At 43.5% G+C, this 144,179-nt stretch overlaps 1 protein-coding gene across 1 annotated transcript; it reads right to left on the bottom strand.

Annotated features, from left to right (window-relative positions):
• Window positions 1–43,368: 43,368 nt before the first annotated feature.
• On the bottom strand, window positions 43,369–113,337 carry CLVS2 (clavesin 2). Its single transcript, XM_056856688.1, has 5 exons — window positions 112,905–113,337; window positions 104,869–105,043; window positions 50,175–50,285; window positions 47,191–47,411; window positions 43,369–44,061 (listed from the first exon to the last, which is right to left on the bottom strand). Exons 1-5 carry the CDS (start codon window positions 113,291–113,293, stop codon window positions 43,974–43,976), a joined length of 984 nt encoding a protein of 327 aa, XP_056712666.1. The 5' UTR covers window positions 113,294–113,337; the 3' UTR covers window positions 43,369–43,973.
• Between the last annotated feature and the right edge of the window lie 30,842 nt (window positions 113,338–144,179).

Raw genomic sequence — 144,179 nt, 5'->3', positions numbered from 1 at the left:
ATGTGATCTAATGTTCATATATTTCATATACATTCGAGGGTTTTTTACTCTTTCATTAATAGTATTGAAGCATTAACAATAAAAAGGAATTCTAACACAATTCAAAGTTGTGTCATTGCTTGAAGTTGCTGGTTAAGTAAGATAACGTATTTTTTAGTGAAATACAAGATCTAGAAACATAGCCACTTATCACAGCAATTGATCTGCTTCAAGAATTTCATTCAGCATAATCTTCATAATTCAACACTGTTCCTCTTGCCCTACAGCAGAGTATTCATGTTTTGACACTCTGTTCTTTCCTTAAAATGTGTGACCAGCCTGCAGCACTGAGAGACTGCACAAAATCATTTGATTGCTAAAGATCAGTGAAAGTTAGCAAATGTCTCATTGTAGTTACAGATACAACTCCTCAGGGTAGGTTAACTTGGGGATGTATTTCCACGTTCAAATCAGCCAACCTAAAGAGATCTCAGAGTACATATTTCATGACAGCTTTTTTGCTTTTCCAAATTAGATTTGTTTTTAAAAGAGACACCTGTATTTTTCTTCTGTATGTCCCTCTTAAAAGGTTCAGCAAAAAATGCTGGGGATGTACTTGCACATATGTAACCCAGCACAATCCTAATTACACAAATCCCTATTGGAGGATAAGAACATAGGAAAGGCCCTGCTGGATCGGACCAAGGCCCATCAAGTCCAGCAGTCTGTTCACACAGTGGCCAACCAGGTGCCCCCAGGAAGCCACAAACAAGACTACTGCAGCAGCACCATCCTGCCTGTCTTCCACCGCTCCCAAAATAATAGGTATGCTCCTCTGATACTAGAGAGAATAGGTATGCAGCATGACCAGTATCCATTCTATCTAACAGCCATGAATACCCCTCTCCTCCATGAATATGTCCACTCCCCTCTTAAAGCCCTCCAAGCTGGCAGCCATCACCACATCCTGGGGCAGGGAGTTCCACAATTGAACTATGCGTTGTGTGAAAAAATACTTTTTTTATCTGTTTTGAATCTCTCACCCTCCAGCTTTAGCAGATGACCCCGTGTTCTAGTATTATGGGAGAGGGAGAAAAACTTCTCTCTGTCCACTCTCTCCAAACCATGCATAATTTTATAGACCTCTATCATGTCTCCCCTTACCCTGCTTCTTTCCAAGCTAAACAGCCCTAAGCATCCTTACCGCTCCCCATAGGCCAATTGAGCTAGTCCCCTAATCATTTTGGTTGCTCTTTTCTACACCTTCTCAAGCTCTGTAATATCCTTTTTTAGGTGTGGTGACCAGATTTGTTTTCCCCTTTAAACTTGGGTTTAAAGGTTTGCAGAAAAATCTGAAATCACAAAAACACATAGGGCGTGTAAGTTCCCCCCTAAATAAATCAGCATTGTCTGCGCACTCACAGACCAATGCACTTACCTGTAAAGCTGCTGGTTGCTGCTGTGGGGAGCCTTTCCGGGCCCAGCAGTGGTATTGAATGCAGGAAAGGCTCTGGGCCTGGATGCTGTGGAGATTAGGGTTGCCAACCTCCAGGCACTAGCTGGAGATCTCCTGCTATTACAACTGATCTCTAGCCGATAGAGATCAGTTCACCTGGAGAAAATGGCCACTTTGGCAATTGGACTCTATGGCATTGAAGTTCCTCCCCTCCCTATACCCTGTCCTCCTCAGGCTCCGCCCCAAAAATTCCCAGTATTTCCCAACCTGGAGCTGGCAACCCTCGTGGAGATGGATGCCAAGAGCTGCTCCAGGCCTGGCTGTGGTGGACGCCAGAAGCTGCTCTGGGCCCAACCACAGTGGTGGAGGACATTGGGAAAGGCTCCAGGCCTGGCCACTGTGTTGGAGGATGCTCCAGGCAGCTGCCACTGCCGGGCTCCAAGTTGGGTGGTGGGTAGGGTTGCCAACCTCTGGGTATTAGCTGGAGATCTCCTGCTATTAAAAGTGATCCCCAACCGATAGAGATCAGTTCACCTGGAGAAAATGTCTGCTTTGGCAATTGGACTCTATGGCATTGAAGCCAAACCAGGCTCGGCAATGGGGGAGGGGGAGTTGGGATTCCCCCAGCGCATCTCACGGGCCTCCAGTTGTTTAATCTAATTTCAAACTTTGTACACTGCTCGGTTTTCACAAAACAGATGTGGTGGTAAACCTGGACTGAGTAGGGCTGGAGGTGGACAAAGAATCATGAAATTTTGTCTGCTGTTGCCAAACATGTACTTTTTAATTTTAAAAAGAAATCCCACATATTTTGGGGTATTCCATGAAATGGGGCACATCATTTACATTTTCAGTTAGGCTCACACACAGAGGTGACCAAGTATATGCACAGACAGCTATAATGTTCAAAAGTAATATACAGGGGGGAAAGCCAATGTATTCTTCATGTTAAGGAAAATAACTCAAAAGAAATCTATCTGGAATGGAGAAGGGAACATGAAAAAGCAGAGCTGCCTGAAGGAAAGAGCAGAAGTAGACATCCATTAAAAATTGAATTAACCTCTATTCAGCCTTTTTAGCTGACTGCAATTTACTTTGATAGCTTGCTGTTTGTTTTCTTCCAGGTTTGCACACAATATTCCAAGCAGCTGTAAGAGCAGTGGAAATATGCACTGGTAAAAGTTCCCCTGACTGAGAAAGATAGTAAAGGAAATTAAAATATGACCTCCAGTAGCAATCCAGAGAGTGCTACTCAAGCATTCCATATTGAGCTTCTTCTCATTATTTAGTAATTATCTGCATAGTATTTTGGCTTATCAAGCTATTCCACCTTCCTCCAAAGTTCTCAGGACAGTATAGAGAGGGCACCCTGCCCTGTTTTATCCTCACAACAGGCCTGTGATGTAGGTTAGGCTACGAGACCGTTTGGCCTAAACTCACCCAGCAAGCTTTATGATGGTGGTGCGGTGGGGCTGGAACACAAGTCTGTCTGACCACCTAGTTCGTATACCATAGTAGCTTTGCTTTGAATTCATTGCATCACTCACACTTCCGTGGTCAATCTTGTGTGTGTGCTTGTTTTCCAAATGAAGAATTAATACCCTTATGACTTGACTAAAGTCAAATCGTGAGTTCCTTAGCTAAAGATTAGTTACAATTTCTATTATTGTTATTGCTAACAACCTTATTACTGTGGACTATGCTAGGCAGGCAGAGTACACAAACTGGCGTAGATCAAAAAGACCATTGTGGGTGGGGGGGAGATGGACCTCTTACGTTCACGTTGGGCTTAACTCACACATTCAGCTATACACACGCTGAACATGAGAGAATTACTCAATGCATATGTAAAGAAAAATCAAGTGTACACTATACTGTACACAGATTGTACATGCATTTACGGTAAATTGTAAATAGGGCTAGAGAAATGCATTATCCAACAGACACATGTTATTTATATGCAAGGTAATATTTTCTGGCTCAGCTGTCCTGTTAACGTGAGAGACCAATGGTGTTCTATTATTCTAAGCATAAAATGGAGACATTTCTTACACCTAGTGACCTCTCTTTAAAGCTGCTGTCCAAGAGCCAGCCAGTTTTATCTTCACTTGGGTTCTAAGTTGTTTACCTAGGCCACACATTAGATAAAATTCTAACAGCGTAGTGTATATTTTTATTTATTATTCAACTTGTATCCCACTTAGGGCTGTTGAATTTTTTGGGGGGTAAAATTCGGATTTGGCAAAATCCAGCCCGTTTTTATTCGAGAAATGCTGAAGTCCGAGCTCCCCCGATTCGGATCCGTGGAATTCGGCACTAAGTTCGGAGTTCGGAAAAAGATTTGGCCGTTAAAAGCCATTAAAAACACATTCGCGCCATTCTGCGGCTCCAGGGGCATATGTTTGGAGGTAGAAGTCCCAAACTTTCAGTGTAGCTTGAGGGGACCCTTCTTCCAAGAACCCCCAAGTTTTGTGAATATTGGGTCAGGGCCCCCCAGGTTATGGGGCCCGGAAGGGGTCCCCCAATCTGCCCATTGGAATAAAGCCATTAAAAACACATTTGTGGCTTTCCACGGCTCCGGGGGGGGGGCATTTTTGGAGGTAGAGGTCCCAAAATTTCAGTGTAGCTAGGCTAGGGGCAAAAAAAGGGAAAAACACCAAGGAGGAGGCGCGGCCTGGGTGCCGAGCGGAGAGAGACTCGCTAGCCGCCGCATAGACTCAACTTTAAACTTTAAAACTTTAAAAGCAGTACACACACTCCCACAGAGGTGAGCAGTCACACAGCCCTCGGCAGAACGGGCGAAAGCCTCTTTTGGCTTCCACCCCCCCACACACAGAAACTGCCCCCCAGGGGAAATTCGGCTGTTTTTCGGTTCGGAACGAACCGAATCGACAGCCCTAATCCTCATATCAGAAGCCCCGAGGGAGAGGAGAGGGAGGCCAGTAACGCTGACAACCCGTGGTTGCCCTCAATTGTAGGCCTGGTGGAAAAGCTCTGTTTTACAGGCCCTGCAGAATTTCTGAAGGTCCCATAGGGCCCTGATGTTACTTGGAAGAACATTCCATCACGTTGGGGCCAGGGCCTTGTTGGTTGTTGCCCTATTGTTGCTGGTTGCGAAGGGGCCCCCATAACAGTTCAAGCTTCAGGGCCCCAAAAATGTATATCCACCACTGCAAGAGAGGGAGGCCCAAAGTCACTCAGTGAGCTTCATAGTGAAGTAGGGAGTTGAACCCAGGCTTCCAACACTCTACTACACAATATTACCTCTCCAACAGTGCCATCCTAAGCACAATTACACCCTTCTAAGTCCATTGAAGCAAATGGACTTAGAAAAGTCTAACTCTCCTAAAATTGCAGAATAAATGACTTAAAATAAGATAAACTGTGCAATTTTTATTCTCAGTTTCCGGTTATAGTTCTTTCCTTAATTTCTCATAATTGCCATGACTATGCAAAGTGTGTCAGGATCCAACTCCCTGGGGTGCAGACTGGGGCTGCAGCACCCTCCAGTGTCCTTTGTGGATAGGTCTTTGAGTGCCTCAGTAGTTGGAAAGGAGGGGGGATTAAATCTCACTTGAAGTCCTCTCTCTCCTGCATGGCTTCTCTTCCACAACCACAGGAGAGGAGTCTAGCATGTTCTCCCCACCTCCCACCTGGCCCGCATGTGAAAGGGACAGCTGGGGGCGGGTTGGCCCTGGGATCTCTCAGTGGCCCAAAGAAGTGGCTAGGACCTTCTGGGGAGTCCAACACAGGCCAGATTGGTTCTTCTGAATCCACACAGTCCTCTTGGCCCTTCTGTTCTTCCTGTGCCTCAAGAAGCCATTTGCCTGTCCAGTGAAGTCCCCAGGGGGTCAGGGAAACAGCCTTCTGTGTTTTCAGATGGGCCAGCAGGAGCAGCTCATTAGAGGCACCATGTCCCTTCATTGGCTGAATGCTGGCCATGGCTGGCTCTAAGGCTGCGCTGCTGTGCCTCTGTCATCACTGGTCACCCTGTCCTTTCCCCACCCATCTCAGTGAGGGATCAAGCTCTTGAGGTGTTGCTGCCATCAGAGGGGGTCGTGTGGGCTGGCAAATGTTTCCCTGAGGAGCCGGTAAATGTAGGCATGGGGAAGGGGGGGACTCAACCTGGTGAGGCCTGACCCCCAGACCATGTGGTTTGAGGTTCTGTGTGACACGAACAATCTTGTCTTCAGTAATAAAGCCAAGCTGCTGTCTTAAATCTTCTATCCTTTGGTTAAGCACCTTGCTTTCCATTACCTGTGCATACCTGTCGGGGTACAAGGCCCTGACTGCACCATTTTCCCCTTGGAGTAAAGCTGACTACGTAGAAGACGTAGAATATTTCTATGTCAATGTGAGTCCTCTCTGTGTTTCCCCCCTTCCCCTGATCTTCATCCTATCTCCCAGTGTCTGGTTGAGCAGACAGCTACAATTAATATTCTGAATTTATTTAGTTGTAATTAGGAAGTTGTATATTTGATGGACACATCCCAGACAGTGCTGGTGTTATGGCTGATTGAAGCTTTGGCTTTCTGCCCCTGAAATCATGCAGCTTCCTTTTCTGAAGGTCACCAGAAAAAATGTGAGCAGAATCAAAGCCCCTTAAGGAGATCTGTGTTATTTTCTGATGTGCAGCAAAACCAAAATAGCTTCAGCTGCACACAAAGCATCTCATCATAATGGACGGATCCAGGAACAAAAATAGAGAGCTGAGCTGTACTTTATTTTTTATTTTTTTAAAATAAAGCCATGGTATGACAGTGGGTAGATTCCTACTTCAGTAGAGCGTGTGTACATTGATCTCTATTTTTCTTTATACAGTTGTATTTGAAATTGCCTTTATCGTGGGATGAAATGGGCTAGTTCAAAGTGCTTTTGTGATTGCTACTCTGTGAAGAAATCTGCCTGCCAATCAAGCCAATGTTTTGAGCTCTGTTGATAGTGGATTCAATCCACCCCCCACCCCCCACCCCCCACCCCAACTTCCCTTCCCCAAACATATAATAATGTCAGAGCTAAAGGTACTGATTCTTTCTTTGTTGGAGGCATAAAAATAGACTCTCCTCCATTCTGCAACGGTGGGGTTTTTTATTTTAAAAGTTATAATCTGCTTTTTAGTGAAATGAAAAACAATCCAACAGAGAAAAATAGACCATAATAATATAACAATATAATCACAATGGGAAAACTTAGCAGAAGAAATAGAAGAGCCCTACAAATGGCTATACCTGTTAAATTAGTGTCCCTTTCCAGTGAGGAACAAGGTTGTTCAAACCAGCCCAACCAGCATGGTGTAGTGGTAAGAACATCAGACAAGGATCTGGAAGACTCAGGTTTGAGTCTTGGAAGGTCATTGGGTGTCCTTGGTCCAGTCACATTCTCTCAGCAACTTCACCAAGGGATGGAGACTTGAGGAAAAGGGCAGAGGAGAGACTGCGTGCTAGGTAGGCTACGATGAGGTAAAACAGGATAGCTGGGAAGGAACACTGAGAGTCAGAATAGGTCAAGGGAGCTGTCAATATTAGCAGCTGACTGAAAAGATGGGCCTGAAGAAATAATAGGTGATGGAGAGAATTGTAGAACTGAGAGGCCAAAAATGAAAGTAGGACTGTAAGGGAATGGGAAACAACTTATCTCTTTAGCCTCTCTAATTCAAACTGATGCTGTGCCCATCAGTAATCAGTGGGAATGGCTTGTTTCCTCCATGCCAGCTCAAATGCAGGGGGCAAAACAGAAATGGCAGCACATTCAGGTCTGTAGGCAAGAGCACTGAACTCTTGCTACATTCATGGGCTTCGTGCCACAATGCAGTCTGGCTTCCCTGAGGCGTGGCAAAATAGATCAGCAAGGACTAATTATCTAAATGACCCTCACTGAGTCCAGAGTCTTGGCAGAGGGCATGCATTTCAAGCAGAGGGTTGGGTTGTGTGTGCGGGAGAAGTCTTCATGAGAGACACTGAAGAATTTTTGCCTTTTCCTCCTGCGCATGGTTTGGTTCTGTGAAGCCATTTGCTCTGCTAGGGCAGTTCTCTCCCTTTGTCGAATAACGCGCCCTGGACTGTTTGTAACAGTTGGGCCAACTGTTAGAGCACAAGTGGAGAAAAGACCCCAGGCTTGCAGAAAAATCTGAAATATACATACAGAAGCAGATATATATAGAGAGAGCTATAGATCAGAAAGATATATATAAATAGGGATTTTAAAACCTTAAATAGTAGAAGCACCTGTAGCTTTAAGAAATTAATGCCCTCAGTGCCTGTTGCTAGGCAACCAAAACAGCATTGCCAGTGGGTCAGGAGAATGAAATGCCCCCTGAAAGCCCAATATTTCCATTTAGTGCACCCGATAAAATAATTCAATCAGTTAGGTTTATGAGTTCTGTTAACCAAGACAACCAAAGAGAATTAAAAACAAAAAATATAAAATGCTGCAATAGTCATATCCTTATTTGAGTAACATAAATTAAAAACCACATACACTATCTTAATCTTGTCTACATACAATAAGCCAGTACAGTAGCAGCACCAATTTTACATTCATTGCTTTTACTGGAACACAGCAAAGTTAAAATTGAAGCAATTTTTAAAATCAGGTCCTCTATATAGTGCTTCCATTTGAGATATTATTTTAGCAAGTGCAATAACACAAAGAGAAGATTGTTCTCCAGAGTAATAGAATTGTCTGTGCTTCTGGGACATCACAATTGCTAAGAAAATTCAAGATGAGAAAGGTGATACACACAGCTGCTATGGGATGAATGATAAATAATATTACATTTTTTCTCCATGAAAAACATTTTAATGGGCCCAGTTCAGTCAAAGACTAGGTTACTTTTAGGCCCCATGGATTTCAGTGGTGGGTGTTTAACTCCCTTTTACTGTAACCAGTTGTGTAACTTTGTCTGAATTTAGTCCAATATCACACACACACATCCCGGAAATATTCAGAAACAATGGTTTTATTTATATCCCCCCCAAAAGGAGATTTTCAGGAGATACTAAGAAATAATGGTGAATTTGTCTGTATCTCACTTTTCTCTTGTAGGACTGAAAGCTGCTTGCATCAAGTGAAAAACAAACACAGTCTCAAATCACCAGTAAAAAGAAGCCCACCTCAGCATAGGTGCAGCCACTGAACTTGCCCAAGCAAGTTCTCACTGTACTGAATGGAAGAGCTACTAATAATCCCTAGTCTGATGGCTGGAGCTGCTGTGCAGGCACATACAGGTGGAGGCGATCCTGCAGATTTGAGGGTCACAGGCTGTGAAATGCTTTAAATATTAAAACCAGCATCTTGAACCTAACATGGAAGCAAGTTGAAAGGCAATGTAATGATCTGAAACTTGAGGTGATATGCTCAGGATGCTTAACCCCTATCGACACTTTAGCTGCCATGTTCTGTGCCAGCTGTAGCTTCCCCATTGTCTTCAAGGACAGTGTGGCTAGGCCAGTTGAGTCTCAAAAGAGGACAATTATCTGTGACCTATGAAACTGAAAAAAGGCACTTTTGCCATCTGGTTTGCCTGCTTTTATAGCAGAAGAGCTAACAGAACTCCCAAGCTCTTAACTGAATTTATCAACGAAAAAGTCACACCATAGGTGTGGATAGCTTGGCTCTCTCCAGAATCTCTCATGGTTGCGTTTACAAGTACCTGTGACATCATCATGCCAGATGCAGCATTGGTACATCATCACTAAGATCACATCTGTTGGCATACCAATCGGTTTAGACAGCAGTAAGTGTAAGGAAGAAGAAGAATTATGCTGACAGATAGCAGCCACCCAGGGGGAAGAAAGGACACTGGACAATTTTGGGGGTAAAAAAATGTGAACGCATTTGCCACACATTTCAAATAGACATATACAGGAGGCACAGAACCATGTTTGTGAAAACAAACACAGTTTAAGGATAATGTCACACAGTTGCTTGTGGATAATATTATACCTGTGTGGTATCAAAATGTAGATACTAAAATGGTGTAAAATTTAATGTCAGAACAAGACCGCAAAGATCCAGATTCAAATCATTACTAAGCCATGAAGGTCACTTGGGCCAATCACAATCCCTTTCACCTAACATACCTCATGGAATGAGGATAAAATGGAGGAATGGAAAACCATGGTACCCTGAGCTCCTTGACAGAAGCATTTCTGAGCAAGTTCCTTGATCAAGCAATATGCCTAAGGATACCAGGCTGGTGAAAAGCAGGCCCTGTGAGGTGGCTTAATTGGGTGCTTCCATTTATAGTGCCTTTGAAAAATCATGTGGCCTTTTGCTCACAATTGTCAACGGACCAGAAATTCTTCCATTGTGACACCATTACATTGTTAAAGATATAATGTGTCAGATTTTGTCTTTGTCAGCAGCAGCTTTGTGAAAGCAAAGCCATTGTTATCATTTAATTGCCTTCATCCAGGGTAGATATATTCTCAAAGAACTGGGGTTCTAGTTGCTACAGAGAAATTTAGTCAAAAGTAGCATTTGCTCATGAGATACAAATTGTTATACTTCCTTGTAGCAATTAATGCTTCAGTCATTAAGACAGAAGAATTTGGTATTTTGAGAATTATACTCCTGTAAGTGTATTTGCTGCTAAAATGTATTTTTCCATAGAGATCTGGAAACCATTTCTCATATCACTGAATGTTTTTGTATATTTCCTGAAAGCAAGGCACTGAAACCAGGGAACTCACATTTTGCAGAGTCTCTGTGTTACATAACGGGTTGCCAATCTCCCGGACTGGTCATGGCAACCCCAGCAGATACATGCACACTCTGTTCCAGCTGCGTGCCGAGCCCCAAACTCAATGGGAACGGCTCCTGCGCCAGCAAGTGAAACTGACAAGGAAGAGCCACGGGCGGAGAAGCGTCTCGGAGAGAACCAGAGGGAATCCATTTTCCTGTGTGCCCCATTCCAAGCAGAAGCCATCTCGCAGAGAGCTGCCAAGCACGTAGTCCTCGCCAACACCTCCCCCTCTCCAGTCTCATCAGCATGATTGATAGGCCATCGGAAGACATCGAGATACCAACGATGAGTCATTCCCTCGCCTATGCAAAGTGACGCGCCCCGGACACAGCTATGGGTGCCTTTGTGTAAGATCATTAATTCAATCTGCAAGTGACTCCCGGACCTCCCAGAATTGCACAAGTCAATGGAATTAGAATAGTTTGTACAATTGCCCTCTTGCCTCACCCCGGCAGCCGACCATTAGGGCCTTTGTCACCTTTTGTTTTACATGGGAACCATGAGAGGGTAATCCAGTTACCCCACCCCCGAGAAGGGTATATCGGGGTCCCCACTATCCATACGTTACCTTAGGTCTTTCCTTGGCATACTTGCCATCACTCTGTGGTTTGGGTTTTGTGCAGCCTGACTACGCTCCCCTCCTGCCTCGCTGGTCGAGTCTCCGGGAACCCCTCTTCCTCACCCCTCTTTCCCAGTATTCTAGCCTACAGAACTCAGGACAACTCCGCTACAGGACAGGTGCAGTATTACCCATCATCTTGGGCCTGCCATATTGGCAATTGTCTCTCTACTACTCTGATTCCTAGACTGTATGTTGGTGTGTGTGTGATATTTGAGTGCTTGTGCACACATTTTTAATAACAAGTAAACCATTGAAACAAGTAAACCATTGAATCATCGTTTGGACTCCCATAGACACAGGTTTAGATCCTGCGGGTTATGCCCAGTGCTGGTTATTGATTTGCTAATTTCCCCATAAATATCCATAACCGAGCAATTTGGCTAACATCTGTGCTGGGGTTGCCAACCTCCAGGTACTAGCTGGAGATCTCCTGCTATTAAGCCGATAGAGATCAGTACACTTGGAGAAAATGGCCACTTTGGCAATTGGACTCTATGGCATTGAAGTCCCTCCCCTCCCCAAACCCTGCCCTCCTCAGGCTCCACCCCAAAAACCTCCCACCAGTGGCGAAGAGGGACCTGGCAACCCTACTCTGTGCAGTGCTGCCCAAAGCCATCATGAGTCCCCAGAAAAAGATTCTCGCTGGGTCCTCTTCACACCTCCCAGATTTAATCCAACCATCACATGAGTGGAACTCCTATTACTTGACCTGTGCTGTGTACCCACAGGGTTTTCAGGGTCTTTGGAATTTTGCCTTTTTAGCACCCCCCAGTAGACCTGCCTATATGAATGGATTAGAATATTAGACCTTAGTTAAAAACAAATCCGATAATTTTCTACAGTGAAGCTTCCCTGAGTCTATGCTTCTTGGCCAATATCTTCTTGAAATCTTTGCACACAGTTCACTGGCACAGTGAAGACTTCTTTCTTCCCTCCCTGCCTGTAGCTAGCCCTTGGCCTCATGGGTGTTTTTGTAAATGATGCACTAGTCATTACTTTCACCAGGAGGCCTATGGAAGCCTTCCATTCACTCACCTGTCTCTCTGCTCCCCAGGAGAGGAATCTCTAGAGCATGAATGGCATGCAGGCAAGGACCCTGGGAAGGAAAGGGATAGATGGGAGCATAGAGGGAACTCACATACAGGCTTCCTCTTGAAAGCAATGTGCAGTATACTGTAGTGATATGTACCAAGAGGGAAGGGGGGGAAATGGAGTGTATCATCTTAAAGTTTATTTCAGTGGCTTAGAAGGGTGGAAATCTGTTTTGGATCATATTGTAAACTAAACCTTAGTTCTTTCATATACATGCTGCTTCATCCATAGGAAGATGTGTGGTGCCCTTTCTTTTCCTGCTGTTTTCTCTTCCTTTTTTGTCTTGCTCACTTATTTCTTTTAGGTGGAACCAAAATTTCTTCTGCCATTCATTTTTGAGGGTTTTCCCCCTTTGAATGCAACATACTCTGGAACTCTGGACCATCTGACATTCATGCTTGCTCTAATCTCCGCTCTCTTTTTACCAGAAGCTTCAAGCCTTATTTGTTCATTCCTGTCTTTCCTGCTTAAGTATCTCCTGATTTTGTACAAAAAAATTAACATTGGTTCTTTTTATACCCTTACAATCATTCCCCAATTCCTGCCTCCTTCCTTTTTCTAGTTTAAATTTGTCTACTATATTGTGATGTGAAAGCAGAACCACTCTCGTCATTAAGACTACCTATTATTATAATAGGACAAAGATAGGACATTTTGGAGGACTTTCATTCATAGGGTCGCCATGAGTCGGAAACGACTTGACGGCACTTAACAGACACACACACACATTATTATAATGCATGTCTTGTAAAAAGCCTGGGGACAGTTAAAGGGGAAGGGTCAGAAGTTAGAAGCAGGGTCAACATTACACCAGAGGTCAGGAGTCTGAGTGAGCAGATCAAATTGCAAGGGCTGGAGGTGAGAAACATAATCCAAGGTCGGTAAGGCCAATCACAGAAGCTCAGGCCTTAGAGGGGGAAGCTGCAGTCAGCCTGGGACAGGTCTTCCCTTCTTGACCATTGTCCAGACTAGGGTTGCCAGGTCCCTCTTCGCCATTGGTGGGAGGTTTGGGGGGCAAAGCCTGAAGAGGGTGGGGTTTGGGGAGGAGAGGGACTTCAATGCCATAGAGTCCAATTGCCCTTCCGCGGATCTCGCCCAGCAAGCTCGACCATTGCTCACTAACTATCATGAACTGAAGTTGTTGCTACAGCAAGCGGCTGAGCCGCTGGTGGTGGCCGCCACGGCGGCCCAGGCAGCCAAGGTGCAGGCGGCACAAGCTCTTGCCACCCAGCAACAGGCAACCGCCCAGCAACTATTGGCAGAAATGGCTGCGGCCCAGGCACGGCCCTCCCTAGAACGGGCGGCAGCAGCGGCCGGATGGTGCCCGAAGGGCAGTGGGGGTGTGGGCTGGCCCTCTCTTCCATCGTTCCCCTCATCCTCTCCGGACATCTATCCGTTACGGAGCGAAGCCCGCAGATGACGGCTTGCCGGAGCAACCTCTCATTGCACCTTTGCGCCCGACGTATGGAACTACATGGAGGAGGGCGATTCGGATGAAGGAGACTCAGACGAATGGAATACTAACCTTGGCGTTAGCCACCCCCAACGTATGGGGGGGCGAAGAGGAAATACAGGCGTTGAAGTACCAGAACCAAGAACTGTTGGAGCGGATGGCCCTGTTGCAAGACCAAATGGACATTCTGGTGCAGGAGTATGAACGTTTGCACCAGACCCAAACTGTAACCACGCCGACCCCAGGACTACCTCAACCGGCAGCGCCTCCTGGAGGGGGGCCGGCTCAACCGGCTGCACCGCTCCAACCAGCCGCCCCAATTCAGCCGGCGGTCCCTCTCCAGCCGGCGGCACCGTTTCAGCCGGCTGCCCCAATCCAGCCGGTGGCCCCAATCCCGCCAGTGGCACCTGCAGTGCCATGGCAGCAGCCCCGTCTGCGAGTGACTTTTGACTGGTCTGCGGAAGCGCTACCTTGCTTCCTGCATCAAGTGCTAGTTACCATTGAGACTAAGGAATGAGGGAACAAGGGCACACTTTCCCTACGGAAGACAGTCGGGTGAGATTTTTCTCGTCTCTATTGACAGGGAGGGCCGCTGAGTGGATGATTTTACAATTCGATACCAGGGCCCAACCCGTTCGCTCCTTCAATGAGTTCATGCGAGCATTAAGAAGACGTTTTGATTGGAAAATTACGATAACTTTTGTAATATTTTGTTTTATTTACAACTATGTATGCAGAACTTGTTAAAAATAGACGTGACTAATTCAGGAAGCTGCAGGTGCTCTGAATCTGCACCAGGTCTTCAGGTAGCCACTCTCAGGCCTTCAAGGCTGGCTCTCAGTTTCAGGTCACTCCAGCTGGGAAGTCTATTTCTTTTTCAGGGTCCAGATATAAACCTCAAAAATCGCTCCAACCTATTCATCTTCCCTTTTACTCTCAGTGGAGGATTTTCTTTTTCCCAAAGGCAGGGGATTCCAAGCCCTGGTCATTATGGAATACAAGGATTATTTTGTTAATTCTCTAACCTCCACTCCCATTGTAGCCAAAAGTGTAGAAGCCATGCAAACTAATCAAGACAATCAAAGATCATAATTATCAGGGTTTTTTTTTTACTCTACATTTCCTCCTGTATGTATTTCATTCTTTTTCTTCCTTATTCTCATCCTTACTATATCAAGCAAACTGGACATTAAGAGGTTGGCCTTTATCAGTTTTATAAACCCTATTCCACAGTAATCTGAACAATATATTAGGTTTGTACTATAAATATAATATACACTGTGTCAGCCCATGGATTTTATGATTGCCTTTCACCTTATTCATGAGATATATATAATTTACTGTGCACACACATTGTCACAGATGCCTGCAAAGCATGATATCTTACTTTAGGTAGAGTTCCATTTAATTCACAGAGGGTTCAGTTTTTCGAGTTATTTGCAACGAGATCTTTGCAAATACTTAATTCATGTGCAAAGAGGCATTACATCAATCAGCCACTTGAATGCAATCAACCTCCAGAAGGAGAATGGCTCACAGAGGATCACAGCCATTCCCGTCCTCCCAGTCAGGGTTAATGAAGAAGCACATACCGAGCCAAAATCAACGGAGACAGAGTTGTATTGGTCAAGCATGCCTGGTCCACCTGTTCTTCCAAGAAAAGGCAGTGAATTTCAGAGATGTTTTGCCTCCAAACTTGGCATTATATAACATCAAGACTGAAGAGGAAGGTATTGTTGAAAATGTCATCATATACATCCTTCTAGGTGGGACAGATGCTGGATAAATGGTGAGCATCACTGAGTCCTCCCATTCATTCCACAGCACCTATACTGCCATACCTCCCACTGCCCAAAGACTGCAGACTGACACATAGTTGGAACTAGGCACAAAACCCATGCAAGTGCTCCAGACATCTCACAACTTATTTTATATATTCCTGATGGCAGCAAAAAAGTTCATCTTGCTCCTGGAGTCTGTACAACATTCCTTGCCTAGGTTAACAAACATACGGTTTCCTGTTATGGCTTGTTCTGATGTTATATGTTGATGACATGGTTATACTCATTCAAAATATTTGAAGTTATTTAACACTGATGGCTACCTGCATGGCCTGCATTATTAGTGCCTGGAAGCAGAGGCAGACTGGGCTGCTCCACCTTTCCCTGCTTTCCCACCCACACTCCTTTTATCAGACCTCCATCTTCAATTATATTTATTATTTGTTTTCTTTATATATTCCACCGTTCTCCCCAGTAGGAAACCAAACCAACTCATATAATTTCCTTTCAACCATTCTATTCTCACAACAACCCTGTGAGGAAGGTTAGGCTAACAGTGTGTGACTGGCTCAAGGTCACCCAGTGAACTTCCATGGTAGAGTTGGGTTTCAAACCCAGGTCTTCCAGATTCTAATCTGAAACTCTAACCACTACACCATACTGGTTTTCATTTGGTGGTGAATAGTAACAAGCAACTGGACCATGCAAAATGTGGAATAGCAAGATGCCCAGTGGTTGCTGCCAGGCTTGGCTCTGATGAATCCTCTCTCAAAGGTCAAAACAGCCCTGGAAAGGGCCCTATCCATCCATTTTACTGACAGAAATCAAGGCTGCAAGGCTGCCAATACTGTGTAGTTACCTAGCAACAGCCACTGAGTGTATTCATTTCTTAAAGGGACAGGGACAGGTCTAGGCAGGGACAGGTCTAGGTCTACCACTTCAAGCCACAGTCCTGGCAACAGATAGGCAGTGTGGTCTGTTGAAGAATAAGTAGTCCAAAGCATAGTCCAAGGTCAGGCCAAATGTTCCCACTCACAACAGACATAACAGTCAGTAGCAAATTCAATAAGCAGAATCCAGGTCCAATTCAAGGTCATTCAACCCCAGAAATGGTGATGGTTGTTTTTTTGTTTGTTTTTTAGATTTCATAATTTTCAGATTTGGCCCCATTGAGATTAGATATATTATTATATCTAATATTATATTATCTTCTTGAAACAAAGTTAGTAAAATGTGGGCTGGACACTGCTACTGTTAGGTGAATTGGTAATTGGTTGACCAACCGAACCCAAAGGGGGCTCATTAACGGCATAACTTCATCCTGGAGACGAGTGGCCAGTGGGGTGCCACAGGGGTCTGTCCGGGGACCAGTACTATTTCATATTTTTATAAATGACTTGGATGATGGAATAGAGGACATGATAATCAAATTTGCAGATGACACCAAGTTGTGAGGGGTAGTTAATACTCCAGAGGACAGGGTCAGAGTTCAGAATGACCTTGATAGACTGGAGAGCTGGGCCATAAGCAATAAAATGGATTTCAATAGGGAGAAGTGTAAGGTACTTCACCTAGGCAGAAACAACATAAGGCACAGGTACAGGATGGGAGATAGTTGGCTTGACAACAGTACATGTGAAAGAGATCTGGGAGTCCTGTGTGTGTGTGTAAAGTGCCGTCAAGTTGCAGCCGACTTATGGCGACCCCTTTGGGGGTTTTCATGGCAAGAGTCTAACAGAGGTGGCCAGTGCCTTCCTCTGCACAGCAACCCTGGTGTTCCTTGGTGGTCTCCCATCCAAATACTAACCAGGGCTGACCCTGCTTAGCTTCTGAGATCTGATGAGATCAGGCTAGCCTGGGCCAGCCAGGTCAGGGTCCTGGGAGTCTTAGTGGACTACAAACTGAATATGAGTCAATAGTGTGATATGGCGGCTAAGAAGGCCAATGCAATTCTGGGCTGCATCAACAGGAGTATTGTCTAGATCAAGGGAAATAATAGTACCTGTCAGGAGTCATGCTTATTTCTATTTAAGTGTATCTATTGGTGTATCTATTGTTTTTGCTGTTCTAATGTATCTAATGGTTTTGCTTTTCAGGTGAAGGGTTTGAACTGAGGTGTTCAAGCTGTCAGTAGTCCTGCTGTCCAGGCAGGCTCTTGACGTGAGCTAGGCCCATTTCTGTTCATGAGTTCTCCTTTGGTTTTGTTTCTCTGAACAGTCCAAGCTGCCCCCGCTCCGTTCCTCCCTCCCTGCTCTGACCTTGAGTCTCTAGCAGGCAACTTCAGTATTATGGCCTGCTCACTCCCTGCTTCCTGCCAGGCACCGTTATCTCTTAATTCCCAGGCCGCTTGGTTTTGCACCTGGGATGACTCTGTGCTTAAAGTTATGCTTTGTAATTTAGTTTGTCATTAGCAGCTTTGAAACGGTGGATTGCTCATGTTGTACCTGCGGCTCCTGAATAAATGTTTACCTGCTTTAGACCTGCCTGTCTGAGCGAGTGACTTTTTGGGATTGCCGAGGTTGGCTGAACCTCACAGAACCTCACAGTACCACTGTATTCTGCATTGGACAGACCTCACTTGGAATACTGTGTCCAGTTTTGGGGTCCACAATTTAAGAAGGATGTTGACAAGTTGGAGCGTGTCCAGAGGAGAGTGACCAGAATGGTCAAAGGTCTGGAATCTATGCCCTATGAGGAGAGACGTAAGGAGCTGGGTTTGTTTAGTCTGGAGAAGAGAAGGTTAAGGGGTGACATGATAGCCACGTTTAAATATTTGAAGGGATGCTATGTTAATGAGGGAACTAGCTTGTTCTCTGTTGCTTCAGAGACTAGGACACGGTGTAATGGATTTAAACTAAGAGAAAAAAGATTCCACCTAAACATTAGGAAGAACTTTCTAACGGTGAGGGTGGTTCGACGGTGGAATGTGCTGCCTCGGGGGGGGGGGTCCCCATCTTTGGAGGTCTTTAAGCAGAGGTTGGATGGCCATCTGTCGGGAGTGCTTTGATTGTGGGATCCTGCATGGCAGGGGGTTGGACTGGATGGCCCTTGTGGTCTCTTCCAACCTTGTGTGATTTTTTGATTTTGTGATTATTATTTAAAATATTTGTCTTTCACCTTTTTGGTATCCCCTCCCATAGTACTGATACAATTAAAGTTGAATTTCAGATAATGCTTCAGTCAGTGAAGATTAATATGAAGTGTTGAGCAATGAGAAAAGAACCAGGAGGGAACAGTGGCTAAATTATAACCTACAGAAGTAGGCTAAATTATAACCTATAACTGGATCAGACCACTGTTGTGTCTAGTTCAGCAGCCTGTTTCACAAGAGACCAACCAGTTGACCTGGAGATCAAACAGGGCATACAAGCCAAGTCCCTCCCCTGTTGCTGCCTCTCAGCACTTTTATTCAGAGGTTTGTAAGTAGTAGCTGTAGGAACTGGGGATCCCACTTTGCGCTTGTGTTTGCACATATAAGAGTGCTAACTTTGCTCTCCTCAGGATTCAGTGTTTCAGGATTTGCCTTTCCTCTGCTACCAGTGATGGCTGCAGACACCCACCTAACATCTACAGCTGATCATAACCCCTTCTAACTGCATGGCATAACAAGCTGTTTTCAAATAATCTTTCTTAATAATACTTACAATAAATATAATCTTTCTAATGAATAATCTTTCCTAACAATACTTACAGATCGGTCACATGAGACAATGGCTGAAAGTAGCAGCAAGGAACCATCTGATCTATATTATTTTAATCTGGAAAATATGGTGATACATTGAATTGACAGTGCATTTCCCCCTGCATCTATGTTTCTCCTTCTTATTTGCATGTTGGCAAATCCAGTGGGTGCAAGGTAGTAACTAAGGTTGACTTTGTAAAAGTATCCTTTTTGTTTGGTTCTGTCTGTTCTAGCTAGCCAGGGACCACCTCGATTGCATGGTTTATCTCCCCGGCACTACTTTACCTCCGTTCATGGAGGGGCATCTTAAGAACGTGTCTGCCGGTTGTGGAAGATCAAGGCTGAGCTTCTGTTTCCCACTCCTGTTTCAGGTATTAAAGCCTTGGTATGGCCAGAGGCCTGAGCTGAAGGGCTCTTAGCCCTTAATAACTCACAGCCTGTAGTCTTGAGTGAGAGTCCAGCTGGATCCCTGACTAGCCCAGGAATTGTACTGCATTTTCTTGTTGCTGCTGCTCATTTCCCCACTGAAGAGAAAAACTGGACATAAATAGAAAAATAAACAATGCCAACATTTTTAACTGATTTTTAACTCTGTTACGCTCAGCAGTTATGGCGGTCCCAAGCCTTAAAAAAAATACAATCCCTACTTGTCCCCAAGTATTTCCATTAACAGTCTTCTTTAAACACCATCTTTTAAACAAGGAATCAAATTTGATTTCTCTGAAATTGCACTGTTGTGGTGGTCAGCGCACCTGCTCTAAGTAACCTCTTTTCTGGCCAAAAAAATCCCCAAACCCTAGGACCTCTGTGAGTCCTGTGACTCCTTGGGAAATAAAATTTAATAATACACTTGTTTCAGCTAATGAAGGTTGGATTGTACAAAGACCAAGGTAATCTTTGAGGTAATCCGTATTGCTTTGAAACCTGTTTTCCTTGTGTTATTTAGAGGCTGTAATTCCCTGAAGATACAGCTTCTGACAGCCATTCCAAATCCTTCAGCACCTGGGGAGTCAAATTACAATAAATCTCATAAAAATCTCAGCTCTGAAATTGAATGGAATAATGGTATTTAGAAAATGTGATTTAGATGTCTGGCTAGATCTTCCAGGACTTTCTAATAGCCTCCCACAAGTCTGCAGAACTTTGCTTGCTTGCTGTTCTTTTGCATAATGTAGCAATTAACGTGGCACTGTGCTAAAAGTTATTTCTGGACTATTAATATTTATGAGGTTGTCAAGGGTATTTCCTTTGAGTTTAGAGACACCTGTTGTAGCTGAGCAATTGCAAGACCTATGATGCCATCGAATACCTAGGATGCGTAGGCTTTGGCTAACTTAACATCAACGTATATGTTTCCAAACATGAATTACTCCTATAGAACCCTGTTCACATTTGAGCCTGCCCAGCAGTTAAGATTAGATTTAGATCCTCAGCTACATTTGCTTCACTTTCAGAATGGGAAGGTGGTGACCAATGGCAGGACTTTCTTTGTGGTGGTGCCCTGGAATGCCTTCCCCACAATAGTTTGCCTTAGGCTAGCCCATTAACTTAAGATGCCGTACATCCACATGCTTTTACACACACAAATGCAGCCCACATCCCTTTCAATCCCAAAACATTATCAGCATTTTCAGAAAAAGACATTGTTTTTTTTTATATAAATTTTATTGGGTTTTATGATAGAAATTTTCCATTGCATTAAACAACATCTATAAAAATATCGAATTTCAATTCTAACCTAAAGTTGTTATAATTCCATATCATATAATAAAAAAGAGAAAAGAAAAAAGAAAAAAAAGAAATGGAAAATTTTTTGACTTCCCCATCACCTCTATCTGCCTCTTAATAAAAAGTTCATCCCGTCATAGGTAATCTAATCTTGATAAAATATCAATACCATATATAAAAAACCATAATCTGTTAGTAAATATAATTATGCTTATTCAATATAAAAAAAAATCAAAAATAATCCTCTGGATCAGATTAGAAAATATTCTTCCATTCTTCCCAATTTTAACTCATATTCACAATAATGCATCCACGCCCCCCATTCCCCCAAAAACCGAACGTCATTTTCTTCATTTAGAATAGCTGTGAGTTTTGCCATTTCTGCCACTTCAAACATTTTAACAATCCAGTCTTTTTTCTCGGGAGTTTCTAGCCCTTTCCATTTCGCTGCATAAAGCAGTCTCGCAGCTGTTGTGGCATAAATCAAAAAGGTTCTTTGTGTTGCTAAGTCGTCTGGAATCATACTCAATAACATCATTTCTGGTGTTTTGGGTATATTCTTTTGTAGTATTAATCTCAATTCATTATAGATCATGTCCCAGAAGTCTTTGGCTTTGTCACAGGTCCACCACATGTGATAAAAGGAACCAATTTCTTTGTTACATTTCCAACAAGTAGGGGACATCGTTTTATAAATCTTTGCAATTTTCTTGGGTGTTAGATACCATCTATACATCATTTTATAGATGTTTTCTCGCACTGACTGTGCTTTTATTCCTTTTAAATCTTTAGACCATAATCTTTCCCATTTATTTAAAACAATATCATGTCCCACATTTTGAGCCCAATCGATCATAGTTGGTTTAATCGTGTCCTGCTCACAGTATATTGTTTAAAGGAGATTATACATTTTAGAAATCAGCTTTGTATTATTGTCTAGTAGAATCCTTTGAAAAGGAGATTTTTCTTTAGAGAAACCTTTTTTTACATCTTGTACAAAAACTGATTTGATTTGGTAATATTGAAGCCATTGTAAATCATCCTTAAGAAGTTGAAAGTCTTTTAGTGAGCATTTCTTTCCTTCCCAATTAATTAGATCTTGATAAGTAATAAATTTGTCTGGTCTAAGTGGGCGCAAAGTTAGCATTTCTTGGGGCGATATCCACATCGGTGTTTCTGGTTCCAAAATGTGTTTATATCTCATCCAGATACGAAGTAGAGAGGACCTGATTATATGATTACGGAATGTTGCTTGTAATTTAATTTTATCATACCACAAATAACCATGCCATCCACTTAAGTTATTATAACCTTCCAAGTCTAACAAACGTACATTTGACAAATTCATCCAGTCTTTTAGCCATACTAAAGCTACCGCTTCAGCATAGAGTTGAAAATTAGGCAGTGCTAAACCTCCTCTAGTTTTTACATCCACCAAGTATTTATAAGCAGTCCTTGGTTTTTTTCCTTGCCAGATGAAGTTTGAAATGTCTTTCCTCCAAGTTTCAAAATATTTTGTTTGTGATATTATTGGTAAATTTTGGAATAAGAAGAGCATCCTCTGTAAGACATTCATTTGGATCGTTGAGATACGTCCCATTAATGACAATTTTTTGTTTGACCATATAATCATATCAGTTTTAATCTTACCCCATAACTTGAGGTAATTGTTGGTTAACAGATCTTTATTCTTTGCAGTGATCCAAATTCCCAGGTATTTAACTTTGTTAGCTTTCTCCCAGCCAGTATATGATATAAATTCCTGTTGTTGTATTTCCGATAAATTTTTAAATATTATCTTTGTTTTTTCTTGATTCACTTTAAAGCCTGATACTTTTCCAAAATCATCCAAAGTCTCCTGAAGTATATTCATTGACTGTGTTGGGTTTTCCAAAATTAGCAGTAGGTCATCCGCGAATGCTCTCAACTTAAATTCATGTTTTTTAATTCTTAGCCCGCGGATGTCCTCCATACTTCTTAGTTTCACACATAGCGGTTCCAACACCAACAAAAATAAAAGTGGAGACAAGGGACATCCCTGTCTAGTCCCTTTCGTGATTTGGCAGTTATCTGACATTGATTCATTAACCAAAATTTTAGCTTGTTGGGAGGTATAAATAGCCGATATACCTTTCTGAAAACGATCTCCAAAATTCAATTTATCCAAAATCCGTTTCAAGAAGTTCCAAGAGACCATATCAAAGGCTTTTTCTGCATCCAAAAATACAAAAGCCGCAGTTTGTTGAATATTATGGTCATAATATTCCAGTGAATCTAGTAAAATTCTTACATTGTCTTTTATTTGCCTTCCTGGTATAAAACCTGCTTGGTCCTCATGTATAAGATCCTTAATAAATTGCTTTATCCTACATGCCAAAACCGAAGCAAAAATTTTGTAATCCACATTTAAGAGCGATATAGGTCTGTAATTAGATGTTTTTTCTGGATCTCTTCCTTCTTTGGGTATCAGTGATATAAATGCGTGTGACCAAGTCTCCGGGGATGTTCCCTCGTCCAAAATTGCATTGTAAAGTGAACCAAAAAATCCAACTAAATTGTCACTAAATGTTCTATAAAATAGTGCAGTAATTCCATCTGGTCCAGGTGTTTTATCCGTTTTTTGTCTCAGTATTGCTTCTTGTATTTCTTCCCTTGTTACTGGAGCTTCAATACATTCTCTCTGGGTCATTGACAAAGCTTTCATCTGTATTGAGTTTAGAAATTTATCTATTTTCTGTTTTGGAGTATTTTCTTTCTGATATAACTTAGAGTAAAATGAAACAAATTCTTTCTGAATTTCTGAAGTTGAATAAACTGGTCCTTTAGCAGTTTGGATTTTTGTTATAATCTTCTTTTGAAATGAGTCCTTCAGTTGTGTTGCTAAAAATTTTCCTGGTTTATTTGCATATTCAAAATACTTTTGTTTAGCAAGTTTCAGATTTTTATTCATTTCCTCCATTATTACCAAATTTAATTGGTGTTTAGATGCAGAAATCTGTATTTGAATTTCTCTTCTCTCCTCTTCCTGTGTTACCATTACCAATTTCTGCTCCAAATTTTGTAAATTCCAAAGTATGTTGTTTGTAAATTGCAATTGAGTCTTCTTCCAGGCCGAGTGTTTCTGTATCATAAAACCTCTCAGAACAGCTTTGAATGCGTCCCAAACTGTATTTAAAGAAGTTTCCCCATTAAGGTTAATTTCAAAAAAGTCTTTCATTAAAACCTGTAATTCCTTTTGTATCTTGTTGTCTTTTAAAAGTTTATCGTTCATTCTCCATCTAAATGCTTGTTTATTGTTCCAATCAAAGGTAACAGGATTGTGATCAGAAAAAGTTCTAGGTAAAATATGAATTTTACGTAGTTGCGTGAAAATTGATTTACTGGCCCATATCATATCGATTCTGGAGTGTGAATCATGTCTTGCTGAATAAAAGGTGTATTCTTTAGCTGTTGTATTCATTGTTCTCCAAATGTCTTGTAATTCTAATTCTGAAGCCATGGCAAAGAAAGTTTTAGGCAAGCATCCATCATTGATATCTTTTGCTTTTGATTTTTTGTCCAGAGATGGGAGAATAATTCCATTGAAGTCGCCCATCAATAAAATTTGGTCTTTTGCGTACTGGGCTATCAGATCATGTAATTTTTCATAGAAGGATTTTTTCCCTTCATTGGGTGCATAGATTCCAACCACTATTGTCCTTTGTCCCAATATTTTAGTTCTGATAATTACAATTCTTCCTTCATTGTCTTTATATACTAGTTCTGGACAGAGACTGGGGTGGGCATAGATTACCACTCCCTTTGTTTTAGTTTTAGCAGAAGCAATAAATGCTTGTCCAAGCACCTGTTTCTCCAAGTATTTTTTATGCTTTGAAGCTATATGGGTTTCTTGTAGGCAAATTAGGGAGTATTTATATTTCTGTAGATATTTGAAGATTCTGGCCCTTTTAGTTTTCTCATTCAGTCCATTTACATTCCAAGAAATTGCTTTTGCCATAATGTAGTGTTTTTTAGCAAAATAAAAAGTCTATAGTTTGGTACCACCTTCTGCACCCTGTACCTCTTCTTCTTCCTCTTCTTCTTCCTCCTTCTCTCCAGGTAATTCTTTAAGGTCCATTTTATATTTTCTCAGAAATTTCCCCACATCTGCTTGGGATAGAATTGTCGTTTTCACTTCCTTATAGGTGAAAGCCAAACCTTGTGGCATAATCCAACGGTATTTGATACCATTAGCTTTCAGTATAGACACAAAGTCTTTGTAGTTATTCCTCTGTGAAAGTAGATGCCTTGGAATATCCTTCAGTAGTATAAGAGAGGAATCTCCTGCTGACACTGGATTTTCATAATGAATCTTCATAATCTTATCTTTAACTCTGGTGTCATAGAACACTATCATCAAATCTCTTGGCTTAGATCTTCTCATTCTAGCAGGTAGTGGTATCCTGTATATTCTATTAATGGCTTGTTTTAATTCTTGTTCATCTATCTGAAATAAGTAGGCCAAATTTGGTATTGCAGATTCTTTATTGTCTCCCATCATATCTGGAAAATTGCGTATACGAAGGTTGGTCTCTCTCACTCTCATCTCCATCATTGCCATTTGATTTTTTGCCGCCATCTGATCCACTTGTATTGTTTCAATCTGTTTTTCTTGGCTTGTTAATTTTTTCTTTGTGTCCTTGTGCTCATCCATCACTTTCTTAATTGATACATCCATCGCTTGCATATCTGTCTTCATAACAGTCATTTGAGTTTTTACTTCTTTCAAGTCTCCAGTGACCACATCCAACTTCTGATTAATAGCTTGGGATGCTTGACCAAGATTTGTCATCATAGAAGTCAACTGTGCCATCTGTGTAGACATCTGTTCAAACTGTTTATTTGTTGCCTCAGTTTGTTTAGTTAGCATATCCTGTAACTTTTTTTCCATGGTCGAGGTTTGTAAAGAGTCCCTTAGTTTAGTATAGGCAGGGCTGTGTAGTGAGCCAGAGCGGGGTCGAGACATTTACATTAAAAAAAAACTGGTAAAATACATGTCCACCGACAGGGCCTTTAACGTGCTGGTTAAAAGATGATAGTTCAAAGATCAGCCTAATAATTTTTTCGGGTTGAAAAGAGTCGAAATTGGCTTTAAAATTGCATTTTAAAGTTTTAAAATACCAGTGAGTTTTTTCGGTCGCTCTAGATCGGGTTAATCAGGAAGTAAACAGGAAGTTACTAGTGCTGCAGACCTTCTATCGCCTCTTCTCGATGGTTATTCCTTCAGGAATGATTTGAAAGTAACTCGAGTGCGACGGATATTCAGTCCCGCGGCTACTTCCTGTTGTTTTAGTTCCAATGATAGAGAGGGTGTTATAGAGAGTCTTCCGTTCCAGGCACTCCCTTACTGCAAACGTGGCAGGAATTCGCCGGAAAATCAGGAAGAGAGATCACCCTCCCCTTCCTTCGGACCTTCTCATTGGTGATAATTCTTGTCAGTCTAAAAGGTATCCTTCCGACTCTTTGTTATGGTTTAGGCTGATCGATCCGATAAGGCTCCTGTCGCTAATCCCGATGACTAACTCAGATCAAACTTTTTCAGTTCGGATTATGGAGGGGTAGGGGTCCCAGAAATATTCTTATCAGCCCCCCGTCTGTTCAAATTTCTAGTAAGTAGACGAAGAGTTCTTTTGTACTCACTTGGGTGTCAAGAGGTGAAGTTCTTTTCTTTATGTAGTCCTTATGTTGGTATTAAGGCGGTGGAGGGTAGAGCTTGCTGCCAGAGTTGCGTTTTGGCGATGTCCTTCCCTAGTGCCCTCGCAGGACCGGCGTCTAGGACTCCGAGGGGCTTAAAAAAGCCCCCTCAGAGTACCTAGGAGGTCAAACCGCGTTTGCGGGCTGCAGGGAGTTCCTGCTTTCCAACCCACTTGCAAGGGTCGGATTGGGGTATCTATGTACCCCAAAAATAACGCAAACTTGGATTTCTCCCGGGACAACCTGGGGAAATGGAGTGCTCTCTCCAACGGCACCACCGGAAGTCTCAGAAAAAGACATTGTCAGTAGAAGAAAGGGTTCTTGCATGGAGCAGTATCTTCAGCAACCCATTATGATACAATACTGTTTGTTGGATCAGAGCCATTGTATTTATGAACCTTAGTTCATAAAGTTATGAACCTTATCCCCCTTATTATTTGCCATTTCATTAGAACCTTTAGTAATTAGCATAAACAATAATAGATTTATAAAAGGAGTTAGTATTAATAGTTTTCAAAATATTCTCATTTGAAAAGTTGCTCTTAAAAATTGTAAAATGTTTTTTTTTAATCTGCTCTCATAGTTTGTTACTAATAGTTCCTGCTACTGTTCTTTCATAATTTATTGGGTACAACACTGCTACCTACCACTATCTAATCTATTACTACTGGGCACTACCAAGAAAAGGAAAAAGGTATGGCTGCTAAATTTCCTGTCTTGGTTTGTAGCAGGTTGCTATACCTAAAATAGCTGCATCACAGGCAGAAGTGCAACAGATGAGGCTTCACTAAAAATGTCATCTGTTGAATTTCTGTCTATACCTGCTGAATTTCTGCTCCTTTTTTGAAGACATCCCTCACACATGGGGCATTGGTGAGCAGCATTTCCATACACAAGCAGGATGTTCTAAAAGGGAAACTTCAAAAGGGGCATCCCATCTCCCCCTCCTCCCCTCCCCTTCCAGTCCAGCTGCAGCAAGGCTCCGCCACCGCTGGGGAAGAGCCTGAAGTGGCTCCCAGGCTCTGCTGCTGCAGTGGCACTGTGGCTGTGCACCCCCTGCCTGGCTGGGTTGGCAAGGGTCAGAGGCAGCCACACTGGGCCCAGCCTGGGTGGTGGGGGTTGGAGGCAAGCGCTCCATGCCTGGCCGGGCTGGTGGGGGTCAGAGGCATGCGCAGAGAACACTTTTTTTGATTTAGGGAGGGTATGTGTGAGGTTCTCCAGCCAACCTCGGCAATCCCAAAAAGTCACTCGCTCATACAGGCAGGTCTAAAGCAGGTAATCGTTTATTCAGGAGCCGCAGGATACAGCATAAGCAATCCACAAGTTCAAAGCTGCTAATGGCAACCAAACTACTACGCATAACTTTAAGCATGGAGTCATCCCAGGTGCAAAGCTAAGCGGCCTGGGAACTACTCGTTTCTTCTGTGGCTCATGAAAGCTCATACCCTGCCATAAATGTTGTTAGTCTTTAAGGTGCTACTGGACTCCTACTCTTTTCTACTGCTAGTGACAGACAAACACAGCTACCCATCTTGATTTAGGGAGAATTTGAAACGCCCATTTATTTTTAGTTTTCAGATTTGGGGGAGTACCCCAAGTTTGAAGATACAGCTATTTGGGGTAAGTGTACCCCCTATCTACAAATTTAAGTATCCACAGATAGAGGGCACAGTTGGGAATTAGATATACAATCACCTGTCAAGAAACCTTGGGAACAGCAATTTTGTGTAATGTTATTATATATATTGTGGAATTGGTTGGTCTGTGGTGGAACAGTCCGGTTTCACATCTCGTATGTGAATGAGGAGGGGAGTTATGTCAGCTGAATTGGTACAAATCCTATACAACTTTGCAGTGTATATATCCCATGTCTTTAAGAACTGCACACTAACTTTTCCGTGAAATGATAATTATGACTCCATACTTCTAAAAAATGCAGCCAGGCGTTAGTATTTAGGTGAGTCATCCTTAGAGAATCAAACACCAAAGCTAGAAATCTTTTGAAACTAATTAATTCAGGATATAGCTACATTTATGGCCGCAACATTAAACTGATTAGTTAACTTATCTTTTTGAACTTGGGATGCTGCAGATGTAAATGTGGAAACTGTAAAGAGATGTGGCATCAATAAAAAACATCCTTGAAGCAGGCAACCAAACATGTGCCTACATTAAAAGTCTGAGCAAACTATATGTAGAGACTCAGAGGTGATGCTGACTCTCTAACTGACTCTCACTAGGTATCCAGTGTTCATAGTATTTGTGTGAACATGGCAACGAGAGGTTTACATAGCAGGCACAGCTTCCCCCATCACAGTTCTGACCGAAACACATCACAAGATTCTCTCTTCCTGGTCATAAGTACCCTCTCCAAAGCCATACATCAACACTGGCCAACCCCCCACCCCCCAATACAACAAAGACCAATTATTCTACAGTTAAGGGAGAAAAATATATGACATGTGGAGAGTGATCCAGCCAACCTCATGCACTGTAGTCCCATGGATTTTATGGGGGGGGGGAGTTAAGTACGGGTTCTCCCATTGCAATCAAGAGGACAAATTTCTTCACTTTGGTGGGATTGTATTGAAACATTCTAACATTTTAGAGCAAGCACAGTGATGCGCAGATACGGAGGCTTTTAATTTGGTTACAGAACGCAACACTGTTCCTTCTAAGAGATCACTAATAATAAAATGATTCCAAAATAGACTATTTCATCACAAGTAGGCACAGCCCATGCTTCACCAAGTTGTTAATGTAGTGTTAAAACTCAAAGTTTAGAGACATCCCCTTATATTTCACAATATTAACAAATTGGTCATTTGCGGACTTGTGTTAAGATTCCGTGACCTTAGTTATCTCTAAAACAAGGCTTACAGCCCATTCCTGACCTCAAAGGATGGAAGTCCTTTGGAGGCCAAAAAGGGGCTGCACTGGTGTAAGTGGGATGGCCACCGGCAGCCGTCCCACTTACGCTGTCCAGGTAGGGTTGCCGACTCCAGGTATTAGCTGCTATTACAACTGATCTCCAGTTGATAAAGATCAGTTCACCTGGAGAAAATGGCCACTTTGGCAATTGGATTCAATAGCATTGAAGTCCCTCCCCTCCTCCAAACCCCACCCTCCACCCCCAAAACCTCCTGCCAGTGGCGAAGAGGGACCTGGCAACCCTATATCCAGGTGGGCTTGGATGCCGGTGGGGGGACCTGGATGCTGGTCTCCCTGCACTGCCGTGGCAGCGCCACCCAGGGATGCCGGCTGGGCCTTCTGCCAGCATCCCACCGGTGCAAATAGGGTTGCCAGGTCCCCCTTGGCCACCTGCGGGAGGTTCAATTCCATAGAGTCCAATTGCCAAAGTGGCCATTTTCTCCACGTAAACTGATCCCTATCAGCTGGAGATCAGTTGAATTAGCAGGAGATCTTCTGCTATTACCTGGAGGTTGGCAACCTTAGGTGCAAAGCCCCATGCTGGTGTCTCGGGGGACGTGCCCAGGGCGTGCCAGGGGGTGTAGCTGTCCCCTGTCCCCTTTTGGCCCAGTACGCCGACGGGGAGAACCGTGTTGCTGCGCCAGCTTTTTTGCTGGCGCACCTTCGCTGTTCTCAGTGGGGCAAAATGCCCCATTAAAAAAATAAAAAGCCTCCAAAAAGCTTTTTAAAGCCTTTTGGCGGTCGGGAAAAGGCTTTGGAGGCACCGCAGCAGCTCCTCTGGAAGGGACCACCAGGGCCATCAAGTCCAACCCCTTGCACAATGCAGGAAATTCACAACTACCTCCCCCCTCCACACCCCTAGTGACCAGAAGATGGCCAAGATGCCCTCCCTCTCATCATCTCCCTAAGGTCACAGAATCAGCATAGCTGACAGATGGCCATCTAACCTCTTCTTAAAAACCTCCAGGGAAGGAGCGCTTACCACCTCCCGAGGAAGCCTGTTCCACTGAGGAACCGCTCTAACTGTTAGAAAATTCTTCCGAATGTCTAGACGGAAACTCTTTTGATTTAATTTCAACCTGTTGGTTCTTGTCCGACCTTCTTGGGCAACAGAAAACAACTCGGCACCATCCTTTATATGACAGCCCCTCAAGTACTTGAACATGGTTATCATATCCCCTCTTAGTCTTCTCCTCTTCAGGCTAAACATACCCAGCTCCTTCAGCCTTTCCTCATAGGACTTGGGCTCCAGACCCCTCACCATCTTTGTTGCCCACCTCTGGACACTGTACTCTAGTTGAGGTCTAACCAGAGCAGAGTAAAGCGATACCATCACTTCGCGTGATCTGGACACTATACTTCTGTTGATGCAGCCCAAGACTGCATTTGCCTTTTTAGCTCCCACATCACACTGCTGACTCATGTTCAGTGTTTGGTCTACTAAGTCCCCAAGATCCTTTTCGCACACACTACTGCTCAGACAAGTCTCCCCCATCCTATAATTATGCATTTGATTTTTCCTACCTAAATGCAGAACTTTACATTTGTCTTTGTTGAGGTGCATTTTATTCGTTCTAGCCCATTTCTCCAGCCTGTCAAGATCATCCTGCATCTTGGCTCTGTCTTCTACTGTATTTGCTACCCCTCCCAATTTAGTATCATCTGCACATTTAATAAGCATCCCCTCTATTCCTTCATCCAAATCATTTATAAAGTTGTTGAACAACACAGAGTCCAGCACAGATCCCTGAGGAATTCCACTAGTCACTTCTCTCCAAGTGGACGAGGAACAATTAACTAGCACTCTTTGGGTGCGATCTTGTCAACCAGTTGCAAATCCACCTAACCATAATAGGATCTAAACCACATTTTCCCAATTTGTCAACTAGAATACTATGTGGAACCTTATCAAAAGCCTTACTGAAATCTAGATAAACTATGTCTACAGCATTTCCCTGATCCAGCAAGGTAGTAACTTTCTCAAAAAAGGAGATAAGATTAGTCTGACATGACTTATTCTTGAGAAACCCATGCTGGCCCTTTGTGATCAGATCCATCCTTTCTAAATGCTCAAGGACGGACTGTTTGATAATTTGTTCGAACACTTTTCCTGGCATAGAAGTCAAGCTGATGGGTCGGTAGTTACCTGGATCCTCCTTTTTCCCCTTCTTGAAGACGGGGACAACATTTGCCTGCCTCTAATCTTCTGGCACCTCACCTGTTTGCCAAGACTTTTCAAAAATAATGGACAGAGGTTCCGAAAATACATCTGCAAGTTCTTTGAGTACCCTTGGGTGCAATTCATCTGGCCCAGAGGATTTTGTTTCCTTTAAAGAAACCAGGTGTTTGTGCACTACCCCAATGACAATTCTAGGCTGCAAATCCCTTCCCTCATCACATGTTCTTTTTATGCCATGTTGAGCACCACTTCCCTCACGAGAAAAGACTGAGAAAAGTAGGAATTGAGGAGTTCTGCCCTTTCCATCTCCTGTTACAATTTCACTTTCCGGTCCACTCAATGGGTTTTACTTGTCCTTGTTCGTACTCCTACACTGTACATAGGAAAAGAACCCTTTTTTGTTGCGTTTAGCATCTCTCGCTAGCCTAAGTTCATACTGAGCTTTAGCTTTCCTAACACTCTCCCTACAAGCACTAGTTATTTGCCTATATTCCTCTTTGGTTATAAGGCCCTCCTTCCACTTCCTAAATGAGTCTTTTTTATTTCTCAACTCTTTAAAAAGCTGTCTATGGAGCCACCCTGGCCTCTTTAGGCTCCTCCCATTTTTCTTTCTCATAGGAATGGTTTGGGATTGCACCTTCAGTATTTCATTTTTAAGAAACGCCCACCCTTCTTGAACTCCCTTCTCCTTAAGTATTAAGTTAAGTATTTCTTAACCTTATGGGATTCTACCTGGCATAAGGTTAAGTTTGTTAAAATTTGCTCTTTCAAAGTCCAACCTATATATCTGACTACGTACAGGTTTTCCTTTCCCCAAGATTGTAAATTCCAAGAGTACGTGGTCACTACTACCCAGGGTGCCTACTACTTTAACCTCATCGACCAGTTCTTCCCTGTTGGTGAGAATCAAGTCTAAAATAGCAGACTCCCTTGTTTCCCTGTCCGCCTTGTGGAATAGGAAGTTGTCAGCAAGACAAGTCAGGAATTTATTGGATCTTGCATTTTTAGCAGCGTTGGGCTTCCAACAGATATCCGGGTAATTAAAATCTCCCATGACCACTATGTCCCTTCTCTTTGAGAACTTTGTGATCTGGTCTAGGAGCATCCCATCCAAGTCCTCTGCCTGGTTTGGCAGTCGATAGCAGACCCCCACCAGAATATCACAATTATTTCTTATTCCTTTTATGTTTACCCATAGTGTCTCGACTGCACTACCATGCTCAGATTCATGTACTTCTTCACAAGTGTATACATCTTTGACATACAGTGCTACTCCTCCCCCCTTCCTTATCTGTCTATCCCTTTTAAACAAGTTGTACCCCTCAATATTAATATTCCAATCATGAGTGACATCCCACCAAGTTTCAGAAATGCCTATTAGGTCAAAATCCCCTTCCTGTATTAGGGCTTCGAGTTCTTCCTGCTTGTTTCCCATACTCGGCGCATTAGTGTACAGACATCGGAATCCATGGTTTATGTGCCCTGTGGTTTTCATTTCTGTACTTACCTGTGAGTTTATGTTTCCTTGCATACATGCCACTCCCTGCAAATCTTTATTGTTCTCGTCTCCAAGTATTGTCATCATATAAGGCTTTAAGTTGTTGTCTCGCTCCCCTATAAGATTTAGTTTAAAGCCCTCCTGATCAGGTTTGCAAGGCTCTCACCAAACACATTTTTTCCTACCCTCATGAGGTGTAAACCATCCCGCGATGGAACAGCTTCTTCTCGAAAGCGTAAGCCATGGTCCAGAAATCCAAACCTTTCTTGACGACACCACCTACCCAGCCAGTCATTAATTTGGAGTATTTGTCTTTCCCTTCCTAAGCCACGACCTTCAACAGGCAGAACTGATGAAAACACAGCCTGCGCCCCCCCCCAGGTCCTTCACCTTCTCACCCTAAGCCATGTAGTCTCTTTTAATATGTTCTGGGCTGTGCCGGGCAATATCATTTGTTCCCACATGAACAAGCAACAAAGGGTAACAATCGGTGGGCTTGATGAGTCTTCCTACCCTTTCTGTCACATCCTGGATGCGCACTGGTGTGCTAGGAATACTGCTCTGTGGTTGAGCAGAGGAGTCCAGTCAGGCAGAGCGAATGGCAGGGAAGGAAGGCTGTCTGTGGGGTCATGTGGCAAGGAAGGTGAGGGGCCTTTAGGGGGTGGGGTAGAAAGATGCATGAGGGCTAGGAAGGGTGCATGGAGCCAGCTTGGAGGGGGAAAGGAGCAAAATTGGACCTGCAAAGGGCACATCGAAGGGCATGTAGTTTGTAGGAACGAAGTGTGGGAGTGTGCACAGAGAATTCTGGCCAGGTTGCAAGCATGTTGAAGAGGTGAGGTTGGGTGGAGGCTGCATAGGAACCAGCAAGGAGGGAAAGCTAGGCAGTGTCACAGTCCCACCCTGGGTCTGTGTGTTCTCACATGCATGTTGCATGTTTGCCTGCATGCAAAAGTATGTTTCTCTTTGTTGCTACCACTCCAAGATGTAAAACTCAGCCTCTTGAGTACCAGCACCTTGTGGGACCCTAGTAAGGCTGCCTCTGCACAAGTACAAAGGACAGAGCTTCCAATTACTTTAGCTCCCCCTTGTGCACGTGTCCTTAGCTGTTAAGAGAAGTCTTCAGCATGTGGGTGGAATTTCCGACACACTCTGTGTTCTTAAACAGGAAAGAAGATTAAAGATTAAACTAGAGCACATAACGTGGAAATAGCTACCATAGTAGAATTCAGATCTAGAGAAATAAAAGGAAAACATCGATCTAGCTACGTTGCATTACGAGACACTTAAATTAGACACTTCCCCATCCCCTGGCTGTGCTGTTACAGAGGAGGAAGAGACCCACTGGTCAAAGTGACTGAACGCAGAACAAAGGGAGATTTCACCTTTCGAAACATCTGCCTGCTTAGGTGAAAACTTCCCCTCAATCCATTTAGGAGTCTTGCCCCTCATGGGAGATGTGCAGCTTTTTGCCAGTGAGGCTTTTCAGCATGTAGCCCTCATCCCTCTCTCTCTCCCCCCCCCCCCGTTAGGTTATATGATGCCCATTCATCAGTGCATTTGGCAGGTAGGCCAAATGGTCTGTTTTTCCCATTGAAACCCAGTTCCCGTTTTCTCTGACTTTCCCCTCTTGGGAAAAGAAACAGTTGCCATGGTTTCAGGGTCCAGCTCGTAACAGGCGGCAGCTCTGTGCGACTGGTGGGTAGCCTCAGGCATATGGCATCAGAACTGGGGCTGGAGTCCCAGTGAAGAAGGTTGGTGGCACAAGGGACACAGAGTGGCCAAGAAGAGGGCTGGGGCACGCGGGAGAATGTCAGGCAGAGAGCCTGGCTGCATGGAGACTCCTGCCACTCCCTTCCCTCTCCTGCCGCTGGGTGAGAGACTGCCAGACTGCCTCACTTTTGCAGATTGCTTTTCTTGCCCGGCACAGCCATTAATACATGTATTGTATCAATTAATATATTGTATTAATGCATATATTGTATTATAATACATATATTGTATTAATACATTAACACCTATATTGCTGTTTAATAGCCCAGGAATAAAATAAACAAATAAACAAACAAATCACTCCGTATCTATTGCATTGTATCTTGATGCTCGCCACGCTAAACAAGTCAGCTTTGCTTTGTGTGCTTTTATTAATTAGAGCTCCACCCGGAAGTATTTCATTCTGATCAGCTCAAAGGCTCTTGTGCTTGCAAGAGATGGAGCAGATCTTTCTGTGCGTTGTGCAAGGACGGAACACAGAAATAGGAATGGGACAGCTTTTGTAGGCAGACTATTTCCAGGTGTTTGCTGGCGCAGCCACAAGAAATCACTGAATGAAGACACTTAGCATGCAGTTAGTTTGTATCGGGCAAGTGGTACAACAACTACTTTCATATGCCAATAAAGGTAATTGTACTGTAACAGCTACTTTCAAATTGTTCAGTATCAATTTTTTTTTGTAAAAACTGAGTAATCTTTAAGAAAACTCTGAAATTTTTACTTGGTGTTTAATTTCATCTATGCAAAACATCAGAAAATATCCATTATAATTACTTTTAGAACTGTCGGCAATAGTGAGAGTGATTCTGTGAAAGTTTATAGGAAATCAGATTGTCCTGAAGCATTTTTTCATCAAAGCTTTATTTTGACAAAATTGAAGCCATCCTTACTTCAGTTGTTTTATTTTTTGTTCAAATATATAGAATATATATATATTGTTTATATAAACAGTGAAAAGTTTTGTTACAACTTCTTAAAGTCTTCTGTGAATAAATTAATATGAAATATTCTATTTCAAGTTCGTACACTGATCAGTTTTGGCACAAATGCAGTACAATAAATATAGGTCTTCCCCATCAGTACACTGAACAACAAAACAGATCTCTCTCAGCAGAACTCTCATCAGCAATGTGGCTTAGGCTCAATTCCCACAGTCATTCACAAGATGATTTTACCTTGTAAGTCTCATATGGGGGATCATTCTTGTCATAGTGACTCCATGTGGCGACAGTGGTCTATTTGTCACCTGAGGACACTCATTAGGCCTCAAGCAATGTCTCCGATGCGGTAAATACCAAATGGCACCATGTCTGGTGTAAACCACCATATGAAACTGAAAAGGTAACACTATTGTGTGATAACTTTACATCATCAAAAGCGAGCATGGGACTTTGGTTTCTGTCTGAAAACAGATTCACTTTTAATAACACGGCATAATAATGCATTCCATTTTCTCCTATAAATTCACTGGCAGCAACTCCCTTCCTTAATTTAAAGTAGTTACCGAGAAGTATCACAGAAATCCCTGTGACTATGACATGCTTAAATTACATAGGAATAGATTTATGTGTTATACACTGGACAATAAATAATAATGCCCTGGTAATAATATGGTGACATCTCCAGAAAAAATATCTATCTGGAAACATTTAATTAGTTTACGTAGTCATTTTAAACATAAAACATTACCATGAGCTTTTCCTTTCCCTGAAGATTTCATGGGATGAAGATTCATTTATGGGTCATTTATGAATGTTTTCCAGTAGCCTCCAGCAGTTCTCCAGGACACTGTTACTGAGCAAAGCCACCAAAACCCTTTCAGAGGGATTCATTGAGCAAAAATTGCTAGAAAAAAGTCACCGTCTGATTTTTCCACATAAATTTTTTTCATGCAAAGTATGGTTTCCAGTGGCACAAGCAAACAAAGAAAATCTTAAATCTGTAAATATTTAGTACTGTTTTCCTTCATGAAGAATGGTAATGAAAAGACACAAAAATTCCTGACTCAATGTCAGCACAATATGACAAGCAGCACATAAACAATTTTTACATATCCAATAGTCATTTGTATATACATTAATATGGTACCTTAGAGATGTGTTTCAAAGTTTTGAAATGAAACGACTTCTCATTACTTTCATTTAATGGCAACAAACTTAAGGTTTATATTGACTTCCATAATAATGCTACATCTGTTGTTATCAAACATACTAAAAATACTCCGAGAAAGCAGCTAAAATATTTAGAAAATGTCTCTTTTAAAAAGAGATGGCCTGTGTGATCATCCTTTTCTGAAAAATCTTAAGAGCTTACTGATGCCAACAAATCAAATATGATTTTCTTGTTTGGTGAGGACTGTCTTGACAGACCTAATTGATCTTTTAATTGTGATTGTACATCATCTAGGAAAAAGTAAGCACTTTTAGCGCCTACTGATACCGGCCGAGAAATTAAGCACATCTTTAACGATGACTGAGCTGTAATCTTTTTCAAGGAGTTTAGGGGGGGAAATTTACTACACATATGGAATGCTAAATAAGGAGGACAATATTTGCAACAATATTACGGCTTATACCTAGATGTAATGGCCATGATCCAATACAGGGTTAGGCGTATTTAACCCCATTTTGTGAACTCTTCAGAAGCATATGAAAGGGAATAATTGCAGGATGGTTGAGTCAGCTATAAGGATAATGTTATTGTGTAAGGACCCAAGTACATTCCTGGGGTATTAAACAGCAACGTATGTACAAATTAGGGTGAAGGAAAGACACCAATACAAGACACACAGATTCCACTGACACCAAGAGAAATAAAATACTGGAAATCATGTTTGATTGAGAACACACTTGTTTCATTTACCCATCAAGAAAGAGATCTTGCTATGTGGAAAAAGTCCTCTGTGCATTTATTTATTCTCTGTTCTTCTGCAAAAGTAGGGTTGCCAACCTGCAGGTGATGGCTGGAGATATCCCACTATTACAATTGATCTCCAGGTGACAGAGATCAGTTCTCCTGGAGAAAATGGCTGCTTTGGCAATTGGACTCTATGGCACTGAAGTCCATTCCCTCTTCAAACCCCACCCTCCTCAAACTCCACCCCCAAAATCACTAGGTATTTCCCAACCCAGAGCTGGCACCCCTATGCAAAAGCCAACCCTCGCAGCAACTTGGAAACACTTTTGGTCCCCTTAGTTTTCCAGGAAACTGTGGAACAAGTACAGCTGTTAGAGCTGCTGCCCTTGGAGTGCAGACAAGCTCTTAGATGGAGCAGCAGAATACAAATGGTGTCATAGTAGTAGGGTTGCCAGCTCTGGGTTGGGAAATACCTGGAGATTTTGGGGGCGGAGCCTGAGGAGGGTGGGGTTTGGGGAGGGGAGGGACTTCAATGCCATAGTGTCCAGTTGCCAAAGCAGCCATTTTCTCCAGGGGAACTGATCTCTATCGACTGGAGATCAGCTGTAACAGCAGATCTCCAGCCACCACCTGGAGGTTGGCAACCCCACAACGTAGTGAAGAGGATGGGGAAAACCCAAGACCCTGTAGCCCAGTATTCAGAGGCCTTTGGTCTCTCTTTCCCACTAATTCTGGTGCAACCTCTCATCAGTATCATGATTTACCAAGAAGGTGAACTGCGTGTGTGTATTGGCGGGGGGTGGGGAGGGGTATAAAGCAAAGGGTAAAAAAAAAAAGCTGTCCTGCTTCCTTGTATCAGATGTTGCTTTAGCCATTGGAGTACAGTTAGTGAGGGATTGGGTTGCGTGCCAACTACAGGTAAATTACTCTAAAGCTTCTGTGTTGGAGTCAATAGCATATCTAAGCTGAGAAATAGATTATCAGAAGACCCACTTCAATGCACTCGGTGTTAAATGTATTTAAGTTATTTGCTTTTGTGCTCTGTTATTTGTAATATAGTGATTGGATTCTAATACCACGTGGTTATACCAGACAGGAAACTTAATCTTTTGAAATGGAACCTGTGATTAAATACAATGGCATCATATAATGTTTTCTAGACCCCTGATGGTCAGTGCAGTGAACAGAAAAGCTACCATTAGGCAAACAAAGATGCAGAATATTGATCACATGGATGACTATGTATCACAACCTCAGAAGAAAAAGGGCTGGTTTCATATTGGTTTAGGTCACAGCCATCAAGGGGGCTAGCCTTCCTTTCGGCTTTTCACTACAAGTACTAAAAACCTTCTTGAACTCTGAAAACCAAGAAACCCACTCAAACAAATTAGCTTTAATTCTTCACTGCCACATTCACTTTCAGCTTTGGAAAATATACTGCTGTGTTAATATGAAACAGTTGGACATGTACTGCAACTAGAATACCCTGATGCTCTCAGAAAATGTCATTTTCCTCAACGTGAATCCTTTTGGAATATATCCATTTGTTCTTGCTAAAAAAGCAGAGGTTGAATTTTGTAGACCCAGTATTATCTACTGAGAAGAGTTTCTGAACACACATTACATCAATGACTCCTTACCATCAGTTCCCCGAAGCAACGGTCCTCCCTCCGGCCAGCTGGTAGGGCTATTCTAAGCCCTTCCTGGCTATTATCAAAGGCTCCATGATCATCGGGCCTTTCATCTGCAGGGAAAGCTGCGGGGGCCGCTCCTCTCCGCCTAGGGTTGATAGCTCCGCGTTGGGAAATACCTGGAGATTTTTGGGGTGGAGCCTCTGGGTTTGGGGAGGGGCTTCAATGCCAAAGAGTCCAATTGCCAAAGCGGCCATTTTCTCCAGGTGAACTGATTTCTATCGGCTGGAGATCAGTTGTAATAGCGGGAGATCTCTAGCTACTACCTGGAGGTTGGCAACCCTATCTCCGCCCCACCTGGCTTCATTCTACCTTCCCCCTCCCGTGTCAGCAAAACAGGCTCCCGGGTGAATCCAGGAGCCTGGGCTTCCATAAAATGACATGTTGCTTTTTCTTCCACGAGGAGCAGTAAAGATTTCAGAAATTGTATCCTTTACATGTCGGTTTAAATGAAATGCAGGAAAGAAGGTTGTTGGCCATTCTAAGAAGAAATTAATAAAGCTGCAGTTTTGTCCTTGTATATTAAACTGTCTACTGTGACTTAATCACTGACGTTGCTGAAACTTAAATACGGAACATGCTAACACTAGATAAATTAGTTCTGACTCCCTACATAGGGGGAAATACTCCCAAGTCTATACTGCTGCAAATGGAAAAAAAAATTAACTTATGAAACAGGCCATCCTGCCCAGATTCAGCACATATCTGCATGGAATCATCAAACAGACCTTAGTGATAGAAAAATGTCACTTGGATTAAATGATATCAAAAATCTCAGGCGGGCACCACCCCAAAATGGCTGCTGCGGGAGGCAGAGCCAACCACAAAATGTCAAGATGTGAAGTTATGCTTAACTCTCGTAGTAACACTTCGACATGTCAAGCAGAAGCTCTGCTTAACAGGATCCCTTTTTGAATGAACATATTGTTTAAAAATTTCTTGCATGCTCAGCTTACCTTCAGTCACACAGTGAAGATCCTTGTGTTGTGGTAGCAACAGCTACCCAAAGCAAGTTTAAAAAATCTGTTCTGCCAATCAGATCTCCAATGGCTACTAAGAAGCCCTCCTGGACAAAAGCCTCCCCTGGCCCTGCCCACTTTCTAAAAATACTTAGTGGGCACTAGGAATGGGATTGGCAGGTGCCATGGTGCCCATGGGCACCCTGGAATATCTGAACTGGGGTTTTTTTTTGTGTGGTTTTTTTTTTTTTGGGTCACTATCTAGGTGAACAAGGAAACTAGATGAAGAATAAGCTACAGAGAATCTGGCTTACAGTGGACTTCTGTATTGTAGGGAAAGAATTACACAGTGTCATACTAGGACAGGAGAAACCAATTTTCAAAGTTTTATTTAACCATGGTGTTCACTAGGTAATTGTGGGCCAGCCAGTCTCTCTTAATATAACCTACCTGACAGGGTTGTTGTGAGAATAAAATAGGGGAGGGGAGAATTATGTACATTGCCCTGAGCTCCTTGGAGGAAGGTAGGGGTCATAAGCTCCCTATTTACACAAGTGCATGAGATGGATCTGAAACCATAGCATTTATAATGTCATCTAGTACAATCTTTTCTTCCCCCTGCCTCCGAGAGCAAGCCATACAATCTAGTTTAAAAGTGCCACAAAGCATGCTATAATTTCATAGCCATGCACTATATACAGTTGTTGCCTTTCTGTTCTCAAGAAAGTGTGCAATAAGATTTTTCTACCAGAGTCTGTTGGAGTAAGTATATGCATCTTTTAAGTTATACCACTCTTCCATCAAGCTGGTTGGGAAAATGGCTGATTTAATTATTCTACATAGCTAAGAACTGGTGTCTCACGAAAAATGTGTGTGTAGTTAACCTTATCCACTGAAAATGAGTCATCAGTACATTTTACTTAATGAATAATCACATGAAAATCAATATCTCAAACTGAAGGCAGAAGTTCCAAAAAATGGCAACTCTACAATTTCAGAGTATAGAATAAGGATCCAATCTTCCAAAAGCATTCTTGTACCATGCAAGAAGCGCTGTACAGTGCTGTATAGAAGACAGCTAAAATTAGGGAGCTTCAGTGTAGAAATAACAAATATTTGCCTAAACCCCCTCTTGTCCACTGAAGCAGAGCCCCATCTAATGTCAGGCATTATGTGATCTTCTAAATGTCGATATTGTTAAAGGAACTAAGATTTTATTTGTAACAAAACACTGCTGTATTACACCGGGCTGCTTACCTCTTTTTTAATTCAGTCACATGTAAGCTGTCTAACTGCATGCACAATTGTACCCTCACTGGGGCCTTTACATACATTGCGTTTAAGTGCACACCTGAGGTTTTTAAATTTGTAAAGTGTGAATGTAATAAACACGTATTTGAAAATGTGTGTATCATACAAGGATGGTAGTTAGAAAGTTGTGATTGGTTGTGCCTTCCTGGTTTGGTACTGTATACTAATAGTCCCTCAAACTCTGGTACGCATCATAGTGCCAAATGCTTTTAACTGATTACTTTGTGCAACCATTTTTTCAGCCTCTAGAGCAGATCAGCTTTGGTCTTGTCAATTCTCCCACTCTGTATATCTCGCTTGTTTACAAAGGGTTGAATCCATGGAACTGGATCTAAAGGTGCCCTTCTACTCATAGGAAAGGGTACCTTTGGATCCCAATCATGTGGTTGGATCCAGTTCAATTCTACTAGAATTCAGAATGCTTTAACAATGTAACCAAGCATTACTGCAACTTGTGAAGAATCCAACTGTTTTTTTAGCATAAACATGTAAACAAAGCAAACAGAAATACTGATCACATAAGATGGTCTAGCATATACTACAGCTTTGCATCAATTTAACAGCAGACAGCAATTGAAAGTAATTATGCTAGGCATGCGTATGATGTCTGGATAGGGTCCGTGTCTGACTTTTGCTGAGACAGTATAGACAGAACATACTATAATTCCCTCCTTCAAGAATCATCAGTTGTTGATCTCTGAATGCTACAGTGCTGATTAAAACAAACAACTCAACCCATTCCTTAGAACTGGCGACCTCTGAAGCTTTTCTGTGGGAGCACAAATTTATCCAAGATCAAGCTGGATTCTAGCCATTTTAAATATCACTAATTAATTTTAATATATTTCTTTGGAGCCCTTAAGAGTTTAGCAGTAATGGTTTGGTTTACTGTGACCTAGGGATTTTCTTTCTTGGAACATTAAATTCTGATGAAAGAGGTCTAAATTGTTGTGGGGAACATTTTTGACTTGATGTACAATTAAAATATACATGCATTATCAACAAACGTCAAAGGTAAAAATATATTCCCTAAACTATAAAGTAAAAGTCCCCTGTGCAAGCACTGGGTCATTCCTGACCCATGGAGTGACTTCACATCCCAACGTTTACAAGGCAGACTTTGCTTATGGGGTGGTTTGCCAGTGCCTTCCCCAGTCATCTTCCCTGTACCCCCAGCAAGCTGGGTACTCATTTTACCGACCTCGGAAGGATGGAAGGCTGAGTCAACCTTGAGCCGGCTACCTGGAACCAACTTCCGTTGGTTTCCCTAAACTATAGCTAACCATTTTTGGTCCACAGCAGGAACCATTTGGTCTTTGAGGTCAAAATGTATTTTTGTTCTAATATGGCACATGTTTCATCGACACAATTACATCACAAAACAAAAAGTGGCATTGACATGATATTGTACCACACCTTACTTATAACAGTTCAGTCTTGCGCAAAGTAAAATGCTGTACAAAATGTTTCACTATGTTAACAATGACATTGTCTCAATATACAATCTATAATAAACTCTAAGCACACCAAATAGGCATGATCTTTTTTTTATAAATCCTTGATTAAATATACTTATCTACAAATGACACTTTATATGTAGAGGCTGGTAAAAATATATAGATATGTATTCAGGCTTCAGTTTTGTAAGGTTTAGGAATCAAATTTCAACCAGCTGCAACGATCACAAATGTTGAGCAGTGCCATGTACCCTCCTCTTGAGGAAGCAAATTCTAAAGCATTCTTAACAGTGGACCCAAACTGAGGATGATTGTCTGAGGCCAATATTATGTTCAAGACCCAAAAGGTTCTTAAAACTCTGACTTTGTGTGAAAATATTAAAAAATCAGATGCCTTGTAAACCACTATAACAAAAAATGGAGCATAGCTCTTTTTCTGTTCCTCTTTCCACCCTTACAATTCAAATCATGTCCTAATATCAGCAATGAATCACAGCATTATCATGCCAAATACAATCTTATAGACAGGAAATAACACACCAGTTACAACGATGTCTACAGGAGCCTATATTCCCTTCTTAAATGAGAACTGTAGAAAGAAAACAACATAGTCCATATGAAAGCTATAATATGGCTTTGTATAAAAAGGATGACATTTACTTAGGTCTGATCTTTTTTGTCTGAGTGTTCTTGTCCTTTTACAGTGCAATCAACTGGCATATTTTAATAGTCACTCTCTCAGTTTTCCAGTACTATGTCCCTATCATTAATTATAAATGCAGAAAGGAGGAGGAGAAGACGCTGTTTACATACAGGTTGGCACTTACAGAATATATTATTGATATTTTCTCTTTTTCATTTTTTCCACCCTGTTTTCCAGCCCAGGGCACCCATGTTCCAGGCTGACTGGCAAAACCTGCTGCCTCATTACATTATGCTACATTAACATGAAAAATAAGATTCCAGCTGGTAAATTCTCTCCCAATGGTTCCCTTGTTGCTGAAAGGCAATACCTTCCTCCCCAATTCATGTTCCATGCTCAGTCATTGTTAGTCAAGTGAAAGCAAAGGCTGCATGTTTTCTTCCTCATTTTTATCCATGCGCTTTAACACTCCTGGATCCACAACTGACTGAGACCTGAAAAGGATTTTAAAGAAGAAGAAGAAAAAAAAACAGAATGAGATGGATCACATTAACACAAATGAAATATTTCTTATTTTTTTTAATAGTAGCCTGTAGTCAAAATATATATTTTGGAGAAAATGATGGAAAAAACCAAACATGCCCCAAAGTTGGTAGAAGCGTTTATTTCTAAGAAATTATTCACATGGCTGAAGCAAAGTTCTTATTCCAAGAGAGTGTCATGAGATGAGTCCTACCTATACAATCAGTCAGCTCAGAGCCAAACCTTCTTGGATCATTCACAGATCACCTGTTCTCTATGTAACTAAGCTTTACTCACCAGACAGATCAACCTTATAAGTTGTTTACACAATCATCTGCCCCAGGATGAAATAGTAATCAGTTAAGGGCCTCTGGCTTTGCCATGGATCAATAACTTTCTCTCAACTCACTTCAACTTTTAATGTATCTATTTTAGAGGCAGAAATAAATTGGAAATTGAAATGACACAAGGTGTATACCCTAAATACATTAATATGGTATGATATCAGCTGGAGTGATTTCATTCACAATTAAAAAGTCAATAATAATATAGCAACATTAGTTATACTGACAAATCGTGGAGACCAAAGGGAACAGGTCATATGGAAAATCACAGAAACAACAGAGAACTTAGGGGTTTTTTCATGGCTATTCACAGGGATGTGATTGGAGTTTAGGTACACTAGGACTCATGATACTGTGGTGCAAGCCATTATCCACACCACTGCAGTTTAAGCTGTTCTACAGAATGAGATTGTAGGCTATTTGTGTGTATGCTGTTAATACAGGAAGAATTGGAGAATGGGTGCAGAGTTAACTGTTTTGGCAGAACTGACTGTGTTTTTATCCTGCATTTTTCATTTTGTTGATCATATTATTTTAATGTGTTTGGAATGTGTTTTTGCTTTATCAGCTGCCTTGAACCTTAAGGACATAAGGTGGGATATAAACATTTTAAATGAATAAAAAATAAAATACAGGGGATACTGCTATGGCCCAAGAAGACAAATATATGGAGAAAAATAAAAATCATTAGGTTAAGCCCACCTGAATCAATCAGGTAAAACAATTTCATCTGAATTCTTAGGAAATGATCCTTAGTTAAATTTGCTAGAAGAATCTTCATTTGTCAGGACTAGCAATTAGGTGAAATCCTCCGTGTTACTCATAGGAAAGGGGCTCCAAAATCATATAAATTGGAGCTGTGAGCTGTAAGCTGCTGGCTATGGAATATTTCCAGCACACCATCTGGCTAATAGTATTCTGATATTGGCATGACATACTACCTGGAGCTATTGTTGGTCTTTTGAAGCACAGCATTAATGGGCAGCCCAAATGGTGTTCCCCAAAGGCATAAAGTAGAACAATTTTCAGCTAACACAACAGATTTGCTAGCTCTTTTGATTAACCTGACTGCTAGTCAAGGGTATAGCCAAAAGCTAAAATCACTTGAATGCTGAAGCGTGTTGTTTGTATACTTTCTATAACTTGCCATTTAAAAATGCAAAACAGAAATATTAAAAATATAATGGGAGGTTTATACTGTTTAGCTTGGGGAGAGAGAAAGGGGTGACAGTGTGATTGATTGATTGACAGACAGACAGACTAAGCAACCTGAATTTAATGGAGTAACAACTGAATTCTGACATCAAAGTAACCCCAATAGCATCTACTTGGGTTGGGCATGGAGAATTTCCTCCAGCAGAGCTTAAGTCAATAAATGCAGAGCAAGCCTAAAAACTAAGGCATCTATACTCCATTAACATTTATCATCTTTCCTTTGCAATGTATCAGAAGATTACCATGTGAAACAGAATGTATCGTAAAGGCCTGTTTTCATATACTGTTTAATATGTTGTAACCAATGCCAAGAATTTGGCATGTTCACATTCAGCATATAACCTTAATAGTATATATTACCCATTATCATCAGTCTCACAGAACTTGTTCTCGAGAGATGTTTATTCAGTATACTCTTTAAAATATCTAAAAATGGGGACTTTGCGGTCTCTTTGATCCCAACATTCTGTGATCCCAGTATGAATCTAGTATCAAACCATCTGACCAAAATCTATGGTCATTCCCTCCTATAAGGTTTGTATGTGGTTAACTGCTAAAGCCAGAGGGGTGTTCCCCCCAGGGGCTCCCCCTATTCTATCAAATGGCTGAACCAACCCTGGAGATTAATGGGGTGACCTGTCACAGCCAGATTGCCCTCACATCCCTATGGAATAGCCTTCCTGAATCTGTGAGGAAGGCTATTGCTGAGAGTCTGCAGATTGCATTAAGTCAGAATTATTCAGGAAGGCTTTTGAGACTGACAACTATTGCTTTTTTATTACTGCCAGATCTGTTTATTAGAGTTCTTAAGGATTTTTAATTGTGCATTTTAAGAATTACTACTGTAATCCGACTTGATTTTGGTTCTGGAGAAAGCTATGTTAGAATGCTTTGAATAAACAAACAAGCAAACAAATAAATAAATGACATTACTTAGGGTGGACTGCAAAGATGTCAATGTAGAAGCAAAGAAATAAAGTATGACAAATGGGGGCATGCCTATCCTGTTTGGCTGACTGCTATTTCCAATCCCACTTTTTAAACTTCCACTATAACATCTGAATGGGGAATCTGCTTAGCACCCCCACGGTTATCCCCACTTCTGGAATCCACACCTCCCTCCATGAGTCATATGAATGTTCCCTCCTTTGACATTTCACTGCAAATGAGAAAAGCAGGTGCAGACTACAGATTTTTCTATATTCCTGATCTATGAGTTCCAGTTTGATAATGGAGCAATTCCAACCATCCTCCAAGAATCCTCACTTTAAAAAATCTTTGTCCAATCAAAATGTCTCTTCCTCCAATGGAAAAGCTACAAGTTGGAGGAGGCTTCAAAGGTTGCTCAGTGAAGTGGTAGGATAGGGGTAGGATCTATCCCAATAACATGATAGGTCTTGTCACCTCATTAAATACATTATTATTGACTAGAATGGCTGAATTGCATTGGAGATTCCTTATGAGCCTAGCCATCAACAGCTGCCCTTCAGTCTAGGAAATCCTCTATGTTCACTTTCTCCTTTAGGGTTTCAAATAACTTACCTTTTCATGGATTTGGGAGACAGATCCTTTTCTACTTCTTTTACAGAAGTATTGTAGGAATCCACACTGTATTCGCTGTCATCATCGTATTCATGATCTAGTAGTGTTCTTGCCCACGTTCCCATGTCATAGGGGGGCAGCATCCCTCCAAATTCAGAAGGCAGAATCTCAGGATGGATCAGCTGGTGCAGGCTGTTGAGGTTATTCCCATGGAGAAATATCTGTTAATAGAAGAATCAAAACCCCTGAGAACCCATTGTCTACAGCAAGGCTAGCAGGATGTTCAATAATAAACTTTTTCAAAAAAAAACTGAAGCCCCAGCTACGTGACACCAACACAAGTGTCAAAATCTTTTCCATTAAAAGTGTTCAATCTGTACCACACACTCTATTAAAGAAGCAGCTTGAAGCCTACAGGAAATCCTTTTCCGACAGCCAAAACATGAGAAGACAAGCATATGTCCTTTGGTTTGCACTTTGTAGGATCCAACTTCAGGTGATAGATCCAAACAAAAAAACAACCATGTAGCAGCTTACACACATTAAAAGAGTTCTCAGTTTGTGTTTCTCACACTGCAACTCCCTCCTCTTTTAAAACAGACGGGACCTTCAAAAGGAGATGGTTACATAGAGTGGAAGGAAGGGCCTGCTATTTAAAGCAGAAAGCTTTAAAAAAAAAAAACATATCAAGAGTAATTCTATGGATCCTTGCTAGTGTGTGTGTAATATCTCTGTATACCCATTACACAAAAATGCTAAACAAAAGGTGAGAATGTGTTGTAGTTTTAGGGACTAGTTCAGGTTCCTAGAGTATTAGAGGTAATACTTATTTGACACAATTTTAAAATCTGAAAGTCTTTCACTATCTCTTTTACTGAAATAAATTTTATGAAGGTCCCAGGTTCAATCCCTGTCATCTCCAGTTAAAGGGACTAGGCAGGTAGGTGATGTGAAAGACCTCTGCCTGAGACCCTGGAGAGCCACTGCCAGTCTGAGTAGACAATACTGCGTTTGATGGACCAAGGGTCTGGTTCAGTATAAGGCATCCTCATATGTTCATCTAAAATTTTTTGGCAGATCCTTATGACAAAATTCAAATAAATCTGCAAGATGGCTTTTCAGTGTATAAAAAGAATCAAGAATCGTAGTTTCGTAAGTGTACTGAAATCTTTCCAGATGAAAAAAACTTTCCAGATGAAAAAAACAATTTAAAAAAATGAGACCGAAGAACACTATGTTGTTTTTTAAGAGAGAAAGAAAGAGAAATAATAGAATGCCTTCAAGGACACAGCTTCCCTTAAATTTTAAAACTCTAAAGCACTCTATCTCCACAGAGTGTTTTAAAATATTCTGCCGAGTGAGATCTGTGCTGCACACCATAAACATTACATATTCTTCCTTCATCAAATTCCAGTCATTATCACTACAGCAGTGCATCTCACAGTTTGCTGCTGGATAGCAATCATAGCAATATGGATCATATGGTGTATACAGAGCAATAGCTATGATCTAGCAAACTAATCCAAGGCTTAAACACATACCGCGAAACTTATTTCTTTTTTCCCTTTCAAAGAACAGCAAGGGAAAGCCTTGAGTAATTGGTTCCATTGTTGTCTATTTTCCCCAAGTTCAACCAAAATCTACCCACCTGTAAATTAAGCCCTTTAGATCTAGTTGTCCTCTGGAACAGCAACAAGCAAGTCGTTTTCCCCTTTTGAGTGGCAGCCCTTCAGGTTTCTGATGAATGCTATAATGTCTTATCCTCACTCTACTCTTCTCCCAGCTAAACATACATAGTGTTCCAGCCTCCCCTCACAGGACCTTTCCAGACCCATGGCTATCTTCACTGCTACTCTTTGAACCCTGTTTGTCTACATTCTTATTTAAATCCGTTTTTCCCAACCTGTGGGTTGACATCCACAAGTGGGTTGCAAAGCCTGTGGAAGTGGGCCCCAGGTTCTTGTGGGCTTATGGCAGCTCTTTGGTTCCTTTCCTTGTAGGGTTGTCAACCTCCAAGTAATACCAGAAGATCTCTTGCTATTACAACTGATTTCCAGCCAATAGAGATCAGTTCACCTGGAGAAAATGGCCGCTTTGGCCATTGGACTCTATGGCATTGAAGTCCCTCCCCAAACCCTACCCTCCTCAGGCTCCACCCCAAAATCTCCTGCTGATGGCGAAGAGGGACCTAGCAACACTATTTCCTTGCCTGGTGCCCAGCCGAATGCATGCTGAGGGCACCACTACACATGACAATGACCCCACATTTGCCCCAGGTATGTACTTCCATTTTTAGTGCTTTTTAGTGTACTGCTTACAATACTGTTGCAAATCCTTCACTTAAGGTTAATGGAACCTTAAGTGAAGCATTTGCAACAGTATTGTAAGCAGTATACTACATTGACGGACACATAGGCATTCCTGCTGGATTGCTTTCCCAGTGGTTACGCTCTGGCCGGTGCTCCGGAATTTGACGTGAAGGGCTTCAGGAAGGTGCACACTGAAATCACCTATCTCCTTGGGACTTTGCTTTACTGCATGCACTATGTCTTGGAAGTCACTTTCTGTATGCTTTGTTCAGCTCTGTTTTTGTAATACCATATCAGGATTTATAATAGATAGCACTATGTCTTGGAAAATGTAAATTTGTAGTAGATTTATACATGTGGTATGTTGAGACATTGAGGCATTGTAATTTAATTCATTTTGAATAGCACAACCATTGTTGAATTACTCCAATTATACATTGTATAGTCCATTGGTTTGGGTAGACCTATGTATTGTTTCGATTCAGTCTAGTCTTAACATAGGTGTGCTGATTTTGTATTAGCCATAACTTTACACAGGATTGGAATCTTGTATGACAAATATACTTTGAGGGGTGATTATATATTACATGATGCTAGAAATATTTGTACGTATTTTTCAACAGTATCAATTTATCCCTTTTCAAAACCATGAAAATTAAGAAGATGAAAAAATACCCTTTTCCTTGTCTTTTCCTTTAGAAAAGGCCGTATAACTGTGTAGAGGGCATGGATGTACCATGGCTGATTAACAAAATGAATTCCTCCGAAGCGAGCTGGAAAACTGTCCTAGGAAAGGATATAAAAAACAGAAGCAATACATTAGACTGGCTTCTTTCATTCATCATATTTGCAAACTGCACGCCACCCAAAGAACGCAGGGTTGTGCACCTGGAATTCTCTACTTCATCCTATCAACAACCTTGAATATAGATTTGGTTGAGAGGTTGCAACGTGCAGTTGTGGCCAAGAAACTACTTGAATCCCAGTCTCCTCAATTCAAGTCCAACTTTGTATCGCTTCCATCACATCAGAAGACATTTTGTGTATCAGCAACATTCTTAATGCTAAAATGCATCCATTTGTTATTTTAAGCTAAGAAGGCAAAAACCATAGCACACATCTTTAAGGCAATGTGCAAGGCACAGAATTTCAGTCTGCCTTCTAGGACAGCAATATCTGAGGCACCCAATTTCCTGAAAATGGCTCGAGAATTTGAATAAAGAGATGGCATTTTTGTGTTCCACACTGCTCCATTTATTTCCATTGTAGACTGCAATTTCCCCTCACAATATATATGTCCCTTCCTTAGGCTTCAATTCGCTTTCCTTCCTCTTTAAATTTCACAGCAATTTGTACAATTCCTTTCCTTTTATATTACGTATTATCTCTCCCCCATTTTTCAAACTGTTAAAAAAACCCAAGAAAGAAAAAAGGCCTGTTCACTTTGCAGATTAATATGTACCCAGTATTTATTATGAATGCTGTCCAACCTCCATGCACAGAAGTCAGCTTCTCTGCTGAGATCCTTTCTGAACTGTTTTTGGTTGTTTCTCCATATACCATTACTAAAGAAACACGAAAGAATGGAAATTCAATTGTACAAACCAATTTTGCAAGCAGTAATTGACTCTACTGCACCATACAAAATAAATTCAGTGGGGGGGAAGGGGAGAGGAGGGTCTTCTTGAAAAAGCAGGGTTCCTGCCTGTGCCTGTACAGTTTGTACAGAGAGATTGTGCAAACGGTATCGTGAATGTTTCTAGTTAAAGGACAAAGTTTGCTACTCCCCTCCCCTCAAATTATGACTCCTCCTCACCATACAGGCTTGAATTGTATGACGGGGACACATCCTTCTCTGAGTACACAACTCTTCATATTTTCACAACCTGTGAGGATGCTACCTTCCTATGCTGTTGGCCACATTTAGCTTAATTATGTCACACCCTCTCAGCACTGTATTTTATTTATTTACTTAATTACTTCATCTATAGACCACCTTTCTCACTGCGACTCATGATGAATTACAAAACACAGAAACAATTAAACCAGACAGCATATGTTATCCAATAAGCAATGCAATAGGACTAGGATTACAAAACTGGACAATGATGCAAAAAAACAATGCAGAAAGTAGAATGCAGATACATAACAATGTAATGACATACCACAATGCAGAAAGTAGATTACAAAGGTAGAAGACAACAGTAAAAGTAAGGTGATACATACAATAAAAACTGTAATAGACTACTATTCCCTTTAAAAAGTGTCCTCCTGAGCTGTGCCATTATACTACAGTTGTAATCCCTTTATAGAAATGCCCCCTGAATATTTCTGTTTTGCACATTCTGTGGAATGAAAAGTGTGGGAGCCTTCCTGACCTCTTCAGGCAGGCTGTTCCACAAGGCGGGAACCACAACAGAGAATACAAATGTGCAGGCAGTTTCATGGGAGAAAAATTACAACACAGTTATGAGCAGAGAAAAAGGTGCTGGAATTTTGTATGGTAAATTTCAGCACAACAAACCTCCTTCCTTAGGGAGGTTATAAGCCAAGGAAAAGGAGGAAATCCAGTTATTAGATTCATCAAAGAAATTGCTGAATATCCATGACCAAGTATACAGTAGCAAAGCGTAATTAGGGAACACTGAACATAGCATTTGGAATTACTAAAAATATGATACGCTTGGACATGATATTCAGCAGTTGAAACAAATTTCAGCTGACCGTTTCTGTTGTTCCATTACATGGTAGTTTGGTTCACTGAGCCTTTTTGTCTCTGACTTGCAGTTCCTATACTGAGATGGCCAACAGAGTGCAGGCTTAAGGCTGCCAGGCCTCCTGCTGTGGTGGGACATCTCCCACTAGTAGTCCTAGTTGCCTGCCACTGGGATATATATGTGTTTTAATGGTTTAATAGTTGTGTCACTATGTGTAAGGTCCGAGTTCACCTGTTAAATCCCAATCACCAAACATCCAGACAGAGTAGTCTAAGAAGCTGGTTTATTCAGGAAGCAGGAGGTGAGTAGCAGAAACTTACAGGGAAAGGTACGAGGACTCTAATGGGGGGGGGGGGAAAGAGCAGGTTGGAACATATACAGAAAACCAAAGGCACAGTTGGATCCCAGGCCAAGCCTGGTTCTCATGGTAGATTAGTTATCACGCAAACAGAGAGTGAGCAGACATAACATCCTTCTGAGCTACACAACCTTGGAGGCCAGCTGCACTTCCAGGCCTGGAGCTCGTATTCTCCACCCCCTAGGGCCCCCCTCTCTCATCTGACGGTGCGGGCTTATCCAGGTACGAGGCATGAAACTGACGCAGTAGGCGAGGGGCGGAGAAATGACGCTGCTTAACCCATTCGTCGTGGGAGGGGCTAAAATGCTTCCAACGGACCAGGTACTCTAGCCCCCCTATGTATACGGGAATCAAGAATTCTGGACACCTCACAGTGTTCCTCCCCCACACACCATTTCAGGAACCTCTAGGGGATCTGTTGGATGCCACTGAGGCACCGGCACGTACTGTTTCAGCAAACTAACATGAAACACTAGATGGATTCTCTTCAACGTTTTAGGACGCTGCAATTCCACTGTTACTTCTTTAATGATCCGAGCAATAGGAAAAGGCCCAATGTATTTCTCACTCAATTTTCTAGAAGGTCGCAGGGATCGCAGATTCTTGGTAGAAAGATATACCAGATCACCCACCCTGAAGGTCCAACCAGGAGCCCGATGCTTGTCAGCCTGGGCTTTGTATTTTCTTTTGGCCCGTTCTAAGTTTTTAGTCAACCAAGGCCATGTAGACTGTATGGTCTGAATCCAGTCCAATATCTCAGCGTCCCCCTCCTCCCCCGAGACATCCACCTGACCGACAGGTCCAAATTCCTTGCCATGGACTATGCAAAAGGGGCTGAAACCTGTAGACTGATGAACAGAATTATTATACACATATTCTGCAAAAGGTAATAGGTCAACCCAATCATTGTGGTGGTAATTCACATAACAACGGAGGTAACATTCTAGTACAGCATTAACTCTCTCGGTTTGTCCATCCGTTTGGGGGTGGAATGCACTTGATAGCCCTTGTTCCACTCCAACCAATTTGAGGAATGCTTTCCAGAATTTGGCTACGAACACCGACCCGCGATCGGAAATTATCTTGCGCGAGAACAAATTATATTTGAAAATATGTGTCACAAACAAATGAGCCAGTCTTTGAGCAGAGGGCATGCCAGCACAAGGGATTAGATGTACCTGTTTGGAAAAAAGATCAGTAACCACCCATAATACTGTTTTTCCCCGACTCAACAGCAAATCAGTCATAAAATCCATGGCAATGACTTCCCATGGTCCCTGAGGCACTTCTAAAGGTTTTAGTAGACCGGTCGGCTTGCCGGTAGGACGTTTCATGGTGGTGCATATTGGACAGCTGCGGATGAAGGAATCCAGGTCTGAAAGCATACCCGCCCACCAGAACTGACGACGGAGCAAATGTAACATTTTAACAAAACCAAAATGACCAGCAGCTTTCACTCCATGAGCGAGTCCTAAAACTTCCACCCTTAAAGCTTGAGGCCCGACAATTTAGTGTTTTTAACCCACACTTCTCCCCATCTTTCGAGACCTGAAGGTAGAATGTTGGTATCCATTTCCGCCTGGCAATGGCGGATTAGAGCATCGTGGAAGGAATTGGGCAGTCCCTCCGGGACGACGGGTTCGCTTTTTGCTGGGGGCTGGGCTGAAGGGCGGCTGCTAGCATCTCCAAGTGTTGGCGGAGAAGCGGGAGGGGTTCCCCCCCAGTGGACGAAGGGGAGTTAATCGCTGTCTGGGTCTGCCGCGCTTAGGCGTGCATTTGAACTGCCAAGGTGGGCAGGATACCCCTTTGCTCTGGAGTAAATAGGGATTTGGTGGGGCGTTCCACCTTAACTGGGTATTGAGCGAGTCGGGAAAGAGAGTCAGCTAACAGGTTCTGCCTGCCCGAGATGTGTTTGATCACAAAACGGAATCGAGAAAAGAAGTCCGCCCATCTAACTTGTTTTGCTGTGAGTTTGTGAGACCCGGTTAAGGACTCAAGGTTCTTGTGGTCTGTCCAAACCTGGAAGGGAGTTTCAGCGCCTTCAAGGAAATGTCTCCAGACCGTTAATGCATGTTTCACCACTGCTGCCTCCTTTTCCCAAATAGGCCAATTGAGTTGAGATTGGGAGAATTTCTTTGAAAAATAAGCACAGGGATGCAATCGGCCGCCTTCCCCCTCTTGCAATAGGGCCCCTCCCATAGCAACCTTGGAAGCATTCACTTGGACAATGAATGGGCGGTCATAATTCGGATGCTTCAGCACCGGCTCGGTTGTGAACAAACGTTTCAAAGTCTCAAAGGCTACATGACATTCCGGGGTCCAGTCTATTTTAGCGGAAGGTTGGGTAGCAGCAACCCCCTTCCCCTTGGTTTTCAGGAGATCAGTAATGGGGAGCATCACTTGTGCAAAATTGCTGAGGAAACCCCGGTAAAAGTTAGCGAAACCAAGAAATCTTTGCACCTGTTTGCGAGTGGTTGGTGGTTCCCAGTTTACCACCGCCTGTACCTTGTCAGGATCCATGGTTAATCCATGGTGCGAAATCCTGTAGCCCACAAACATTAGCTCCTCTCTATGGAACTCACACTTGAAAACCTTAGCGTAGAGGTGGTTTTCTCTGAGGCATTGCAGAACCTCTTTGACCAAAGTAACGTGCTCATCCATGGTTTTGGAGTAGATGAGAATGTCATCTAAGTAAACCACCACCCCCTTAAACAACAAGTCATGGAGGATCTCATTGATCATTTGCATGAACACTCCCGGAGCTCCTTTTAATCCGAAGGGCATCACAAGGTATTCAAACATTCTGAAGCAACTAGAAAAGGCAGTTAATGGCTCATCCCCTTCCCGAATACGGATGCGATAATACACTTCCACCAGGTCCAGTTTGGTGAAAATGCGCCCTTCTTTCAGTTGGCTCAATAGGTCCTGGATGAGGGGGATGGGGTAGGCATTGGTTTGGGTAACTGCGTTGAGTTTGCAAAAGTCTATACATAGCCGCAAGTCACCTGTCTTTTTGCGCACAAAGAAAGCAGGGGTGCAATGGGGGGCAGTGGAGGGGCAGATAAAGCCCCGTGCCAGATTTTTGTCAATAAAGTCTTTGAGTACAGTCTTTTCCTTGGGATTCATTGGATAAATTTTACTCTTTGTTAGTTGTTCTCCCACCACCACCTCAATGGCACAGTCTGTTTCGTGGGGGGGGGGTAGTACGTTGCACTCCTTGACATCAAAAACATCTGTAAAGTCTCGGTATTCGGGGGTAGCTGTGGATCAGTAGTTCCTGCCGTCAAGCAGGAATGCGGACGGCCACTTCTCTTAGATGCCGTTCGCATTGCGGCTGGGTGAATTCGAGTGTTTCGGCTGCCCAATCTATAGTGGGACTGTGTCCCCGAAGCCAATTCACTCCCAAGACTACTGCATAGCGGATGCCGGGCACTATGGTGAAGTGAATTTGTTCCCAGTGATCCCCCACTCCCATGGCGACTCCGCCGGTCAACTGCCCCCCCTTAAAGTCACTACCATCCATCTGGGCAATTGAATGGGTTGGGGTAGGGTGTCGGCTTTCACTTTTAGGGCTTTGAACATGTCTTCACTGATTAGGGTACGAGAACACCCAAAGTCTACTAGAGCTTTAACCAATAATTGGGGGGCCCCCTTATAGTGTTTTAATACCACATCAAGAAACACAGAGTCCTCAACTTCTCTCATCAATAGTGGAGCTGTGGGTGGCGTGGGCGCCTCGGTCTGCAATGGTGCTCTGTTCACTGCAGACCTTGCCCATTTTTTGCCTGGTCTTGGGTTGGAACGAGGTTTAGTGCTGGCGACCCCCAGGTCTCATCCTCCTCCAAAGAAGGAGGCTCAACTTTGGTGGGGACAGAGGTATTTGTAATCCGGAACCCTGATGGGTCGTTATTTGTAATCCGAAGCCCCGATGGGTCAGGAAATGATGTTGATGGCTCTTTAAGAGCAATTTCGTCGTCCATACGAAGGGCAGGAGGCAGCTTGCGCGCGCTTGGCGTCGAGCTTTTGCGACGGCTATCCTCACTGGTCCAGGGATGACCTTCCAACCATGGGTCGGGACTAAGACGTGCAGGACAAGTTGCAGCGAAGTGGCCCATCTTACCACAAATGAGACATGCTCCTTTTTGAAAACATCTGGCTCGGTCTGAAACAGGGGCAGTGGGTCTCTGTGGTAGTGGGGCGGCTCGTTCCTGCTGTGGGCTCGCTTCTTTCGCTCTGCGTCTGGAGAGGGAAAGGGATTGCCAACGGCTTTCCACTTCCTCAGCAAGCAAAATCCATTCTTCGAGGTTTGGTGGATCCCTTTGCATATAAGCCCAGTACAGTACTTCAGGATGCAGTCCTTCACGGAAGTATTGCACTTGGGTGGCCTCACTCCAGTCCGTAATTCGGCTGGCTAGGCGTTGAAACTTGCCGGCATATTCCCGAACGGGCTTGGTGCCTTGGCGCAATTGAAGAATGGCAGCTTTAGCTTTCTCACTTCAAAAGGGATCCTTGAATTGTCTTTGCAGCGCCCACATAAAGTCATTTAGGGTTCGTATGGATCTGGCCCGCGAATCAAACTGTTGGATCATCCAATCTGCCGCCTCCCCCTGCAGAAGGGAGGATACATATCATACACGACTGTCTTCAGTGGGGAACCACTGTCTTTGCTCTCTCATAAAGCTGTCTACCTGGTGCAAAAAGTAGGGTAGGGCTTCTGCAGAGCTGTTAAAAGTTACTCGTAGGTCCTTCAGAGAAGCATGCGGACGAGGCGGTGGGTATTGCCATGGTGGAGGAGGTCCCCCTGGCCACCCTGGCGGGCCCGGCAGAGGCACTTGTGGACCGGGCCCTACAGGTGGCATGCTGGGACGACCCGATTGGGGTCCCCCCGGGGGCATCGGCGCTCCCGGTGGAGGCACAACTGGCGGCGGCACCACTGGTGGTGGCACCGCAGGCGGCTGCACCTGCGGTTGGGGAATCACTTGAGGCTGTTGCCGCCGTCCCAATTGGCGGCACAAAACATCCATTTGCTCTTGCATTTGAGCTATTTGTTGCTGTAGTTCCCGGTTCTGGGAGCTCAAATGAGAAACTTCATCTGCTGGTCCCCCTCCGCATCGGCCCTGAGAAACACCAAACTGAGTATTCCAGTCTTCGGTAGTTTCTCCTCCATACCAACCCTGAGAAACGTACAAAGGAGCATTCCAGTCCTCTGCATCCTCCCGGTCTGAATCCTCCTCGCCCAGGTATTAGCAAATGTCTTGCATCAGGGCGTAGTGAATGGTAGCTCGTTGGCGACGAGCTAGGTGTCTGGGAAGGGCTAAAAAATCGGATCGGAAGAGAGCGAAAACGAAAAGTCCTCCTCTCCCGGTCCCTGTCCAAAACCCTGTCGCCCAAGGTCCCTGGATCACGTTCCGAGGCTTGACAATCCAGTAGAGGCTTCTGCTGCGGTTTTGGCTGTTTCGGCTGCCTGCACATCGTTCAGCGTCTTGGCCCGCGCCTCTATCAGTTCTGACGTCCGGGCCTCTGCTTTAGCCAATGCCGCTTCCCAATTCTGCCACTTGAGCTGTGGCGATGTCCCTGAAGAGTTGCTCCAAAAGAGGAGTTAGAAGCAACTTCACTTCATCCAGGTGCTGGATGAAGCCGAACCAAAATCTGATTGTAACAGTTGCTGGACTTGAGCTTCCGTGGCCGATTGCGGTGATAGTTCCATGATGCACAACACAATTTTGGCGGCAGCGTTTCTCGCCTCCAACTGAAAGCGGTTGCTGCCCCCGTTGCCCTCTGCCATAGCGGCCCATAAAAAAGGACTGTCCAACAAATCCTTGAGAGCCACGGTACGCGCGACCAGCTGCGTTAGTAGGGAAGTTCCCTCCTGGGCTAGCCGGGTCTCCCCCTCCGGCGTATCCCCGCCGGTAACGTTGCTTAAATGACGATACTGGTTCAAAAGGTAGGCTCTGGTGGCCTTCCTCCTTTCCTCACACCGTTGCCGGTCTGCCACCCTCTGGACTTGATCCTCGGTCTCCTCCCGCAGGAGCTGTCGGAGGATTTCTCGAGCGGTAGAGGCCTTCGGCTGTCCCTCCCGGGTGGAGTGATCGTCCTCTTCCAAAGAGAAGCCAGTGAAGTCAGGTGCTGTTGCCATACAATGTAAGGTCCGAGTGCACCTGTTAAATCCCAATCACCAAACGTCCAGACAGAGTAGTCTAAGAAGCTGGTTTATTCAGGAAGCAGGAGGTGAGTAACAGAAACTTACAGGGAAAGGTACAAGGACTCTAACGGGGGGGAAAGAGCAGGTTGGAACATATACAGAAAACCAAAGGCACAGTTGGATCCCAGGCCAAGCCTGGTTCTCATGGTAGATTACAGTTATCACACAAACAGAGAGCAAGCAGACATAACATCCTTCTGAGCTGGAGGCCAGCTGCACTCCCAGGCCTGGGGCTCACACAATGTCACTTCCAGGGAAAAGCAAGAAGTGACATCGGATAGCTCTAGGAATCGCTGGAAACTCCATGGTTTTATCATAGAGTTTCCAGCGATTCCTAGAGCTACCATACATCATTTTCCAGATTTTCCTCAGAAGTGACATAGTGACACAGTCAATATCACCCACCCCAAACGCTGCTGCTGGTTGCCAGGCATGGACAGGCAACCTTATGCAGGTTATATGAAGGAGCTGGCTTTCTCATGCATTTTTTTTGCCCTTGGCAGGCTCTTGGTTTGTTTTGATATTGATAATTTATAGTACTTTTGATTTTATTGTATTGTTTTTACTTTGTGACCCACCTCTAGCAGTTCTGTGGAGAGGCAGTATATAATTTTTCTAAATGATTTTTAAATTTACCATCCAAATCTCTTGGGTTCCTGGGCTACCTTCCCATTTCCCAATTGAACCTGCTCCTTAATTCTTCTATGATGTAACTGTCTCTGCTTAGGGGTCAACGATTAGCCCCTGCAACTCTGTGTTTCCATTGGCTCTTTCAAAAACCATCCCACTGACTTTTTCCTGAGCTCCTGTCTCACACAGCCTTAGCTCACTGGCCTTTCCGGCTTTCCTGAATGCAGCATGACTTCACCACTCAACCTCTTACAAACTCATGATTTCTATATGTTCCATATATAAGGCACTAGTGATTAAATGGGGCTTTCCCCAAGATTCTTGGGGATGTGGGGCATTTTTCTTTCTGTAGCAAAAGCAAAGAACTTGCTATTTGTGACCCTTATGATCTTCTTGAATCTGCTAGTTTAAAAAAATTATTATGGCATCAGAACACCTCACTTGCAGGAGAAGCCTGCTGGGTCACCTTGGGCCAGTCACAGTCCTCTCTGCCCCACCTACCTCACAAGGTGCCACTTGTGGGGAGAGGAGGGGAATGTAAACCGCTTTGAGACTTCTTAAAGTAGATAAAAGTGGGGTATAAAAACCCAGTCTTCTTCATATGTTCATTTCATGAAGTCTGTGGCCTAACGCATCTTAGTTCAACACATTCTAGTGTGTTAAAATAAGTCTCGGGGTAATCCTTAGCACCTCTCTAGCTCATCCTCATTAGGGATGGCCTGCAGCTCCACAAATCTGAAACCAAATGCATTTGGTACCTGGTACCATAGGAGGGGGAAGAGATTAGAAGCCAAACACTTGGCTCAGTTTATGCATCTGGAAGATCCTGCTGAGCACTGAAAACCTACTATGTTAGTTAATGTTTCATTTTGGCTGTTGTAAGAGCCACTGGTGTTTTGCCATCAGTCTCAGCAAGGCATTATTTAGCAAGGGCATACGGGTCATTATGGGATTATGAAAGCCTACATGTTGCTGTGAGTAGAGCCAGGGGGTAACTCTTCATGGACCAACATGGGCATGGAGCAGGGGTCACTGAGTAGTTCAACCTGAGCTGGAGTTTCCAGGCAGTTGGAAATTCCCCACACTGTGCAAGGTATGGTGTAACTGTGCAAGGACTGAGGTTGATAATGAAGAGTTACCCCCTGGCTCTACTCACAGCAACATGCAGGCTTTCATAATTCCATAATGACGCATGGACCATGAAACAAGGTGAAGGGTCCGAGAGGTGACAAGGCTCCAGAGCTGACCACTTAACTTATCCCATGACTGGGAATGATGGTGTGGGATTTGCTAGAACAGAGAGAAGGGATGAACTTCCCCCTCCAGGTTCATGTGTTACTCCTTGTCACAGCTTACTCGGAGGCCTGGGCATCAGATGGATCTGGTTGGGGACGGGGAGGTGCCGGCAGGTACACCTCCCCTGTTGTGGGGGCTCCCTTAAGGGGTCTGTGGAGAGGAGCCATTCAGTGCATACCGGGCTCTAAGCTGCCGGCTGATGCTTGCTTCACATTGCTTCTGGACCTTGGGTCTTGCTGCTCATGAGCCCTCCCCGGCAGATGGGCTGGGGGGAGCGGACTGGCTTGGCAGGCTATCTCCAGCAGGTCACAGACACCAGCAGATTCGGGTCTGAACTCCTGGAGAGGCAGTCATGGCGGGGTGGCCCGCTTGGAAAAGGTGGACAGGGCCAGACAAAAAGCCATGGTGCCTCTTGGCAAGATGGCAGTGGCTCAGTGATTCATCACACTGACATTTCCTGCTGCTGGGAGGCATTTTCCACCCAGGCATGGTCCTCCTTTCCTCCTGGGGGGATGGACGTTCAGCTACATCCAGCAAGGCCGAAAAGATTGATTGTAGCTGCAGGTATTGGCGGGAGTTGGGTGGCTCCTGGCTGGTCCCCAGCTGTCTCTTGTGGCGGTTTTGGCATGGGGTCGGATCCATTTGGGGGGGGGAGGCAGCCTGCTTGCCCCCTTTTCCACATTCTGGAGACCCCAATAAGGAGTTTTGGGGGAGGTCTGGAATAGGGACATGCCCAGTTGGGGACTGTCAGGATGGGACATGCCCAGTCAGGGGCAGTCCGGGTGGTGGCCTCACGCCAAGTGGCAGGGGAACCACACAGCAGGCTTCCGTCCAAGTGGGTCCCACATACTGCCATCTCAGGCTACTCCCAGCAGGCGGGCTGGGAGTAGGATGCATTGGTCTGCAGACGGGTCGGGCCGATGCCTTGGATCCAGCCCCTATGCAATGCCAATGCCTGATGCTGTAACCAATAAAGTTGTGGCCATTTCTATTCCAGCTACTGTCTCCACGTGTTTAATTGTATGCTAAGGTCATCATAGTATAAGGATCATGGGGTAGTATTTGCATGCCAAGAATGGCCAGGGTTGGGGGCTACAGTAAGCAGCAGGTTCTAAGACACTCCCCAGTGTAGTGCTATGCCAGAAAAACTGGTATCTGCTTATGTCATAAATATAATTTAAATGCCTAATTGATGGCTATAGGGAGGGATTTGAGAACACATATGACCCAGATGATTTAATAAAAGCACTTGAAATAAATTTGACCCATTTCAAGTGCGGTCACAACCCATAAAATTAGATCTTGGGTTTGGTATTGCATAGAACCTCACCTTTCATTTAAACCCATTTGCTTTTGTAGCCTTTTCTTCAACTACTAACCCACCTGCTACCACACTGTAAGGAGGAAACTCTGTGGTTGTACATTAGGTGACCTGAGGACTCTAGAGGCCATTTGAAAGTGCCACATTTCCAACAGGCTTATACCATGGGGGGGGGGGTGAGCCCAAGGGCCGTGTTTCTGAGTGGTGAGCAGTGGTAACTGGTGACAAGCTCTGGGTCTTTTTATGTATTTACTTCATTTATACCTTATCTTTCTCCCAATGGGGAGGACCCAAAGCTGCTCTCCTATTCTCTATTTTATCCTCATAAGAACCCTGTGAGGTAGGTTAGGCTGAGTATGTGTGACTATACCAAGGCAAGGTGGGGATTCAACCCTTGGTTTCCCAGATCCCAACCTGGCATTCTGACCATTATGCCACATTTGCATTCTGTCTACCACACAGACAGAAACTATCATTATTATTACAAGTGGTTGTTTCCCATGTTATATATCCCATCTGATACACTCACAAGCTTTGTTTAAAATTAATTAGACCTAACAAGACATTTTGGCATCTCTGTGCCCCAAGAATTCCTTTTTAAAAGACCAACAAATAGATAACAAACTAACACACAAATCATTCTGGCTTGAGGGAGGTGTTGCATACAATAAGATCAGCATAATATCTTTTTCCCCCTTGACCAAAATCAGGAGGCACACCTTGAGATGGAGAGGGAAATAAGAGTGGGGACTAAAGGGACTAGACAAATATGTGCTCGAATCATGCCATAGCAACAAACCTTCTAGATACCTTAAATAACAGTAGTTGATCACAGAGCCAACTAGAGGTGTAGCAACTTTGGACTTGATTCTGAGCAAAGCGCAAGACCTGGTGCTAGATGTAAATTTTGTTGCACCAACAGGGAACAGTGACCACAGTGCAATTCTTGAACAATTTACTTGATCAATTTAAAATGTGTCTCACTAGTTTATTGCGTTTTAAAGTGTTTTGTTAGTTCATTATCTGAGACACAGACACTTACCTTGCCTTGATAACTGTGTTTCCAATAACATTAACAGCAGCTTCATGGCATTTTTTAAAGTGTGAAAAACTGCTGCTGAAAGAGTTGTCACAGATAAAAAAATGCAAACCAAGCTCCTTGTTTTGCACACTTGTCTCAACCCTGACCCAGCGAATCAGGCTGCCAGCACTTAATACCAAAAATGTGGGACAGCAGCTTTTAAACTAACTTCTGGGGAAAGCTGACAGTAACTGGAGAGCCTCTGGTCCATAGCTAGTCACTCCAAAGGGACCATGCGGTAAATTGTTGTTAAAATATTGATGGGGAGAACTAGAATTTGAGAATGAGGGTGAGGCAGTAAAGAGAGGGCCATGTGAGGAAACTGGAGGGCTGAGGGGCACAGGGGTCCTTAGAAAGGGAAATGAGGTACAAGTACCTGTATGCCTATGCTAAAAGTCTCTGTTGCCCTATATCCCAAAGACAGGATACAGTCAAGTAATCTAGAAAACATTAGGTGAACAAACTCTGCCCCAGAATCACTATGGGTCAGGATACTAGGCTCTAAGTGGGGTGTACTACTGCCCCTGACCAAAATCAGGAGGCAGACCTTGAGATGGAGAGGGAAACAAGGGTGGTGACTAAAGGGACTAGACAAATATGTGCTCAAATCATGCCATAGCAAAAAACCTTCTAGATACCTTAAATGACAGTAGTTGATCACAGAGCCAACTAGAGGTGTAGCAACTTTGGACTTGATTCTGAGCAGAGCGCAAGACCTGGTGCTAGATGTAAATTTTGTTGCACCAACAGGGAACAGTGACCACAGTGCAATTCAGTTTGAGACACAGTTTGATTCATGTAAACAGACATTTGCCCCCAAAGTCCAGAAGAATCATTTACAGTTTCAAAAAAATGGGGAGACTAGTTAAAAGCAAGTAAAAACAGAGAATTAAGAGAAAGACGATATACCACAACTCATAAAAAGCAAAAAGACTTTTTGAGCACAAACTCTGGAAACACAAATGTTAGCTGACAATAAGGAGCGCAAAAAGAGAATTTTAGAAGTGGATGACTAAAAACATTAAGACAAACAACAAAAATTTCTTCAAATATATCAGCAGCAGGAAACTGGGTAAGGAGGTGCTTAGGCCTTTGGATGACAAAGGAATAAAAGGACTGCTTAAGAAAGAGGGGGAAATGGCAGAGAAATTAAATGAATTATTTGCAACTGTTTTCACTGTGGGAAATGTGGGGCATGTACCCATACCGTTTTTGGAAAGGGTATGTGAAGAAATGAGTCAAATACAGGTGACAGAGATGAACTTCTAGGACTACTAAGCAAACTGAAAACTGATAAGTTTGCAGGTCCAGAGGGAGGGTTGCCAGGTCCCCCCTCCCAATCAGCAGGAGGTTTTAGGGGGTGAGGCTGGGGTTTGAGTGTTAAAGCAGCCATGGTGATGCAGCACTTCTGGAAGTAAAACTGAAGTGCTGTCATCATGTAAGCGCGCACGTGGCCGCTGGCTCCTGAGCGGCTGGGTGGATTGGCGGACTATCGCCCGCCAATACCACCCACCTGGCAATCCTATCCAGATGGCATATACTGGAGGGTTCTTAAAGAACTCAAATATGGAACAGTTGATCTACTAACAAGAATATGTAACTTGTTGCTAAAACCTGTCTCTGCTGCATGACACCCAAAATTTTAAAAAAGGGTCTATAGCTGATCCGCCTACTCCAGGTAAATTAATGGAATGTTATTAAAAAGAGAAGTATTAAGCACATCATGGAACAAAGTCTGCTGAAGAAAAAGCAACATGGCTTCTGCAAAGGGAAGTCCTGCCTCACTAACCTCTTGGAGTTCTTTGAGCAGATTAGCAAGCATATGGATAAGGGTGAACCAGAAGACATTATATACTTGAACTTCCAAAAGGCTTCTGATAAGGTACCTCACCAAAGACTCCTGAATAAGTTTTGCAATCATGGGATATGAAGATGTGTACTTTTATAGATTAAAGGTTGGTTAACATGAAGCAGTGAGTAGGAATAAACGGACAGTTTTTGTAGTGGAGTGAGTGAGTGGTGGCTTCCCACCAGGGTAAATGTCACTGTACCTTTTGATGAATGGGAATGTGAGCATCAGTTTCATCATACCTATATTGATTTGTATTAATACATAATGAGCTCTTGTATGGCATACTGAAGAAGTTTAATTACGAAACGGTACATATTTCTGGAAAGACTGTGCTGAGAATTGTGCTGAGAATTGCCTTGAAGTTGAACACTGCCTCGAATAATAACAAGCTCCACCCAAGAAAGAATTTGGGACAGATGTAGTTGATTGTGTTTGTATTATCATCTTTGGGCACTGTCTGCTAGTTGTGGACGTAGGACTACTTGCCTAGTATTGTACTATTGTTACAGTATTATATATGTAAATATTGTATGAATATAAGACATTCACAGTTCCTTTTTTGGCGTCCTATACTGACTTTGTTGGCTGGAATTGGGGCGAGCCGTGTAGTAGCAGATGTTTGCAGATGATACCAATTATTCAGGTAGGGGAAAAACCAAGTAGATTGTGAAAAACTGCAGCAGTATATCTCTAAATTGGGTGAGTAGGCAACCCTATGACATATGAAATTCAACATGGGCAAGTGTAAGGTGATTGGCATTGGAACCAAAAATTCTCTTTGTAAATATATGCTAAAAGGGGTCTGATCAAGCTGAGACTGAGATTGAAAGAGATGTTGTGGAAAGCTCAATGAAAACATAGATGTGGTGTGTGGCAGCACTGAAAAAGGCAAAATCCATATTAGGAATTATTAGTGAAGGGACTGACAATATCTCAGCCACTATTGTAATGCCCTTGAATAAAACTATTGTGCAGCCTCATTTGGAATACCGTGTGCACTTCTGTTTGCTTTATATGAAAACAACAACATTGCAGATCTGGAAAAAGTACAACGGGTACCCAAAATGATTAGTGGGTTGGTGCACATTTCCTGTGAGGAAACATTGGAGAATCTGGAAATTTTCAGTTTAGAAAAAAAGACAGCTAAGGGGAGACATGATAGAGGTTTATAAAATTAAGCATGAGGTGGAGAAAGTGGATACAGAGAGCTTCTTCTCCCATTATAATAGAACTTGGGGGCAGCCAATGAAATTGTTGGGAAATAGGTTCAGTACAGACAAAATACTTCTTTACTCAACAATTAAATTGTTGAATTCACTGCCAGGGAAGTCTTGATGGGCATGAGCATAAATAGCTTTAAATGGAGCTTTGATAAGATTCATGGAGGAGAGATCCATCAATGGCTACTAGCTACAGTGATTGTACAGTGGGAGGCAGCAGCAGGGGACAGCCTCGGCCTCTATGCCCTGTTTGCACTCCACAGTGTGAAAGAGGATGCTAGAGTTGATGGACCACTAGTCTAATCCATCAGGCTCTTCTTATGTTCGTCTCTGAAAGCACTACCAAGGGAGAAAAGAATAAATGTCCTCTCCAGACAGTCTTAGCTGACATGGTCCTAGCCCTAGATGTGCAAGGACCCAAGTGTCTCAGAGCAGCATGCCAACAGTTACCTCATAGCCTTGTCACAAAGCTTTATAATGATGAAACAATGTTGCAGTATCATCATGAGTGTTTTGCAGGCAGTGTCACTGATGCAGTGACAAGGGCTACCATGTTCTTCTCTCAGCTTTCTAAGGGACACATGAGTCTTGTCTGGTGTTAGAGAGACATGATCAACTGCTAGTTTTTATACTTTAAATGGGGTGCTTCCATGCTTCTTCCATCTTCATGTAGCTCAGAAGATGACTTCTTATCTTGAGCCATTCAAGGACAGGCTATTGTAATGCACTTTACATGGGCCTGTCTTGAAGACACTTCAGAAACTTTAACAGACACAGGAGGCTCACAAAAGCTCATACTCTGCCAGAAAGTTTGTTAGTTTTTAAGGTGCTACTGGACTCTTGCTTTTTTCTACTGCTATTGACAGACTAACATGGCTACCCATCGTGATTTATTTTAAATGAGTAATTTTAAACATTGTGTCACATTTAACAGATTCTGCAGAGATCTAATTTGAGCATGGTGCAAATGTTTAAATAAATGTTAGTCAATCAACCACACATTGTCCTTTGACAACAGTACTGCTAACTTTTTTAAAAACCTGGAAACATACCAGATTTCATGCTGTTTCTTTATGAGCCTGCAGTTGTAAAAGGTTCCCATGCATAGGGTTGCCAGGTCCCTCTTCGCCACCAGTGGGAGGTTTTTGGGTGTGGAGCCTGAGGACAGTGGGGTTTGGGGAGGGGAGGGACTTCAATGCCATAGGGTCCCATTGCCAAAGTGGCCATTTTCTCCAGGTGAACTGATCTCTACTGGCTGGAGATCAGTTGTAATAGCAGGAGATCTCCAGCTACCACCTGGATGTTGGCAACCCTATCCATGCAACAAGCATCAGGGGCATCCAGATATTAAATAAGTATGAGCAATATATATATACAGACATGTAGAAGCCAGAGCTAGGTACATCTAGGTAGTACCACATATCAAGGTAGATCAATACATTTTGCATGTCTATGTGATCTCCCGTCATTTGGTTTTGTCTACAAAAACGTGTTTGAATTTGTGTTGAGATTGAAAAAGACAATACATCTGATAACTGCTGAGAAAAGTGAAATTTTGAAATTGCCAATCTTGAAATATGAGCAAGACCATTGAACAGAATGTTGAAGAATAAATGTAGAAGATTCACAAATGCATTCTGGTTTCAACTATACTGACTAAAATTATGTGCACAATTAAAATATGCAACTGACATATAATCAGTCTCCCAAACAGTCAATAACTAATAAACCATAGGATGCTCTGAATAAAAAAATTGACCTCTTCTAAAATTGTAAGAGGGAGCTAGTCATCCTATCCTGCTCTGACCTGGATAGCCCTAGGCTAGCCTGATCTCATCAGATCTCAGAAGCTAAACAGGGTCCCCTCTGGTTAGAATTTGGATGAGAGACCTCCAAGGAATACTAGAGGTGTGACATAGAGGCAGGCAATGGCAAACCACCATACACAGCTCTTGCCTTGAAAACCCTATGGGGTCGCCATAAGTCAGCTGTGACGATGTCATGCGCGCACGCACACACACACAGTCTTCCTAACTTCCTTGGTAAGGTCACTCCAAAGACAAGGCACTACAACAAAGAAGGCTCTTTCTTTTGTCCGCACAGACTTTACCACATGAGAAGAAGAAACTATAAATAATGCCTGTGCACTTCACTTTAGCTGGTGCTGACATGGTGTTGGATTCTGCAAAAGGATTTCCATAAATTGAAGGAGGGGTGATTTTTCACTGATTCTCCCCTACTGCTGCAGAACTCAAACACTTCTCTCATGCTCCTCCTAGGGATCTCCTGTCCCCCAAGAGTAGCATTTGGGGGAAGGGGGTGCATTTGGGACTCCAGTGAGGTGAGGTGAGAAAGTCATGCTCTACTGACAGAAATACCTTCCATCAGGAAAAATGTCCAGTGGATCCAAGCCATGGAAATAATTGATTCAAGAGTATCATCCACAGCCACCAGTTGTTGTGTGCAACTGGTTGTCCGTGACTACAGCTGGATCAAGAACTAAGCATGCAACACAAGAAGAATTACACTAACATGCTCCTTGTCATCTGAGTCACCTAGAGTTGCCAACCTCCAGGTACTAGCTGGAGATCTCCTGCTATTATAATTGATCTCCAGCCAATATAAATGAGTTCTCCCAGAGAAAATGGCGGCTTTGGCAATTGGACTCTTTGGCATTGAAGTCCCTCTCCTCCCCAAACCCTACCCTCCTCAGGCTCCAGGTATTTCCCAACTCAGAGCTGGCAACCCTAGTGTCACCAGTATACTTTGAGTGTCACGTCTTGAGAATCCTGAGAGTTTAATCTCTTGACGGCAGCTCTAACGCGCTCCTCTCTAGTAATGCCCACAAGAATACTGTCCTCCCATGGGATAATTGAAAACACGCACGGCTCAGACGTCCAATGAAGAAAGGTATCTGTTTATTCATGAGTGTCCATAGAAAATCTGCGGTAAAAAGACACTAGTCTCATATCTCTTATCCTCAAGTTAAAAGCAAAGGGATTAGGAGAGCCTCAATATGATCAAGCTCTCTCCGGAAGTAAGAACAAACAAACCAATAACAAAGACTTATTGGGCGAAAACGCACGGTCGCTTTAGCCTCCTTTCTTCCCTGTTCCAGGCAGGATTCAGCCAGGATCGAACGCACGTTCGTGCGTTCGATCCTGGCTGAATCCTGCCTGGAACAGGGAAGAAAGGAGGCTAAAGCGACCGTGCGTTTTCGCCCATTGAAAGTATATGACCTACTAACCTAAAGGACTACATTTCCCAAAATGTTATAATTTAAAGGCACAGGGCATAAATCACAACTAGTAACCTACACATTTATTAACAGTTCTCTGCTGAGACAGAACAGTCCCCATCTGGAATTATAAATTCCATTACTATCATACATTACTAGTAAACACTAATGCTGCATTTCCAACCAGCCATATATAATGTACTACACTGTCAATAAACGAGACATTTAGACATGCATGCTTAAGCTTCAATCTCCAACTTCAGTCTTGGTACATAGCAATACCACATCAACTATTGGTCTTGTAAGAATCTTCAGTCCGTCCTGTCTGACGACACGAACCTTGACTTTATGAACTCGTCCATCTGCACTAGGCAAAACTTGATCCACCAGTCCCATGGGCCATGAATTTCTAGGCACATTTCTGTCCTTCAACAGAACAACGTCTCCTTCGTGCAAATTGGGCTCCGAGGTCTCCCACTTACTTCAAACTTGTAAAGTTGGTAGACAGAACATTGAGGGTGAAGCTGTAATTCCAGAATAAGCTCTGTAATCTTTTCACTGAACAGTCAAGAGCCTTTGAGCAGAAAAGTATATTCTTACCAGCTGCAGGCAGCCTCCATCAGCGAGGCCATCTGACACATTGAAACAATAAAAATTGCTCTGTCTTGATGTAAATAGACACCACTTATGGTGAAATGCCATTGACAGAGGATGCAGGTGGTGAAGCAGTTTGGAGATTATGTCACAAAAAGTCACTCTCACACCTCCGCACAGACAGGAAGACAGAAGACGCAAGCAGTCAATGAGTCAATAACAGGTGCAAGGTCACAGCAGGAGAAAAATGCTGAGCAAAGGCCAGACTGCAAGTGCTGAGCCTAAGGCAATGTTGGCTGAGGTTGTCTATTTTAAGGGAGGGGTAGGTTTATAGCAATGAATAGTTTCATGCCATACTAAGAAAATTGACTGTTTTACTTCCTGATTATTGTTATTATTATAATCCATCCCTTGCTTTTAACTTAATTTTAAAGTGACAGAATAAGGACTATGTAAGTCCTTATAAGTCCTGCCTGCAAGGAAAACGCAAAAAATCTTTGAGTTACTAGCAGGCTGCACAGTGTATCAGATGCTCTTTGCTCTACAGGACAGAACTTATTGGGATGGGATCTGCTTCAAACTTCAAATCTGAGCTGTCTTTTTCAAGTATTCCAAGAAAAATGGTGATAACATACTGCACTGCTATTAGCTGAGTGCAAACCCTACAGCTGTAGGGTCACATCCAAGGTAAACGTGCTGTAAACTAATAGCACATAAGTAGCAGTTCCCTTTCACTCCACTTAATGCTGGCTGTTTGATACAAGACAAACTTTGTCTTTTTTAGGAGTCTAAAATACTGCCATAATCAAGCTTTGAGGCATCAATTGTCCTGTTTTTTGGTTTCATAATACTGGGATACTGACAGCTGCTGTACAACAATGTATAGTATTCTCTGGGCACAATCTACACCCTGGTGGCTAGACATATACCCTCAAACACTCTTAAGTGCTTTGAACTGGACACTTTGTCAAAGTAAGATCAGTTATCAAATCTGTTGAAATTCTAACAGAAGTAATTTCTCCTCCCTTTCTAAGCTCCCCTTTTAGTATCACATACACAGTTATAAACTTTGCTTCATATCCTAAATTTCCAAGAAAAGTTGATGCGTGCAAAGATGCTAGAAGTGGTTGTACTTGCTTAATGGAATAAACAATTGCACAAGATTTATAAATGCATGGCTTACAACAATCCATAAATTATAATGAGGTACTGGCTACCAAATGTCTTCACCTATTCCCCATCTGAGACACAGTATTGTCTGGATTGGCTAGGCCCTGTCGCATGCTATGGTCTCTGGATTCTTTAGAGCTCTATAAATATATATCCTGACTATAAAGCCCTTTAATTATTGGGGGGGAATGGGAAAAAGAGAGAAGTTTCTTTCTCTTGTTGTCCTGGAAATCAGCCAAAGGACCAGAAAAGATCAAAGGAAGGCTCACCCATTTTCTTCAGAAGGAACAAACCGCCAGCGCAGGAATCTTAAGAAATGGGGGTCCACCTCTGCTAGCCCAGTAGAACCAATCCAGAAACCCAGCAGAACCCAGAAGTGCAAGGTAAGCTTAAACTGGGGGTTAAAGTTAAATTTCTGACACTTGCAGTGCAATCCTATGCAGGGTCTCAGTACATGGAAATCTCAGTATACTGGGTTATTCAGGTCTCAGTACACTGGGCTTAGACTGCAGTCACTCTAGGATTGTGCTGTTGGTCTTAAAAATGTCATTCCCCTTCCAATCCTGTTGAGTCTCCTTTCAGAGTTTATACCAGAGCCTCTCGATGGTAGTAAATAATTGCACTATACTGATGATCCTGCAAGGACAATTTTGGGAATCTGAGACTACAAAGAATCCAAGAGGGGACATACCAATAGAGACAACACAGTGCAGATTCTAACAGCAGATTTTGACTGAAATAACTTTCTAAAAAAGCACAGAACATTATCCCACAAGACATAAATTTATATGTTTATGGGCTTTACATCAGTCAACATTCAAAAAGTTACACACTATTGATCAAACAAGCTTTAATGGCTATTCTGGAGCTGTTATTGCCTGCTGTTTAAATACATAATTACAGAGAGTTTAGTTGCTGTTCCAATCTACTGTCTAAATGCCTGATAAATAATTTTTAAAAGGCAGAACATATAGCTTATCACTTATTCAAAGGAAATCACCCCTATTCTGGAAGCATGTATTGAAAGGTTTTAGGAATGGGGATGGAATGCCCATATGGGAGGGCGGCAGGCTATGCAGCCCCTGCCAGTCACCAAGCTCCTTTGCTATCTGTGGTATGCTGCATGTCATGGGTCAGCCTGCTGACACCTACTCAGACAAGGAGGAGGTGGAGGAGGTCAGTCCCAGCCCCAGGTTGATAACAGAAGAGAACTAGCAGGCATAAGTTATAACAGGGGAGCAGGTGTAAGCAGAAGCTGTTGCACCATGCCCTCAGCCCGCTAGTTTAGGAACTGAAACCATGTCTGAAACCCAGCAACTGTCAGCCTCACCTTTAGGGTCACCAAAACTTTAGAACAAAGGAAGAGGCATTTAAGATGAGAAATCCAGGAGAGACAAAGAAGCGCAAGAGTGGTGGCTGAGCATAGATGGCCCTTGCTCACCCTTCTGGTGTCCTTGGAGAGGGATGATTGGTGGGGACCTCTGATGCTTACACTCCCCCTATGGATCTGTGACGGACAAGGGTTCATCTGCAGCAAGCTCACAGAAACCAAGAGTGGACGGAGCCAGAAAGCTGAGCTCTGAGGGAGAGAAAGGGATTCTAAGCTTGGTCGCTAGCCTGAGAGGAGGCTGAGATAGATTCTGAGCTGGGTGACAAGACTGAGAAGAAGCGTGTCTCTGTACTCTGTGAACCTAAGGGGTTCTGTATAGCCTAAGCTAGTAGAGCACACAACCTCTGGAATGACAGGATTGAGAATTGGGTGGAGAAGGGCCCATTTTCAGGTCACAAAGGGGAATTAGTCTCTGGGGCAGAGCTATTCCGGTTGCAGGGAGGTGTGGAGGATTACTGCCACTGGTGGTGGGGTAGTCAGAGAGAACTGGAAGAGGGATTTTTGGATATTTCCCCATACTTCTGGAAGTTCTCTGAGGAGTGAGAGAATTCAAAGTCTCTTCACTCCTGTGAGCCAGGCTGGGAACAGGGTCTGTGAAACTGAATCTGTGAGAGTTCTGAGAAACAGAATTAAGCTTGTAACCTAAGTACTGAAAAAACCTAACTTTGAGAAACATCTAAGCTAAAGTCAATCTGAGGAACATCTGAACTAAGCTATCTCTCTGAAGGAACCTTGTGTGTGTGTGTGTGTGTGTGTGTGTGTGTGTGTGTGTTGGTGTTTCCCTCCAATTCAGCCTTTTCCCCCAAAAAATCCATCTTGTGAATACTGTTCAGTAAACTTCTCTGTTTTGTTTGTTAACGTTCAGAAGCCTCTTGTGTCAAATTTCTGGTGTGGGACTGGAGGAGGAGAAAAATAATCTCACAAATTCACTCAGGCTAACACTTTCCCTCAGCATACACAGTCAGGCTGAGAGAGTGGGGTATTAAAGAGGGTGAAAGGGGGTGCGTCATAGGGTCCTTCAGCAGCCTGCTTGCTGGGAGGTAATGTCCAGGTGCCCAAGTTCCTGGCCGCTCCGGTGAGCTGCCCTGCCACGCCACTAACTTTTCTCTAAGCCATGCCCTTTTCAAACTCTCTATCCCCCTCTATTTATTATTATTATTTACTACTACTGTTATTATTTGTTATTTTTAAAAAATTATTATTATAAATATGACTACTAGGGGAGGGGGATATAAAGGCTGCCTGGTTTTTTTAAATCTTTTTCTTTGGGGGGAGGGAAGCAAGCCCAGCCATCTAGTAAGGGGATGACGACAATCTATAAGGCTTGTTACCAACTGGATCAGACTATGGCTGAGCCAACTCTGAAGCCCAATACCCACTTGATGGGGGGGGGCACAAGCCACTAAGGGAGCCCAGCAAGGGAGCTCAACTGGAAAAAAGAGGAGGCACACCAGCCGATTGCCCCCATGCAGCCCTACCACAAGCTGTCACTATGCATTCCTCCCCACTAAGTGCTCTGCCTCCCCAAGTGCCCTGACATGCCCAAAGGCTGTTGAACGTTGACTCGACCCTGGAAAAGTTTCTGCTTGAGCCCCCACCTCACTGCTTCAGACTCGCTGCCATTGCCGTTCAATGCTTCCGTCCTGCCACTACAGCTGAATTGCCACCACCAACTCGCTGCTGCCCCTAGAAAAGTCATCGCTTGAGCACCGTGCCTCGCCGCTTTGGTCCCGCAGCTGCGGCCAAATCGACAAGGACTTGCCACCGCAGCAAACGCACAGCCCCGATAGGTAGGAAAAGAAGAGACATGTGGAAAAGTACACCACCGCTGCTGAGAGAGCTGAGGACCGGCAGAGAAGCTGCTGCATTCCAACCCAGAAGCCTGGATGCTAAAGACCGTGTAAAGCATGCCCGATGATTTCTTCCCACAGCAGACTTCAGCAGAAAGCCGGAAGCAAGAGAGGCTGAACCCCAGCAGCTGCCCAAATAAATGGGGGGCGGGGGCAGACCAAAGAGAAGCCTCTATGCTGTGGTTCTGCTTGGACCTCCACCCCTCCTAGGCCGGACTGACTGGCCTGCCCTGGTCTGTTGCAGGAAACCACCCCCCAGCTCACTCTCCCTCGGCCACACGCCTCACCTCACGGCCAAAAAACACAACCCCAGCTAAGTCCGGAGCCGTTGTTTGTGCTGAATCAGCATAGCATTCATATACTGGTAACCGCACCCAACCAGGGCTCTCTAAAGCATGTCTCTGAATATTCAGGGATGCTCATCTGTCCTTCACACTGTATGTTCAGTGCAGGAAACAACTGAGTAAGACCAGTGCAGCTTCACCAGACAAAATGCAGAGTATCATGGGAAGCTCAGAGTAGGTTAGCATGAGAGATAAATTAGTTTACTAATGAACAACACGTTCCGCATGTGTACTACATCAAGTCCAGGCTACGAGACAGTGCCACTCAAGTGTACTCTACAGTATATAAACCCGATAACTACAACTCAAGTGTACTCTACAGTATATAAACCCATTAACTACAACCATGCCTTGGTGTGTTTTTTCCTGTAGTCTATCAGGCCAACAAGCAGGCAGATCACAACTTGGAGAAGAAAGCATAAGCCTGTTTGTGCTTAACCCATGCTCATAGACCTTGTTGTTCCTATATGGACATGCAAGAAAACCCTGCTGCACAAATCACTTGCATTGTGTATCTGGCTGGTTGGCCCCTCATAAACAAGTCAACAAGTGATACTATCGAACGTGCAGTTTGAACTGGGCCTCCCGTATCCCGAATACTGGCAGTTTAGAACAAAATGAAGATTTTAAGATGGCCTGAGACCCAGGGTAAAAATTGGATTTCAATTATATTTCAAGGACTTCACATTCTGATCTTACTTCTATGGGTGTCATAATACCTTACAAACACGATTTGTTCAACGAGTACTCTAGTTTCCATTAATGCAAGATCATGCGTGATACATTTCCTTTTAAAAAGCTTTTGCTGTATTAATGCAGCTATTACTAAAATGCGTGGGGGATCCATAGCTGTCAAAAATGCAAGTGAGAGAATGCAGTTATTTAAAAAAACCTTCTACTGGCAGAGTAAAACAAAATTAAAGTCATATATATAGGGTCCCCCCTTTTACCATATTAAATAGTTTGCAGAAGATATTCCTTGAAATGTTACCAAGTAAGCTGATTGTCAATGGAAGCTAAATGTATACTAATGAAAAATAGTTGTCAGGTTTTTGCGATTCAGAAATAGTGACTAAAACCTCATTTCGTTCTTACAGCTTTCCTCCCAGAAATATACGGACAGATAGCCATACGAAAACAATATCACTATTTTAAAGCATTTTTAAAGGGATGCTGACAGCTTAATATACCCTTATATATATAAAACACAAAGTTTAAAGCATTCCTGATATTTGAGCTTGAGATGAAACATTAGGCTGAAACATATTATATATATATATATATATATATATATATATATATATATATATATATATATATATATACACACACACACACTTCCATAAAGATTTTCCTCAGTGCTACACAAAGCAATAAAAATTATTGAGGTACTTTATCATTGAAATGTGAATGGAGGCAAAAGAAAATCCATTATTTCTGCTGAGGGAAAAGGAGGCATTTATTGGGCCAAGTTTCTAGTTGGATGGATGAACACCAGGGGAAAACAATAACATTTAGAGGCATTGTCCAAAAACCTGGGATTAAACTAGAGGACAAATACTTAAAGAGATTTTACAGTCCTTAACAAGGAAGTGCACTTGTTAAAGGTTTCACCTGGTCTATGGACTTTGCCTGAGTTTTCTACTGTCTCTGCATCATTGCCCGGCTTTTTAGGCACTAAGGCTACAATGCTAAACACACCTCTATACGCAACATGGAAATTACCACAGCCCAACAGAACGGTATAGGTGCTGCTTATTTCTTCAATAGAGTTGCCAACAAGCCTGAAAACAAGCTGCCTGAATATCCAAATCTTGGCAGGTTGCTCCCCACCCATCAGCATTTCCAGAAAAAAAAAAGGGTGAAACTGGTTTTCTTGCCCCTTGTTCATTTTATAGATTTTTTTAAATTTTGTAATCCTGATTTCTGCAGTGTAACTAAACACAGGGAAGCACCTGCACCCAAAAGCTTGGATCCAGCACAGCATTTCCAAGGGTGGAAGGACTGCTGCCTGTAAAGAGTGACTTTCTTGCCTCCCCATTGCAGCCTCACGTGCTGTTCCTGGGGGACAGGCAACATGCAGTGCTAGAGCTAAGCCACAGAGGTTATATATACACAGAGGTTGCAGATATTCATCTGTATGGTGGAGACATTCAGGGATGAAGTCAAAGAACACAATCCCACTCTTCTCCATGCATGTACAGCATATGCATGTGTAAATGACACAACACAGCTACTGTTAAAATAAAACAAGATGCATTTGTTTAACTGCCTTAATGAGTTGTAAAGTGCCTTCAACTAGTCACAGCTGACTTATGGTGACCCCACATGGGGTTTTAAAGGCAAGAGACAAACAAAGGTGGCTTGCCATTGCCTGCCTCTGTGTAGCAACCATGGACTTCCTTGATAGTCTCCCATCTAAGTACTAATCAGGGCCGACCCTGATGAGCTTGGGCTAGCCTGGGCCAACCAGGTCAAGCAACTGCCTTAACTGCCTACCTCAATTACAGTACAATGTTTGCCCATAGCAATAATTGGGAGAAGAAACTGTCTCAGGCACAAAGAATTTTCTGCCCATGCTATCAACGCATTGTAAATCCATTTAAAATCAATTCTCATTATTTGTTCTCTCCCCCAAACAAATATTTGGGCTTAATTCAAACAAGTCTGTTTAGAAGTACAGACAACCTACAGGAACATGTTGAATACTGCTACTCCTTACAATTTCAAAGCAAATCAAATGAAGCTTTTATATCATTCACTCAATTTCTCCACATTTTAGTTGCTTATTTTAGAAACCAATGCCTGAAAGATGAATGTGGCCTCTAAAACAAAATGTGTGTATGTGTAAAGTACAGTCAAGTCGCAGCCGACTTATGGCTACCCCATTTTTGGGGGTTTCATGGCAAGAGACTAACAGAGGTAGTTTGCCAGTGCCTTCCTCTGCACAGCAACAAAATAGATGGTGGGAAATAAAACTTAAAATTGTGCTGCTATTCTATAACTACAAAGCTTCTGTGCTGCTAAAATCAGAGCATCTGCCTGCTGAATTTGTTGGCTATGAAAAAAAATATTATATTTGAGTTCTCTTCCAACCCTGAGCAACCTTGCTTTTTACCCCAAAGTCTAAGATTCATTTTAATGGCTGGGTTGAGCTGAATCACTGTTGTGAAGGCATCCACTCACTAGTTCCCTAATTTGAGCAAAGAAGGGACGTTACAATAATTAAATAATTAAATAATTAAAATCCTGTGTGCTCGAAAGTGTATGTATGACAAAGTGTGTATTATGACAAAGTGTGTATTGTCTGGGTGTGTAACCCAGAGAATACTGTCTCCTGGTTAGCCTTCCATCCCATCAATGAACCTCTGCTGAGGGCTGATAATTGTACTCTCTGTGTCAAATGTATTCAGATCATTCTGTCATAGGCTGCAACGTATAACCAGGATTTTGGTATGGAAGCATGTCCCATTAGGTCTCATAAGGATAAAAATGTGTTAAAATGTGTTATAAAGATTGTCATTTCATAAGCTGGAATACCTTTGGCTGTATAAGCTCAAGGCTTACTTGCTATGCTGTAGAATACTGTGACAGTATTAAGCTCAAGGTTGGCAACCTGCTATAGAAATCAAGGTCTTGATATTGTAATCATTTAATATTACTGACTCAGCTGAAGGTCACAGCTGCAGGAGCACTGAGCTGCACAGCTGCAAGAGCACTTATCTGACCAAGCAAATGATAGACAAGGGTCATATCCACTAACCACTGTAGATGGCAGAGGTGTATTGTATCCATTGCAGCTTGCAGCTGCTTGACTGATTGAGCTACTGGCTACTGACAAGTTATGGTTTATTTATAGAATGCTTTAGCTAAGGGATGCTGGAACTAAAGTTGACTGGACCAGCAGATCTACAAGATAAATGGCTCTGATAAGGATTCTAAAAGGTATAAATAGAGATCTCTCTCTGACTACAGGTTAGAGAGGTTCCTGATGGTCTAAACATGCTGACCTATGGGCTTCCTCCACCTATCAAAGATGTAAAACTTTGACAGCCTAGTTCTTACGTGAATTAGGAACCTGATTCTTGCGTGAATTAGGAGAAATCATTTATTCTTGTCTCTATTTCTGGAGAACTCTTACAAAGAGAGGTATTATGCCACACAGTCTGTCTCTCTGAAGACTGATTGTCTGGAATAACTGTCTTTGTTGAATTCCTGGCCAGATGTGTCTCCTAAGGAAATTAAACCGCTCATTGATCGCCTACACTCAGGTAAAGCCCCAGGTCCTGATCTAATTCCCTACGAACTTTTTAAAGTCAACAGCGATTGGTGGGCCAACATTCTTGCTCCTGTATTCACACAAATTAATGCCTCAGGAGCTATTCCAAAACCTTGGAGACATACTATTATCGTTCCAATCTTTAAAAAGGGTCAGCGCTCTGACCCAAGCTGTTATCGTCCAATCAGCCTTTTGTCTTGCTTAGGCAAATTGTATTCCTCCTACTTATTAAAGAGGCTGTTGGACTGGGTTGAGAGTAATGACATCCTTGGCTGGGAACAGATTGGCTTTAGAAGGGGTTGGTCTGTCACGGACCACTGTTTAGTGCTCTCCCATCTAGCAGAGAAATATTCCTCCCCCAGAAATGGCACCCTTTATGCGAGTTTTATGGATCTTATGGGAGCTTTTGATACCATCCCGAGGGAGAGGCTATGGTTGAAACTATCACATTCTACTATGGATAGGAGGTTACTATGGCTTATTCAGCAATTTCATACTGACCTCACAGCTCAGGTTCGCTGTGGCAACCAAGGAGAACTAACCGAGCCCTTTGAACTGGTCAAGGGAGTTAGACAAGGTTGCCTCCTTGCTCCTCTCTTGTTTAACCTATACCTGAATGATATGGCAATCAATTTCTCAGAGTTTTGCCACCCCCCAAAGCTTGCAAGTCATCCCACCCCGATTCTACTCTATGCTGACGATGCAGTTCTCCTGTCCCGCACAAGAATTGGTTTGAAAAGATCTTTGCAAACTTTTTCTGAGTACTGCTCTAGGGAAGGTCTTAAAATAAACCATCATAAATCTAAGATTATGATCTTCACTAAGAGGAGAAAATTGCCTCTTTTTCGCTGGGTATTAGATGGCTTTGAGGTTGACCAAGTCAAGGAGTTTGTTTACCTTGGCATTCTTTTTTCCCGTAACCTAAATTGGAATGCCCATCAAAAAGCAGTGTCCAACAAAATTAAACCTGGGGTTGGTGCTATTGTCAATTTTTTTCACACCAAAGGTGGCAAATATATTCCAGGGGCTATTCAGGTTTTTAACCTGAAAATTACCCCAATTATCCTCTTTGGTGTTGCCATCTGGATTACAGTCATCAATGAATCTATAGATCGTCCACTGCTTCAGTTCTTACGAAAACTTCTAAATGCCCCTCGATGTGTTGCTGGCGTTACTCTTCGTTCCGAGTTTGGGCAAATGTCACTTGAAGCTAGGGTGTGGTTGGCCGCCTTTAAACTACACCTTAAACTGTGCTTTAGCACTGAGGGGTTCCTAGCTTCTCTGAAGCATGACCCTTTTAAATCCTCATGGCAAAAAATCTTCTCGCAGGATATGTTATCAGATCTTGGGAAAACTGAAGCTTTTGCCAAAATTAAAAAGCGCATTAAAGAGCTTGATTACAACAGCATTACTTTTCGTGCTCGTTGTGTCTGTTCATCCCAGTTCTTCGGAATACCCCCTCCACGTGGTCTGCCTGCCTATACATATTATCTAACAACTCGTCTCTGTAGAGCTTTTTGCTTGGCTAGATTGAATGCTAACCCTTCTATGGTAATGCAGGGCAGAATTCTGAATATCCCATACTCTGACAGGATCTGCCCTTGCTCTTCTGGCTCTATTGACTCATTAGCCCATGCCCTTTTGGAATGCCGCTTTTACGAGGAACTTCGATCGCACTATATTTCCCCCCTTTTAATATACAAATCCAATGCCTCTGTGACTGACATAATGCCTTTTTTACTAAGTGATAGGGACCCCAAGGCTACATTGTCAGTGGCAAGATTTGTTTCAGTCCTTATATCCCTCCAACACTAGATATATGCTGCTCAAGATCAATTGATCAAGGAGCTTCTAAGGGATAAAAGGAAAAGGAAAGGAAAGGAATAACTGTCTGTACAATCCTTCATCCTGAATATGTGATGAAGGTCCTTATACTCTAAGGATTATAAGGGTATGGATCTTACCATGTTTGAATATGGTGACATTGAGAACTCATTTGTTCTAACAAAATTAATGTCTTCTCATAAGATCTATCTTATGTATAGACTTCCTAGTTCTGATAAACAAGATGTAAATGCAGCTTCTCTAAGAAGCTCACTAACAGAGCATATTCCAGGGGTTTCTCTACACAAGGAGGAAGCACTGAATATACTCTGCAGTCAGTTCTAAGACTGAGGTCTCACACAGAACTGTCTGACATACACATGCATATACAAACATGCATCACAGCCAACAATGGCTAACACATAGAATTACTCCAATTGGAATACATATAATTGGAATACATGGATGGAGATCCATGGAGCCTTAAGCTTTTAAACTGAACTATACACAGTTCTCTCTAAAGATTGGCACTGCCAGAGAGATTGTAGAATAGAGTTTATACTCTACACATAATGTTAAGCTTTACACATAACTTCAAATACTGCTTAATTACAGTATAGCTCTTAGCTATACAGCAATGCTTACAGCAATGCATACTCAAAGATGGTTTTCACATAGCCTCTTCTAATCTGAACATGGGCTTCAGACCCATAAACCTCAAACATATAGAGACTCTATGGTTTCATGCCTTCAGTCATAATCAGACTGATGTGAGAGCTATGGTATCAGCTCTAACATGAAACTATGGAACCAAAGAGATCTCTCCTATCTTTACAACTACTAAAAGCATTGAAATAACAGAATAATACTTAAAGAATACCTGAAGGAAATCTAACTATTCTAAATGAACTTACAGAATCCTTACAGAAACTCTGCAATGACATGACTGGGTAAAGTATGTCTTATATTTACATAAAATGAATTAGAATACTTATTCAATGCACTAACCATTATTTTACAAGATTTCTGTAAACTGTATTATTTCCTGAATGAAATATATACTTGGGAAACTCTCATAGAGTCATAGAGATTGTTGCTATTGCTAATATTGCTTGCATACATAAAATGACATTATTGTTCCTGTTGAACTAATATAGTTTTTATTTCTGTAACCATTTACATGCATATACTTTATGTGAAATAAATAGTATTTTTATTCATATATTCTTTTCATTTTTTTACTGGAACAATTCAATAGAAAGTCTAACTCGTGTTAGATACAATTCTAGGAGCTGGGTTACCTTAACGGCATGGACCACGACAATTTGGTCACTCTGTAGAGATGCAGCAAACTTCTCAACACTCAGAGGAGACCCTACTGAAGTGCTCTTCCAGCCAGGAGGCATATAAAAATATGGAGTGTGGGTTCAACTGAGTGAGGGCAATTCTTACCATTAAAACAATTTGAGCAAAAGAGTGCTTCCAGTGTTTATTCTGAAAAAAGAACTCTTACCAATCAGAAGTTTGGGAAGCACTGTATTAATTGGTAGCAGGAAAGCTATTTTATATTTCCTACTTCGCACTATATATATATTTAGACATGTATACACTTCCCTGAGCCTTCAGGAGTCGTATAGGCTACAGACCTCTGTACAATTAAAAAAGGAGCGGTTGACCTCATACAGTCTTTAGCCATGCATTTCTTGCTTTGAACATCTAAGCAGAGGCGGATCTACTGTGAAACTAATGAAACTTAAGCTTCAGGGCCCCCAATCCTGGAGGGGCCCCCAAAGCAACTTTTTTTAATGAGTGAATTTCTCTACAAAATCTATGGAGTTTTTTAGTGATAGATTCATAAGCCAATGGGTTGAAGTACTTAATATTGACTTTAGAACATGCTCACATGGCCTCAAAATGTCCCTGTAATTGGTCAAATTTCAAAATTTCCTTGGGGGCTTGCAGTGCTCGAACCCCCAGCTGTAAGGGCTCACTGAGCTCACCAGAATCTATTCATAGCCTACATTTTGGCAGCTGGATCCTCAAATCCTTTGTTGGTGCTTGGCTTAATAATTCTATAGCTCAGCCCTTAGGCTAGAGCCAATCAGCACCATAAAAAGACATCTGAATTCTCAATTCAGGCGGCATTCGTCTCGCTTGTGCATTTTAACACCCAAAGATCAAATTTTCACCTCTTTATGACCCCCTCCCTATTATTATCATTTATTAGTTACATTTTTAGCCCACCCTCATTCCCGGTCAAAGCCGGGCTCAGGGTGGGTGTCATGATCCTAGGCCTCAAGTGTGGCCTACAGGCCCTAGGGAGGCCTATATTGAAGTAGTTACTAGGCCTACGTCTCCCAGGTACCCTCTGGGCCTTGTGATTGGTGGAAGAGGATTTGGAGGGAAGGCTAGAGCCAATCAGGGGTAAGGGAGTGGTGCCTGGGAAGAAGGAATAAAAGGCCTTGCCTGAAAGGGGAGGGTGGTTCACTCCTAGGGAGCAGGACTGGGGAAAGGCTGCTGCAAACGGAGGGATCCCTCCTCCAGGAAAGGGTGAGTTAGCTTGAGGCCTAGTGCCAGGAGATGGCTAGGGACAGTAAAGATAGATGTGTTTGGGTTTTTATTTGTTTTTTTTTTAAATATATTTTTATTATTTTTTCAATAATAACCAACATTACATTTAGACATACACCCTCTATATCAATAAAAATAACCATTACAAATTCATGGAATTATTAGATGTATGTCTTCAAAATACAATCAAAAATAATTGACTTCCCCACTGTCTTCCTCCCTCTAAAATATATAAAATCTCCTTTGCATCCATGCATTCTAATTCATTTATAAGTCACCCTATTTCATATTGTACTTTCCCCTTATCCAATATATTCAATATTATTTATACCAAGGAGAGAAAAAGAGAAGAAAAAAAAAAGAAAAGGAGAAGAAAGAATAAAAGAAAAATAAGAGAAATCTCACTTCCCTCATATATTCATCAAAATACATGTGTTAATCTAAAAAGAAAAGCGAAAAAAGAGGATTAAAAAAAAGATATACAATCTTGTACAAAGATAATGATTATAGTATTTTCCCTCTACCCCCCACCTTTCCCATGTTGAAAATCAAATTAGTGTTCTTCCTGCTTTCTCAGCCCTTCTTCTTATTCTTTTTCTTCTGTCGGGAGTTTCTATCGCCCATCACTTTTTTGCTCGAGGTAGTCTCCTTTCTGGAACAGTCAATGCTCTGTGTTTCGTGAGCTATAAAATCTTCCTCCTGTTTTCCAAGAACATGAGTTGATAGCTCACTGTTTCTTGTCAAAAAAATTTCCACGTCTGCCAATGAGTTGATAGCATGTTTAGTTTGTTTATAGGTAAAGGTAAGACCTTGTGGTAGCAACCAGGTATATTTTATTCCTTTGTTTCTGAGTAATTCAGTAAAATCTTTGTATACAGCTCTCTTTTCCATCAAGTGACGTGGAATATCTTTGAGAATTATCAGTGGTATATTATCAAATCTCAGTTGATTCTCCAGTTGAAATTTTATGATAATATTTTTCATCCTGATGTCAAAGAAAGAGATCAAAATTTCTCTGGCTTTTGCTTGTACCCGTGTTGATAAAGGAATTCTATATATCTTATTTATTGCTGCATTCAATTCTTGTGCATTTAGATGGAATATTTCAGCCAGTGATTTAATGATGTCATCTCTGGTAGCCCCCAGTCGTTCCGGATAATTGCGTATGCATAGATTATATTCTCTTTGCTGTAAATCCAAAATAGCAAGTTGATCTTTTATTTGCTGTTCCTGAAGTTGTATAGCATCAATTAGTTGTGCCTGGGAATTCATGTCTTTCTTAAGCCTGTTGACATCATCCGTGTTGTTGTTAATTGAAAGTTGCATCTTATTCATACTCTCTTTCATTTGTGAAACTTGGGTTTTTATTTCCTTAATCTCATTTATAACATCAGCAAACTGTTGAGTAATGATTAAAGTCATTTGTGCAACTGATTGCTCTTGTTGCTTGGAGACCTGTTCAAACTTTTTCTTAACTAGTCCATTTATCAATTCATTTTGCTCAGCCAGCATTTCCTGTATCTTCTGATAGTTTATTTCCATGATTGTCTGTGGCTTTCTCCTTTTCCCTGACCAGAGATAAATGTAAGCAGGCAGACCGATTCAGTAAAGTTGTAGAAAGAATCTGTTAGCTTTAGTGCTGTTTCTAGGCAGAACTGGAAGATGCAAGGATATAAGCCTTCCGTGACTCTCACTCTGATACAGGGAGTAGGATGTATTTTGATGTTGCACAGAGCGAGGCACACCGGCACGGCCCTCCTCTTTGATTTCCAAGTCCTAGAGAAGTCTCTTCCTGGAGGACTCTTCCAGACGGGGAAAACGAAAGCTAAAAATATTCCTCCTCCCCTTCACACTGCAGCTGTCGATTGGAAGCTATCGATGCCACTCAAATCTTCCAGGTTGTTTTTGTTTGCCTGCTAATTCAATTTGTATTGTTTTAAACAGACTTTTTAGCAGGATGTTCATTTAAAAGTCTGGGTGGTGGGGTATAAAGTCTTAGTTGGATTTTAAACAGTTCCAGTTGTTCAAATCCTTGGTAGTAAGCAAAAGGAATTTTAGTAACTTACATGGAGCTTGAAAGACGGGGTTTCTCTTTCATTTGCTTGTAAAATTTATTGGTGTAATGTGAAGGGGACCACAGCTTCTGTTCCTCGAGGCGTTTTATGGCGATGAAATCCTCCTCAGCCGGCGGGACTCAAACCATCTCTCCCCCTCTGCAGGAGGGGGGAGGTTGGGAGTCAAAACCGCTATTCTCGGCAGCAGGAAGTTACCTGCATTCCAATCCCCCGTTTAGGATCGGAGACGGGGCTTTTGAAGGGAGCCCCGATTTAAAACACCTCTCGGTTCTTCCGAGCGAACTCAGAAGACATGGCGCTGGGTCGGCATCTTCACAGGAAGTCGGTTTTTATTTGTTTGATTGCCTGCCTTTACTGGTTTTGTCGTCCTATTGTGGCTTGAGTTATTATTATTAACCTTTTAATAAACTGTTTGTTACTCTGCCCTGGGTCCTCATGCCTCATTTGGTCACCTAGAAAGTATACCCTGTTGGGAGAAGCAGCAGCCAGGGGCAGGCAGGGTGCTCTGGGCCTTCTTGAGTTAGGCTCACACCAGAGTGGTGGCAGCTACTGAAGATCCCCATTCCTCTCTCTTACCTGACAGCAGGTAACAACAATCATGATAGAAACATATATATCTAAAATTCGTAAGTAATCAATAAAAGAATAAATAACAAGATGGTACTCATATAATTATAGGGCTATTGGGGGCCTGGGCCAAGCAGCCAAATCCTCATATCAGAAGCCCTGAGGGAGAGGAGAGGGAGGCCAGTAACAATGACAACCTGTGGTTGCCCTCAATTGTAGGCCTGGTGGAATAGCTCTGTTTTACAGGCCCTGCAGAACTTCTGAAGGTCCCATAGGGCTAGGGTTGCCAGGTCCCTCTTTGCTATCGGCGGGAGGTTTTTGGGGTGCAGCCTGAGGAGGGCGGGGTTTGGGGAGGGACTTCCGTGCCATAGAGTCCAATTGCCAAAGTGGCCATTTTCTCCAGGTGAACGGCTGGAGATCAGTTGTAATAGCAGGAGATCTCCAGCTACTACCTGGAGGTTGGCATCCCTACATAGGGCCCTGATGTTACTTGGAAGAACATTCCATCAGGCTGGGGCCAGGGCCTTGTTGGATGTTGCCCTATTGTTGCTGGTTGCGAAAGGGCCCCCATAACAGTTCAAGCTTCAGGGCCCCAAAAATGTAGATCCGCCACTGCATCTAAGATCTGTGTTTATTCCCTTATACCACAATTTAAGAAATGTTTGCATCCTAACTGATCAAGGCTTACTATGGTAAATGTCAAGTTATTTGGGGATCACCTTGGGACCCACGAGAATAGAAAACTACATGGATAGCTAACAATATTTCTCCCATTAATCTGTCATAATTTTCACTGTAGTTTACCATTACCTGAAACCAGAACTGTTAATTAGCTTGGCTTTAATAATATATTTTAATGCCATCAATGTGATTCTTCTCATGTCATTACAGTAGACATCCAGTGTAATTAATTGTTCATAGACAAGAGTACTGATTACTCCCATTTCCATTCAACAGATCTGGAAAGAAAAGGGAATTCAGAGATGTCTGCGCCTGAGGATGGGGTATTATTTTGACAAAAACAAGGATGTGCAACCCTTTCCAAAATAATTTACTTCAGTACATAAAAAATCCAGTAAGTAAAAAGAACCAAGGGCTACACTAGAGAACCAGTATAAGGCATAGTCTATTTTTCCAGTTAATAGGCATAAAATATAAAAAAAATTCCCAACACATTCTGTTGTCATTTTAGAATTTTTTTTTAATCCAAGGAACTTGTAGTGGTATATGTGATTCTTCCCTCCTCTATTTTATCCTTACAACAACCTTGTGAAGTAGGTTAGGCTGAGCCAGTGAATAACCCAAGGTCACTCACTGAACTTCATGGCAAAGTGGGGATTTGAAAACTTGTCTCTCCAGTCTAACAATAAGCAATGATTCCCGACTTACCAGGAATCCCCCTTTTGCTGCATGGGCTGGGGGAGGAGACAGAGAAGGCTGGGAGGCTTCTGGTGGATGCGGCAACAGCTGCGCGGTGAAACGATCGGGCTGGTTTCCCGATCTGTCGGGTGCACGGGGCTCTTGCCGACCAGCCAATCGGCTCCTGAGAAAGGTACAAATTTGAACCTATCAGGAGCCTGGGGGCGGGGTTGCAGGGCAGACGGAAAGAGTGAGGTTTTTGCTTGGGTCAGCCCGCCCTGCATAAAACTGGGGCTTTGGCAGCATCGGAGGTCAGTCACTGCCGGAATTGTGGAGGATCGGATCGGGCAGAAGAAGGTCCTCCTGTTCTTGACCCAGCACCTGTCAGCAGCCCTTTCGGGGGAGTAGGCCCTCCTCTTCGAATACCTGGAAAGATGGGGGCCCTGCAAACAGTGGCCAAGGCAGGAAGTGAAGCCTCTTCCCTGGTGGAATTGGCCAACTCTCCAGTCAGGTTGGAAGCACTGGCCCCCAATCTGGCCTGGTACCCCGACAAGGAGGCGGCTAGTTACATATGGAAAGGTTTTGCTAATGGTTTTCGAATCCCATTTTTTGGCCCGAGGGTACCCATGGCTTCTGGCAATTTAAAATCAGCCAGTGAACTCCCGGAGGTCGTTGCCACCAAAATAGCGAAGGAATACGCAGCAGGATGGGTGGCAGGCCCATTTAGCTCCCCTCCTTTGTCTAATCTAAGAGTCTCCCCTCTGGGCGTCGTACCGAAGAAAGCGGCTGGGGAATTCCAGCTCATTCACCACCTTTCGTACCCCAGGGGTACATCTGTGAATGATGCCATCCCCCCAGAATTTTGTTCAGTAAAATATGCGTCATTCGACTATGCCATCGGTATAGTGCAATCCTATGGGCCGGGGGCCAGGATGGCAAAATGTGACGTGCAGTCTGCCTTCCGTTTACTGCCAGTCCACCCGGATTATTTTTGTTTATTGGGTTTCCATTTCCAAGGGGCATGGTATGTGGACAAAGCCATGCCCATGGGCTGCTCTGTTGCATGCGCAGCATTGGAAACTTTTAGTTCATTCTTAGAATGGCCGGTTAAGGATAGAACTGGCCTGCCCCATATCACGCATTATCTTGATGATTTTTTGTTTGTGGGACCAGCTGGCTCCCTGGTTTGTGATCACAGCTTCTTTCACAGCATTGGCGGAAGACGTCAGGGTCCCGTTGGCCCACGAAAAGATGGAGGGCACTACTACCAGGCTTGTTTATTTGGGCATCGAAATAGATTCTATTGCAGGTTCTTCACATTTACCGGAGGACAAGCTGCGCATGATGCAAGCCCTATCGTCTCTCTTTCTGCAAAAGAAAAAATGTATACTGCGTGAAATGCAGTCGGTTGTAGGTTACCTGAATTTCGCCTGCAGGGTTATATCACCAGGTAGAGCATTTTGCACCCGGCTGGCTAGGTCAACTGCTGGGGCCAGGGCACCTCACCACAGGATATGCTTGACGGCAGGCCTGAAGGAAGATATGAAGACTTGGCTCACCTTTCTGGAGGGTTACAATGGGGTTTCCCTGTGGCAAGATGACATGGACGTGGGCCAGGCCTTACAGGTCCAGTCAGATGCAGCAGGGGGTGTGGGCTTTGGTTTATACTTCAATGGTCATTGGTGCGCGCAGACATGGCCTTGCCACTGGAATGGCACAGGGATTCTCAAGGACCTCACTTTTCTCAAGCTATTCCCGTTGGTGGTAGCAGTCACCATATGGCAGTGGCATTTCCGTAATGGCAGAGTTTGTTTTTGGTGTGACAACCAAGTGGTGGTCCGTGTGATTAATAAACAGTCTTCCAGATCGGACCGTGTTATGCAACTGGTGTGGCATTTTGTCTTGATATGCTTATCAACGAACATTATGTTTGTGGCTCGCCACGTGCCTGGTGTCAATAAAACCTTAGCTGATGCTCTGTCTCTCATGCAGCACGAAAGATTTCGAAACCTGGCACCAGAAGCAGACATCTTTCTGGTGGCGTTTCCTGCAGAGTTATGGAGCCTTGGAGACGGGCCATAATAGAAGGGGTTTATGGCTCTGTGTCTACATCGACACTTCGATCACACATTGCAGCAACAGGGCGCTTCTTGGGTTTTTCAGGGTCTCTTGGGGGTCCCACCTCATGGCCGGTTCCAGGCCAAATGGTTCTATGTTATTTGGCTCATCTCAGGGAACTGGGGTTCTCCACCAGAACTATAAGGGTGCACACAGCAGCAGTTTCCTTCTTTAGTAAGGCCGAGGGTTATGACGATCCATGTACAACATTTGCAGCCCAGAGGGCAGTGGATGGTTGGCATCGTCTCCCCCCCACCCCCCGGCACCGGATCAGCACAGGCCAGTCAGCCTGGAGATTCTAACTTGGCTGATTGAAGGCCTTGGGGGAATTTGCTGGTCCCCATATGAGGCGCCTATACCGTAGCCTTTCAGAGTGGGTGAGCCTGCGTGCCCCTTTCCCTCCTGTGGAGTATCCCACAAAGGGATTTTGAGGAGAGGCTTGGTGGGGAACATGCTCAGCTCGGGGGCAGTTGGTCAGCTTCTCAAAAGTGGCGAGGGAACACCAAGTGGCTTAAGCCCAGGTGAGTTCCCAATTCTGCCATCCCTGCTACTCTCAGTGGGCCCACTGGGGGTAGGAATGGCTCTACTGTCCGCATTAGGGTAGGACTTCGCCTGCCATCCAGCACTCATGCTACGCCAAAGCATCATTGCTGTTGCCAATGTAGCTGTGGCCCTTTTGTCCATTAAATATTTCTTCTTAATAAATGTTTTTTTTTAACAATGATTGCATGTGGTTTGTTGCCTGATATTCTGTTTCATCCCCGCACTTAGTCCTGGGTCAGCAAAACAACACCACTCAATAATTCTGCTTACGGTGTGAATAGAGCTATATTCCACACAGCCAGAAAGAAAAAATAAAGCCTCTTGGAACTCTGTATCTTTAATCCTAATATTTACTCCCCCAACTGACATGAAATAGCAGGTGCCTTTATTTCTCCCTGTCCATGTCAAATGCTGGGGTATTATAGAAACACTCCCACCAAAATACACCTATAAACTTTAAATATTTATACCTTGCATTTTCCCCTAAAAAGAGGCCAAAAGCAGCTTGCAGAGTGAATGCACAGTCTACCAATAATACAACAGACAAACCAAAAGACATCATGCACTTCACACTCCAAAAAGAAAACAATCCCTCACTATAAAACATGGCTATCATTCGTCAGAGCCCTCTTAAATGAACCCCCTTGCCTTGCTTTCCTCCACTACTTAAAAAACCATCCCTTCCAGAACAACTCTTCTCCTCTTCCTCATAGAAAATAATCTGCACCACTGCATCATTTCCCCCCACTCACCCTAGAGATTGCCTAAATATTCAGTTATAGTTGTTTGCAGTATCTTTGTGATTCCATAAAACCACAGAGTTAATGAGAACTGTTTAAGAGTTTTCTCCCTTTCAAGGAGAACAAATCTGGAAAAATTTCAAATATTCTGAGTCTGGTTTACTACACCGTCTTTGTGTTGCAACCTTGTTCTCCTCTTTACTACATCTCGTTTCATCTTTTTCTCCTTTCTTCCACAGCTTCATGGGAAATGAAGTCTTGACAGTAAGACTATAGAACTTCTAAATGGATACACTTCTGAAGATAAACTAGGGAAGAGTGTTAAATCATGGAGACGTAACAGATACTTTGTTTTTCTGAAAGAAAGGGAAAATGATTAAAGAAATGGGGTGAAGACACTACTGATCCCAGGAACTGAAGGAAGCTTGTAGTAGTCATAGCAGACAGGCCACTGGAGATGATCTGTACAGGACTAGAAAGGGAGAGTGATCTAGGCATTCTTGGACATGACTCAGTAGTGAGAACAGAAAATACCAAGACATTCGGAGCTTTTTGTATGTGTGAGAAATTATAGAAACATTAATTAAAATCTCAATATATTCAAGCACGGAAGAGCTGTATGTTCTTAAAAGGTTTCCTATTAAGTAATTTTAGTTTAATTAATTAATGGGCTTACTTGGAAATGCTCAGTGATGCGTGATGGCCAATTAGATATAATAACATAAAAAGGAAAATGAAACACCGGGTGTTCAGTTTTCAAGGGCATTAATAACACATACATAGATGTATCTTTCTCTAGTCCCAATGAAAGTCAAGGGAACCATGCAAGACCTCGTTTGGAGCATAACACAATGGGGATTGCCCTGTATAAGCAGTACAGAGAGGATCTGGAGCTACTCTCAGACTCTAGTCTTCATTGGTCCTGTGGATGGTATTCTACATGATTTAGGCATTTACACTACTTGAAAAATAAGCACTGCTCCATGTCAACAAACAAGTTCCAATACAGGTTGAGTATCCCTTATCCAGACTCCTTGGGTCCAAAAGTGGTCCATATTTCAGATCTTTCCACATATACATAATGAGATACCTTGGGGATGGGACCCAAGTCTAAACATGAAATTCATTTATATTCTATATATACTTTATACACATAGCCTGAATGTAATTTTAAACAATAGTTTAAATAATTTTGTGTACTTTGAACTATCAGTGATGCTGCTGAGGGCTCAAAATTCAGAGTCTGTAATGGAGACTATACCCACTCTATGGCATAGTTGGAGCAGTGACATCAAGGGGTGTCCAAACAGAAATGTAGTAAATAGTGTTTTATCACATTAGGCTCTGATCCAGAATCAGATGGATTTCATGAGACTTCACTGAGGTCACAAAAGGAGGACCAACGACGACTGTACATGCACCAGTGGAGGCATCAGTCCTCAAGATAGGGTTGCGGGTTCCGGGTTGGGAAATACCTAGAGGTTGGCACCCCTACCTAAAGAACTACTTGTTGATATTACTGAATTATCTCTACAGAGCTTATGTAGGAAAGCCCCCCTCAGGGTAGGTGGGACCAGTGCCACATCCTGTCCCAGAGCGGTGCCTGCTGCTTGTCAGATTTATGCATTCCAGCCCTAATCGCAAGTCATCATGAAGATGATTGTGAGAAGCTGTAGAATCTACAAACCTCCATGCTTCCCTTTCTCCTTTGAGCAAGGAATGTTAATCAAGACAGCTAAAGTGACCATAAGGCTTCAGTAGAGGAAGTACCTCCTGCCATTGTCTACTGAATGAGGTGTAATTCTGTCCCTAGAGACCCTTCCACTGTGAGGGTTTTATAACAGACACACAATCTATGCTGTTCTTAATAAGTCTTTCTCAGCTAGTCATGATACACAGTACAAAAATGGAATACACTTGTAGAATAAATGGTTTCTAAGTAGAGGGACTATAGCCTGCTCTATACTACACAGGTTCTGGCTGATGTGATGTCCAGCAAGAGTACTTGCTATCAGAGTTTTACTGTTGCAAATGTTAATCTGTATTGTGTTATTTAAAGAATTAAAAAAAGAACTTTTCTATTGCTATGTCCAGAGTCCAGAGATTTCAGATCTCATGTCACTGCTAACGATGTAAATGAAGTTACATTAATTGTTTTGAAGAAGAACCATAGCCACACTGATGACTAGATTGTCTGAAAGAATGGAAACTGTTTGGAATCATAATACAATGGCCAACAAATACCAAAACATCTTTCCTGGGAGCACAATGCAAATATTCTAATGGCCACAAAAACAAAAATCACAGGAAATAATGTAATTCTTCAGGCAAATTTGTGAATTGGCAGGCTAACCATTTATCTCCCCGTTATGATGAGACTTTGGATTAGGTCAAGACTAGCATTTTGGTGGGCACAAGGATTTCCACCAGTGGAACACAACAGAAAACTGCTAGGAACAGGATTTTGGGAGGCATTTTTCGTTGCCATGGGAGAGAGAGGCAAGGGAATAACACACCCAGAAAATACTTGTGCTGGCTGAAACACGAGTGTGTATACGAGCCAATATTTATCCCCACTACATTAATGATCCAACAATTGGATCCAAAAAACTGCTTGTTGTACTAGAATGTTCCAGCTCCCCTTCCCACTACAATCCTTTGTAGTTCCCAAAATGCAGTCCCAAGAGTCAGTGGGCCACCCAGAATGGTGTGCAATGTAGCAGTACATTTATGTGACCAACTCTTCTCCCAAGCAGCCCAGAGCAGCCCAGAAAGGCTCTCACACAAGTGCTTGGGCTCAGACATGCTTAGCTTCAGCAGTAGAAATGCACAGATATCAGATTAGTAATTCTATGTTCATATTTTACAGCTCTTTCTCAAGTCAACAAAAAGTAATTTAAATGCATGATTTTCTCTATAATGGATACAGTTCAGGTGCAAAGTCATCAAAAGAATGCTAATAACAGCACAGAGTGCTAGTATTAAAAGTTGATGTGCTCAGAATAATAATAAAAAAACAGTCCTATTAAGTAAAATTTTATGATTAAGATGACTAATTTCTTTTTAAAAACGTCTGATTTTTTACTTTGAGCACTGTTCTTATACACTTTTGCTTGAAAGTTCACTTTATTATGGCCAATCTTATGTGGGAAGGGACATAGCAGATAAACTCTCAGACTAGGGCTGCCAGGTATCCTGCTATGTTGGGAGATCACCCAGTGGCAGCCCTTGTCCCACACTGCTGCTCAGAGGACAGCAGGGGGGAAATAAGCCAAAAATCACCACTGACATGACACTCTAGGATTCTTCAGGAACACTATGGTAAAACCACAGAGTTTCTGCTGAATCCTAGAGCATCATGTCACTTACAGGCCCACCCCAGAAATGATATCACACCACTGACACTGCTCCCCAGTGTCCCACTGCATCTCAGCCACCAACTGAGAACTCTGTCCCATACTGACTCTACTCAGCTGGCTCCATAGCACCCTGACAGCAACTGAGTACAAAAGAAGCTCAGCCTTAGGAAACCATTTATGGGTGTTTCTAATGGATCCTGTAATCTTGACTCATTTCATATTGATGTTGGAGACAAAAGCATACCTCTCACAATTAATCAGCAATTAAAGACCAAATCCACCTGCCCAAGGGGTATCAGCTGGATATCCAGAAAAAAGAAGGCTGTCAAATAGGATGTGGTTGTCCCAAGGAGACTTAATGGCAGTGCACTGCAGGAAGTTAGCAAGAGTGCCTCACCATACTCCATTCCCTTTTCAAACTGACTGCTGAACCAGGGGTACAGATAGAATCATAGAGTTGGAAGGGACCAGCAGGGTCATCTAGTCCAACCCCCTGAAAAATGCAGGAAATTCACAACTACCTCCCCCCACCCACCCCCAGTGACCCCTACTCCATGCCCAGAAGATTGCCAAGATGCTCTCCCATTCATCATCTGCTTAAGGTAATAGAATAAGCATTGCTGACAGATAGCCATCTAACTTCTTAAAAACCTTCAGGGAAGGAGAGCTTACCACCTCCCGAGGAAGCCTGTTCCACTAAGGAACTGCTCTGTTAGAAAATTCTTCCTAATGTCTAGACAGAAACTCTTTTGATTTAATTTCAACCCACTGGTTCTGGTCCAATTTTCTGGGGCAACAGAAAACAACTCAGCGCCCTCCTCTATATGACAGCCCTTCAAGTACTTGAAGATGGTCATATCACCTCTCAGTCTTCTCCTCTTCAGGCTAAACATACCCAGCTGCTTTTTTAAATTGCGGTGCCCAAAACTGAACACAATACTCTAGGTGAGGTCTAACCAGAGCAGAGTAAAGTGATACCATCACTTCCCATGATCTGGAATTATACTTCTGTTGATGCAGCCCAAGATCGCATTTGCCTTTTTAGCTATTGCATCACACTGTTGACTCATGTTCAGTGTTTGGTCTAAGACCCCAAGAACCTTTTCACACACAGTACTGCTCAAACAAGTCTCCCCCATCCTATGATTATGCATTTGATTTTTCCTACCTAAATGCAGAACTTTACATTTATCTCTGCTGAAATGCATTTTATTAGTTTTAGCCCAATTCTCCATCCTGTCAAGATCATCCTGTATCCTGGCTCTGTCTTCTACTGTATTTGCTACCCATCCCAATTTAATATCATCTGCAAATTTAATAAGCATCCCCTCTATTCCTTCATCCAAATCATTTATAAAGATGTTGAACAACACAGGGCCAAGGACAGATCCCTGAGGCACTCCACTAGTCTTCTCTCCAAGTGGATGAGGAACCATTAACAAGAACTCTTTGGGTGTGATCTGTCAATTAGGTACAGATCCACCTAACCATAATAGGATCTAAACCACATTTTCCCAATTTCTCAACTAGAATACTATGTGGAACCTTATCAAAAGCCTTACTGAAATCAAGATAAACTATGTCTACAGCATTTCCCTGATCCAGCAAGGTAGTAACTTTCTCAAAAAAGGAGATAAGATTAGTCTGACATGACTTGTTCTTGATAAACCCATGCTGGCTCTTAGTGATCAAATCCATCCTTTCTTAATGCTCAAAGACTGACTATTTGATGATTTGTTCAAAACCTGTTCTCCAAGACTTCTCAAAAATAATGGACAGAGGTTCAGAAATTACATCTGCAAGTTCTTTGAGTACCTTTGGATGCAATTCATCTGGCCCTGAGGACTTTGTTTCATTTTAAGAAACTAGGTATTTGTGCACTACTCCAATGCCAACCCTAGGCTGCAAATCCCTTCCCTCATCATGTGTTCTTTTTATGCCATGTTGAGCACCGTTTCCCTCACAAGAAAAGTCTGAGGAAAAGTAGGAATTGAGGAGTCCTGCCTTCTTTTCATCTCCTGTTACAATTTCACTTTCCGGTCCCTGCAATGGGCTTATCTTGTCCTTATTCTTACTCTGTACATAGGAAAAGAACCCTTTTTTGTTGTGTTTAGCATCTCTTGCTAGCTTAAGCTCATACTTTCCTAACACTCCCTACAAGTACTAGTTATTTGTTCATATTCCTCTTTGGTTATAAGGCCCTCCTTCCACTTCCTAAATAAGTCTTTTTTATTTCTCAACTCTTTAAAAAAAACTGTTTATGGAGCCACCCTGCCCTCTTTAGGCTCCTCCCATTTTTCCTTCTCATAGGAATGGTTTGTGATTGTGCCTTCAAGTATTTCATTTTTAAAAAACTCCCACCCTTCTTGAACTCTCTTCTCCTTAAGTATTTCTGACCATGGGATTCTACCCAGCATAAGTTTAAGCTTGTTAAAATTTGCTCTCCTAAAGTCCAACCTATATGTCTATGTACAGTTTTTCCTTTCCCCAAGATTGTAAATTCCAAGATTACATGGTCACTACCACCCAGGGTGCCTACTACTTTAACCTCATCAACCAGTTCTTCCCTGTTGGTGGAAATCAAATCTAAGATAGCAGATCCCCTTGTTTTCCTGTCCACCTTCTGGAATAGGAAGTTGTCAGCAAGACAAGTCAAGAATTTATTGGATCTTGCCTTTTTAGCAGAGTTGGACTTCCAACAGATATCTGGGTAACTAAAATCTCCCATGACCACCGTGTCCCGTCTCTTAGAGAACTTTGTAATCTGGTCTAAGAGTGTCTCATCCAAGTCCTCTGCCTGGCATGGTGGTCGATAAGAGCCCCCCGCCATAATATCACAATTATTTCTTACTCCTTTTATTTTTACCCATAGACTCAACTGAACTACCATTCTCAGATTCATGTACTTCTTCACAAGTGTACATATCTTTGACATAGTGCTACTCCTCCCCCTTCCTTATCTGTCTATCCCTTTTAAACAAGTTGTTTAGAATCTTCAATCTTAACATTCCAATCATGAGTGATATCCCACCAAGTTTAAGTAATGCCAACTAGGTCAAAATCCTCTTCCTGTATTACAGCTTCGAGTTCTTCCTGCTTGTTTCCCATAGTCTGCACATTAGTATACAGACATCGGAATCCATGCTTTATGTGCCCTGAGGTTTTCATTTCTGAACTTACCCACAAGTTTATGTTTCCTCGCATACATGGCAGTCCCCACAAATGTTCTCATCATGCTAGGCTTTAAGTTCTTTTCCCGCTCCCCCATAGGTTTTAGTTTAAAGCCCTCCTTATCAGGTTGGCAAGGGTCTCACCAAACACACTTTTTCCTACCCTCATGAGGTGCAAACCATCCTCTCGATAGAAGAGCTTCATCTCAAAAGTGTAAGTCATGGTCCCAAAATCCAAACCTTTCTTGACGACACCATCTATGCAGCCAGTCATTAATTTGTAGTATTCTTCTTTCCCTTACTAAGTCATGACCTTTGACAGGAAGAACTGACGAAAAAACAACCTGCTCCCTAAGGTCCTTCACCTTCTTACCCAGAGCCGCATAGTCTTTTTTAATACGTTCTGGGCTGTGTCGGGCAATATCATTTGTTCCCACATGAATGAGCAAGAAAGGGTAATAATCTGTGGGCTTGATGAGTCTTCCTACCCTTTCTGTCACATCCTGAATGTGTGCACCTGGTAGACAGCAGACGTCTTGAGATGACAAGTCCAGTTGGCACACTTTAGACTCTACCCCTCTCAGAAGGGAATCCACAATTACCAGAACGCACCTCTTCCTAAATTGGGGAGCAGAAGATCGAGTCCTCTCATTCACAGGAGCCTGAGAAATTTCTTTCAAGCATTTTTTTGGGGGAAGGGTAGCCCTTGTTCCTGTGGTCCATAATCAGTATCTATGGGGAGATCCTGGAACCGATTGCTGAGCAACAGAGGATCAGAATGACTCCTGATCAGAATGACTCCTGATCAGAATGACTCCTATGGGTCACATTCTTCCATGCACCCTCCTCCTGTGTTGTTTGTGCCTCTATTTGTTGAGATTCCTTACTCTCCTCCTCCTGTTGCCCCCTAAATAATGCTAAATGAGTTCTGCCCATGAACTCCTCCTCCTCCTTTATGAAATGGAGCGTGGACAAGTGTGCCTCATGTCCCTGTATCTCCTCCTCCTCCAGGGCTACCAACTTACTCTTGCTGCAAGTGTAATTATTGTTACCCTCAGGTAAGAATATGCTGCAGGTAAGAATATGCTGCAGACCTTGCATGTTACTGCCTCAGCTCCCTCACTAGCCACACTGCAGTGATCCATTCCTGAAGTTGTTCAGTGACTTTTCTTGCACTTCCCCGATAGCGCCCCTGACAAACTGCCTCTCAAGACTCCCTGCTTGAGAAGCAAAAAACAAAACACTCAACAGATATAAAATGTGCAGATATAAAAAACTTGTACTGACCTTTCTCTAAGCTCCTGCTGTGTCTCTCAGCCGAGCTGCCACAGCCACGCCTCTGGCGAGAGGAGCCTTCCTAAATACTCTCAGCCCCACCCTTCAACAGCCAACAGCAGAGCAATTCACTTCAGCCACACCAGCCCTTCCTGACTCAGCAACAACTTTCTCTAAGCTCCTGCTGTGTCTCTCAGCCCAGCTTCCACAGCAGATTTTTAACCGTCTTGCTAATTTCCCCCTTCCATTTCATCTACAAGAAGCTACATGTCAGCCAAGATGGATATCTGTAAGCTAATTAAAACGTGTTCTTATCCTTTGTTGTCATGGTGACCTCCTTGGTTCAGACAACCTAACTGTGGTTTGTGCATGTAACCATATCTTTTTTTTGGGGGGGCGGTTGTGTTTTTTGCTCCGAACACCCCTCTAAAGAAAAGTTCTGTATAATTCCAAAGTTTCCTTCCAGAATTTTAACAAAAGCTGGTTCAATACAGTTTTTGTCTCTTTTGCCTTGTTTCCCATGTTGCTCAGGCTTTTTGGTTTCAGAGCTGCAAACATGATTGATGTTTCACCCCTTCAGTCTGCTCAATTCCAGCCTGCTTCACGAAGAAGATTAATTCTGTTCATACAACACATTTGGTCAATCAATGAACAAGTGGTGGATTAATGCAAGCTTTCACCGGGAGCAGCAGGGAATTCAGCTTTGTGCCGCCTACCAAATAGGAAACCCTTCTTCTCCAACAAACTTCAGATACTTGGCTACAGCTGCTCAATCACATTCAGCTCAACGTGGCCTACGCTTTGTTGCTCAGTTCACACATCAACCTTTTAAAGAGGTTCTGCAAGGCCTCACAAAGTCTGGTGGCCACTGGTTCTGATAGCCATTACAAGTACCTGCAGCTGGAAAGCTCCCATCTAGCACTTTGGCAGGCAAAGAACACCACCACAACACCTCAGCCACCAGCACTGCCTTGCTTGTTTTTGTGAATATGGATCCCCAACAGTTTTCCTTCCTTTCTGATGTATCTGCTCTTGCCTGCAGCTGAAATAAGAATTGCAGGATTTTACCTTTGTGCCAGTGTCTCTTAATTAGTAGTGCAGCTTCAGTGAGAGATACTTGGCATCCCTATTTGTCTCTCCCAAACATTTGGGGCTGCATGGACAATAATGTGCAGAATAGAGCAGTATTACAAACAACACCCATTTCTGCTCCAAAAGGAGCCCTGAAGAGATGCTATGTAAAAAGGCTTCTGATCACTTATACAGTTGTTCTCCGAAATGTTCTCAGCATTGTCTTAAAGCAGTTTTAAATACTCCTTTAGCATTATTCAGATTTGAACAAGAGACCAGTACCACCTTAAAAACAACAAAATTTTGGTAGGGGATGAGCTTTCATGAGTCACAGCTCACTCCTTCAGATACCTGAAGTATCTGAAGAAGTGAGTTGTGACTCATGAAAGCTCATATGATTATATAATGGGAAAGGGGACAATTATAACATGAGAAAATAACCTTAGATCAGAACTCTTAGAAAATTCTGGCAAACCCTGCAAAAATTGACTATGGTATCAGAACACATAAAAATCACATCGACAGTTGTTGATGTGCTTTATAGAAGTCATAAAAGCATTTCAGTACTTAAAATGTAAGGAAATGAATGCATTTCCTTGTTTAAAAGCAAACCAACCAGCCTGTATAGTAAGCAAGAAAAAATTTAAGTTTCCCTTCAGGTAAGCATTTTCTTTAATGAAGACAATTTTTCATTTATTAAATACCACATAAAGCACTTAGACACCATGATGCAAAAGATTTAACAATACAAGAAAAGCACTTTAGCCTATACATCATTCTAATCATCAGCAGTAAATGGCTGAGGAAAATAACCCTCACATTAACTACTATTAAACATTCAGATGCCAGCCTTATCACAAAGGCAGTGACAACACAGAATCACAGGGCCGTTTATTGGATGGGGGCCTCCTAAAAATTCACCTTCTGCTGACTCTAACCTCGCATACTTGACTTTCTGAATTCAGCAATGTAAATTTTCTGGAAACATCAGAATTTAAAAACTCTCTGTAAAATCCTCTGTGTCCTAAACAGAGGATGAACTGATTAAACTGGTTTATTTTGACTTATACTTTTTTTAAAAGTACCAGATGTTTTTACGTCCCAATAGCAACAAATACGTGAACGGAAATATTTGAAAAGGAGAAAAGCAAACAAACCAGGTGTGGTTTAAATCGTATGTTCCTGTTAATTAAAAGATTTATACGGAAATTATGTAACTGGAATAATACTTGTAAAACTGTAAAGACAATATGGCACGGGCTTCCCTGACATTGTTTAAATGTAAGGAGAAAACAAAACAAAGCAAAGCACTGTTCACATGCTAATTGTAGAAAGCCGCTGTTATCAGCCACATCGATTCAAAAGTAAAACCTTAAAAAAAAAATCAGAACACCATGAGCCAGTGGTATCTTACACCCTCTTGGCTTCATCATAGCATACCAGGGCACTCAGGTCTATGCTGGAAAGGCTGTGGCAACCCAGCTAATTTTCTGGACTGCTGGTGGACATGCCCAAAAGTTAGTTTATTTTGCGACAAGATCTTGCAAGAGATAGAATTAATCATGCAACACAAAGTCCCTCATGATGCCTTGTCAAACTAGAAAAAAATTGATATACAACAACTCTCTACCCAAAAAAGGGAACTGATTTTGATACTGCTACTGGCAGCAAAATTTCCAATTGCCTCATACTGGAAAAAAGTTAAGGTGCCTTCCACTGGGCAGTGGTATGAGAAGGTGTGGAACCTTTTAATTTTAGACAAGATATCTTCACAACTCAAAGTAACAAATAACTTCTCTTACTCTACGAACTTTCTACATAGATGGCTGCTTTTTCTAGAATATGTGGAGAAGGGGGCACCACGAAGTAAACGATGCCCACGAAACTACCGCATGATTTGCAATTATTAAGTTCTGCTACGTGAATACAACAAATGGCATGATTTCTGTAAAAAGCATTCATATATAATAGACCAAGTGTTGGAACATACGTTGACTTTATAAGGATGTTTAACCCTATTTTGTTGTTGTTATTATAAACTAAACTTAAAATAGTTATAAAATAAATTAGAACACAATCCTGTTAATACCACACCCAAAGACAACTTTAAAATTACAACTTTGAAACAACCAAGCTTGTACTGGTCACAGTGTCCATTCATTTTTAAATTTCATGAAGCAATATGCATCCTTAGAAATGGAAATTTTTCCATAGGCAAATAAAGCTCTGGAAATTTTTCTGGAAGATTTTCATTTTGCTAGTTTTCTCAGAATATTTTCAGCCTGACATCTCTGCCTGAAGCTATATTTACAATAGCCTTGTTCATGTTACAGTGAATGCACGTACATCCTGCCTGTATGTCAGTACTTCTGTTTGTTAGAAAAAGCCAACATGCGTTCACTTTACAAATGAGACAGGGGGCCAGAACCTGGATAAATGTGGGGTTTCGATCACATGTTCAGCTGTACATGCATTGAATGTCACATGAAATGTTTGTATAAAAAACAGAGTACACTGTACACGGATTGTACCTGCATCTACTGTAACTTGTGAACTAGACTAATGGGAAAACAGTACAGCAGAAAGAGTTAAACTACTATACTTTCCAGCACCTATCCATTTCACATATACCCAGTCAAAGGGATTGTTATTCTGTGGTGAGTTTCCCATATCTCTAATATATTGTGAAGCAGAATTCACTACTTCAGAAGGAGTCATAATGCATGACATGTCCATGGCGGTTGCTGCCAGGGCAAGGTTACCAACTCAGGGATGTGAAATTCCTGGAGATTTGAGGTAGAGCCTGGGGAGGGCAGGGTATAGGTAAGGGAGAGACTTCAGTGGGGAAAAATGCCATAGAGCCCACCCACCAAAGTAGCCATTCTCTCCAGGGGAACTGATCTCTGTTGTCTATGAATCAGTTGTAACTTTGGGAGACCTCAAGGCCCCAACTGGAGGTTGGCAACCCTATGGCAGAGGAAACTTCTATTTCACATTCTATCAGTGAGGTAGAACTTATCATAAATACAGCAACTCCCATGGTAAAAATAACATCTAAACTGGCCCAGAGATATCACTATACCCACAGTGGTGACCACGTAAAAACTCACTCATTTATATAGATACTAATCCATCATGCTTCAGTGAAAGATGATGGACTTGAGACAGAATCGTTGGTAAAGATCAAAACCCCATACTGACCACAAAATCGGTGTATCTACAACCTCTCTCCTCCACACTACACACAAGCCAACTGACTTAATCCAACCAACAATGTACTACAGCGAGAGATGAGAAACATCACAGAAGCCTGCAAATACAATAGCTCCAAGAGACTCAGCCATGTGAGCAGTATGGTGAATGGGGAATTGACATATGAAAGAACTACAAAATTAATTCTGCTATAGAATGATGCAACCTGCAGCCGATACCATATGATTATTTACTGGAATCTTAGAATCTCCCAGTTTAAAGGGCTGCTCATTTCACTTAATTCACATTTAGTGTCACCACTTTGCCTACAGATGGACAATAAATAAATTAAATAAATAAATGAATTTGGCAGATTACAGCTAGTGAGTCAATACAGTCAACAAAATGAGACATTGACTAACCAATGCATTAGGATTTTAGAAGTCTGCAACCACCAGAAAGTGAAGCATAGCATAAGTACTCACATGACACATTCAGTGGTACAGAAATTACATAAATAGGATCCTACTTACGATAAGTGAAACACCACAGTACAGGCCACAGTCTCTAATCATTTATCCAAGTAAGTTTGTAAAACCATGTTGTACAGTGCAATCCTATTACCTGCGCAGAAAAGCCCTCTTGAATAGCTCAGTTTTTGTATAGTTTGTGGAAAACCTTTCCTGACCTCCTCAGGCAGGTTATTCCTCAAGGCGGGAGCCACAATGGAGAAAGCACATGTACGGGCAATTGCTGATTTTCCCATCTGCAAGTTGGCACTAGCAGAAGCCCTTACTGACTTTAACAAAGTTGTTGTGGCAGAGCATAGGGAGAGAGGCGCTCCTGCAAATAGATGGGCCAAGGCCATGAAGGGCTTTGTATGTGATAGTGAATACCTTAAACTGAGCCCAGGAACAGATGGGCAGCCAATGGAGCATCTGCAGAATGGGAGTAATATGCATGCTCTATATAGCTCCCATTAATAGTCAAGTCGGGACAAATCATTGGTAGTTTTGGGGTTGGTTTTCATCAATATGCTGATGATATTCAGCTGTATATATCCTTATCCAAGTCTCCTGGATGACTTACTTCATGGTTCTGATGGGCTTGCACTGCCACCTTGGCTCTGGGTTCTGCTAGGCTTCTCTGATAGACATTGGTTCTGTTGGGCTTGCAAAAGTGCCCCCCTTGCTTGATTTTTTTTGTACTGGGATTCTCTGGTATACTAGTTTTGTTGGGCCACTTGCCACATTGGCTTGAGGTTCTGCTGGGATTACTGGCTTCTGCTTTGGTTCTTTTGGGCTTGTGCTGGTTCTTGGGATGGGAGGCACTGAACTGTGGTTGCTACAGACATGCCTCTTCAAAATACCCAAATCCTAGGGTATAACTCTGTTTAGGATTGCACTGTAAGCCTTCTCAGTGCTTTGTAAAGCTCCTTTTTTGTGTTTTTCTCTCTTACACCTTCCTTATATACTCCTCTAAGACCTTAAATAAAACTCAGCTTTCAAACCACCACCAAATCATTCCATTATCTCTTATTAGATATTGCTTCATATCAGCACAAAGGGGACGTTAAGTGGAGGGACCATACTCTACATAAAGCCCGTACGTCAACTTCTATAACCCAATGCAGCCTCCTTTTGAAAGATTTTGCCCCAATCCCTCAATGATAATGAAAAACTCATAGACTGAGGCAACCAACCAGCCTAAGGACACGGTAGGTTTACCGTTTCTCCAATGTAAGATAAACAGCCCAAAGTACTGACACTTCCTTGGTTCAATCACAAATTGGGAAAATGACACAGGGAGAAATGTCAGAATATCATTTTGAATCAACATTCCTTTCCTTTGCATGCTCTACATAGCCCGATTTTTAGAGTAAAACCAACAGAAGATTAGTGCCAGCTGTTCAGGGAGAAAAAATAGTGAGAGTCAGATGAAAAATATTTTAAAATAATTTTACCTGAAGACCTTCTATGGCTAATCGAAGCATACTTGGTGTCAGTTTAGAAGCCTGCTTGAAAGTGAAATTGCTCCAGTCTATAATTAAAACAAATCCATTCACTTGAAGCTCTGGATCCTCAATCATGGCTTCTAATGAAAGAAGTATGGCACGTAAAATATCCACCAATGTATATCTGTAAACATATAAGAGAAGGGATTGGGTTAACCTAACCAACAATGTTTGGATACTAGAAGAAACAAGTTCTTGCACTGTCAACTATCCAAATGTGGCTGCTTTCACACAAGCTGGATAATATACTTTCAGTACACTTTAGAAGTTGTTTGCAAGTGGATTTTCCTGTGTGAAATGTTGCAAATGACTGCCAAAGTGCATTGAAAGTGCATTATCCAATGCGTGTGAAAGCAGCCTGAAAGAAGTGGATGTAATAAGTTATGTAACATTGGTTTTACCACAACAGGGAACCAGGTCAGATCCAAATGTTGCAGGCCCATACACAAATATTTACAAGAGGAGTGACTGCATAGTGTCTACACTGAAAAGACATACCAGACAGACTGAAGATGACCTCATCCTTGACAATGATAAAGTGGTCATTATATGAATGGGCACCGGCTGTATTTGTTATTGCACAATGAATTACTATAAATCGCTACTACCTGGGAAACTGATTAAATTTTACGCAAATGTTTCTACATAGGACATTGCTATTTCTGCCCACATCACAGCTTTTGTGTGTGTGTTTTATGGCTTTTGCTTGTTCACATACGATGAATATGTTATGTGAGGGCTTCACTGACAATTATGGTTGAGCGATTCACCCCTTCCAAAAGTGTGTTAATGTCAATTTCCAAAACAGTAAGACCACATAGCCAGTGACTGCGCGAGTCAGCCTTTTATGCTAGTCAACACAAATAAGATATTCTATGTCTGAGCCACTATAGTACTATTTGGCTGACAACAAAACCAAACCATTTCTTTCTTGAAGAATGATTAAGATTTCCATAATTTTTCCACACCTCTCCATGACTGAGCTACCACAAAATTGTTCATTACCTATCAAGAGATAGCAGCAACATTGGCCACAGTCCCACACACAATTTCACACAATTCACACACAGTTAAATTGCCTAAAGCATATTTAAATCAGTGGGATTACAGGAGCCTAACCGTTTGTGGGATTGCAGTATGGACCATTAGAAAGCCCTGTTCATCCAAAAGGCCCTATTAAAGGGATTTGAAAAAAGTAGGCAATATGCAACTGATGAGGGATGCCTGAATTTTTTTCACATAGTGGTCTTCCAGGCTTATATAACATTAAATGAGCAAGCTTCCTTTTGCAGAAGTGCAAAAAATTTAAAACAGCACTCTCAGATATATTTGAGGTCAATACTGAGGTGATGGAAGCTTTAACCCCCAAGAAGAGTTGAAATTGCAGGTTTTGCAAATTGGAAGCTCTTGTTTTTAAAGTGTCAGAATCAAAGCTCAAATGAAACACAATTAAAACCTCTGCATTAAAGCAGAGAACTATTTGCATAAAAACATATCTACAGCCGGGAACTATTTGCATAAAAGCTCATCTCAAATTCACTCTAGACCTGCAGTATCCAACATTTCACCTCATCATTATTGTTATTCACGTTGGCAGCACAGTAGGGGAGATCAACGTAAACCTGAAGTAGTCTGTCACAAGCCTGTGAAGGAACATTAACTGACTACAACACATGCTCCATTGTGAGGTACACTCTGAGGAAACATATACATTAAGTACAATGGAAATTATGTGTTGGCATAAATTAAAAATTAACTAAAATTCCCAATTTAAAAAAAAATTCCAAACAATTCTTTTGGAAATTTGCTCTGAAAAACACAAATCCTACTGAATTTTTTGAATTGCAAAGGGGTAGCTGTGTCAAAGCAAAATAAAACAAAAATCTAGTGGCACCTTAAAGAACAACATTTATTTCAATATGAGCTTTTATGGGCAACAGCCCACTTTATCAGATAGATCTGTAATGGAAACAGCACTGGAGGATTTTATGGGGCAGATGGGGGAGTCAAGATTTGGGGTAAATTACACAATAAGCCTTTCATGGTATAAGTGGAAAAGGGAGGCGTTCATGTAGAAAGGAACCCCCAACCTTCCCCATAAAATTCCCCAATACAGTTTCCCATCTCATATCTATCTGACAAAGTGCATATTGAAAGTGCATATTGAAATTAGGGGTAGCTGGGTCCATGTTGGGGAACTCCTGGAGATTTGGGGGTGGAGTCTAGGTCGGACAGAGATTTCAGTGGGATACAATGTTATAAAGTCCACCATCCAAAGCATCCAAGGAAACTGATCTCTGTAGTCTGGAGATGAGCTGTAATTCCCACCTGGAGGCTGACACCCCTAACTGAATTAAATGTTAGTCTTTCAAGTGTGACCACACTGTTGCTTTCTTCAAAAACAATGACAATTAACAATATACCAATGCAGTGTTTTCATGTATTTTCCTTCTTAAATCCAGAAGCATTTGTAAAGTGACTTGTTGAAAAACTGAATTAGGATAACATATACCCAACTCTTTCAAACAAATTCACTGTGAATTGTTTTCTAAAATTTGTTTTGGATCTAATCAAGGTTTGCAGGATCTCCACGTCAGCCCTATGAATACAGCTAAATGTATACGTTTTTGCCATCAAGTGGCAGCTAACTTAAGGCGACCCCACAGAGTTTTCAAAGCAAGAGACATCAGGAGGTAGTTTGCCATTGCCTGCCTCCGCGTCATGACCCTGGTTTTCCTTGGAGGTCTCCCATCCAAATACTAGCCAGGGGTTAGAGTGTGTGACTGGCCCAAGGTCACCCACCAAACTTCCATGATGTGAGTGAGGATTTAAACCTGGGTATCCCAGTTCCTAGTCCAACACCTTAACCACTACACCACACTGGCTCTCAAATATCACCCATCAAATACATTTAGGTTTTTAATATCCTAAATCTCTAAGGTACTGCAAGTTAAAATAACATCTATTGAAGTGGAAGCATGGCTGTCCTCCCTTTGATGCTTTTCCTCTGTCAATAACTTTCACATGGTTCAGAGTAAGGAGTATTCAGTTTGACTTGTGTGGCATTATGTGTGGCTCCCAGTGTGAGGTCCATAGACACAAACTTGGAGGATCCATAAGAGAAAACCTCATTCTTACAGTTTAGGTATCTTCTTCTCTAACCCAACATCACTATCCTCTAGTTTTCTCAGAGGAAAAGTAGAAGATACCCAGAAAAGCCTTAAGAATCATGATAACAAGTACCAATTTTGCATTGATATAGATAACACCTATTTTATATCCAATTGACTTCCATCAAAATTCATTTTCATATGGTCTCTCATGGGTCACATTTACATACTCAGTAGTGTATAACTAATTTCTACAGACAATCTAGGATTCATGATTAATTTAACTGTGCCTAGTGCTTCCTCTTTATGCGTGCCGCAACAAAACCCTTGCTTTATCCCATTTCTAAAATGATTTTATAAAGACACCGTTACCCAACTAGAAAGCATTTATAGCCCATGCATGCAGCAAGCAATGTTTGTTCATGTTGATTCCAATTCTCAGTACAGATTTAAAGGGAAATTCAGACTGAATTACTTACACTGGTGTAATGTAACCTCCATAATACTGATTATTTTTTTATTTAATCTTCCTCCAAGAAATGCAGGACAGTATTTATTCCTCTCCTCCCCCACATATATCCTCACAACAACCTGTGATGTACATTAAGTTGAAACTGGTCTAAGATTACCCAGTGGTGTTTGAGGTAAAGGGGGGATTTGAACTCAGGTCTTCACAGCCTAACCACAAGGGTACAGGACTACACTTTCTTGTGGCTGCACCAACCTAAATGGTGCACTTCTACCCAACTAAAATTTACTTTTGGGAAAACTGAACTGATAGATTTTACTTCACCTTCAGAGCTATGTATTCCATTATTCTAAACAAGTGCAGAATAGGCCCAGAACTGGTGTAACATACCACATTCAGTATCCTGAGAACAACTGACAGTACAATCCTAAACAGAGTTGTACACTTCTAAACCCATTAGGTTTAAACCCATTACACCCTAGCATGTAACTCAATGCAGGATTGCACTGTTAGTGGTCCAATGTGTCCTGCATAGGCTCTTTTCCCACCCCATGTCTAGCAGGAGCAGAATTAATTTCCCAAACTAAACTGATGCACATTATTTACAAAACATGCAGTATTTGCAGAATGTATTCTGGTCTCAGAATGGGCTCCAAATTTGAGTTAATTTGATGAAAAATATTGGGTTTATACACTCAGGATTAGAATGGCTATTGGCTTTTTCTGGGAAGTATGGCTGGGAGCTATCTGTGCTCTCTAGGCATCTGACATTACATACCCACTTGAAACATACTGTAATCTGGATTATGTGGGTAGATTTGTGGCTATGGATACGTGAAATGTCTTGAACAAAGAGTTCAAACATACTGTGTTTCAGGTTCATGTGGTTTATCACCTGCTATGCTTCAGTCCTCCTAGTCTCTTCACTTCATGCATTTGATGAATGAGACTGTGAAAACTCATAAAACCATAAGGTGTCACAGAGGTTTTTGTGTTTTTGTGCTGAGATACTATAACGGATCCACTTCTACAGCCCTCTCCGCACAGTTATCAAGCACTTTAATATAACCCTAGTAAAAGAACAGTTGCTGTTCTGTTCTATCATGGTGGCTATTCATCATGGCACTTGAACCTATGTTATTGAGAGATCTGATCATGGGCCTTTCATGTAACCTGTGGTTTGGCTCTCATCAGAAGATAGCTACAGTTTCATATGCTGTAGCTACGTTATAGAGAGACCTAAACTGCATATCCATGATCAGATCATTAATTGTTTTAATTAGCCAGGGGGTGGATTAGAGGCATGATAAGGGGGAAGAGTGTTAGTTTTTTCTCTACTCATGCATTATTTCCCCCAAAGAAATTGCTCCCCTGAAGCTGCCATTAGCCCTAGTAGGGGGAAAAACAGGTACAGTATGGGTGCTTGTCTTCTCCCCACCACCACCACCACCACATATCAAATCTTGGGAGGGGGTAAATTTCTGTCAAGGGAATGCTAAGGAAGAATTTAAAAACTCTCCTCCCCAGAAGCACGGCCTTGGTTTGAATCTCAATCTCTCTCACTTTCTCTCTCACTCACACACAGAACAGCAGCTTTTTAAGGATAAGGAAAACATCCAGTGATCCATTCAAGGATTTACCATATCACAAGCAGTGTGGCCTGAACTGAGCATTGGTCCTTTTACCCCATCAGACTACTTCAACTGGTGGTGGTTCACCAAGGATTTTCCAGTATTAGTACCTGAGAACCTGGGGATTCAACATGCGACATTCTATATATATGTGTGTGTGTTCTACCACTGAGTTATGATACTTCCCCACTTTGACTTTCCAGAAAGAGTCTTCTTACGCCTTGTTATTCATGGATTTCTATTTTTGGTCTTGCCCATGTAGCATCGCCACTTTTTTCCTAGCAGGGATCCTGTGCCTTCCCCCCGAGTACTGGGATCCAGTGATGGGAGAAGCATCATCTCTGAATTTCAGTCTGTCATGAAGCTGTTAGTCACATGAACTCACGGTAGCTATTTCCATGCTAGCTATCAGATATATTTTACCCCAATCAACTTGTGAGATTAATGTTTAGCACTAGGACAAGTATTTTTTACACACCCAATTTTTAATTTTGTTTAATTGGGCTCGATACTAATTGGAGTTATGTAAATTACAAGCTAATAGTGCAGGGAGTAAATTGCATATACCATGGCTCTCATTTATTTTATAATCATCACCTTCTCAATACTTTATGAACTTACTGACAATTACACATGCATACTGGATATACAGGCTGGCGGTGCACCATTAGGTGAATCTCTCTAATCTATGTTCAACTCCAGCAGGTCGCATAATTCCTGTCACGCCAGCCCAGGCGGTCCCTTGCCTATCCCCAGATACCCACCAGACAAGGAACCATGACAAATCCATGCAATCTGCACACTACAGAGACTCAGTTGAGCTCTCCGCTGAATATTCAGTTCCTTGCTGTGAGATAGGCTCTGCCTCTGCTCTGCACTTGTTTATAATTTAACTGTGTTTTTATTGCATCATTATAACTTGGGCTTTACTCTGTGAAAGCTCCTATTATAATAATAAATACATGGGCAGGAGTCATCAGTTCAGGCGTTTGAGATAATGTGCTTTCTTTTCAAGGTACCTATAAGAGTTCTGAACCACATGTACAGGATACATTGACCCATGGAGTCAGTACTATTTTGCCACAGTACTTAAACAGTCAGCATACATCACTTTACCCATTGTCTTCAGCTGCACCAGGAAAGGTCTTTTTCAAATGTTACCTCTGTGGCAACATTTTGCCATTGTGTACTTTTGCCCTACTGTGGTTGGTTCCCATGCTGCATTTGTAACATCTGAAGTTCTGCTTCAGGCGAGCATTTCCCACACCCACCTCAATGCACCCCAATGAAGGCAGAATACTATGTGGAGAAGCATCCATGTGATCACAGGCTGTGGGCCCACAGGCATTGCTGATACAATGTGGGAGATGACCACAGGAAAGTACCAACCAAACCACAAAAGTAACATCTGAGCTGGTTTAAAGTCATCAAATGGATTTGTAGATTGAATTTTCCACACATTTTCCCTGAGCTGACAATGCGATATCAGAATAAGTTCTGACTTGTAGAAACACAAAAAGCTACTTTCTTTAACCCATTGTGTAATCTTAGGCAACGCACAGTGCCATGCTAAGCAGAGCTGTGTGTGTGTAAAGTGTCATCAAGTCGCAACCCCTTATGGGGTTTTCAAGGCAAGAGACTAACAGAGGTGGTTTGCCAGTGCCTTCCTCTGTATAGCAACCTTGGACTTCCTTTTGGTGGTCTCCCATCCAAATACTAACCAGGACTGACCCTACTTAGCTTCTGAGATCTGACAAGATCAGGCTAGCCTGGGCCATCCAGAGCTACACCCTTCTAAATCCACTGAAATCAATGGACTTTGAAATCAACACTGCTTAGAAAACCCTGTCACAGCCCCTCTTAGTGTCCATACTTCTCCTTCCTTTGCAGATTTGGGTTAACATGTCTTATTTTATGACAAAGACTAGTACAAATGTTGGGATGCTGAAACCTCATTGGTGCAAGAAATCTCATCATAGCTGCTTTGAACATGTGGCTTTCCTACTGTAATCTCTTCTGAAGACCGCTGTCCTCTAAGTATGAGAAAAGAATACAGCATGCCCTCAAACCTTTACCTTGATGGTAAGAGCTGGGACATAGCAACTCTTCGGTAAGAGTGGGAGACAAACAAATGAGTTCTACCCAAAGTCATAATCTGTTTCACACTGTTTGTGCCATGACTGTTGTAAAGCTCCAGATGATAAATGCCAATACAAATGAACAATGCCTGGGCTCTGGCAAAGGCACTGTTGTTCTGCCCGGTAAATCAGACTTTAACGTAGACCTTCAATTGTGTGTTGGTAATCGACTTTCCTTTAAGCAGTAATTGAGACTGTTATAGAAATTAAGGAAATGTGAAGGATGCAAGGGAGAGTCTGTTGTACTGATTGTTCTATGCTACATCATTTTATGGCCTAAGAAGACCAAGTAAAGCTACAAATCTATGTATGTTCCCTACCACTGAGATGTAAATTTGGAAAGGAATTCAAGAACATCTGTCTAATCCTCCACTAGGAGACCCTTGGATTAAATTAGATTAGATGTGTCATCAGAATTACAATTTTCTACACACACAAGTGAGAAGCAGACAGGCATTTTGCTGGTAGGGAATGCAATATCATCATCATTATAATTTCATCATCAGGACCCAACAAGACTTCAGTTACTTACTTACAATGTGAAACATACAGATAGCAGTGTGGAGATAAATTTGCAGGCATATCTCAACCTACCCCAGCTTCCCACAACAGGTTAGAACTTCAAATCTGCTTTTACCTGCTTTGGTCCCAGTTGGCAGCAAAGAGCACCAGGATCTTCCTGCCATAATGGTCAAGGTTGGCCAGCCCTCCTGGGAAGCCGTCTTTTAATGCCTGCTTGATGCCTGGGTCAGTGGCTTTGAAGCTCTTGAACATATCCAAGTTCTGCTGCCGATACTCAAAATATTGGGCCAACAAGCGAAATGCTTCAAAATGGTGGAACTTTCTGGCTCGAAGGAAGCGAAGAATGAAGGCGTCATCTGTGCGGAGGAAGCCAATGTCTGGCCTGGTGATCACCATGTCCCGTACCTCCTGGATGTCCTGATGCAGGGTGTCTGGGTTCTCATTCAATTCCAGCCGGGCTTTCTCCAGGGTCTCTGGGGACAGACCTGCCTGCAAATGAGTCATTGTGCCAGTGTGTCCAATGTCGCTTCCTCCACTTCTCTTAGAAGCAAGAAAGGATATAAGCCCCAAATGTACCACAATCTCTGGTGTGCCGATCCTTTCTTTTTAAAGGGATCCTTCTCTTTCCATAATTCAGTGAGTTCAGTGCTCCTTTGCCTTACAGCATGAATCTCTCCAGTAAAATTGCTTGATGCCTTTTGATCTCAAGAACACCTTCAATTCTTGCTTGCACTTGCCATGACAAATGTTCACTTGGATCCATGCGCAGTTACCCCCGCCCCCAAGCTTCTGTTTCTCCCCCCCCCAAAAAAAAATTGCTCCCCCTTCCAGCACTCCTCAATGGCTCGAAGCTGCAGTAAAACTAGAGCCAGCGTATAAATGCACCCAACTGCTATCCTTCTGCTGCAATTGTCTGCTGATTGACAGGTAAAGGCTCTGCAGGGCCCCGAATAGATGGTAGTCTTATAATCCCCTCCAGCAATGAGATTCCCACCTGCCCCATTAAGTAGGCATTTTAGCTGGGTAATCAAACGCTTTGATCAGCAGGTGCCATGAAGCCCCACCAAGGCAGAGAGCTAAGGCCCCACCGCCCAACTGGGACTCTCCCTTAGATCGGGGCCGATGCTGATCGGTAGCGGCTTTAATTTGGATCTTTCATATCTCCCCCACCGCTCTCCGGTAAAGCAGTGATCTCACCCTACTGCAACAGCTAGAGGGGAGAGAGATCAGTAAATGAAAGGGTAGCTCAAAGCCCAAGGGGCTTTTTGGAAGTCAATGCATGCCAGGGTTCAAGAAGCATGCACTGACGTTTGGAAGTCAATGCATGCCAGGGTTCAAGAAGCATGCAGCGGGGTTGCTTTTTATTATTATTATTTATTTATTTATTTATTTATTGGGGGGGGGGATCTGGCTGACAGCCTTCCCTTTCAGCCCATGGACCTCGGGTCGGATCGCCCCTCCGCCCCTCCTACCAGGGATCTCAGCGCCGACCAGCCAGCCCGTCGCCGGTCCCTCCCGTCTTCTCCCACCTGCTTCTCTCCCCCGCTCCGAGGGAAGGGGGGCTTCAGCCGTTCTGCAGACGCCCACCCCCGCAATCCGCCAGAAGGAAAAGCATCCGGGGTGGGTGGGTCGGTGGGAGAGGAGGAGAACCCAGTCGATCCTACCAGCCGAGCGGGCGAGAGGCGCCCCAGGCAATGCGGCACCTCCCCGCATCCATCCAGCGCCGCCGCCTTTGTGCTGCCGCCCCAGCAGCCGCCGACTTGTGCCGCCGATGCTCCGCCGGCTGCTTCCAGCAGGTTGACGTCAATCAAGCAGATCAAAGCTCCCCCGCCCATTGTGAGGACCCGGCGCCGGCTCCTCCTCCCCCCCCTTTTGATTTGGGGAGGGGGGGAGCCGAAGGAAGGGCGCGGGAGGGGAGCAGGAGGGACGATCTTCCCAGGATGGCCCCCGCCATCCCTTTGCCTCCCTCGGCCCCTGCTTCTCCACCAGCAGAGGACTTGCGTGTGTGTGTGTGTGTGTGTGTGTGTGTGTGTGTGTGTGTGTGTGTGTGTGTGTGTGTGTGTGTGAAGTGCCGTCAAGTCGCTTCCGACTCACGGCGACCCCATGAATGAAAGTCCTCCCAAATGTCCTCTCTTGGACAGCCTTGCTCAGATCTGGCAAATTGAAGGCTCCTGTGGCTTCCTTTATTGAGTCCATCCATCTCTTGTTGGGTCTTCCTCTTGGCGGGCGAAAACGCACGGTCGCTTGAGCCTCCTTTCATCCCTGTTTCAGCCAGGATCCAGCCAGGATCGAACCAGGCGTTTCAGCGAATGCGAGTTCGATCCTGGCTAAAACAGGGATGAAAGGGAAAGGTCCCCTGTACCCGGCGCCGGCTCCTCCCCCCCTTCTGATTTGGGGAGGGGGGGAGCAGGAGGGACGATCTTCCCAGGATGGCCCCCGGCATCCCTTTGCCTCCCTCGGCCCCTGCTTCTCCACCAGCAGAGGACTTGTGTGTGTGTGTGTGTGTGTGTGTTAAGTGCTGTCAAGTCGCTTCCGACCCCAGGAATGAAAGTCCTCCCAAATGTCCTCTCTTGGACAGCCTTGCTCAGACCTTGCAAATTGAAGGCTGCTGTGGCTTCCTTTATTGAGTCCATCCATCTCTTGTTGGGTCTTCCTCTTGGCGGGCGAAAACGCACGGTCGCTTGAGCCTCCTTTCATCCCTGTTTCAGCCAGGATCGAACGCGTGCGTTGCGCCGAATGTGCGTTCGATCCTGGCTAAAACAGGGATGAAAGGAGGATAAAGCGACCGTGCCTTTTCGCCCTTGGATGTTCACCATTAAGCCGGCGACAAAAGCCCTCTAAGGGCGAAAACGCACGGTCGCTTTAGCCTCCTTTCTTCCCTGTTCCAGCTAGGATTCAGCCAGGATCGAACGCACGGATGTGCGTTCGACCCTGGCTGAATCCTGGCTGGAACAGGGAAGAAAGGAGGCTAAAGCGACCGTGCGTTTTCGCCCTAAAACCCCCAGCGTGGCCTTCCCCGCCCTCTGCGCGGCCTTCCTTCCTACGCTTTTGTGGGTGTGTGTGGGTGTGTAAGTGGGTGGGTGGGTGTGCAGTGGTGGGCTGGCCAGGGTGTCCGCTTGCCCGATGGCAAGTGGGCCCCGATGAAGTGGGGCCCCCTTAAACATTAATCCGTTAAAAATGTTAATGACCTTTTAGGAGTTTGAAAATATAATAGGAGTTCCGGTGCTGTTACTGTAGGCAACTAAAGTTTTAATTGCACCTTTTCCCCACTTATGTATTTTTTTGAAAAATGTATTTGTGTCTTATAAAAATTAAAAATAAGGAGCCCCGTGGCGCAGAGTGGTAAAGCTGCAGTACTGCAGTCAAAAGCTCTGCTCACGACCTGAGTTCGATCCCAACGGAAGTTGGTTTCAGGTAGCCGGCTCAAGGTTGACTCAGCCTTCCATCCTTCCGAGGTCGGTAAAATGAGTACCCAGCTCGCTGGGGGTAAAGGGAAGATGACTGGGGAAGGCACTGGCAAACCACCCTGCGAACAAAGTCTGCCTAGAAAACGTCGGGATGTGACATCGCCCCATGGGTCAGGAATGACCCGGTGCTTGCACCTTTACCTTAAAAATTATAGACTTATAGTTGTAGGTCTTTGTCTCCTGGCAAACAATATTTTTAGACCCTGTCCGCCACTGTGTGTGTGTGTGTGTGCATGCGCAAAGATCCCCAAACTGCTGTAGGAATGAGTTGCTGTTGGTTTTCATGGGTGCCTGAGGTCTGGCTGGCTGAAGAGGCAACCCATCTGGGACAGGAAAGGCATCATGGCTTGGAGCTTCACTCTCACTTCAGCACATCAGTGGGAGGGCCCGTGTCAGCCACTGTAGTCCTTCACTGGGGGGAAAGGAGTCCCATGTATGTCTAAAGAGAATCCGAAATAATAAAATAACTCCCAGGAGGATGTAATAGACAAGATCGTGAATAAATCAATCCTAAAAAGTGTGGGCTCACAAGAGATGAAGGGGCTCTGCTCTTCATTCCCTGCTTCATTTTCACTGTACTAATTTCTTGGCAGAAACAGAGACCTTTACACTGGCACACACCAATTTGGCTAGCGCACCATCACATCAAACACATGATGCAATCACATGTTCTCAAAGTCATAATGCCCATCAACACAAGTGAAAGATAGGAATCAGTAGGATTGGGTGCTTTTTAAATAGCCTGCAATCGTTCCCACTGGGTTGCACAGAAAACCCTGAAATCAAAAGCAAGCAGTAACTTTGCCTGACTATAATGCTATGAGCAGGGTTGGGTCTCATTTGCACCTATGCAGTTCTAGGAGACAAAATAATTCACCTTCTTTCCTCCCCTCTAAACAAAATGGGAATAATCATGAACAGGGGCAAGCTCAGCCCTTACCCCTGAGTGTAGCTTTACTTTCTCCCATGTAAGTGGATGTGTCTGCCTTTCACATCATCCTTTTTTTGTGTGCCGTCAAGTCACAGCTGACTTATGGCAACCCCACAGGGTTTTCAAGGCAAGAGACATTTGGAGGTGCTTTGCCATTGCCTGCTTCCGCATCACGACCCGGGTATTCCTTGGAGGTCTCCCATCCAAATACTTGCCAGTGTCGAGGCTGAGAGTGTGTGACTGCCCCAAGGTCACCCAGCAAGCTTCCACGGTGCGAGAGGTCATTCAAACCTGGGTTTCCCGTATTCTAGTCTGACACCTTAACCACTTCACCACACTGGCTCTCTCACATCATCATAGTAGACAGAGTCAAAACCTGCCCATTCCCGACCTCTGCCTGAGACCCTGGAGAGCAGCTGCCAGTCTGAGTAGACAATACTGGCCTTGATGGACTGATGGTCTGATTCAGGATAAGGCAACTGACATGGGATGTCCCAGTCTTCACTGAGAAGAAAACCACCAGACCACAATATATCCTTGTATGTAATGGACACGGTCTACTCCAGAGGATCTTTTTAGTATACAGATCCTCTACGCCACCAATTATAATGGGTATGTTGCTAGTTAATTCCAAAATATAGAGAAGCTATTCCATTGTAGTGTGTAGTGACTCTTAAAGGGTGTGTGTGCAGCTTTTCAAGGGAATTGTAGTCACATACTACTGTGGCCAACCCACAACCACCCTCAGTATGCATTTTGATGGTGTTGCCAAACAACAATGGCCAAAAAGAGAGTCACCATTTTCACCATCCAGTTCTCATCTTATACAAGTAAATCACTACTATATCTTTGTGATACATAATGATGCTTTGACTTGTTACCAGAGTAACAAGGTTGTCTAGCTAATCTTTATAAGATGTTTAATACATTTTGCAGCCTGGATGCACACATTTGTTTTATGTCAAAGGAAGTTGTCTCCAGTAAACATCCTTATATGTTCCCAAATGCCACTAGATTTCTGTGACCTTTACTTGTACATTTGCAGTGTAATTCAGATATATGGCTTTCTGTCATTTCTCCATCTGATGACCAAGAAAACCATTTCAGGATATTTAGCCCTGCCCTTTGCACTGTGAAGCCATGAATATGGAGTCTCAGCATTTGATGTAAATTCTCATATTATAAAGGAATTATAAAGGACAAAATATGGAAAGTTTAATTTCCTTCCTCTAATCAAGATGTTGAAGCTCTTTCGGATACATTATGTGTAATTATAAAAGAACTAGCTAGAATAAGTTATTGAGAAGTCAGACAATAAGACAAACTACAGTACAAAAGCACTGTAAACGTTCCTTAGAGCGCCGATTTTGCACAACTGGTAAGACAGTCTCCTTTTATAGCAGGCATACAGGTGTTTCCCAGCATGAATTGTTATTTGCAAGGGCATTTCTGCAGAAGAAACATGTTTTGGAAAATTCAGGACTTGATTTCCCCAGGCTAATTCTCTTATATTGTCAAATGTTGCTTTTTTATTCTGAGCATCAAGAGCTAGTTGGTTCTGCCTAGTTTGGATTGGTACAGTTTCTCTGGCAGTGTTTTCCCTAAGTACTACCACACTGAGGGCATCACTTTACCCATAGCAGTGCTTCTAGGACATACGGCTTCCTTTTATTGATGTTTTGTTTCATAGGTTTCTAGTTCAACTTCTTTTTGGAGTCAGGAAAATTATTATTTTTTAATTACTTTGGTTTTACATTCTTAAAATAAGTTGCACGTATTTAGAGACTTAAGAATGGCATATTAGTTTGTCACTATGGGCACGTTTGTGCAGCAAGGTTATAGAGGGAAATAACAGTCCTGTGACACCGCAAAGACTTTGAATCTGATATATTTATTTACTAACTTAATTTATACCATGCTTTTCTCCCCCATGGGGACCCAAAGTGGCCTACATCATCCGTCTCTGTGGCATTTTATTCTTACAACAGCTCGATGAGGGAGGTCAGGCTCTTTATTTTTTTATATAATTACAAAATTTATATCCTCCTTTCTCCCCTCACAAGGGCCACCAAGATGGCTAACAAATAAAACATACATAGTAAAATCACATTTTAAAACCATTTAAAACCAAACCCCAATACACACAAAAAACATCATTAAAACAACTAAAAACAGAGCTAAATACATACATAAACAAAGAAACAACAATTCAAATATTGCGAAGGAAGGAAGGAAGGAAGGAAGGAAGGAAGGAAGGAAGGAAGGAAGGAAGGAAGGAAGGAAGGAAGGAAGGAAGGAAGGAAGGAAGGAAGGAAGGAGAAGAAGAAGAATAGTTGATATTTTATATGCCAACTTTCTCTACCACTTAAGGGAGACTCAAACCGTCTTACAATCACCTTCCCTTCCCCTCCCCACAACAGACACCCTGTGAGGTAGGTGAGGCTGAGAGAGCTCTAACAGAGCTGTAACTTGCCCATGGTCACCCAGCAGGCTTCGTGTGTAGGAGTGGGGAAACAAATCCAGTTCACCAGAATAGCCTCTGACGCTCATGTGGAAGAGTGGGGAATCAAACCCGGTTCTCCAGATTAGAGTCGGCCGCTCATGTGGAGGAGTGGGGAATCAAATCCAGTTCTCCAGATCAGAGTCTACCGCTCCAAACCACTGCTCTTAACCACTACACCACACTGGAGGGAGGGATCACTGAGGAAATGACAAAAGAAACAAAACAAGTCTTAACCGGCTGGCAGAAGATGACAACAGAAGGGGGCAGACTAATGTCCCTGGGGAGAGAGTTCCGGAGTTTTGGTGCCGTGGTTGAGAAGGCCCTCACCTGGGTTGCCACCCACCAAATCTCAGAAGGAGGGGCACCTGAAACACAGAATATGACCACAGTGGTTGGGTGGGTTCATAGGGGAGTAGGTGGTCCTTCAGGTATACTGGTCCCAAACCATATAGGGCTTTGAAGGTCAAGAAACCTTGAAATATGCCACTAAGCAAATTGGGAGTCAGTGTAGATGAGCCAAGACTGGAGTGATATGATCCCTACGACCCACTCCAGCCAACATCCTGGCTGTAGCATTCTGTACTAACTGAAGTTTCCGAATACTTCTCAAGGGCTGCCCAACATAAAATGCATTGCAGTAATCTAATCTAGATGTAATCAGGGCATGCACCACAGTGATTCCCAGGAAAGGCCTCAGCTGGCTAACCAGTCAAATCTGTTAAAAGGCATTCTTGACCACAGCTGCCACCTGCTTATCCAGCAGTAGGATTGAGTCTAAGAGCAGCACCTGACTACGGATCTCTTCCTTCAAGGGGAATGCAACGCCATCCAAAAAAGGTGACACCTTAAATCCTGGGTCAGACCTTCCACCCACCAGTAGCACTCCCGTCCTGTTGGGATTAAGCTTCTGTTTATTAGCCCACATTTATTTGTTTGGTTTTTTGTTTGCTTGTTTTTTAAAAAACATTTATATTCCACCTTTCCTCTTGGTTCAAGGCAGCTCACAATAATAATTAAAATATCTCAGCTAAACCAAAGATAAATAACAAGCCCCACATGCTTTCCCCTTAAAAGATCCTTGCTGATCAAACCCTCTAGTGAGCTCTAGTCCCGTGATAATCCCATAAACAGACTCAGCAGGCAGGGAATCCAACGAAAGCTGATATATTAGGAAATATCAACTGGTAACAGAAGCCAAGAATCAAGAGGATACTAGTGAGGATCAATTGTACAGTGCATGGCATAAATAGAAAATCAACAAACAGATAGCCCAGGGTACCATGGTAACCCCCCTCCCAAGAGTGGCTTCCAGAGGTTCCCACGAAGGGAGTCAAAACACTTAGGAAAAGGAATAACACATTGGCCTTGGCTGACATCTGGCTCACCCACAACATACCATTCTCAGGCTATGCCTGACATTCTGCCCCCCCCCCCAAAGGCCCCCTTCACCCCCCAGAAGCAGGTTTCTGTGGTTAGGTGGCGTGGAATTCTCGAACCAGCTGGGGGGCGGAGACATCGTTAGGACACACCCATTCATTCTGAGCAGGACTGAAATGTTTCCAACGAACCAAGTATTGAAGGGTACCACGGTGGATACGGGAGTCCAGGATTTTAGTTACTTCAAAATGCTTTCCCCCCCCCCCCACCATTTCAGGCACCTCAGGAGGTGGCTCGGGGTGCCACTGAGGGGAGGCAACGTGTCGTTTGAGGAGACTGATGTGGAACACCGGGTGAACTCTCCGCAGGGATTTGGGCAGGGAGAGTTCCACTGTCACTGCATTGATAATCCTGGAAATGGGAAAGGGACCCACATATTTGGCACTGAGCTTTCCGCACGAACGGGTGGATCGTAGGTTCTTGGTGGATAGATATACCAGATCTCCCACCTTGCAATCCCACCCCGGAGATCGGTGTTTGTCAGCCTGAGCCTTGTATTTACGTTTGGCTCGTTCCAGATTTTTAATCAGCCATGGCCAGGTCGTTTGAATTGTATGAGACCATTCGGCTATATCAGCGCCACCCTCCTCCCCTGAAACATCAATATAGCCAATGGGACCAAACTCCTTACCATACACAACTTGAAAAGGGCTGAGCCCTGTAGACTGGTGCACAGCATTATTGTAAGCATATTTGGCAAAAGGTAGTAGGTCCACCCAATCATCCTGATGGTAATTGACATAACAGCGTAAATAACATCTTAAGACAGCATTTACCCGCTCGGTTTGACCATCCGTTTGGGGATGGAAAGCACTTGATAGTCCCTGCTCTACCCCCACCAATTTCAAAAAGGCTTTCCAAAACTTAGCCAAAAAGGTACCCTCGCGGTCGCTCAGCACCTTGCGCGGGAACGAATGATATTTGAAAACATGTGACACAAAGAGGCGGACCAACCGTGGGGCGGAGGGAATACCTGCGCAAGGTATGAGATGGAGTTGTTTTGAAAATAGATCCGTGACCACCCAAAGTACAGTCTTCCCCCTGCTGAGGGGGAGATCAGTCATGAAATCCATTGCAATTACTTCCCAAGGACCTGGGGGGTGGGTTTCTAAGGGCTGCAAAAGAGCAGATTTCCTTGGGAACGCTTAGCGGAAGCACAAATTGGACAACTGCAGATGAAAGAGTCGACGTCCGAACGCATGCCCTACCACTAAAACTGTCTACGCAATAAATGCAATGTTTTGATAAATCCGAAATGCCCCGCGGTTTTAGCTCCATGGACCAGGCCCAACACCTCCCTGCGTAAGCCTTTTGATACATACAGTTTAGCATCCTTGTACCAAAACTCCCCGTGCTTGGTTAACTGAGGCGGGAGGGTCTGGGAAGAAAGTTCTGTTTGATAGTTTTGTAGAAGGGCTTCCCTGAAGGATTCCGATAACCCCTCCACTCCCCGCACCTCGGGAGCAGCGCCCCTAGATTTCTCGGGTGCAGGCGGAGGGGGCAGAGCAGGTGGCTCGGCTGGGCGCTGCTCAGCAGGCTTCCCTGGCGCTGATGGAGGGAGTGGAGTGGGCGGCTCGGCCGAACTCTGCACTTCCTCCTCCGCGGAAGGTGGTTGCTGTAGGGCTTGGGTTTGAGAACGAGTTTGTACTGCCAGGGTGGGTAGCAGCCCCCGTTGAGCTGGGGTGAAAAGGGATTCAGTGGGCTACTTGAGTTTACTTGGGTATTGGGGAAGCCTGGATAGAGCATCCGCCAGTAGGTTTTGCTTCCAAGGAACATGTTTCAGCACAAAACGGAATTTGGAAAAGAAATCCGCCTACTGCACCTGTGGGCAGGGGAATTCAGCTGTTTTTTGGTTCAGGATGAACCAAATTGACAGCCCTAACTGGCTGAGCTCCAACCCGAGCAAGTGAAGATCCTGGCGAACCCTCCAGGGCTCCAGCCAAGGAAAAGGATAAGATATGAGTCTAGTATCCTAATGTGAGCTCTAGTCCTGTGATAATCCCACAAACAGACTCAGCAGGCAGGGAATCCTACGAAAACTGATTTATTAGGAAAGATCAACTGGTAACAGAAGCCAAGAATCAAGAGGATACTAGTGAGGATCAATTGTACAGTGCATGGCATAAATAGAAAATCAACAAACAGATAGCCCAGGGTACCATGGTAACCCCTCTCCCAAGAGCGGCTTCCAGAGGTTCCCACGAAGGGAGTCAAAACACTTAGGAAAAGGAATAACACATTGGCCTTGGCTGCCATCTGGCTCACCCACAACATAGCATTCTCAGGCTATGCCTGACACTCAAATGCCCCAGCAAACTGACAGGCTTTGCAGCATCTTCTGAATATCTCCAAGGAGCATACCAGAGAATTTCAGAGGAAAATCCATTTGTGTTTTATAGGTTATGGCAAAGCTTTGGACTGTGTGGATCATGAAAAGCTATGGGTGGTTTTTAAAGAAATTGGTGTTTTGATGTGCCACCTGTACTCTGGACAAGAGGCTACTGTTAGGACAGATTATGGGGAAACAAAATGTTTTAAATTGGCAAAGCTATCAGACAAAGATATATTTATCTCCCTATTTGTTCATTCTATATGCAGAATATATCATATGGAAAGCTGGATTTGATTTTGATGAAGGTGGTGTGAAAATTGGTGGAAGAAATATTAACAATTTGAGATATGCAGATGACACCGCGTTACTGGCAGAAAATAGTGAGACTTGAAACAAGTATTGGTGGAGGTGCCACAGCAGGATTACAGTTGAACATCAAGAAGACAAAAGTAATGACTACTGAGGAATTAAACAACTTTAAGGTTGACAATGAAGAAATTGAAATTGTTAAATAATTTCTATTCCTTGGCTCCATCATCAACCAAAAGGGAGACTGCAACCAAGAAATCCAAAACAGATTGAGACTTGAAGGAACTAGAAAAGATCCTTAACTGTAAGGAAGTGGTGCTGAAGACCAAGACCAAGATAATTAATACTATGATATTCCTCATTACTATGTATAGGTGTGAAAGTAGAAAAAGAAGAAAGCCGATCAGAAGGAAATTGATTCAACTGAAATGTGGTGTTGGAGAAGTAGGGCTGTCAAAAAAAAAAATTCGGTACAGTTCGGATTCGGCCGAATTTGACCCTTGTGGGTTCGGTACGTGCCGAAGTCCGAACTCCCCCGCTTCGGATCCCCGGTAATTCGGGGGGATCCGGAGTTCGGGGGAAAATTCGGCCCCAGCGCGCCTTCAGAGGGATTCCCTGAAGGCGGGCGGGGGCTCTTTAAACTGATCTGAGCCTCCCAGCTGGCATTTTTCTATCTTTTACTTTTACTGGTTTTGTTAGGGCCCCATAGTTGGGGCCCTTTTGAGGTAGGGATCATGTAATCAAAGCCAACTTGATCTGACCAAACCTTCCAACCACACAACCATCTATCCATCACTATTCAGTGGATTAATTTGGATAAAGAATAATGGTTGTTTATCCCTCTGGGATATACCCTCCGACTAAAAACCGACCACTTCTGCAGCTACTCGTTGGCCTTTTGAAGAAGACTCCTCACCCATGTGGATGAGGAATCTCCTTCACAAGAGCTGCCTTTGTCATGACTTTGGCTGGCTCTGATATCAACCCCCCCCCCGAAAACTTGTTCTCAAACTGAAGGTTGTCCCGAGTAGAGGCTTTGTTTCTCCGCACCGTGACCATCTCTTGAAATCAGTTTTTTGATGACAACAATAAAGGACTGTTCACAGGATGTCATTTACCACCAAAAGAAATGAGGGGAAGGGAAGGTGATTGTAAGCCGGTTTGATTTTGCCTTAAGTGGTAGAGAAAGTTGGCATATAAATACCAACTCTTCTTCTTCTTCTTCTTAAAAGGTTAATTTACTTGTAAAGTCATCTAATAGATAGAGAGGGGTTGATGTTGCCTAGTAACTAAGTTTCTTCTAGTTTTTGTTTTGCTTGTTCCTTCCCTTTGGTTCTTGTTGCATCTGCTGCAGACCAGGAGAGAAGTCTGCTCTGTACCTATTTGTTTATCTGTTCTGTGTGCTTCAAAGTTAAGTAAAGATTTCACTTCTTGAAAGAGTCTTCAGCCTGCACTCAAAATTACTTGCAAAACTGCAACATCTGTAAGTAATCTCACATCCTGAGATGGCACTCTTAGGGTTGCCAACTCTGGTTGGGCAATTTCTGGAGTAGAGCCTGGGGAGGGTGGGGTTTGGGGAGGGCAGGGGCCTCAGCTGAGTATAGGGCCGTAGAGTCCACCCTCCAAAGCAGCCATTTTCTCCAGGAGAACTGAATTCTGTTGTCTGGAGACAAGTTGTAATTCCGGGGGATCTCCAGGCCCCACCTGGAGATTGACAACTCTATGGTCCAGGCACATCCAGGTCAAAGGTCCATTCCTCCAACTCTTCCATGTGAAGTTGCTTTGTCCCACCAAAATTCAGGTTTTAAATTTAAATATCTCACCTCAAATCACTCCCCCACCTTTTTCTCCCACCTCACATCAATTGTGGATTCCTGTATGCATGTGTTCTGCATGTTATACTAACCCTTTGATTCTAAATATTTGCTAGCATAACTGGCTGCTATCAAGTAATGTTCTTAAAATATTTCAGAATCCTCTAGTTTTTTCTCAGTGTTAAAGAGAAAAATCCAATCTGAAGATCCACAGGACTACTCCAGCCAACAGCAGCCCCATCTCTCTCTCAATCCCCAACCAGCCTCGAAACTTTAGTGTCTTTACAAATTACAATCACCTTCTCCTAGACTGTGGTATACTATAGAGTCTCTATGGTATACCACAGGAGAAAAGGAAGTCCTAAAGCATCTGACCTCTGATCACTCTAGGGTCTTTTATGCATGAGTTGGATCTCGCTGCTTGGACCTGGGTTCATTGCACATTAAAGTAACCCGGGCTGGGGGAAACTGTATGCATTGGCTTGAATGATCAGGGACGAAACCGTGTGCTAATCAAACCATGAATACAGAAAAACACTCTCCCAAGCTCAAATAAAGTCTCACCCCTTTAAATGCTGCTCTGTAATTGGCTTACTTCGCAGTGCTCCCCATGAGAGAAGATTTCCTTCCCCCCAAACCCAATTGCCAAATAAAAAAGCATTTTAAGAACAAAAAACGGAGCTACCTGAAAGAAGGGGTGGGGAGAAATCCAAGCCTCGTTTAAAAAAAGCCTTTATTTTGCTCAGAAAGAGCTCCAAGGTAGCAGGAAGCACTTGAATCCCCGCCTCTTTATACACTGCGTTGTGATTGACTGTGAGAAAAGCCAATCTTCTGTGTTTCCCCTGCATGCTGCTTTGAGGAGGGGGTTGGAAAAGGGTGGGGCATGATGGCGTGGGGAAGTTCAACCCAAAAACGGAGTATGCACGCTCTGTGACTCTGGAATGAGCCAGGAAAAACAGTTTAATTCAGGCCAGAAGAGGAATGGGAAAGGCCGGATTTGTTTTGCGTTGAAACAGTGTTGAGCTTCCAAGGAATGACATATCGTGCATACTGAAAAATTTGATCCTGGCTGAAACGGGGAATAAAGGAGGTTAAAGCGACCATGCATAAAACACCTAGGATGTCTGTTTCTCCTAGACTCTATGATATACCATACAGTTTGCCCTTCCAAGCTACCGTTTCCTCCAAGGGAACTGATCTCTGCAGTCTGGAAATCAATTGTAATTCTGGGAAAACTTCAGTACCTATGTTTGGGTTGGCATTCCTAGAGGAGAAGGGGCTTCAGCACACACACACCCCACATCATTTTCCTGACTGAAACAGTTCTGAGGAGCACTGTTCAGCCTGTTGGAGAAAATCATGAGCATACGCCCAGGTGCAATCTGTACACTCTCTAATATGTGAATCAGCCCACAGCAGTCTCCAACTGTACAGCGTAGACCTCCCCATAACAGATGTAGGGAACCCTACTTTCTACATCTCCAAAGCAAATAAGGGATTTCTAGGCAATTTATACTCTCTGAGTGAGGCTTTGTATGTGGAGGCTGGTGGTGGTGGGAAGTACCAGCTTGTTATGTGCCATTTCTTCGAACAATTATGATAAACACAAGTGGGGGTCAGCAACATTTGCGAGGAGGGGGAAAGGAATGCCATCTCCCTCTTGCGTGGGGAGGGGGGGATTCCCTCCCACCCTGGGCAGGCCCAGCTCTCTGTGGTGGTGGCAGTGGCCATCCCTGGAGTGGCCTGAAGCTGCAGACAACACTATTTTAAAAATCGGGGGGGGGATTAAACACCCTCGGTGTTTTTTTATTTCAGATTTTTCTGCAGACCTAGGGGGTCTCCTAAGTTTGCAGAAAAACCGCCTGGGGTGAGTGTTTCCCCTATCTCTGGATGTAAGAATCTGCCAGGCAGGGGGCACACATATTTTAAATCTTATTCATACTACAATAGTTAGTTACTTAATCTTGGAATTAGCAAATTTGGCTCCTTAGCAATGATTGGAACATCTCTCTGTCAGATAGGCTCTCTGCCGGCCCCGGATATGAAACAAGATGGTTCCCCTCACAAACAAAATGGAGGGTTTTTTGCACTCCGTTCCCCCCCCCCCGTTTGCACCTGGTCTCCTGCCCAAGATCTGCACCTCAATGGAGACCCACCCAAGTAATCGCTGATCGGATACCGGGTTCCGCAAGACAATACCGGGAGCCCAGAAAGATCAGCCAGTTAACGCACGCGTTTATTTCCTGTATGCGTCATCGTAAGTCTTTACCGGTAGTTAACTTCTGTATTGTTTCTTTGTTTCTCTAACCTAATCAGCCCCATTGTATTTACCCTATATATGTACTGATATTTCCCCATGTCTGTATTCTAGCCTTAAGTTTCTATGATCTGCTGAACTCGCTGACTTTCTGAAATAAAACTTGTAACTCGCTGCACCGTCTGGAGAGAAGTCTTTATTACCAGGAACGCAACCTGTTGCTGAGACCTGACACTCTCCAAGTAAGAACATAAGAAAGGCCCTGCTGGATCAGACCAAGGCCCATCAAGTCCAGCAGTCTGTTCACACAGTGGCCAACCAGGTGCCTCTAGGAAGCCCTCAAGCAAGACAACTGCAGAAGCATTATCCTGCCTGTGTTCCACAGCACCTAATATAATAGGCATGCTCCTCTGACTTAACCCAATTCCATTGTGGTGGCATATATACTTCACCTGTATATTACAGCATTGAATTTCCTCTGGTAGTTGTTTTTTTTCTGACGGTCCCATTGTTTAAGTAATGGCTACAATTTTACTCCATGAGTAAATCTATGGTATTGCCAACATTGTTCCAAGCAACATGTACTTTCTGTTTTGTGGGACTCTGAGACAGAAGCTCAATATCTACTTTTGTTAGACCTCAGTTCCTCTCACCTGTTATTTCAGAGAGAACAATATTGTTGACATTTCTCATCTCTTCTTGTGACTATAAGGTTTCATTTCCCTTTTAGCCTCTGGGATACCGTTGATCCAATTCCAGTTCTCTGCAACAGCAGATTTAACATTCCATTTTAGAAACAATTTCTGGAAGTTCATATATAACACTATGCTCATATAGCACTTAAATTTCAATAAAGCTATATTTTTGCAATATGAGACAGGAAATTTGAAATTTTTTAGCATACTTTCAGCCCATTCCTGAGCTGGGAGGGTGAAAGTCCTCAGGAGGCGCGCAAGGGCCCGTGCCGGCGTCCAGGCTGCTTGCACTGGCGCTCGTGCCACTTGCATCAGCAAGAGTGGCACGGATGCCGGCGTTGGGGCACTCACGCTGGCATGGACTCCCGCCAGCATCCTGACATGTGCCATTGTCCCAAGGGGCATTCCAGGGGCATTGTGGAGGCAGAGCCGCCTTTAGATAGCTTCCTAACCCCCCTTCAGGCTGGGAACACCCCCTTTGCCCTCATTTGGAGTTACACCACCTTTTTAGGGGGCATAGCCTCATGGACTGCTATGGAGCGGTTCCAGAGGGCACACAGGTAAGGGCAAAGTGCCGGCTTCAGTGTGTGTGTGGGAATCCTCCTTTGGAGGTGGCATGGGTGCACTGCCTCCAGCCACCAGCTCAGCCCTTCCCCACAGGAATGGGCTGTCAGTTATGGTAAAGGCACATGTCAGCTCTGGACTCACCAGATAATTCCCACAAAACGACTTCTAGGCAGGCCTTCCATAGAAAGGTGATTTATTAGAAAATATACAGCAAGTTACAGAAACCAACTTGAGAATTGGCAAGGACACTAATGGGGGAAACACTAAGGGTACATGAGATATAAAGGTGAAAGTGAACTTCCTGGACAACTACTGGTTGCTACGGCAACCCATAAGATAGCCCTTGTTCCCAGGGAAAAGTGAGACAAAATAAAACCAGAGTTGAACAACAGTTCGACCTTGAAGCACCACCTGGCACCACCGTCGGATACCAGGCCGATGCCCAACAGCACATCTTTCTGCATAGGAAGGAAATTGTATTCACTTGTGCATTCAGGGATTTAGGGCCTTGCATGATGACTTAATCACTCACTTATGATCTTTCACTGCTCGTCGCTGGTTCCAAGGGGTCATAAGGACTTCTTGAACTGTCCCAGATCTCCAGTCAGCACAACTGTGCCAATCACTGAAAAGTAATAAGGAGATAACAAGAACTTTTCAATGTGTATGTGCCACCCCGGAAGAGGCCAGGACGGGCATGAACCCCCACTGGACCCCTGGACCCCAAGACAACAACTCACCTGACTGGCGTGGGTTGGGAAGGAGGGAGGACGCAGGGCGAGAAACGGGGCCACTGCGTGGGATAGCAAACGCTGGAAGAAACAGGGCATACAATGAGCGGACGCTCGGCAGCCAGGGGAGGGGCGAGACAGAGGCGAAGCCCGGGGTGGGGTCAGCCAGGCCACCTGTGAGTCAAGGGGCAGAAGACGTGGTGGGGAAACACGCCGGAGGGGCGTGCCGACGGTACCCAAGTCTGGTGGTGGGACAGAGAGACAGGGCGAAAGAGGAGGCAACAACGCCAGAAGGACAGAGAGAGGTAGCGGGCGGAGGGAAGCAGGGAGGAGGAAGTGCGAGAATGTTGGGTATAGGAAGCGAGTTTCGTCTCTGTCAGGAAAGCTAAGAGTTAACTTTGTTTATGTTGATGTTTAGACAGACTCAAGAATATGATGTCGTTTCATTGTGACCTTAAGCAAATGGTCAGTAGATCACCATTGACTACGTATTCCATGTCACGTAGGCGCAATGTGTTAATTGCTGTTCTTTGTTAAGGACAGGAAGAGAAGCTGCCTCAAGGCAGTCGTATACACCCTTTCTCTCAGGAGCAGAGAAGGCCATCTTTAAGCCATAGATTCCTGCTAGAGAAATCTAGCAAGTTCGTAGGTAACGGACAATGTAGAAAGGATTTCTTATTTTTATGTATCCCGGTTTACCTTCCCTATTAGTAAAGATTTTTGATTCTATTAAACAGAAAGTCTCAGTCTGTTTTTGTTCTGTGCAATTTAATCTGACTCATGCAAACTCAAACCAGTTCCATCGCCTCGATTCACAACAGAGAGAAATGCCAGAGAAGTGGTGGTGATCTCTACGCAACAGGGGAGTAAGAGCGGGTGAGCAGCCCTAAACTCCCCATCTGAGGCTTCGGGAAGGATCAAAGGGGCCTTTAGGAAAGCTGGGGGAGAACCGCCCGACCCCACGGGCCTGACCTGGAACCACGAGAGTTAGAGAGTAAGGGAGGGAATGCTCAGAGTATATTTAGAGTAAAGGTAAAGGTAAAGGTCCCCTGTGCAAGCACCGGGTCATTCCTGACCCATGGGGTGACATCACATCCCAACGTTTCCAAGGCAGACTTTGTTTGCGGGGTGGTTTGCCAGTGCCTTCCCCAGTCATCTTCCCTTTATCCCCAGCAAGATGGGTACTCATTTTACCGACCTCGGAAGGATGGAAGGCTGAGTCAACCTTGAGCCGGCTACCTGAAACCGACTTCCGTCGGGATCGAAATCAGGTCGTGAGCAGAGCTTTTGACTGCAGTACTGCAGCTTAACACTCTGCGCCACGGGGCTCCTATATTTAGAGTATCTGTTCTTAAAAGCCCAAGCCTTTTTTTCAGCCCAGTTTGCAAAGCAAAGGATATTGCTTTAGTTTTTACAGTGCAAACCTCTCTTATTCTGTGGTAGCTGAAGTAGCTTCTTAGGCTGTCCAGGGCCCTAAACAGAGGGACTCCAGTTTAAATAGGTTGTGAAATGCAGCCTGGTAACCTTGCTGGAGGCTCTCCGTCTCCTGGAATCTATTCCCTTATCTCTAAAACATGTGCCGTAATATTTAATTAACTTCCTCGTGCAGATATTTTAGATTAATTAGTTAACATCTCCATACCACTTTTAAGTTCAAAATACTATATAATTAGAGGACATTGTTATCTAGAGTCTTTAAATTAAGCAATTTAAAAAGTACTGATTATTTGCTCACATATTTAGAGTATTAAACTGGGAGGGGAGGGGGAACATCAAGCTATCAAGCATGGAAGCAGAAATAAAACAGTGGACAGAGTTGGGCTAGGATCTAGAAGACTAGGGTATGAGTCCCACTTTTCCATGGATGTTCACTGGATGACTTCCGGCCCATCACTCTCTCTCTCTCTCTCTTTGCCGAACCTATTTCACAAGGCTGTTATTGTGAGAATAAAAAGGAGGAGGGGAGAATATTATTGTAAGCTGCTTTGGATCCCCGTTGAGGAACAGAGTGGGATATAAATATTTAAATAAATTAGAGCAAAATTAAGGCAACTGCAACTCAAGCAGTTTGTAATGAGTAGGGCTGACAACCTCCTGGTGGTGACTGGAGATCTCCCACTATTACAACTGACCTCCAAGCGACAGAGATCAGTCCACCTGGAGAAAACGGCCACGTTGGCAATTGAACTCTATGGTATTGAAGTCCCTCCCCTCTCCAACCCCCCTCAGGCTCCACCCCAAAATCTCCAGTATATTTCCCAACCCGGAGCTGGCAACCCTTGTAATGAGATATTTTGGCTGGTGTCTGTTTTGCACTGTTTTTGTAGACTTGCGGCTGGTTACTGCTAGAACACACTGGGCAAACTGGTCTTGGTCTGATCCAGTTCTGTTGCAGTTAAACGTCTTTTCTCATACATATTTACTTACCAGAAAAATTTCTACCCCCAAGTCTTTAAAAACTGCAAGCTTTCAGAATAAAATCATAATTATAGTAAAGTAGATATTTTTACCCAGTTTTTGTTTTTAACCTCCCTCCCATTGTCCTGCCCCTTTATTTGTTTTACTGATGCGAATTTTATCATTGTGATTTTATTAGTTACTATGAACAGTTCAATTGTTTTAAACTAATTATGTTTATTTGCATATTTATTGTTTTATTTGTATTTTATTTGTTTTGGAGATGCAGAATTTATAGATAAAACCTGTGTGACATATAGTACAACTCAGAACATCCTAGCATCTCTAAAAATGTTAGACGTTATCAGATATGCATCAACTAATTACTCACCCAAACAGGAAGGGCGCACATGTACACAACATCACATTTTGCCTGCTGTGATGGTTTATAACCGTGTTGGCGAACCTATGGCACGCGTGCCATTTCCGGCACGCGTCGCCCTCTCTGCTGGCACGCACGGCTCAGCTGGGTGGCGGGGCCCCTGCCCTCCCAGCCGCCAGCTTTGAACTGCTCTGCGCTGCCTGCAGGCAGAGTGGAGCAGTTCAAAGGCCCCGCCCCCTTCCCTGGACTCTCCGCCGCCCAGCCTTTCCCCTCTCCCCCCCTCCTTGGCCAAAACCCCTTTGCGGGCGCACGAGGCAGCTGCCGCCCTCCAGCCCCCTTCTCCCTATCCCTCCCCCAGCCAAAAAACCATTTGCGGGCGCACGAGGCAGCTGTCCCCCTCCAGCCCCCTTCTCCCTCCCCTCCTCCCCAGCCAAAAACCGCCTTGCAGGGCGCACGAGGCGGCTGCCGCCCTCCAGCCCCTTTCTCCCTCTCCCCCTCCCTGGCCAAAAACCCCTTTGCAGGGCACACGAGGTGGCTGCTATCTTCCAGCCTCCCTCCCCCCCTCCCTGGCCAAAAACCCCTTTGCAGGATGCACAAGGCGGCTGTCGTCCTCCAGCCCCCTTCTCCCTCCCCCTCCCCCTCCCCTCCTCCCCCCCTCCTCCCCAGCCAAAAACCCTTTGCAGGGCGCATGAGGCGGCTGTCGTCCTCCAGCCCCCTTCTCCCTCTCCCTCCCCCTCCCCTCCTCCCCGGCCAAAAACCGCCTTGCAGGGCGCACGAGACGGCTGTCGTCCTCCAGCCCCCTTCTCCCTCTCCCTCCCCCCCTTCCCGGCCAAAAAACCCTTTGCAGGGCGCACGAGGCGGCTGCCGCCTCGCGAGCCGGCACTCCAGCCCCCTTCCCTTTCTCCCTCGGTGCCTTCCATGGGCAAAAACCCTTTTCCTGGGTCGCAAGGCAGCTGCCCTGCAGCCCCCTTTCCCCTCTCCCTTCAAAACCCCTTTCCTGGGCGCGCAAGGTGGCAGCGCGCCGGCCCAGAAGCCTCATTCTCCCCCCCCCGCCAGAAGCCCCTTTCCTCAGCTTGCAAGGCTGCAGCTGCCTCTCATGCTGGCCCAGAAGCCCCCTTCCCCACCAAAACCCCCTTTCCTTGGCGCACGAGGTGGCTGCCGCCCTACTCACCAGCCCAGAAGCCCCCTTCCTTCCCTGGCCAGAAAGCTCTTCCTTCCTTTCTTCCTTTCCTTTTCCTCCCTCCGTCCCTCCCTGAAAACTTTCCTGATTCCAGCAAATGCCTGCTAGGTCTCTCCAGGACTTCCTCAAGAATGGAGACTACAGCCCTCCCACAACTGGTAGACTGCCTCTGAATGTGAAGGTACCACTATGGATGTCTGGTTCCCATCTATATTAGGTCTAATGCAGTTTTTGTTCTAATGCAGTTTTTGCAGGCAGCGTGGAGCAGTTCAAAGGCCCTGCCCCCTTCCCTGGACTCCCCGCTGCCCAGCAGGGAGTCCAGGGAAGTTGTTTTTTCTAAGCTAAAACCTCAGTATTCAGGTTAAATTGCCGTGTTGGCACTTTGCAATAAATAAGTGGGTTTGGGGTTGCAGTTTGGGCACTCGGTCTCTAAAAGGTTCGCCATCACTGGTTTATAACATGCTGTCTGCATGAGAAGAATCTGCTTATTTGTCACCTTCCTAAAGCACAGCTGTTTGGTTACTACAGCCTGTGGCATTACAAACATCTTCTTTATCTTTTGCCACTGTAAAGCTCATCTTGCATCAAGTTATTATTTATGATGAAAATATTTTCAGCCTGCTGCTCTCCCCCCCCCCCCCCGGGGCCCTTGGCAACTATCAACAATATCTCTTGAGAAATATACTTATGAAAACCCTGTAGGGTTTTCAAGGCAAGGCAAACAGGCCAAGTTTGCTACTGCCTGCCTCTGCACAGCAACCCTGGACTTCCTTGGTGGTCACTCATTAGGGTTTCCAGCTCCAGGTTGGAAAATACCTGGAGATTTTGGGGGTGGGGCCTGAGGAGGGCGGGTTTTGGAGAGGGGAGGGACTTCAATGCCATAAAGTCCAATTGCCAGAGCAGCCATTTTCTCCAGGGGAACTGATCTCTGTCGCCTGGAGATCAGTTGTAATAGTGGGAGATCTCCAGCCACCACCTGGAGGCTGTCACCTCAAAAAGAAGAACCTAGGTTGTTAGAATGATAGTGTTCTAGCAAAAACAACCTATTTTAATCTTAATCAAGTTTCAGTATCAAAGTTGCAAGTTCGTTGGTTACTACCCTCCTAGATGAATAGGGTTGCCAGGTCCCTCTTCACCACCGGCGGGAGAGTTTTGGGGCAGAGCCTGAGATGGGTGGGGTTTGGGGAGGGGAGGAACTTCAATGCCGTAGAGTCCAATTGACAAAGCAGCCAGTTTTCTCCAGGTGAACTGATCTCTATCGGCTGGTGATCAGATGAATTAGCAGGAGATCTCCTGCTACTACCTGGCAGTTGGAAGGAATCCAGACAGCACTCACACAATATATATTAAAGTACTAATTATAAAGGTGAAGGTGCAAAAGTGAACAATATATACAACAAGGTAATAACCAGATACACATATAGATATCAATAGCAGTCCAGCAGCAAAAAAGTTCAATGTATAAATATCCTGGGGGTCAGGTAAGTCAACATCAATTCCTGAGTGTCCTGAGTAACAGGTAAGAAAATTTTTATACTCAAATATGGACTTCTTTAGATGTTGTAAGTTGCTGGAAAGCGGAGTCCCAAGCAGGAGCCACGGAGGGAAGCTGTTAGGACGTGTTGTCTAGATCCAAATCACGTTTCGTTCATGGCTTCATCAGCTATCTGTATCAACAAAGTGCAAGGAAAAAACACAGTCTCATAGGACCAGAAGAAATTCATGCACTTGTCCACTTTGAGACCTACATGAATTTCTTCTGGTCCTATGAGACTGTTTTTTCCTTGCACTTTGTTGATACAGATAGCTGATGAAGCCATGAGCGAAACGTGATTTGGATCTAGACAACACGTCCTAACAGCTTCCCTCCGTGGCTCCTGCCTGGGACTCCGCTTTCCACCAACTTACAACATCTAAAGAAGTCCATATTTGAGTATAAAAATTTTCTTACCTGTTACTCAGGACACTCAGGAATCGACGTTGACTTACCTGACCCCCAGGATATTTATACATTGAACTTTTTTGCTGCTGGACTGCTATTGATATCTATATGTGTATCTGGTTATTACCTTGTGGTATATATTGTTCACTTTTGCACCTTCACCTTTATAATTAGTACTTTAATATATATTGTGTGAGTGCTGTCTGGATTCCTTCCATTATCCATACAGCACTGAGCCTTTCTTTCTCCAGGACTACCTGGCAGTTGGCAACCCTATGGATCAGGGGTCCTCAAACTACGGCCCGCGGGCCGGATCTGGCCCATCAGGGTCCTGAACCTGGCCCCCTCCTCCCTCCGGAGCCGCCGCGCCCGTCCCTTCCCCAAACTAATGCGGCCGTTCGCCGTATAAAGCGTCGGCGGCAGCAGCGGAGCGACGACACCCACGCCAACCCGGGAGCCACCACAGCCTCTGTGCCTTCCCTGCTGCGGCTGCCCTGAAGAGCCGCCGCCGCCTTCCTTTCCCCAGCCGCACACATGGCTCGGGGGATGGGAGGCGCCGCCTTGGACTGCAATGTGCCCCTCGCCACCGCTGCTCCTCCTGCCGCAGCCGCCGCCGCAGCCCTGAAGGAGCCATGCTGGGCTGGAAGAAGAACATCCCCGTCTGCCTGCAAGCCGAGCAGGAGCAAGGCGAGCGGGCGAGGGAGCGTTGGGGTCCCCGCGCAGGGGGCTCGGGTGGCGGCGCCTCCGGGGAGGGGAGGGCTGAGAGACCCCCGTCTCCCGCCGGCCTCCTCCCGCGCCCTTCCCCTCAGGTGGTCTTTGCCAAGCAGGGGGCCAGCCCAGCCCACCTCTCGCTCCAGGAGGCGGGAAAGGAGGGCTTGCGGTGGCGGGGGGGGGGTGTCTCTCAGCCCAGCGAAGGGGGGAGTGTCGTCCATGGAGAGGCACCTCGGGGAGGGGTGGCACGTCCTCCTGCTGCAAGTTAACTTTTCTTTGCCTGGCTGCCTGGCTGCCTTCCCGTTTGGGCGGAGGGGGAGCGGCCGGCCCCCAACAGTGTTTGAGGGACAGTGAACTGGCCCCCTGTTTAAAAAGTTTGAGGACCCCTGCTATGAATGAACCTGAGGGGAAAAAACTTTTTCAGTTCCCAACCTTCAGGGCTGGCCTGGAGAAAATATTATCTGTTGCCACCCTCCAGGAATTGCTTTTTAGCTTCTGAGAGCTGATGAGATCAGGTTTGCCTGGGCCATCCAGGTCACTGGAGCAGCCAGGTACTAAGGTCTAGTGGTAGGTAAACACCTATGGTCAGTAAGATAAAAGTTAGGCAGAATAAGTCAGAAGTCAACAGGCCTATAGTCTGACAGGGCAGAGAAATAACACGGGGACTTCCACAACAACGATTGGCCAAGACAATTAATGCAGGGAATCTGCATTTTTTCAAAAATATATAAGCCGGTTTTTTATATATAAGCCGTTGGCATTGGTTTTATGGTGTCACCTGATTCCCTGCAACGAGAGTATGTTAGCATATTCAGTCTGTGCTCAAATATGTTAAACATAAGTCCTGTGTGAGTAAGCCCAGCACTTCCTAAAGTGGACCCAGAGTCACCCCAAAATAGCCAAACAATAGGAAATCTTTCCTTTGCCATTTCTCTCTTCTTTCCTAGGGAGATGCTGTGGACTTAGGTTCGAGCCCTTGCCTATGGGACCATATCTGTGACAACCTGATGGGACTCCTAAGCAAGCTTGGAAAACAACCTGACTTCCAGAATATTGGAGAACAATGGCTGTTTACAGAGCAGGATATCAAACTAATCATTGTGGTCAGAATAATATCAAGCATGCATGCGGCACCAATACTAACAGCACCATCCTGGGCGGGGTAGGGGAGGAGTGCACAGGGGGCTGACTATCTGCTCTGCCGGTGCATCTCAGACATAACAGCAGCGTTCCTCAACGATACTGTGGTGCAGTGCCCCAGCGCTGTTGCACCGGGCCGAGTGCGGTGTGATGCTGCAGTGGCTCCCTGCAAGAGTGCTGCTGGTGCAACCCCCTGTACCAGAGCAGGCCTGGGGGCATGTGGCAGGAGTTATTCAGCTCCCCAAACCACTCCAGAGTGGGAATGCCCCCCCAAAAAACAGGGGAAAGTTATGCCAACAAAACAAGATGTAGCTTGTAGGCATCTCACCTAGAGACCTCACCTAGAGTACTGTGTTCAGTTTGGGGCACCACAGTTTAAGAAGAATGTAGACAAGCTGGAACATGTCCAGAGGAGGACAACAAAGATGATGAGGGGTCTGGAGACCAAGTCCTATGAGGAATGGTTGAAGGAGCTGGGTATGCTTAGCCTGGAGAGGAGAAGACTGGATGGTGTGGCCAGTGAGGCCCCCATTGGAGCTGAAGATTTGGAGCCTCTGCCAGGCCCCTGGGCATGGGGCCTCTGCACCTAGTGTAGTGCAGCCCCCCAACCCATCCATGTAGGTAGCTATTAAGAGGAAGCGGCAGGAGACCCAGCACTAGAGCAATGTTGTGGCCCAGGGTCAGTAGTATTTGTGGGGCCTCACAACAGCTTGGGCAGCAGCTACTGGGCACCCAAAGTGACTGGTAGCTGTTGCTGGGAGCATGGATGGGCAGCAGGCGCATGCCTTAAGGGGCCTGCTTGTGGACCTGTCAGTGGTGATCCATGGGCTCAGTCTGGCCCTCAATGCCTGTGGCCTTCCTACTTCACTGGAAGTGGTAGAGGGGGTCACCTGGGTGCACCTTGGGGTCTTCCTCAACCTCATGGCTATGGTAGTGAGAGGTGTCCCCTTTGATGACCGCCAGACACCTGTAAGCAGCCCCATGTTCATTTTGCTCTCCCTGTGCCATTTTCCTGGGAGTTGCCCCCTTTGCTTTGCATGGGGCTTAATTCTGGGTGGACCTGCCTGGGATTGCTGCTGGTGTGCAGTGTGGCAGGGGGGCATCCCAGGGGGCCCTCCCCCTTTTTTGTGCCACTTACTCTGTTCTCTGTGGTGGTTGGTTGTGCCTTTAAAGAAGTGAGGGGTGTGCAGCAGGCATGGCCCAGCAGTGCATGGGCTTGCCCCTCCCTGCCTCTCTGCTCTTGTATGCCCAGCGACAGCTCCCCATGGCTGCTGACCCATGGTTGGTTGGTTCCCTCCTGTCTGTCATAAACATAAGAACATAAGAAAGGCCCTATGTCATCCTCTGGACACTGTGGTGCTGTTTCTGGGGATGCCAGCATGGTCGTATCCCCTGTGGCCCTGCTGCCAGGATGTTTGCCCGGTCCCTGGGATATGCAGGTTCCCCTTAGAGAACGGACATATGGGGCCACTGTTGTGACCGCCTCCGCCTCAGCAGCCCTCAGGATTATGCTATCCAATGCCTATAGTTAGAGGTACAATATCCCAGCACTGCCACAGACCTGCAACACGTAAGCTCTAAGGGAAAAGAAGTCATTTTTTTCTGGCTTATTCTGGGCTATGGAATGGATATCTGAGTTTATCATGTATCTTGCAGACTCAGAGTTTTGCCTCCAGTCTGTAGCCCCAGTTGGTGCATTATAGCCGTTCTTAGTCCACAGTGCTCCTAGTTTTAGCTCTAAAGTGTTTGACTGGATGGTGTGGCCGGACAAAACACTGCCCTTCAACTATTTATTGTGACCTATAAAGCACTTGACAATTCTCATTTTGCTGTCTTAGGCATGCTGCAAAAATAGTATCAAGCTGCTGGTAGACCATCATGCTTGCCTTGGGAGCTGTATTTGGCTTTGTGGGTCAGAAACATTGTATTTTGTTGCCTATTCTCAAGGAGGTTTCCTTCAAGTTGCACCCCTCCCATTTTGCCTGATTCATCCCTCCTTGGTCCAGTACAATATTCCACACAGTTACTTGCATGCTGCATCTATTCCCAGCAGTGCCCTGCGTCGATCTTACAAGGGAGAGGCACACTGAAGTCACAGGAAGATTAATGTGTGCTGCAATGTGGCAGCGTAGATAAACCAAACATTTCAGAATGAAAGGGCATCAATAGATTTGCTTAGTCCATCAGACTGCAAGTATTCAGCCTGAAATGCCTTATGCTGGGATTCTGTAGAGCTGTGATGATGCGCCAGGGCCATTGCTGCTATAGCCGCACATGCAAAGCAAGCAGAACGGACTTGCTGTTTGTCAATCACACCACTACTGCTGTCCAGGTTTGGATCAGTTTGCACATGTCCATTCTTGCACTGCCACATGGTAACTGTACATTTTGAATCCAACCATAGCTTCAGTTGAAGATGAATCAGGCAGGGAAGGTTTACAATGTATTATCAATTGACTAGTACCATGAGCCTATAATGAAATTTGAGAAAGAGGAATCTCAGCCTTTGCTTTCCTCATTCCCTATGGGTAGGTCCAAATTAATTTAGAATTGGATCAGCGCAGTCACATGTTCTGAAAGCCCTCAGGGGAATTGTCTAATGTCTCATTCACATACTCAGGGACGTTATGTGGGAAAAAGTTGGTAAAACACTGAGATGGTAGAAGAGATTCCACCACTAAAAAAACTGCAGATGGAGAATCATGGAAATTCACATTTTTGAACGCTGCCATTCTTAAAATCTACCTGAAAACAAAATCAGCCAACACTCAAAAACAGGAAGCAAAAGCTTTCAACCTGCTGTGCTAGATTCTGCTTGTTCAAAGAGTTGGAGCCACATTCACATTTCCGTTCATGGTTAGGAATATTTTGAAACCTTCCATATAACAACTTCGATGGGAAGGCATTTACTCACACAAGAGAAAAAACTATGCAATGGCTAGGACTATCAAGATTGTATAGATAATGGAGGATCCATCCCGCAGCATTCTTAAGTTTTAGTATAGCTGATGAACAGACAGGGGGTTGAAAAAGCTGCATTTTTTGAAGTTCAATATCTAAAAGCCTCTGTTTAATTGTCTTAAAAATATAAACTTCTGAGGAGAAAGTTAACTCCTCCAGGGAAATGCCGATGGATCTTATTTTAGATCGAATTTTATGATCCCAAGAGGTATTATAAATTTCCTTTAATAAAAAAAAAACAGAAACGAACCATCATCAGTATTAAAATACAGTTTAAGCCAAAAACGAATAATTAACACCCATGCCTTAGTTTCAATTAAATTTAGTCCTGATTCAGAACACAATGAATAATAAGAAACACAGTTTGGAAAGCCCATAATTTGTCTAAAAAAGGATGCTTGAATCGCCTCCACTTCACGATTAAAAGTGTTAAACCATATAGGAACCCCATAAAGAACCTGAGGTAAAATTTTAGAGTTAAAAACTTTAACAGCGGCAGGAACAAATTGATTTCCTTTGGGAAAAAAGAAGGATTTTAATTGATTGGAAGACAATTTCCCAAATTAATAGACCTTCTCCTATGAGTTGCCCATTGAAGGTTAAAATTAAATGTAACGCCCAAATATTTATAACACTTAACTTGTTGGATCTTATTCTTACCAATATGCCATCTATAGGAGACCCACTTTCTATTAAAAACCATAACATTGGACTTGGAATAATTAATTTTGAGCTCATTAAGATTAAATACTTGGTTAAATACTTGGATACATTCTAAATATTATCTTCCTAATAAAATAAAATGTCAAATTTTATTGAACGATACAACAGTAGAAATCACTGTGGCGGTGTCCAATTTCTTAGTTGATGTGTTAAGAATGAAAAATTTGGGAAACTCTGTGTTATGATTTTATGTTTATTTTAGCTTTTTTAGCTGACAGTAGTATTTATACTGTTTTTTCCTCTTTGTAATATTGGATATGCCATTAAAGGTTGATTGATTGATTGATTGATTGATTGATTCTGTTTGTTTGCAGTTTATATATATTATATATAGTGGCTGCGTGTTGATATATAATTTCCGCAGGGAATTTACCAAAATATTTGTTCAACACGCCCTTACCTGATCTTAACATTTCCCAGCAGGTTTAAACTAGCTCTAAGCTGCACAAATGAGAATCTCTTGGGTTTACAAGTTTACAATACAATTAGCTGCTCCATTAAAACAAAAATGAATGTATCTCTTCTATGCCTCATTCAGTTGGACCAGCATAGATTAGATATATACTCAAACTATTATTGGTATTGTTGTGTTACCAAAATGGACACCCACATCAGGGTATGCAAGATACCGAGTAGCAAGAGGAGAGTAAATAGCTTTTAAGTCATGAGCAACAACCTTAGGCAGTCAAAAATGCAGTAGCAATTCAATACTTCGATATTCGATTTGCAAAGCTTACTGTCCGGTTCAGATTCATATACTCCTACAATTCATATGTCCTTCTCATGTGACAAGTTCAAAAGAAAAGACACCCATGGAACAGAGAAATGTGTGGCGTTGTCCCAAAAGGAACACAAAAAATATGAGGGTAGATAGCCCTGACCTGGATGGCCCAGGCTAGCCTGATATCGTCAGATCTCAGAAGCTAAGCAGGGTCAGCCCTGGTTAGTATTTGGATGGGAGACCACCAAGGAATACCAGGGTTGCTGTGCAGAGGAAGGCACTGGCAAACCACCTCTGTTAGTCTCTTGCCATGAAAACCCCCAAAAGGGGTCGCCATAAGTTGGCTGCGACTTGACGGCACTTTACACACACACACAGTTAGGGGAAGGAGGCCTGGATGGAAGGAAGGAGTCTTTGTGTGGGAGTAGGAGGTTAGGGAAGTCTATGGGGACCCAGTAAGCAAGAGCCAGTTGGCTGAGAATAGGGAAGGGAATTGGGTAGGTTGGAACTAAGATGTGGAAGCAAGGTTCGATGGTAGAAAGGGAGAGATTAGGCCATATTCTGTTTGTCCTGTAGAAGGGATCCTTGTTATGTATCCATGATGGAACTAGGTCTGCTCTACCACACTCTGTTATAGTCATTAGACTTTGAGAAAAAAATATTAGTGAATATTAGAAAATAGGATGATATTCTCCCAGACTGAATATAAAAAGAGAACCTCATTCTTTTGTATGATTGCAAATTGCAACGGGAAAGAAATGTCTCCTTCCTGTGTGAGGTACGTGAGAAGTGCAATAAAAATGATGACCGGGATCCGGTAAGGAAGGGCAGGATAATAATAAATAGGACATAATAAAAATTAAATGGCCCTTGTTATTCAGTGTATGGAGCATCTATATTCTTGGATTGTGTTGCTCTCAGTTATGCAAAATTTGCCTTTGCCACTGGGCAAATAATATTGCACCTCTTGATGTATAAATCTTTCCTTTATATTACTTCAAGATGGGAGGGTTGGAAAAATCATTACATGTTTGATGACAGTTGCAATATCAAACTGATTTAGAAGACACTCTAGTTTCCAGGACTATAAAGCAAGAGTGATAAAAGGAGATCAATAAAACTATGCTTACATTTATCAAACAAAGGAAATAAAATGGAGACATAACAGAAACGCTGAATGAAAACCTGAATCTGAGTAGCATGATAGAAGTGGAATTTTAAAAATTGTTTTTGCTTTGTGTCTTATTCTTGCAGTGAGCCAAATGTTATCTTAATAATACAGAGGTGAGATTTAACACCTTGCAAGCCATTTTCACAAACCATGGAATTTCATTTCCCTGGGCACAATTTCATGCTTGTTCTGTAACACACCAATAACAGCCCATCTTGCTCATAGACTTCTACTAAAATAAAGCAAGAGGCTTGCGGCACTGTAAAGATTAAGAGCGTTTTATTCCAGCATAAGCTTTCATGGACTACAGCCTGCTTCTTAAAACGTATTGGATCTAAAGAAGTAAGCTTCAGTCTATGAAAACCTATGCTGGAATAAAACATTGTTCATCATTACAGTGAGAGCAGCATGGTGTAGTGGTTAAGGTATCAGACTAGGACCTGGGAAATCCAGGTTTGAATCCCCACTCGTGCTATGGAAGCTTCCTGGGTGACCTTGGGCCAGTTACTCACTCTCAGCCCCCACCCTGGCTAGTATTTGGATGGGAGACCTCCAAGGAATACCAGGGTCATGACATGGAGGCAGGCAACGGCAAACCACCTCCGAACATCTCTTGCCTTGAAAACCCTACGGGGTCACCATAAGTCAGCTGTGACTTGATGGCAAAACCCCCCAAAAAACCAGTAATTACAGTGTCACAAGCCTACTGCTTTAGTTTTGCTACCACTGATTTTTACTTAAGGTACAGAGCTAAAGTCTATCGCTTCTTCTGCACCCCCTGAAAGTCCCCTCCGCCTCTTTTGCTGCACCTAATGGCTAGCTCTGAAACAGGTGCTGAAGAGAACAGCAGCTGTATTGGTAAATAGCATTTTTTAGGATCAAGATGCACATTATGCTTTGATCTCACGACTTTAAATACTAAATTGTTCAACATCTTTATAAATGATTTGGATGAAGGAATAGAGGGGATGCTTATTAAATTTGCAGATACTAAATTGGGAGGGGTAGCAAATACTGTA

Source organism: Euleptes europaea, chromosome 10, assembly GCF_029931775.1.
Source record: "Euleptes europaea isolate rEulEur1 chromosome 10, rEulEur1.hap1, whole genome shotgun sequence".
In the NCBI taxonomy this organism is placed as follows: Eukaryota; Metazoa; Chordata; class Lepidosauria; order Squamata; family Sphaerodactylidae; genus Euleptes; species Euleptes europaea.
The sequence above is the reverse complement of the archived record's forward strand: the minus strand, read 5'-3'. Positions and strand labels throughout refer to the sequence as shown.

Bases quoted from the DNA above. Each gene is read 5' to 3' on its own strand.
- CLVS2 (XM_056856688.1), bottom strand. From the start codon at position 113,293: ATGACTCATTTGCAGGCAGGTCTGTCCCCAGAGACCCTGGAGAAAGCC. The intron at 105,044-112,904 runs GTAAAAGCAGAT...ATATGTTTACAG, and splicing joins GCCAACTGGGACCAAAGCAG to ATATACATTGGTGGATATTT. The intron at 50,286-104,868 runs GTAAAATTATTT...ATCCTTTCCTAG, and splicing joins TAGCCATAGAAGGTCTTCAG to GACAGTTTTCCAGCTCGCTT.